A 111957-nucleotide genomic window follows, 5' to 3' on the forward strand; every position below is an offset into this window, starting at 1 on the left:
TAAGCAGAGTTACCTTAAAATCAAAACAAACCACTTTGCTATGAATTTTATCCTGTTGCAATGTACAACCATTTTCTTTCGCTTTGTTTCTTAACATATGAGCTATTGTGTCACCAGTAATATTCACTGGTCTAGAAGACATGTGCCTGACATTTCATACTGGTGTTGCCTGGAATAACTCGAATCTATGTACACGATTCCAACTTTCAGAAAATTGGAACAGTAGCATTTTTTTGACTGATTCCAGTTGCACAATCACATTTTGAGTAAGTTTCCCCCATATCTGTAACTTTTTCTTTTCTTTTCTTTTCTTTTCTTTTCTTTTCTTTTCTTTTCTTTTCTTTTCTTTTCTTTTCTTTTCTTTTTTCTTTTCTCTTTTCTTTTCTTTTCTTTTCTTTTCTTTTCTTTTCTTTTCTTTTCTTTTCTTTTCTTTTCTTTTCTTTTCTTTTCTTTTCTTTTCTTTTCTTTTCTTTTCTTTTCTTTTCTTTTCTTTTCTTTTCTTTTGTTATTTTAAAAAGCTATAAATACTAAAAGGTGTCAAGAATAGAACTTGAAACCAATTCCCCGCAAGTGTGGAGCTTGACCAAAATAACTGTTCAGTGTTCCTTTAAAGTAAGCAGAACTGAAGTGATGCGTCTGGTTGTTACTAGGCTGGAGAAAGTACTGGCTTTTTCTGGTGAAGGTAACTACTGTTCCCCTGCTAGAACTGGCACGTTCCCCCACAGTGATGGATGTGTCTCCTGTTCTGGTTGTTCTGGGAGCTCATTCAGCTTGAGAGCGGTGCCGCAGTTTGCCTCCAGTTCCCCCTGTGTGCACTCTGACAAGGTGGGGGCAGGCGGGCCCTCAAAGTTTTTGCTTGGTGGAAGTGCCTTACCTGTAACCTGTGGCTAGAGGTGGAGCCCTCAGCACCAGCTAGAGATGGGTAATTTTGGCATATGATGTGACAAACATTATCCCAAGGAACCCAAGAACATCGTTCTACATCCCTCCAACCCTAAAGAGGAGAATTTAAACAGATGACGAGGTTCCGGATGTGAAGCACTAAGACCAGTAAGTTGACCAAACTATACAGAGAATATCTAATTAGGATTAGTCTTTAAATTAGACTCCTCAGAGGAGTACAAACTAAAAATGGGATCCCGATAAGCTGACTTGTGCTTTGCAACTAATCCAGTTGCAGGATCTGGTCTTAATGCTTCCACTCCCCACCCCCTCTCTCCTCCGGGAGTTAAATACTGCTCGGCGCTTTACTCGCAAGCTGTTTCTGTAACAGCAGTTGCTTAAATATCCATGTACCTAATGGACTTATCCTTAACGCCGCGGCGAGAGAGGGCAGCAGCATTAACCTCATTTTGCAGATAAACAGTGGAAGCCCTGATGGCTCCCTCACACCCCGTGGGGCCACGGCACGTATGCAGCGAGCGTGGCAGCGCCGTGGCACACGGCTGGCAGCGACCCCTGCTCCTCCTCGTAGCTACGCGTGAGGGAGAGGAGGCTGCGAGCAGGGACGCACCGCCACAGCTGCTGAGGGAGCGCGGCTCCTTGGGGGACATTTCGGGAGGCACTTCTCCTCAGGGAGAGCGATCGGGCGTTGGGACGGGGAGGTGGGGGCGTCCCTGTCCCTGGGGTGTTAAGGGAGGGGTTGGACGCGGTGCTTGGGGACACGGCCAGCGGGCGGCAGCGCCACAGGGGCCGCCTGAGCTCGGGGGCGCCTCAGCGCTGCCCGGCGGGCCCGGGCCCGTCACGGAGCCCCCGCCCCCCGTCCTGAGCCCCGCCCCTCCGCGGGCGCGCGCGCGCTGACGTCACGGGCGGCTCCGCGGGGTGGGGGAAGGGCGGCCCCGGCGGCGGCGGCGGCGGCGGCTGGAAACATGGTGCCACACGTGAGGCTTATGTAAAGTGAGCGGCGTGCGGCGCAGCCAATGGGCGAGCAGCGCGCCCCGCCCCAGCCGCGCTCGGCGGCGGGCGTCACGCTGGGGCGGCCAATGGCGGAGCGGCGGGGGCGGGCGCCGGGCGGCCGGTCACGTTTCTGCCTGTATGAAGTCGGGGTCGGGCTGCGCCGCGCGGTGCCGGGCAGGGCACGGCTGAGCCGGGACGGGACGGGACGGGCCGGGCCGGGGGACGCGCGGTGAGTGCGGGCCCGGCGGGCGCTGCCCCGCGGCCGGGGATGCGGTAGGGGGGAGGGGAGGGGGTTTGGGCGGGCTGCCCCCGGCCCCTCGTTACGTAACGGCCGCCGCGGGGGCGGGACCGGCGCCGGCACCGGGCCCCCCACCCCCCTACACAGCCCCTCGGGGGTGGGGGGCGGCCGGGCTGGGGGCGGCGGGGCCCGGGGGGCGGCCGGGCCGCGAGCACCGGGAGCAGGGTGGGTGGAGGGGGGGGGACACCGGGGTCGGGGGGGCTCGTCCCGGTCCCGGCGCCGTGCCCGTAGCCACAGGTGGGCGGCGGCAGGGCCCGGCCGCGGCCGTGGGGAGCGCAGGGCGGCGGCGTGCGGCTCCATGTGCGGTTACAAAACGGTTTATGTAAGGCCGGCTCCGTGCCCGCGGGGCGGCGAAGGGAGGCTGGGCGGCACGGCCCGGGGGGGCTGGGGGCTGGGGGGGGCTTTGGGGGGTCCCCAGGGCACAGCGGGGCCGCCCCGGGGATGGGGGGGTCCCGGGTGGGCTCGGGGCAGCGCGCACGGGGGGTGCTGGGTGTGAGGAGCCCTCGTTCCGCGGTGTTTCCTCGCCCAGGTGCGGGACCCCGAGCTGTGCTGCCTGGTGCATCAGCCACCGAGTGGCTTCTGCTTGTGTGTTCACAAGTAAAGGAGAAAAGTGGGAATTTCGTGGCGTGCCCACTAGTAAGGCTGTCTGCTCAAGCCAAAAGCAGGGTCGGAAGCTGAGTGAGTCCAGTGAGAAGTGGTTTCAGGTTGCCAGGGTTGTTTCGGCCACGGAGTTTCTTTGCAGGCAGCAGCTAACATTAGTTAGCGCTTCTCAGAGCTACAGCAGGTTGTCAGAGCTGGCCTGTGATTGTTGTCCAGGTAAAACCCAAATTCATTGCTGTGGTGGCGGTGAGGAATACTGAACTCAATGCAAATGATTAGTTTTGATAACGTACGTTTTCTCATAAAACCCAGTCGTGCCAAGCTGTCAGTTACACACGTGGTGTGTTCTGTAAGTGTCTCTAAGTGTTACTGGATCGCTTGAGGCCTTTGAACTTGATAAAACTCAAGCTTTTCATGCCTTCTGGAGTGCCTCAGTGTCTGTACTTGTCCTTAGTCTTCTTACCCTTGGGCCCAGTGCTGTGTATATGCTGTATGCAGCGGATCTCAAATACAAACTTCAGGAGCAGGGCCTAGAATTGGGCTCATGTCACTGAGAGTGCCCCCACTGTTGTGCTGTAGCATCAGTTCCCTTCTTGCTTATGCATGTGCGTGTTTGCATGCTCTTCTGGTCTCTGCTGTTTCTTACTGCAGCTTGCTTTGTTTCTGCAAAATGAGCAAGTTTTACTGGAGGCCCGGACAGCGTCCTCACTTGATGCAGGCTTTGCTGTTAGCCTTGTGATTAGGGCACTGTCCTGAGGTGTGGAGTCCTTCTTCTGGCCTGCTGCTGGTCTGAGCAGGTTGCTTATCTTAGACACAAAATTAAAAACTAGGACCTGTGGCCTAGGGTGAAAGAAGAAAGTCGTATCCTTCAGTTTTGGTGTGTGTTGGGCTGTTCCAGGTGTTAAATTGAAGGTAGAAGGGAGGACACCCAAGCTGCCGACTACCCAAGTAAAGCAGTGTCTAGTGCCTTGTGGTGAGAGAACCTGCCCTGACCTGTAACTTGGCTTGCCTTAATCAGGACATAAAGGTGCAAGAAGAAGGATTCTGGCTGCTGTGTACTTCCGTCAGATTCAGCAAGTTTTCTGGATTTGTTTGTAACCCAGACTAAGTGGTTTTGCCAACACTTTTGTTTATTTGTCAGTTTTTTTGACTTGTAAACTTCCTATGTTTGTTTTAACACGAATGCAATCTGTAATCTTCATTTTCACACTTTACTTGTATTCCTTTTATTTTTCCACAGGGAGTCATAAAGAGACAGCGTATTGCGGTAGCTCTTAGCGTAATGCGTTTTCCCCACTTCTTTTCTCAGTCACTAGGATTAAAATACGTAACAGTCTCAGCTTACCAAATAAACTTATTTGAGTCTGTCCCTTGGTAGTACACTTTTATAGTAATAAATTTCCGCTGTGAAAAAACACTTTTTTGTGTGCGCTACAGTATGAGATCAGAGTAAGTGGCATAAGAGTTCTAGACTTTTCTTCTACCTCAGACTTTGTTATGACCAGGAAGTGTTTGCTTTAGATGCAGACTGATAAACCATTTTTTTTCTTCCTGGGTTCTTGCCACACCTGTATTCCTCTAACACCTTTACAATATTGAAATGCACTTTGCTGTAGAAAAGTTTTCTTTAACCTTTTAAAGTATAGGCACATGGGCAAGTTACTGTGGGATGAGGTGTATTTGGTGTGGTGTAGTAGAAAAGCAAGTAAATTGTCACTAACCAGTAGAGCAAGTAAATTATCACTAGTCTAGATCAGCTATAGTGTTTTATATAGGGTTGCTGTCGTTGGCCTGTGTTAAAAGGGAACGTCATGTTCCTACTGGGGTGTTGTGTAATACTTGGCATGAGTGCACTGTAGCCACTGCATTATATTGATACCGTTACCACATCATAATTACTGGATAATCAGGTGTTTCTGAGAAGGAATTCTAGTGTCCAGTGGTGGTTGCATGGCCTAGAATTCCTGGCTGAGGATGGTGGATTACAGAAACTCCTAGCTGCATTATCCTGCTGCACTCAGACTGTCCGCATCCAGTTATATCCCCGTTGCGCAAGTTGGAAACTTCTTGACTAGTTATTATGTTAACCTCTCTCGTCAAGCAATGAACAGCAAATAGGTCAATTATATCACAAAGAATAACATAGATGCTAATTCTGTGATTCTGAAGGGCTTTGACTTGTGGTTTTGGTACAGGTGATGTTGGGTGCAGGAAATAGTAATGCTGCTTGCCGATGGTTTGTGTAGTGTGTAGAAGTGCCCACCCCCTCTCCTGCTTCACAGCTGTTTCCTGAGCTGAAATGCTGCAGTTGTGGGGCCAGAATGTCGCTCCCTCCTGTGCTGTTGGTAGCGAGGCAAACCTGTGGCTTCCTAGTTGTTGCCTAGTCAAGAACGAGTCCACCTTTTGACAAGCAGAGAGAAGCTTTTTTTTTTTTTAGCTACAGGTGAAATATTTTCTTCTGTGAAGCATGTTTAGAGGGTGTTGGAGAAGAGAAGGTGGCTGTCAGAAACACACTTCGTGGGCTGTTTATTTTGTGACCTGTTGCTGGGAGATCTTGTGACCCATAGCCACTCTTGCGAAAGACAGACCGGCAGAAGACTGAAATGAAGGAGGATCAGAGCGTTTGGGTATGCCTGCAGAGGCGGAGGAGAGGCTCAGAAGCTACTCTTTGGAGCACGATCTGTTCCTGCTGGCAGCGAACCAGCAACCCCGTGTGGCAGGGAAGCACCGGAACACATGGGAATCCACATGTCTGAGCACATGGGCGGTGATCTGGTACTCTAGTAAGTGGCTTAGTAGATCACCAGGCAGGCATGCTTGTGCAGCCTGCTTCTGCTCTGCCTGCCAGCAGTGCTAGTGCACAGGCAGATCAGTCTTTTGTGCCTCTGTTTGGTATTTCAAAGGTTATCCTTCAAGTGTAGATATGATCTTTATGTCTAACTGCCTGCGTTAGACCTGTACCAGTCCGGTACAAGGTTCTCTTACGTGACTGTCTGTGCTTCTTGCCCTGTTCCCGAGGGACAGCAGCAGTGTATTGACCTTCTTGTAAGCTGCACGGGCAGTAGGTTGGGAGTGTGTGTTCCTCACCATGCACACCAGTGAGGTTATGAGATTTTTTTGTGTGAGTGAGAGCCACTGTAAGGCCAAGAAAAGTTTTGTACAGATGTTCTCAGCTGCTGCTCAAATGCTGCTGAAATAATATGTGGAAGTCTTAGAGAAGCCTTCTGATTCCTGTGGTTTGTTTTGGTAGTCTGACTTAAATGATTCCACTTCTAGAACATGGTAAGAAATAAGGCTGAATTTACCTCTCTTGAGATAAATAACCATGGAGTATGATCTGCTTTGCTTCATTTTCTCCCAGCAGAAAGCAAAGCTTTACTGGGAGTGCTGAAGGGATAGAGACTTAACATGCTGTATACATGACAAGTAGACTGAGATACACAGAGCAGCCCATTTCTGTGCACAGGAATATGAGGTTACTGAGCGTGACTGCAGAAGTTGTGGGCAGGACGGGCTGACGCTCATCCTGAAAAGATGAGACAGTGGGGAAGAGAGTGTGTTTGTATGCCAAAATGAGGGAGAAAGGTTTGGGGGTTTTGCTTCCAGCTGTTGTTGAGTATATCGTGGTAACTTTTAATGCTTGTTTTTTTTCCCTATAGATAGAATTGTTGGAGAGTTCCTTGTGTAGGTGTTGCAAACTAGCATTTTTAATGTAGAGCCAGTTCTATACCATCTTTCCAACATGCTGTCCTTAAATTGTGGTAAACAACACCTGTATTTGGCATTATTTAAGCTTAGGGATACAAGATGAAGTGTTCAGGATGTCCAGTACTTGTATTTTTTCATTGGTCTTGCTTCCTATTCTCCTTATTTCTTCCCTCTTTTGTATCTTGGTATGACTTTTGTGCTTGACCTTATTTCATGTACTTTTATGTTTCTGCTACTTCGTTTCTTTAATTGTACAAAGATCTTCAGTACATAAAGCACTTCTTTGCTCTCAATTACATCTCTGCCATAGGTTTCTGGGTGATTTGATCTCTTATGTCTCTGTACTAATGTATCCAGTTTGCAGGACAAGTACATCATGTTTGTGAGGTGACTGCGCTTTGTGGGGTGTATTAATGACTTGCCGTAGAGTCTTCCAGAGTGGGACTCCCATTCTGACTGCAGTGAGAGGCATGAGCTGTAGTCATCTCTAAAGAGCAGCACTCACCTGAACCTTCTGTAAAGCTAATACAGCATGGTGCAGTTTTGCTGTTGTCAGCCCTTGGAGAGGAGTTCTTACCAAACAGTAAAATTGAAATATGGATCTGCTTTAGTAGTGAAATATGTAACTGGATGGTGGAGCATGCTAATTTTTCCCTCGGTTCTGTGACAGTGCTTTCTCAGATGAATCACATTTGTTATTTTGCCCCTAGAGGAGAAGAGTTGACTTATGCAAACAGAGTTCTTATCAGTTTTCTTGTTTAATAACTTTTCCAGTTCCCCTCAGAAATAGTTTTCTATTTAGAAAGAAAATCAAACATCCTTAAATTTACATTTAATAGAAAGCATTTTAGTTCACCTTTAAAAAGTACACAAAACCTATTGTAGTATTGGAAGGAAGGATGCCTGGAAACTCCCAGGACAGGTAAAGGAGACTGCATTTAGCCTCTTCACGAAATATCCCAGCACAGGCTGCAGCGGTCTTGTCTGTCACGGGTGTGTTTCTGTGTTGGCACCTCTTCTTCACAAAAAGTGCCTGCCCTGCTGGCAGTTGAACTTAGCTCTGTGCCAGGGTTTGTTGCTCGTGGTGGAGGAGTAGATGTGAGGAAGTCAGTTTCTGTCTGCTGATCGCTCCAGATCCGCAGTGGTGGGGCCGGCAGAGTGTGGTGTGCTTGCCTCAGAGAAGGACGGTCCCTACCGGGTGGCTGAGCTGCTGCCCTGGCTGCTTTTGGGAGTTACTTCTGTGACTGGCTTCTTACAGCTCCAGGAGAGCAAATCATGAATCAGGAGCCAGCCCAGGTTAGTGAGCACAGCATAGGTGAGATTGTTTGACCTTCCATGAGGTAAACTTGCTAAGGTCAACAATGTCCTGCTATTCATAGTAAGATTGAGTTGACTTTGTCCAGTTACCTCAGGCAAACTCTGCTATTAGTTACCCCACGGAGAAAATAGCTTTAAAAATAACAGAACCAATCTTAAACGGACGGAAATAAATTAATAGAGTCGATTTGGATGCTTCAGGAAGCTGACGTTATTGGTGGTATGATCATAGGTAGGTCCATTTAGGAACCATTTGTGGGGTACTCCGAGGGTTTTTTTGTTCTGCTTGGCTCTCTGGGATGCAGCTGAAGACTAGGGGTAATTAAACTAAAAGAAGGTAGATTTAGATTAGGTATTTGGAAGAAGTTCTTTACTATAAGGGCAGTGGAACGCTGGGCCAGGCTGCCCAGAGCAGCTGTGGCTGCCCCATCCCTGGCAGTGCCCAAGGCCAGGCTGGATGGGGCTGGGGGCAGCCTGGGCTGGGGGCAGGGGGCTGGAGCAATGGGTCTTTGAGGTCCCTTCCAACCCAGGCCATTCTGTGATTCATTTTATATGGTTCGGATGTAAGCAAAAGAAGCCTATCTCTTTACTAAGCTGAGAACAGCTTTTGCTTTATGATTGCATACCTGTACTTTGGAAACCAGTCCTGGTCGTGATGTCAGAACTTTCACTCAGTTGAATTGGTGCTCTGCAGCATTATTTTATCTCCTAAGGCTAATTTGAGATGGGCATTTTGGTGGTGAAATGTTTCAAAATAGTAGTATGTAGAAGAAACAAATTGAATTCAAATATATGATCCACATCTTATGCTACTAGGTCATACTCATTTTCAGCATGGATGCTCTGAAATGAGTAAGTGGTTGATTTTGAAGTAAACTGCATTGATATCTGTACTATCTAAGCAACATTCTAACAATAAATGGATATTATGGAGATGGAATTCTTTTTTCCTTGTATTTACAATGGGAATAGAATTCAGTGAATTACTCTATGCCTTGCTTGAGGGAAATTTGGAACATAGGTTACGATAATTTTTATTGATAGGTATCTACTATTTCCAACACTTTCTCTTATTTTGTATTTGTAGTCTTTTTAACTGCTCTTCATCTGTGGAGTACATACCTTATATGGTTGGGCTCGTATTCCATTATTAAATGGACCTGATTTATGTTTCATAAATAATTTTGTATCTTGCATGTAAAACTTCTAACTTTTTGTTTGTTGTATAGGAATATATTGATGACAGTTCCAGAATTGGAAAGACTGAGTACATTCATCAGGGTGAGTGTCTTATGATCTCCTCAAGAAGGTGATTTCTAGTTTATTCTAAACTGATTTTTTGTTGTTGCTTTGGATAGCTCCCTTGAGCTGTAGTCTGTCAGAGTGCTGAGAACTGAAAAGTTAATCAGGATATTATGTTTTTTTTTTTTTTTTTAAGACTTTCACAAATCATTGAACACACAGAAATGATGTGGCTTCTCTAAATTGTTAGGAAACTGAAATTATTTAGTCCACATCTGCATTGTTTGCTGTACAATAGTTATTGATAAATTCCGGTCTCTTGAAGGTGTGTTAAGGAGTCTTAAAACAAAGTTGTTCATGTTGTTCAGATAATTAGGATGATAGTTCAGGAGAAAAAAAAAAAAAGGAAAATATGAATATAAGATTTGATTTGTGAAGTAGATTATAGCTTCTTATAATGGTTCTGGTACTGTTCTAGAAGTTGAGTGCATGGCATCAGAGCTACTGAGTTGTACATGTTTCTGTTGAATGTGTTAGAAACTAATGACAAGCTTATTATAACTCATGGAGTATGTGTGGTAAAATAAGAAAACCCAACAGATCGTCAGCTAATGGAGGAGGCACATCGTCTAATTTTGTTAAATATGATCTGATAATGGGACAGTATTAGCCTAAGGAAGGAGAGGGAAGCACAGCAGTGCTGGGTAATACTGTCATGTTCCAAGACAGATGAAACTGAGTATTTTGAGGATTAATACTATACTACCCATTTTTGTTTTAATCATTAGGAAAAAAGTTTTTCTGCTGCTACAAAACTTGAACTTAGTAGGTTCTTAAAGCTAATGATGTTTGTTCTCTTTTCAATACTACAGGTGTGACTTCATGGCTCTTCAGAAAGTCTACTTGATTGGGGTTCTCTAATACAGGTGTGTTCCCTAAAACAGGTTGTTTCTTCTTTTCTAATGTTGAAGTCTTCTATGCTTTGGATAGATACACGTCAAAGAAAGTGTTTTCACGGACTCTATAATCTTTTTATATTGATCAATTTAGACTTTCTGTGGAAAAGACTTTCCTCAGATGCCATAGATGAACTGGGCTTACTCAGTCAACTGTGTATTTCTTCTGGATGATAATAATAAACCAGAAGATTAGATTCAACTGTCCCTAGTTTTACTCAGACTGATGAAAGACCCTTGCTTGAATGACTTGTATTGAGTTTCAGATGAAACTTCTTTTGATGTAGATTTGTCTTAGCTTTGTTAATTTGTAGAGAGGCTTATGATTAGAATTTTAAGTAGTTATAAGACTTTTTTTTTTCTAATACCTTCCTAAATACATTAAGTAGATGAAACCGATATAAGCGATTAAAATGATGCATGTTGCTACTGTGAATAGCATACATAGCATATGTATTTTCAAATGTATACTTTAAGCCTCTGTGTAAAAATGTCACGATGGAGCTCACTAACCTAGAAAAGTGTTGTGTCCCCTCATAATTAGTTGGGCAAATCCTTGTGATTTTTCTAGATATCTTAGTGATATACCTTAACTTTATAAAGGAAATATGGAATGCAGGGAGATGAGTCAGTTGTGAGTGAAGTGGAAAAGCTGACTTTCAACACTAGTTAGATCTTTGTTTAAAAGACATTCCACATCTTCAACATATGTGCTTAAAATTGCAAAATCTGAAAGTATCTCTCAATAAAGCTATTTCCTAACACTTCTCTTGGCCAGAGATACAGAGCTTATTTAAATTCTGTTTTATCAATTGATGATAAAGGTAAAACACTTAAAGAACTAATGTACACAGATTTGTGCCATAGTCTGAGACTTGCAGAACACATCAGCATTGTGACATTATGCAGAATGGAACGTTGTGAATAAATTCTTCCTTAAGTCTGGCCAACACAAATGTACTTTTAGCAGTTGCTAGATGTGCTGCATTTTAAATTAACGCATATTAGCATGGCTGTCATCCAAAATGGTTAGTTTTGTAAACAATCAAAAGCCATCTGGACGTGGTCCTGAGCAGCCAGCTGTGGGTGGCCCTGCTTTAGCAGGGTGTTGGGCCAGATAAACCCCGCAGGTTTATTCCAACCTCAGCCATTCTGTGAATTGCAGTTTGCTTACTGCCGAAAACTTGAATCATAGAATCATTAAGGTTGGAAGAGACCTCCAAGATCATCTGGTCCAACCATCATGATGCTACCAATGTCACCCACTAAACCATGTTCCTAAGCACCAGGTCCAGCCTTTCCTCGAACACCTCCAGTGGGAGCGACACCACCACTTCCTGGGCAACCTATTCTGATGCCTGACTACTCTTTCTGAGAAGAAATGTTTCCTCATTTCCAACCTAAAACTTCCTGGTGCAACTTCAGGCTATTCCCTCTAGTCCTGTCACTAGCTACCTGTGAGAAGAGGCAGATCCCCAGCTCCCCACATCTCATAGCAAGCCTACAGAGATGTAGATGAGATTAGATTTATTAGATCAAGTTTAAAACCGGATATTCTAAATAAACTGAAGCATGTGGACCTCCTGTTGAATATGTTGGGCGCTTTCCTGTTCTCTACTGGAGGATTTAGCCCTTCATTTGTAGTGGTTGTATCAGCTTGTGCAGACCTTAATGTGCATAGTATGACACCATACTGATAGTGGATCAGAAGTTATTGCTGAGAGAAGCTATTTTATCTAGTGTGGAAGGTTCTGTTATTTTAAAACTTCACAAGACCTTATTGTAGACCATAAGTGTTTAAAACATAAATTTGTATCTGATTCCTCTGCTGGATGACAGTTTCATATTTAACCAACGTTTATCTACATAGGAATGGCATAACTGTGAGCATCTCTCTGGTATCTGTTTGAAGAGGACACTGTTGGGGGGCCCAGGTATTTCTTTTATATTTTATAGTTGTAGAGGTGTCCGGACTCTGTAATGGTCAAAGATTTCCAGTAGAAGAGGATGAGACAAGAATTAAATGCATGTGGGAGACTCTGGACCTAGGCACTTCATGCTTTTGATGCTAGCTGGGAGGGAACTTGATAAACATTTTTACCAGCTTTTCATAGGAAGAAACAGGTAAGGAACATGCATAATTGTTGTGATTGATATTAATGGACAGATTTTGTTTTCCTGTAGACCTCATGAAGAAAATGCATTGTTCTGTTTGTTTTTACCTTAAACTGTGATTTCAGTCGTACACATATTCATTCAGAACTATTTTTGGATATAAACTGGGAATTGCATTATTGAATTGAAGCAAAAACTATTTTTTTAGCTAAAGTATGCTTATTCATAAAATCAGGTTTGAGTTGTTTTGTTTGGTTTTCCACTGAGAAAGCAATGTAGATGCAAGCGTCTTTGCTACAGATGCAAGGACCTGGCCTGATGCCTATGCTGATCTCTTTCTGCATAGATGCTGCTATTACTTCAGGGTCTGGCACTTGGATGGCTCTGGATAAAGGCTTTGTCTTGGCCAGTTCCTCTGTTGTAAAGTGAATGGCAGCTGTAAGTGATGGCTAAGTAGGATCACCTGTTTGAAAATGTTTACTTTTGTTTAACTAATGGTCCTGTACTGAGGGTTTTGTTGAACTTCAAGATGGATCTTTATTAACAAATGAAACAAATGCTATGAAGTCAGATTGTGAAGTATTTGCATTGTTCTAGATGTTAATGATAATTTGATATATTCATAAATTGATATCAAGTTCTAGCTTATGCTTCATTCCTTCTTAAGAAAAATTTTTTATGATGGCTTGCAGTGGGATGAGGAATCTATTAAAAAAGCAGGTTTTTTTAGTATCTTTAAGCAGTCCTGCAGGAAATTTTTACACATCTTTTGTTATTTTTTGTATAGTGAAATCTGAAAATACTGCAATTCCTTTCTTGTTCCATTCTCCAAATATGTCCTAGTGAAGATATTTTGTAAATTGTTCTGCTGCTGCAAAAAGTGAAGCTCTTAGTTTTATTGCTGGTGAAGTTGTACAGTTAGACGTGTTACTTCTCAGATTGTTTGTTTACAGTTTTTTTTCCTGACACTTTGCTACTACCAAGCACTCAATTATAGTCTAATTGCACAGGGAGAGTGCATTCATTGTAGACATTAATTTCCATTTTTTCTAAAACTGCATAATACGATTAAATCACTGCTAGTTGTTTATCATACAAATAAGAAAACTTTGCCATTTTGCCAAGCAGTCCTCCAGAAGATATGTGGAAAACATTCTCATTGCAAAGGCCTCAAGTAAATGCAAGTCCAGCCATGAGGAATGACTCCTACTGATCCTAATGCAGTTACTGTCCCCTATCTCTGACATGACTAAATTAAATTCATGTTATGTGGTGTGCCTGTTGGTTTGATTTTTTTGATTATTGGTTAAGTTCATTTTAATGCCAGACTTAGGCAAACTGTCAGTCTTGGGATGTGCTCAGTTCTTGAATTAGTTCATTCTGGCTTTGGATTTTTACACTTTAAATGCATACTAGCATTTAAAGAATTAAATGGTAGAAGTTATTTTTTTTTGGGGGGGGGGGAAGAGGGGAAGGAAAGATCTTTGAAAGTAAGCAAACCTGTGCTGAAACAAGACTTTGTTTAAAGGTCAGTTTCAGAAGAAATTTGTTTCCTTTGTATCCTACAGTGCTGACCCAAGTTCTTAAGAGGTTTTTCAAAAGCACGAAACCATTATTTCTTCAAGCATTTGCCCATGCATATTTTGACGTGTTCTGGTACCACTGAAGTTCAGGCTCTTTCCATTATCTTATGGTGGGAGTAGAGCTTTTCTGGCGAATTAGTAGCCAGAAGACATTTTCTGCACATCCAGCCTGGCCTATGTTTGTTCTGGGTGCTCAGTGGGATTATATTGCCTTTTCCATACAACGTCAGTGTCTTCAGAGCTCTAGACTTTGACAGAGCGACTTGAAGAGGTTTGCTCTGTCTAGATGAATAGAATGTTTTATTTGAGCCATTTATCTTAAAATCAAGCTTAACTGGTGCCAATTTAAGATTAATGGAAGTTTTTATTCAGAGAGCCAACATAAATAACCTCCCTTTAGAAGCTTAGAAAGATGTAGCAGAAAGTAAAGAAAGAAAAGCAGGGTTAACTTACTTCTCAAGATCAAACCTAAGAGAGCTCTTCCTCTGTCTCCAAGTGACAGTCTGCATTTGTTACAAACCTGGCGTGGTCTGCAGGTAGCTTCCTCAAACTGGGTAATGGGTGAGGTCCTCAGACTGCGAGCAGGCTTGCTCTTACCTTTTCATTCTTATCTGGTTATTGACTGGAAATTTATTCGGACATGTAAGTGGAATGAATATGTGCAATTTACTTCAGAATTTTGACTGAGATAAGTTTCAAAGTTAATTAATCCCTCAGAGCTGACTGACCCTCTGTACTCCTGAAGTGTTTGCATGGTGCTTGCATTTGCATGCAGATGCTCTTCTTAAGGTTCTCCTCTGTCTGCTAGTAAACTCTAGCTAGAGCCAACAGTCTATTCTTAGCCTACACCATGTTCTTTGCCTGGCATTTTAGGTAATTGATTTTCTATTTTTCACAGCTATTCCAACCTCCTAGAGAATCTCTTCTAATTGGTTATATATATTATTGTTGCTACTTCTTGGAATCTTTTATTATTTATTTATTATACAAGCTCTTGGATTAGAAACACTCCTCTTCCTTCTTTCATATGCCCCAACCTCTACACCTTTCCCTATGCACTTGCAAATTTTTTTTCATTGGGGATTTTCTTAAGGGGTCCTTCATGATGTTGCAGTCGAAGATGACTGGATTTAAATACTGCCTCTCTTGCACAGTTCTGTACTAACTGTGGACCTAGCGAATGTCTGTCTCATTAGGGAGATTGCAGTTGCCAGTGAATGCATCAGGGCTTTCCCCAAAAAGCCCTTGGAAGTGTCATACTTTTTGCTTGTTCCTTCCCATTTATTCTTTCTCTGGTCCTTACTCTGTTACATATCTATGGTATGGAGGCTTTTGAGATTTTTTTGAAACAAACTTTCTGCAAGATTGCTTGTTTTAGTGACAGTAATGTTCCAGTCCTGAATTAAAAATACCAGGAGTCGAGACAACTCTTCTCAAAACATGCTTGTAAAAGGAAGGTCAAGCCTGTCTCTTCATCAATGGGATACTTATTTTTATCATCACTGTCCTTGGGCTCCAAATTGTAGTCAGTGTAACGTATCTGTGTTGTTCCTACATAACTACTTACTGTGCACAAACCTGCAAAAGTTCTGGTGGTTAGGTAGACAGATGGAGACAGATGTCACACAACATAAGCAGTTCCTCACATAAATGTTTGTCAGGTGTCAAGAGGAAGCAAATTCATGATATTTCCTGTAAACCAGTACCTAGTTCTTCTGTTAGTGATTCTCTTAATTTGAACACATTGCTTTAAAGTAAAGAAATAAATAAGCTCTTGTTCAAGGAGGCATGTGAAGTATCTCAAAAGTCACTGCAAAACTTCTATATATTCTTGAGAGCAATCCTCTCACACCTGAAGAAGCTCTGTTGAAATTTGCTACAGATACCTGGCAAAGCTTGCTTAGATGTCAGGGAAAGCAGAGAAGAGAATGGATGACATTTGGAGGTAATAAATAAATAAATAAAATTGCTCATCTCAGAATTTCAAACCATAAACCTCGGCATTCGGCCAATGGCACAATTTCATTGACTCTTAAACTTCCAAAGATTAGAGAGAAGACTCTGGGGAAAGGAATCTTGTTCCTAAAATAAATAAATAAATTGCAGGCAACTCTTGAGACTGAGAACATTGTATCATTTATAATACTCTTTGGCTTCAGAATTCCAGAGAAAAGGTTTCGCACACTTACTCATATACTAAATGTTTGCATTTGGAGTAGGAAAGCTGTGCCATAATCATTGCCCTTCTCCTAATTAGTGCAAATTTTCAGACTTATGCATTACTGTAATATTGGACCATTTACCTGTGAAGTATTTAGGGCTGTGCTAATAGTTTGCCTTCTATGAATCTATCAATAGTGATGTATATAGCTTTTTTTTAAGGGGTTTAAGTATAGTAGCCCATGCGCTTTTATTAAGAGCATTTTTTTTCCTACCTCTAAAAAAAATACTGTGTGATGTAGGTTACTAGCCAATAGTGCTGTTTCAGTTACAGCAGTATGGTTTTCTCTTCTATTTTAAGCTCTTTATGAGTAGTTCTTGGTCAGAAAAATATAAGCAAAGCCCCTGCATTAGGCAAGAAATACTGTATGAGGAATGCTATATTTCACCTTAAATTCCTGAGTGACACTGGGCTGGTAATGCCTTGGATGTCTTTTCCCAGTCATGGAAAATCATGATGGGAAATCAAAACTACACAGTTTTGATGTGCGTAAGGCATTTACTGGAAATATAACCCCAAGCAGAGCTACAGGCTGGGAGAGGAATGGTTGGAGAGCTGCCAGGCAGAGAGGGACCTGGGAGTGATGGTGGATAGTCGGCTGAATATGAGCCAGCAGTGTGCTCAGGTGGCCAAGAAGGCCAACGGCATCCTGGCTTGTATCAGGAACAGTGTGACCAGCAGGGCTAGGGAGGTGATTGTCCCCCTGTAGTCGGCTCTGGTGAGGCCGCACCTCGAGTACTGTGTTCAGTTTTGGGCCCCTCGCTACAAGAAGGACATTGAGGTGCTTGAGCAGGTCCAGAGAAGGGCGACGAAGCTGGTGAGGGGCCTGGAGAACAAGTCCTACGAGGAGTGGCTGAGGGAGCTGGGCTTGTTCAGCCTGGAGAAGAGGAGGCTCAGGGGCGACCTTATCGCTCTCTACAGGTACCTCAAGGGAGGCTGTAGCGAGGTGGGGGTTGGTCTGTTCTCCCACGTGCCTGGTGACAGGACGAGGGGGAATGGGCTTAAGTTGAGCCAGGGGAGTTTTAGGTTGGATGTTAGGAAGAACTTCTTTACTGAAAGGGTTGTGAGGCATTGGAACAGGCTGCCCAGGGAAGTGGTGGAGTCACCATCCCTGGAGGTCTTTAAAAGACGTTTAGATGTAGAGCTTAGGGATATGGGTTAGTGGGGACTGTTAGTGTTAGGTCAGAGGTTGGACTCGATGATCTTGAGGTCTCTTCCAACCTAGAAATTCTGTGATTCTGTGAAATGGGCGAAAGGCTGCAGATGGATAGTCAAGCTCACCTTAAACCTTACAGAGAAGGTCAAAGGCCATCCCATTGTTGGCTAAGTAGTTTGGAGTACCTTTACTCACTGAATTCTCCATAGAACTTCACAACCTCAGTGTCCCCTGAGAAATATTAGTACAGATGACGCATAAGTGGCTTCTTAAGGGTGAGAATGGTTTCTTAACAGTGTTTTTTAACCAGGTGGATGCTCATATTTATACAATACTTGCAGTAGCGAGAGCATTTACTAGATGGGAATGGATTAACACTTTATAAAATGCTCCTTATTTGTACAGTAACATGAGTCTTTTTTTCCCTTATGTACTCCATGTTTGGTGTTTCCCCAGTGCCACCTTTTGTATTTACCCTTCCTTTAGTGTTTTCAGTCACTAGCAAAGAAAGCCAGCTGTATAGTTACTTGTGATGCTGCAGATAGTAGCACGAGTACCACTGACGTGCAGCACTTCCAGTCGGGCTCTTTACAAGCATGGATAATAAGAGTGGACTCTAGACAGGGACAGAGCTTAACTGAAATGTGGAGGTAGGTAAGGCAAGTGAAAATGTGAGCTTTTATCTACAGCAGAGGTTAAATTGGAGATGAAATGTCTGATCCAGTTAATCATTGACTACCAGAGTATGTGCCATTGTGAAATAATAGTGGAATTTCATCTAAGTAAATACTGTTACTACATTTTCCAGTTCTGTAATTTCTGAGACAGAAGTGGCTTACTTAATCCAGAAAAAAACTGTTAGAGCACTAAAGCAAAACTTATTGTCTGTGTACTGCTGCTGAGTGCAGCAGCATAACTGGATGTTTACATAGTCTGGGTTAGCAGAACTGAGGTGAATAGATGCAGCAGTGAGGTGTTGGTATTCTCTTTTATCTGAAGTTTTTTTTACTACCCATAATGGAGATCTAATAAGATCTTTCTGGAAAAAAAAATATTTATGTATATAAAGTGTATAGAAAGATACAAAGTGTATCACCATTGCTGATAGCTTAAATAAATGTCCCTAAACTATGCTTTGTCTTTGAAATGAAAGTAGATATCTTGCATATTTCTCTAGTCAAGGAAGGAGGAGAACAGTATTTTCTCCTGAAAAACTTCAAATAAACATAGAATATCTGGAAAAGCAACAGTTGGGAGGGTAAGAAAATAGTTTTGATGCTTACTCAGTGGGAGGGAAGTAGAATCATAGTGTGATTTAAATGAATATTAAGTTAGCCTTTAAAATAAAATAACTTTCAAATAAAATATTGTGTTTAAAAGCAAGTTGTTGCAGTTAATACTAGCAAAACTTAAATGCAGGTTTTCTTATTTCCTGTTATTATAGTCATTGGTCATTAAATATTCCAGTGGTTTATTAGTCAACAACTGCAATCTTGAATATTTTAAAGGAAGAAAGGAGGGAACAAAAACGGTTCTGTTCTTTTAAAACAAGCTTTTTTTTTTTTCTCTCTGATGCTGAATTACATTATTCAGAGGATCTTAGTTGGTGGTTTTGAAGTATTGTTGTCTGTAGGTTGTTGAACTAGATGAGGATATGAGTCAGATTAAGTACCTCTATTTTGTACATGAAGATGAACTATCTAGTACTTCTCCTCTGGTTCTTAATGTTAGTCTGTTTACTCATTAAATTCCTTCTACACTTCAATTTTGAGCCTGGAATTTGCTTTAAAAGCAGGGATTTTTTGTTTTGCTTCAAGTTTGCATTTCTAAACAATGAAGATTTTTTTTCCTGAATTAGTGGTAGTCAGATAAAATTATTCTCTGGCTTATTTGTATCTTAATTTTTGCTCTTGATAAATGTTGATGATTCCTAATGTATGTTCAGTCTGCCTGTGTGAGTGGCTTTTGTACAGACAAAGAATTGAAGACTTGGTCAAAATAGCAGAAGTAATCTTTGCAAAAAAAAAAAAAAAAAAGGCAAATGGGAGAAAAAAATTCCAAACAGTTAGGAATCCCTGATGTCTGAATGGTCTTTTTATTTACCACAGTAAACTAGAAGCCAGCAAAATGGTTTAAATAAAAATAATAAAATGTTCTTTAATAGCTATTGTCCAAATCCAGGCAGTAAAATTATGAAGAATTAGGTAGGAAAATAGCAAATAGAATATTTGAACTTCTAAGGAGTTCTTCACGTTTATTCCACTTTCTCGTTTTCTGTGAGTTTTCACTAAAAGAAATACTTTTTCTACTAATACTAATGTATGGTGTTAGGTTTGCAATTATATTTAACTTAAACTTTTCATTGTTGAAATGCTGAGTGTGTTAACAGTGAATGTTACTAATTTCATCGGTCAGTAAGAACTAGTTTATCAGCAAAATCAAACAAGAAAACAGTTTTCTGTTTTGTTTTTTCTTCCTTCCCTTCTTCCTCAGATTTGTGGGTCTGTACTTCCAGGCAGAATTTGTACAGACAGAAAATTCTGAATGTGGCTTGACTTGATCTTGGCAGTGTTTCTAATGAGTGTCCCATGGACAGTATCAAGTTCAGGGGGTTCTACTCTAGCACTGAGGAGCAGAACCCTGAGCAGTAACCTGGTATCAGTGAACGCATTTCTTCATTGTTCTCTTTAAAAGAGCAACAGAAAATGAGTGAGTATTCTGGACTTGCAAGTAGTCATAACCAGATGATTGCTGAAGATTCAGGAATTCAGACAAAGCCTGAACACTCTCATGAAGTTCTTCAGGAAGATATTGAGATGAGTAGTGGATCCAGTGGAAATGACTTCAGTGGAAATGAAACAAATGAAAACTACTCCAGCGGGCATGATTCTCATGGCCATGAATCTGATGAAAATGGGAAAGATTCAGCAATGCTCATGGAATCTTCAGACTGTCATAAAAGGTAGTGGTTGGTATTAAATAAAGTCCACTTGTGTTTGTGGCATTGAAAGCTTTTTCCATTTGAATCTAATTTCCAAGTAATTATTATATAAAGTGTGTCTTCAGATTGAGGCTTAGTGTTCTTTCTCCCCTAGTTAACCTGCGTTTTGTATCATGTAAGTTGTGTAATTCATAAAGAGCAGGTTTCTAGTGTTTCTCAAAGCCAGCTTAATTTGTATGTTTTATCACTGCTTGTTTGCTTGGTTCTATTTATATGTTCTTATGGTAAACCATCTTCAATTATATAGCAGAAAGTGTCAGCCTCTTTTAACAGTCAGGATGCAACTGTGCTATTTTCATCTTTTAAAAAGCTTAGTGTACAGAGCAAAACTAGATTAAGAAGAACCTTCTTAAATGTCTAACATGTATAGTTTCCATTTGTTGTTCCAAGCAGAATGTTTTTAATTTTCATTTTCTAGACAGCCAGACATGAATAAGAAAATGTAAAGCTGAAATGAAATAAGTGTTACATTAAGTTTACTCATATTAATGTCTGTCTTTGTTCTAGCTCAAGCTCAAATGCATTTAGTCTGATGATCGCAAACTCTGAACACAATCAGTCTAGCAGCGGATGCAGGTAAGTAAATATGCATATATTTTCAGTAATTTGCTTGTATGTGAGGCCAAAGACTGAAAACTAAATAGGTTGGGTATTTTTTTTGGCTAAACCTAGAGGAGTACACATAGGAGATAGTGTGGTCCTGTCTTTGATTCTCTTCCTGTCCATAATCAGCATCATGTCCTCTCAACTACTCAGTTGAATTAGAGCTTTTTGTAGCTGTTCCATGTGAGCTGTGTGATGACTTGAGAGGTTATCTTACTTTTTTGGATTTGGTAGCCTAACCTCCATTTTTTTTGTGGTTCACTTCAAATATAGTTTGTTTTTTTTTTTGAGACTTTCCTTTAAATTTTCTGGTCTTCAGATTTTAGTCTGAAGCCTTTGCCTGGGAAAAACCTAGTAGTGTTTTAAAATCAGAATTCACCCATTGAGTTGGACGTGTTCTGATGTCCAGCAGCCATATGATCTGCCTCTCCTGTGTTCCATTCGCCAGGATTCAAGCATCAAGTCTGTAAGGACAGACCAACATCAGCTGCAGGAATACCTCTATATGAACTCTGCTTCTGACCCTGATAGCCTTGAGAAACCTGATGGCATTGAAGGCTCAAATTTGGACACCTCTGAGTGCCCTACTGTACTTGTTTATTTTTTTAATGAAGTCAGCCTCTGATCAGGAGACCAGAACCTGATCCTAGGCAGATCAAGCAATTTCTAGCTCTAGCATGCTGATGTTAAGATCCCTATCTACATGTACCTGCCCGAAAGTGTTTCTACCTGATGCAGAGCCTAAAGAAGTGGTAAATTAAAATCACACCTTTGCACCATTTGGTGTGTGATGAACATAGCGTCTGCCTTGCAGACACCCGAAGATCTTGTTCCATGCTGTATCTTCAAGTGGAAATTGTTCTGGAGTTCACTTTTTGCTCAATATCAAGGGCAGAGTGAACCAAAAGCATTTCTTAATCATCCTTTCCCACTGACTCAGTTTTCTTTACTGCAGGATGTTGGAGGGTTACTTATCTCAGTTTGATACTTTTTTTTTTTTAAACCTTCAGTAATAGCTCCCTGCTCAGAAAAAAATGTGAATCCAGATTGTACAGTATTTCCCCAGCTGTCAGGCACAGTGCTGTACAGGGCAGAATTTGATCATCTTCTGGGAATGGAAGACTGACAACCTCAGTTGACTGAGGATACCTAGATAATGGCCTTGAAAGGGATGATTAAAATAATATGAAAAGCTTTGGGGTTAGTCTTTGATTCATTGAGTACTGAGCTTTGAATTCAATGTTGGTACCACTCAACTACCTTTTCCTGTCCACATAAAGCAAAATGGAAAGCTCTTGTTTTTGTGCAATTCACTGATTCTTTACTCTGCAAGCCAAGCCTTCTCTGTGGCTTTCTACTGCACCTAATACAATGTCTCTTCAGGGAAAAAACATGTAACTGATTTTTCCAAGGAGGCCAGTCTTCTGTATTTGCGGCTACTATAGGCTAACTTGGAAAAGTTTCTTTTCTTGCAAAAGATTCTGACCATGTTGATTGAGGCATGCCCAAACGCTACAAAAAACACAGTATGCTCTGTGATTTCGCCTTCTTTCCCTTTCTCTTCCTCCCTGCTCCTAGTGTAGTGTTCTTCTGTTAACAAGACACTGATTGCATCAGTTGAAACTGTCATGCCACACTGTAGATATGATTTTAGTGTACAGGGTGAGCGTGAAGCTTCCCAGGGGAGTACTATGTTATTTTCATTTCCCTTGTCGTTATTTCTCAATGTAAAATGGCCAATGATTCAGTGAATGATAAGTTTATCATAGTATGTTATGATGTAAACAAGAGCTATGACTGCATATTCTAGTACAACCCAGCTTTGTCACTTTCTAATCATTTTGGGTGAAATATAACCAACACCTGTCAGATGAGTTGGTCTACCTGAAGAACTTTTCAAATTTCTCAGAAAAGTATTCAGAAATCCCCTTGAACAAGTTACCTGGAAGCCGAAGCCACTTTATTGGGCACTTCGGATAGGGCAGCACAGTTGCCAAGATCACTGTTTCTGCAGGGGTCCATAGGGTAACCTTGCAGAGAGTTACAGCCAAGATGATTGTGTAGTAATAGAAAATCTTCCTTTTGATAGGAAAGAATTGCTTTTTAGGAAGATTTAAGGAAAAGTCTAGAATCCTCTAGGTTGTCGACTGATTCACTACTTCCTACCCACCTGACCCACCCATCTTTTGTCGTCTTTCCTGTCCTTTCTCCTCCCTCCTTTTCCATTTTGACTTTTGTCAGCATTTTTAAATGATGAGGAGATCAAGAACTGCAAAGGAAGGCAGTTTTCTGACATTTGCACTGATTATCACTGTAGTTTGACCTTCTGCACTGAGACAATACTTCTGAGCATGCACCTAAGAAATCACAGAATGTGAATACAATTTCTGTTTCCAGCTGCCTCCTGATTCTTCACCTTTCATATTTAGTCAAGTTTCTTTATCTTACTTAATGTATTGCCATGCTTAACTGGAATACATTTTTCCAAGCATTTCTCCATTTGTTTTGTTAACTTGATGCTCTCCCACTGCCATTCCCTTTTCAGGGACCTTTCCTATGAGAACCTGCTCGAACAGGAGGTGAAGACTTGAGTGGACCTCCTGCTCTCTACTTTGAAGTCCATGAACATTTCTGAGAGTTTGAATTTGAAAGGAACTCTAAGGGATATACCACTAAAAAGGGGGAGGGAAACTGGTGCAAAAAAAAAAAAGTTCTCTGGTGTTTGGGTGTATAAATGTGTTTCATAAACAGATGGTATATCTTAAAAATTCAGGTAGTGATAAATCTATTTTAAGTGATTCTAGCTAATATAAGAATTACTACAAATTCTGAATGTTTACACTACGTAGTGCAAAAGTTAATGTCTAGCTGTGCAAAATTAGGCATGTGACAAATGTCAGTGTGTTTGGGTTTCTATGAGGATGGTGTGTCACTTCAAGCCCTCCAGTGACTTTTTATTATTTGTCTTTAATATTACAGTAGCGAGCAGTCCACTAAAGCCAAAACACAAAAGGAGTTGTTGAAAACTTTACAAGAGCTGAAAGCTCACCTTCCTTCTGAAAAGCGAGTTAAAGGCAAATCTAGTATCCTAACAACGTTGAAATATGCCCTTAAAAGCATTAAACAAGTTAAAGGTAATCAAGTATGACACTGCTTAAATAATTATGACCTGGATAAAATTAAACATTTAAATAAGAATTTAATTGTGGTTGTCTGCTTACAGCTAAGTTTGTTTGAAAACCTCTTTAAGCAAATATTTGTCTTCTCATTTGTGGACTGTTAACTTGGGTTTCTTTGGGATTTAAAGGTTGCCAGTAGATGAATATATTATGATGCTAACGTGGGTGTTTTAAGGTGGGTAAATGTGTATGGGTTGCTGATAAGGAAACTCCACTGTAGAACAACTAACTTGGAATAGTACCTAGACTTTCCAACTGCTCATTCTGTGCTTATGCCAGAAAACCACTTGTTCAGTTTATTGCTTCCAGGCTATTTATTGATGAGACCTTAAATTCTGACTATAAACTGTTTAATGTTCTCATGTAGCCAATGAGGAGTATTACCAATTGTTGATGATTAATGAATCCCAGCCTTCTGGACTCAATGTGTCATCCTACACAGTGGAAGAAGTTGAAACTATAACCTCAGAATACATCATGAAAAATGCAGTGAGTATGCTGACACAAGCTTGCAGCATGTATGTAAAATGTTTTCTAGAATTGGCATGCCTTCTCCTTACAAGGTTGGAGTTCCTGGCTAGGCCAAAATCTGAAGAAGCTGATTTACCTTCAAGTGTATGTTCAGTAGAAACTTCAAGCCTTCATATAGACTTCGCCAATAGCAGCTCAATTGAAGCTTTTTTGTTCTGATAGTTAAATGGGAAATAAGTGAAAATTCTTGGTCTTCTGACTCATACCTCGTGCTTAGAGACAATGGCATGATACATCTCAATATCCACGTGATGCAGTGCAGTATGAAATGTGTAAATCATTAGTTGTCATTTTAGAGTAGTGGCTAAACTTGGAGGGTATCTCTGTCCAAAGCTTAGTCAAGGCACATGGTGAGTTGTTTCAGCTAATCCTTACAGTAGGGGTTATTTGATGTTTCAACAGTTCTTGTTAACAAGACTTAAAAGTGACCAATGCATTTGGACCATTGTGTGTTGCTGTGTTCTCTTCTGTGGTATTTGGTCTTTGCAACTGTTACAGGCTTATTCTATGATCTAGTGATACTGTCTTCTCTTTTAGATGAGAACAACTATGATGATCAATGTAGTTTTTAGCAGTAATGATAATTACAGTCACAGAATGATTATTTTATTTTCCCTATTCTCAGTGTTCTGTGTTTATTATGGAGTCTTAAACAATAATTACATCTAAGTTTATTAGCCTGTCTTCCTTGTTTTTTTTTTTTTCTGAATCCTCTGTCTGAACATATGTAGTTCTGAAATTAATAAAGTAATGGACAGATAGGGGATGTTCCCTAGCTTCATGTAGGTATTTTTTGTTGTACCTATGAATTGCCTGTAAGGTAAAAAATAAATAAATAAATAATAGGCAATCTAGAGTATAACTGAGGACTCCAAATATCATAAACGTTGCTCAATTGATCTAAAACATGAGTTTGTAAAAACCAGTGTTCTGACGATAGTTCTTAAGTTTGTATATAGTAATACCGGATTAAGCAATAAAGGTTGTGACGCAGGAAACTCTTCTGTGTTGAGGAAAAAATACATGGAAAAAAATACATGAAATGATGCAAGTGGAATTTGTGTATGGTTGTCTGGGGCTCTTTTTTCACCTGTCCATTACTTTATCAAGTGGCATAGAGCACTTATTTTCATTATGCGGTGAATAAATAAGGCAAACAACTCTTCTCAAAACAGCTCAATCTCATGGGTGTAAAATATGTCTGACGCTTTCTTGAAACCAAAATGTGTAATTTTAAAGTTGAAAGCTCCTCATTTCTTACTTTGTAAATTCTGCATTGTAAAATATGCTATTGTTGTCTAATACTGGTTTAAGGCATGTAAACTGATAAGTTCCTAGTGTATTAATCTTACTGCATAGTTCAAAAAGTGGGCTGTATACATCTGCTTCACAAGGGCATCAAAATTATTTTACTGCCCCCTAAACAGATGTGATTTAACTCTCTTTATTCTGTTTCCTTAGTTTTTACTTTTAACTTATTAATGCTTTTATCTTGGTGTCCTGTTTTATCTTACTGTCTAAACAATGTTATGGATTGAAGAATGTGTTGTTTTTTCAACTGTCTAAATTTGAGACTTCTTTTTAGGATATGTTTGCTGTAGCTGTTTCTCTGATTACTGGGAAAATTGTCTACATCTCTGATCAAGCTGCTTCTATTCTTCGCTGTAAGAGAGGTTATTTCAAAAATGCCAAATTTGTGGAATTCCTGGCACCTCAGGATGTCAGTGTTTTCTATACTTCTACTACCCCATACAGATTGCCATCTTGGAATATTTGCAATAGAGCTGGTGAGTGGTCTCCACAGCAGATATTTCTTTGACCTTCCTTCAGTTATGCAGATGCAAATATCAATTTTTGCAATATCCTTTCATCCTTCTCCATCACTTCATCAGAGTACAACACACATTACTAGAACATCTCTGAACAGTATGAGGTGTTTAACATGCTTTTATGAATTGCCAAAGCTTGTCTGTTGGCTAAAAGCTTTTTGATTGCCACTGTTCATTGGTTCACAGGCCACTTTTATCCAACTGATGATTGAAAGCAAAGAAGGTATGCATGCTGAAAGTGGATTTGTTTTCAAGATTTTCTTGCAATCCAGTGACCACAATTTTTCTTTAAAAAAAAACAAAAAACAAAAAACAAAAAACATTCTCTTTAGATATAAGGAGCACAATATTTTTGTCTTCTTACTTTTAAAATATGTATGATTTGAGTACTATACACCTTGGTTACTGTGTAGGAAGATGTACTTCAGCTAATGTCATTGCAGTAACCAAGTGTAGTTGTGTATCTGTTCTTTCATCCTTAGGAAAAAGGATGTCAGGCATGCTGATGGTGAAGGATTAGACCTCTTAGGGCACTTGATATTTGTTTGTGTGAGGGTTGTTTTACTTGTGCAGTGACAGCTGTTGGAAATTGAGAAATAGCTGCCAAATATTTTTAAGCAAACACTTGAAATTCAAAGTCTGCTCTGAATATTTGAAATTCCAATCCCTGTATAATAAGTATATGAAGTTAAGACAGAGTGAACCATAGTCAACATGAAAAACAATTAACAGTAATTGTGAAGCTGCTAGTCCAACATCTGTCAAAAAAGGTTCAATTGTGAACTTTGACCATGTGATCCTCCTTGTGCATGTTACTCAGTTATGCAGTCTATTTTTCCTGAAACATTTTTCTCTAGTTTTATTATGTTTGTAAGAGATTCATATTTCAAAAATGCAGTAGGTAGAACTACATACTTCATTCCATGTTTTGGCAGCCTTAGCTAGTGTTTAGAAGTGTTGCATATTGAGGCCTTTGAAAGATCAGAGCTTGGCTACTGTTGAAAAGGAGGGAAATAAGCTTCATAGGGGAGGGGAGGAAGGTTTTGCTTAAAATAAATAAAATAAAGTTTGGGTTTTGCTGGGGAGTGTGGGCTAGGCAGAGGAGGTTGGCAAAAGTATTTGATCCTTTAGCTGTCCTTTCTAGGAAAGAGGTCTGGTTTTGGGAGGTCCTGGAGAATTAAACTTCTTTGATCCATGGTGTAAGTTAGTGAAAAAGCTGACAAACAGTTCAAACTGGAGAGCTGTTTAGATATGTTTTTGGCAGAAGACTTAAGAAGCAAGCAGCTGTGATTCACACACCAGCCTAAGAAAAGCATAAAGTAAATAAATTAAAAAAAAAAAAAAAAAAGGCTTTGGGGAACTTAAAATTTTTGATGGATTCAAACTATATTACTTTTAATGCTGTTTGGGAAGAATTATTGCTTTAAATGCCATAACTTCTTAGTAATTTATTATAAATATTTAATGTTTCTAGAGTCTTCCACCCAGGATTGCATGGAAGAGAAATCTTTTTTCTGTCGCATCAGGTAAAACAGTACTATAATGAGACTTAGTGTTATGCTATGAAACTGCACTACAGAAGTATTTGACTTTTATAAGAATCATATGTTATGCAAGTTTTGTCTTTTTCCATAGTGTGAACATAAGGTAAAACACACGCTTGTCCTCTAGTCATTTAACTTCCAGAAGCTACTCAGGAAACTGCAAAGTGGTTGTAGGAAGTTGCATCTTAGAAGTTAATCAGTCTGAATATTGACCTTTGCACTGTGAATGAAACCGATACGATATCTCTCACAGCTGCAGAAAGTCTTTACTTCAAGTTAATTAAACTATTCTGCTTAGCATGTGCCACAGATCCTCATTCATTCTAGATGACTAATGGCAGATCATGAATTCATACCATATGTCCAGTATAGGTAGATGTATGAGAGTAACTTGGTTTCTCTTTTTTGCTGTCACTAGATGCTGTATAGTTCTTCTTGTTTTCCTTCGTGCTGCCTGTTGCTTCTCTGGTAGCGTTTCTGGAAAGAGAAATTGTGGGTCCTATAAGTTACTTCTGGAGTAAATAAATGCTTATAATTAAGATATGAGCATAGTTTTAAACAAATTAGAATGCTCTACTGCAGAGAGTTGGATTGGATGTATTGTAAAGGTACTGCTGGTGTGATTATAGACTTCTTTTCTTCTAATTCACATTGATTCCAGAAGCTTTAGCTTTGTAAAGCTGTGCTGTTATAACCTTATTACTTCACGTGTGTGTGTGTATATATATGTCACTGTGTAAATGGTTGTTCTTGCTGTTACGTTTTGTATTCTTGTTAAGTTAGCAACTGTTGTTCTAGGTAAGAGTTTCTGAGACTTATTTAAAATCAAAATACGTATTGAGTAAAAGAAGGTCTATCTTAACTGAGATAATACAGCAGTCTTCATAAAATAAAACTATAGAGCCATTCCTTTGGAGGGTAAAATGGGGATTAATATTAGATTAGGATTAGTGGATCAATAAAACAACTTTATCATTAAGAAATGGGTTTTTCTCTTCATCAAAGTTCCATGTGTAGGCCTTACTTCCATCAGGACTATTCAGGACTAAAGAGGACTATTCCTTATTGTAGTTGGTATGCAAAGGATGCCATCAGAATTAGGTTCTGTTCTACTGAAAACTAAGGAAGCTAAATTTTTGGGTGCTGTTTTAGGAGCTATCATGCAGTCTTTTTGTCATTAAGAAAATTACAGTAAATAGAAATTGTTTAGCGTGAGATGAATCTGTTGAAATAATCAACTCTGTTTAATTATTAGTGCAGGGAAGGAGCGTGAAAATGAGATTTGCTATCACCCGTTTCGGATGACTCCTTACCTTATCAAAGTACAAGATCCGGAAGTAGCAGAAGACCAGCTTTGCTGTGTGTTGCTTGCAGAAAAAGTGCATTCTGGTTATGAAGGTAATCCTTTCAGCAGACAGAGTAATTTGGTTTCATGAAATTAAGAACTGTTCTGTTTTACTACAGGAATTTCTGTGCAGTTCAGCAGTTTAATACAACTGAATTTCAGTTTAAGAAAGCTAACTTGCATGAGTACTGTCGGTGACCTCAAGTTTTATTGAAGTGGAAGGTAGCTGGATTGGTTCTCTGCCCTTGCTGGTAGTCTGTCAGCTAGCAAGCTGCTTTCCTATGTGCTCTTATGCAAACATTTAGACTTCACTCAGTATTTAATAGAAACTTGCAGCTTACACTACTATATGTATGCCAAAAATACTTTTTAATCTGCTTTTTTTTCTTTCAGCACCCAGAATTCCTCCTGACAAAAGAATTTTTACAACTACACACACACCAACCTGTTTGTTCCAGGATGTAGATGAGAGGTAAATTACTAAATACTGTTTTTCACATGTTTACGCAACCTGTCCAGTAACTTTTCAGGTATTTCTAGGGTTTACTGACTAGGTTAGAATTTTGTGTAACTATCAATAAGTTGTTTAACTCAGGAAGGGTCTTTTCATTAAGACCGCACTGTAATGCATTTTCACACTTGAAGTGTAAAACTATCTGCCTGCTAACAAGTTGTTCTTTTTATTTTATGTCCATCTGGGGCAAATCTGGACATAAATTCAGTCAGTGAAACCCACTGCCAGGACTACTCCTGTGCCAGCAAGCATGACCCATCTGAGACTTTTTTTTTTTAAAGTCTGATCGAATTATTAGCAAACAATATTCTGCTGTTACTTTCTGTTGGCAGAGGTACAATTAGAGAAGTGTCTTTTAAATATAACATTAGATCATGTAAAAAGACATTCTGTGTTCAGAGATGAAATTGTTCAGATTCTGCTGGCTGAAGGTTTCATGTTGCATTGACAGTCATGGAAGCTGGTTAGAGTTGGTGCATATGAAACTACCAATGTTTCAGAGCAGAGACAAATAAGATGCCTGTGATGTTGAGGCATACAAAGAGGTTCAGGAACGAAGGTGCAAACCAGGCTTTCCCTGAGTCTTTAGGACTGCTTTTGCCTATGACCTGTCAGAGGATGTTTAGGTGATGGAAATTTGAGCTCTATGAAAAGAACAGAAGATACTCCTTCAAGAAGAGTTGGGGACATAGGCTGAATAGGAGTTATTATCATAAAGCTCTTAAGGACAGGGTTGTCCTTCGAAATATCATAATACTTTGAAGGACACAGGAGAATTAGCTTGTTACTGAGCTGAAAACAAAGGCTTCCTTTTCCTGCTTTTTTTCTTTTCCTTGTTTTATGTCAGATTTTACTCGTGATGGTTTATGTTACATGATGTGTGGGATTTTTTTATCCTTAGTGAAAATTAAGTTGGCTACAATAATACTATCTGAGATAAATCCATCATTCCTAGAAGCTACTGGATCATTCTTTAGCTTCCTCTTCATCTGACAAGCAAGCCCAGCTCAATCTCTAATTATAGGTCTTACAATCTAGATCCTTGACTCTTCTACTGACCTTTTATGTTGGTCTAAAAACATGTAGCTCCTTTGCATTGAAGTTACTGAATTTGCTTCTTCCTTTATAACTAAGGCAATAAATAAGTTTAAAATTGGATACCCTAAGAGAGTAAGTGCTCTGTTCCAGCACAGGTTTTCATAAAACAGGTAGCAAAGAATAGGAACAGAGCAAAGAAGAAAGAACAACAACAAAAACACATGTACTTCTTTTTACAACTTTATTTGAGGAAGTTCTTTCTAACTGAAGTAATTCTGAGTTGATAGGTATTTTCAACTCCTTTAGCCATATAACTTTTTTTTGCTGCTTTGACCTTGGCAGTGTTTTTAATTGTCAGAATGGTATTATTTAGTATGAGTTGTCATGCCAGTTCCAGTTTTTTGAAGTTGTTGCTTTAAATCATTAACAAGCTTTTAAGTCTTACTACTGAAGCAATTAGTTAACTAACAAGGCATAAGTTGCTCTCCTTGTTTTTCTCTGAATATCTCAGCCTCTTTACCAGAAGGGTATGTCATCTCTTCTGTGGAACTGATCTAATTTCAGTGGGCTTGAAAGTGCAGTGTCGAAGGCATTTGTTCCATAATGTTTGATGTTTGTGAGTTCCAATACAACACAGTTTTGTGTCTGTTGTGCGCTAGGGTTAAGTTCCTCATTAAAAGCATTCAGATAGCTGAGCATCGTACTTCTCCCTAGGCCTTCATCAGCAACTGGGGCAGGGGAAGGGTATACATCACTTTGAGTTCACAAAGTGACTTGGTGTGTGGCAGCTTCTTAAACGTTACTTGATGTAATTTATATTTACCAAAGCATATTTTTGGAGGTTAGCTTTCAGGATAAGGTACAAAATGACATTTGTGAACTTCCATTCTTTTTCCTTAACGCTTTAAATGATCACTTAAGGTGATTTCATCACATAATCTAGTTCCTCATGTCATTAGAAGATGTTACTGTGTGGGAATTCAGGAATATTACTTTTAATTTTTTATTCTAATTAATAAGCTTGCTTCTTTGCAGCTCCTTTGAGTTAAACTCTTAACCTGCCTGTGAGAAAGTTTTCTTGATCCCTAGTCAGCTACTGGTTGCTAGTTCAGCTACAGAAATCCTGTGTGAACCTTAGCATTGGCTTGCAGCCCATAGATCAGGGCTATTTGGTTTCGTGAGAGTTTAAGATTAAACTTTATTAATACTTTTTTTAAATTCAGGGTAAGTACTCATTCTGTAGAGCCTGGGCAGCATAAGAAAATACAGGAGAACTGCTGTAGCAGATTTCTAAACACTTTGGTCAGTAACACTACAAAACACCAAAACAAAAATCAATGCCTTGCTCAAAGAGAGTTACTGCTATTAAGCTGGTACTGGTATGGCACCCCAGATTTAAATTTAAAATTGTTCACTCTTTTTCTAGGAAAAAGCAAGTAAAACTTACATTTGTTTTAAGTGTTTCCATTTGAAGTATACTTTTATTCTGCTTGATTTAATTAAAAAAATATTCTTTGTTTTTCTTTCCCCAGAGCGGTACCTCTGTTGGGATACCTACCTCAGGACTTAATAGGAACACCAGTCTTGGTGCATCTTCACCCAAATGACAGGCCCTTAATGCTAGCAATTCACAAGAAAAGTATGTGGTCTCTTTACTGTGGCAAAAATACCTTTCTTTTTATTCCTGAAAGTAAATAGTAACAGCTACAGAGACCTCAGCAAGTAGGAGGTGAAAAAAATTTCTGCAAGTAATTAATATTCCTTTACTCTACAACTTGATTCTTAATGTAAATTGATGAAAGTGAGAAATCATTCAATTTCATGTTTGGTAAAAATGAGGTGAAGCATGTCTGCTGTAAACAAATTGACCATACATGATTATTTTATACATAAAGAAAATTGTGCTGCGAATGCAATGATAGAATTTGTCATTTTAAATTGTAGTCTGTCTTCTCTTGTAATTAGTCAAAGAGAAGAAAGACATTCAGGGCAAGTTAATTTGTTAATGTATGGAAATGTACAGCTGTCTCTTCAATCATTGTGACAACTCTGAATCGTTAAGTAGAACAGTGTAAATATTAAACTGACTTTTTAAATCATTCATTACAGTTCTTCAGTACGGAGGACAGCCTTTTGACTATTCACCAATCAGGTTTTGCACTAGAAATGGAGATTATATAACCATGGACACTAGCTGGTCCAGTTTCATCAATCCTTGGAGTCGAAAAGTTTCGTTTATTATTGGAAGACACAAAGTTAGGACGTAAGTCAATAAACAGTTATTTTTAAATTTTCTTTTTCATTGGAATCATATGGTGATTCCTAAAAAGATATAAGGGACTAACAGGGTGAGTGGGCAGGAATAATACAAATTATTCCCTCCTTACATTTGGGTTTGGTGATATAGTAACTCCTTTAAGTGAAGGAAATTTGACATGCTTCAAACTTTGTCAGTACTGTCAAGAGTTGCTTAAGGAGAGTGAGTGAAGATATGTCTTGTGAGATTGAAACATCATAGATATAATATATAGAGATACTTAAATAGTGGTGGTAAGTGATCCTTACATAGGGATGGTAAATTAAAGATGTGCTCTGAAACTGAAAAGTACTTGAGTTTGTAATTGACTGGCCAATGTTTGGTTTATGCAGGGGTCCCTTAAATGAAGATGTCTTTGCTGCACCCAACTATACAGAGGACAGAATCCTTCACCCTAGTGTTCAGGAAATCACAGAGCAAATATATCGGCTGCTATTGCAGGTACAGCATCTGCTTTAATGACACGCTTTTAATTTCCCACTGAAGAAAGGGCATTTACCCTCATGTGAATTTTGTATAGCTATCTTCTACTATACTGGGATTTCTGTCTGCAATCCTGGAAATTATTTATACTCATGATTACCGGACATGACTTAACTGAAGTGTGTTAAAGCTCCTGTTGGTGTTTTATGGATTTCATGCAGCTACATGTATGGAGTACTCACACAGAAAACAAACAAAATTACCCCCACAAAACTCCCCACCCCCAAAAAATTGTTTTGCATCTCACTTGGAATTATTGGTAACAGTTTTGTGTTGAAAGCTGCTGTGCAGATATGTGTGTGTGTGTGTATATATATATATATATATATATATGCATATACTGTTGTTTTTAACAGCCTGTACACAACAGCGGATCCAGTGGTTATGGAAGTCTAGGTAGCAATGGCTCACATGAACACTTAATGAGTGTGGCATCCTCCAGTGACAGCACAGGAAATAATAATGAAGACACTCAAAAGGATAAAACAGTAGGTTTTTACTTTTTTATTCAAGTATGAGATACAAAACTTCTAAGTGGCTTTTTAACTTGTGTAAGCATAATTCTCTCAAATTAGAGATGAGGGGAGGTATAAGGAGAAAGTCTTCATTTGTTTTTTTCCGACAAAGCTTTTTCCATATTAAACATTTCTGGTATAGATAGTGTCAACTGTACTTCAGTACCCTGTAGGTATGAAAGTAAGTGTGTATAAAAAATTTAAACCTGGGTGGTGTGTTAACATATTCTAATACCTATTTTATGTTATATGCTTGTTTCTGGGAAAAGCAGCTGTGGATATTTGAAAACAATTTCTTTTGGGAGGTGCAAGTCTGTACCTCTTGTTTTCTCAAGAGAAACTATGAAGATAAAATGCAATAGTAACGGTTTTATGCTGCAAAAACATTGAATAATATAGAATGAGAATTTATTTTTTGCTTAACATTTAGCTTTACGGGTCATTGTTTCATCCGGTTGACAGTGAGATATAACTTTTAAAAATTTCATTAGTCTGAACAAAACAGCGTAGTTAAATTCGTGCCTACATTTATCAGAACTATTCCATGGGCAAAGTAAACCCTGAATGTGGATGCAGTCAAAGGAACTGCACTATCCTCTAAAGTCTTTTTGGCATTTATTAGTCTTCCCAAATGCTGTGTTTGATTTCTGAAAGCTAATTGTCTCCTTTACTTAATTACATTGTTCATAGGCTGAATCTCCTGAACTTGATTTATGTTTCTGTGATTAGGCATGGCAGACTGCTGTGCTTTCCAAGGTGGTCGCTTTTGCTGGCTTTCAGTTCTTAAACACTAGCATCTTGAGTAGGTGAAGCTTCTGGAATTCTTGTTTCACAGATGAATTACTACATTTCAGAGCTTTGTAGAAAAAGAGGCCGCCTATTTTGAGGGGAGTAGATACTTACCTCTCCTTCACCATTTCTACAGATAGTTATGATTAGTATAATGTTGTAACATCCTGTCAGTGCCTGATGAAACTTCTAGCGCAAGAAGTTCAGTCTTTGCATCAATATTTTATTTACCAAGTGATACTGTTTTCTTCTGAAGTCTTACTTGTACCATTTCTTTATATTGTCCTATCAAAATCATTCAACCATATTAAACAAAATACGGAGTAATTGTATACGAGGAACTATTTTACATTTCTGCTCTCTCTAGTTCCTAAAATTCTGCTTCTGCACAATAAAGTCCTGTACGTCAGGATTTCTCCCATGATCAGACTAACTGTAAAGTAGAAGTTAACTAAGGTTAGATTTAGCCTTACTGAGGAATTGCTATGCATGAAACAATTTCATACTAACTGTTTTTAATGACCTGCTTTCAGAGTGGTCAAGATGCCAGGAAGGTCAAAAATAAAGGACAACGTATTTTCACTGACAATAAAGCAAAACTGGAGCATAAGAGAGAGCCTCTTGCAGGTAAGACACTAGAACTAAGTGTTAGTTTATTGCAATGGTATGTGATGTAATGTAGGGGCTTTTCTAATCATACTTAACTGATAAAAGTGCTGCGTTTATGTATTGTATTGTCTTTAGTCTCTGCACTGTGTTCTGGAAAACATGCGACCCAGCTGTCTGAATTGACAGTGACATAACATACATTTAAGGCATGTACTAGAGCTGTTATTTTGAAGTACTTTAACTGTAGCTTCTCTTGTCCTACTAGTCAAATGTTTTTTCTGTTAGGTAGAAGAAAAAGTTATGGATGTTGTCTTTACTTTTTGCATGTAACCTGAGGAATTTTGAAGTTGTTAAATGAAAACCTTTCTGATCAGATTTAAATTTTCTAAACATGAACAATAACTTTTGCACTAGCATTGTCCTCATGCTGAGTGTTTCATCTATAATGATCTCTATTCTTCTGTATCAGTTGTGTCTGTTCCCTTTCAATCCATCAGCTGAACTAAACTTCACACCTCTAAGAATCTGTAAGAACAGGGAGGGTATTTACACAATATTTATCTACTAGGTCACAAACTTCATATTGCTTTACAGTGGTTAATTTCTGACATACTAAAAGTTCTCATTTAGATGTATTTCTTACTGTTTGACTGATATTTTAGGGGAAACTCCAAAGATTAATGCTGTGATTGCATAATAACAATCTCTTAACAGAAAAACAAAGTGGTCCTGGTGCTCAGGTGAAAGATGCGACAGGAAAGGATACTGCGGTCACAGCTGCTCCTAAAAATGTGGCTACTGAAGAATTGGCTTGGAAAGAACAACCTGTGTATTCTTATCAACAGATTAGCTGTTTGGACAGTGTCATCAGGTAAGGAACTACTGTGTAAATTACCATTGATCTGTAGACTTAAGACTTGCATATCTAATATTGCTAAATCCTTTTATTTTAGATACTTGGAGAGTTGTAATGTGCCTGGTACAGCAAAAAGAAAATGTGAACCTTCTTCAAGTGTGAATTCTGGTGTTCATGAACAAAAAGCAGCTGTTAATGCTATACAGCCCTTGGGAGGTATCTCTACATTACAACTTCAATTTTTTTCTAGCAGCCAGTTGGATGTTACTTCTTGTCAAAATAATGACAGGTGTAGCTTAGGGATGATTCAGCCATTTTCTTAACATTACATGTTGATAAACTAACTTTTAACATTAACATTTTCACTAGAATTAAAATACTTAATTGAATACTTAATCGTCTGATTGTTGATGTAGTAAGCTTGTTTATACTGTACAGAACACAGCAGGATTTGCAGTTTTAGGGCTTGAATCATTACCACATGTGAAAACTTAATTTCACAGTCAGTACTTCTAGGAACAACCAGCTGAAGACCCTGTCTGCTGATTAATTGCAGCAAAAATTCCATTTTAAGTGTTCATATTTCACTTCTGTTTCTTCTCTGTGGGAATTTTTAAAAAGGGATAAAAGGGGTAGAATGCTATTCTCAGTGCTGTGTGAGGTGTAAGAACTCATTTGAAAGGAATTGTCCAGCCATGGAAGAACAACGGGGATTACTGAGGATAGGTACCTACAAAGTCTGCTAGAAAAAAAAAAAAAAAAAAAAAAAACAGTAAGTTGTTAGGATTTAGTTGTAACATTTGATATGGTCCATGTGTGGATGGGGAGCTAAAGTGGAAAAGGCAACTGGTTGGTTAGTACAAGAGTTGTGAGATTAGTAGAGAGCTACATGTAAACAAGGTACCTGCTGATTTAGCCTCATTAAAGGGGGTGACTAGTAGAGTTTTTTAAAAACTGGTCTTGGGAATTATTTTATCAATATTTTCTTTTGATAAGCTTGAAGAAAAAAATCTAACGTAGTTTTTAGAATACAATTGGAAGATATAATCAGCATACAGAGGAACGAAATATCCTTTAGGAGTTGGAGGACCTTGAAGTAGAGAGGAAGAAGTAGTGGAACTCGCATCATGCAGTTAAGAACACAGTTTCTGCTGTCACCTGGAGTCTTTGCAGTCCTAGCTGGTAGGAAAGGATGTAGGTTTGCTAGCTTCTTGGTGTGCTGATGATTGCAAATGACCAAGTCACTAGCATGCTCTAGTCAGGAAAAAGGCAAACTGTAGGTCTTACAGTGTTACACTCGGTATTTGTACTAAAGAAAGAATGTTTTGATGCTGGTTAGAGGCATTGGTATGGTGTGCTGGATTACTGCTTATAGTTTTCAGGTGAGAAAACTTAAGTAGGCAGATGTTCATAGCAAAGCTTAGCATCTGCCAGCTAATTACCAGGTAATGAGAGATTAGTATATGACAAGATGGGAGCTGGGAGGGAGACTCTTAGGCTGGAGGAGACTTGAAACTTCTAAAGTCATACCATCAGAGATGGATAAAGCCCAGGAAAGATCAAGAAGTCCTTCACTGACAAGATTTGGTTTGTCTGTGTGAAAGTAGAGGATTGGATTTGGTTGCTCAGAAGTCATCCTATTTCTAAAACATTCTTTTTGGATTCTGTGAAATAAGTAAAATGCTCATTTTGTGTTTCAGCAAGCACAGTTCAGTCTCAGCTGTTCTGCAGCTGTAGCAACATATTACTTATTTGCAATGTATAACATACATATTTCTTTTTAAATAGGCCCTACTGTGTTGAAGGCATCTGGCAAATCAAGTAGTCCCCCAGTAGTTGGTGCTCACTTAACTTCTTTGGCTTTACCTGGCAAGCCTGAAAGCGTTGTATCACTCACAAGTCAGTGCAGCTACAGTAGCACCATTGTTCATGTTGGAGACAAGAAAACACAACCTGAATTAGGTATGATTTCTGCTAATATGTCATCTCCAAAAAGGTGATTGCTAGTAAGTTTCAACTTCAAACATTGGAACACGTAGAACCTACTTGTGACTTATATTTTCCTATATCTAAAATGTTCTTAAGGAAATTGAATAAATAGGAACAGAATTTGTATCTTAAACTTACTGAGAAATTAGTACGGGTTATAATAGCTTAAAGTGAATTTCCAGAGCTGTTCTTTATCATGATTGTTTTTCTCCCTTCTGTTTCTGTAGAAATGATAGAAGATGGTCCAAGTGGAGCAGAACTCTTGGATAGCCAACTTATTGCACCTCCATCCAGCTCTGTGCATGTAAATCAGGAAAAGGAGTCATTTAAAAAACTGGGGCTTACAAAGGAAGTCCTTGCAGTGCATACACAAAAAGAAGAGCAGAGCTTTTTGAATAAATTCAAAGAAGTAAAGAGATTTAATATTTTTCAGTCCCACTGCAATTACTACTTACAAGATAAACCCAAAGGACGGCCTGCTGAACGTGGTATGGCAATACTTCTCACGATTAAAAAGTAGCCTTTATGTAGGCGGTGAATCCTGTTGAGATGATGCTTGCATTTTTAGCTCTGTTGTGGAACCACAGGGAACAGCAACAGTTCCGTACTGTGTTTAAGTCCATAGAGAAATTCTGGTGACAGATTATATTAAAAGCTATATTCTGCTCTTAACTTATGCTTCAGTAACTAATGTTTTAGTTATCTATTCATTGTATTATTACTGTTATGTGTTTACTTTCAAGGGACAAGAAAGACACACTTTAAAATGTTTTCCTTCCTGTGTTTGTGTTTGCATTCTCTATTCTCTTGCTGCTCTTTTCCTTCTACCTTTCTGTCTTTTGTTTTTTTTCAGCCTCTTTGGTTTACATCCAGTTTCTCCTGTTGCAATACCATGTCATTGGTGAAATAGTAATTGCTTGGTTGCTATTAAGTTAATAATGTGACCAGTGGCAGATGAAAATGGAACAGACTAGCTGTAATAGTGAGACTGGTTTTGTTAGGGCTAGGGACTCAGGATGGCATTTTTAGAAGAGCTTGGTATTGACCTGACTTTGTTTCCATTTCAGTCCTGACCTGGAACTAAAGTTAGATACTGCTGAGCATCTGTTTGTTTTTGTGTTTGTTTTTTTTCTCCCCTGTGATTCTTATCTTTGTTTTGATATAAATAGTTATGCAAGTCTTTGACATAGGAAGCCTTCTCTGGAAAAACTTAGTCTAGTGTTCTTTATTCTTGCTAAACTTTCAGACGGTCTAAGTAAGCTTTAGACAAACTTAAAGCTTGTGCAGCTTTTAGATATTTAAATATTTAGATATAGAAGATATTTTATGGATTTCCTCATCTCTGTAATGAGAGAACTGACAGCCTTCACCTAGGGAAGAGTTGATTGGTGCAGACTTCTAAAATAAGGTTGGTTCCATGCTTTTCTTCCTAAGGTTTGTAAAGGTAGCATGTTCTTTCCCCTTATAAAATTATTATCTATGTGTACTTTCTCTTCTGTGCTGCTTTTTCATGTTCTTAGTTACAGACCTGCGTGACCTTAACTATCTAGAAGTGCTTTCAGTTCTCTTCTACTGGTTTCATTGTAATTGCTGAAGTGATCGGAGTGGCTCCTTTGTACTGATTGGGTGACACATTTGAGCCTCAACTGATGCACTGCTATTCTTTTTCTTTTTTTTTTTTTTTTTTTGTATTTCCCCCATGGTGTGTCAGCATGATTTACCTTGCCCAGTGTGCTCAGCTCATGTGCTAGAGGCAAAAGAGTGAGCCTGATCTGTTCCCAGATCCTTCCATTTGGGTAAACTAAGTCCAGAACTACAAAGAACAACAATTTTGAGCAACTTCTTGGGATGCCAAACCACAGAGAATCTTTAAAATTTCCAGAGGGACCCGTCCTGATGCAGGCTTTTTTCCTTCAGGTGGCCGTGGACAAAGAAATGGCACTTCTGGAATGGATCAGCCTTGGAAGAAAAGCGGAAAAAACAGGAAGTCAAAACGCATTAAACCACAGGAATCTTCAGACAGTACAACTTCTGGAACTAAATTTCCCCATCGGTTTCCTCTTCAAGGCTTAAATACTACTGCTTGGTCACCATCAGACACTTCACAAGCAAGCTATTCAGCGATGTCTTTTCCCACCGTTATGCCTGCATATCCCCTTCCCGTTTTTCCAGCAACAGGGACTGTGCCACCAGCTCCTGAGACTTCACTCTCTGGTTTTAATCAGTTGCCAGACTCTGGAAATACTTGCCCTATGCAACCATCCCAGTTCTCTGCCCCCCTCATGACACCCGTTGTAGCTCTTGTGCTCCCCAACTACGTCTACCCAGAGATGAACAGTAGCTTACCTCAAACGCTTTACCACAGCCAAGCCAACTTTCCTACCCCATCTCCTTTCTCCTCACAGACAGTATTTCCAGCACAGACACCATTCAGTACTCCCAGTCCTTTCCCGCAGCAGGCGTTTTTTCCAACACAACCATTCCATTACAATGCACCAGCAGAAAGTGAAAAGGTGCCTGCCACAGAGACACGAAATGAGCCATCCCGTTCCTGCACTCCACAGTCAGTGGGTGCTCAAGACCAGGCTTCTCCACCTTTATTCCAGTCAAGGTGTAGTTCTCCTCTGAATCTTCTGCAATTAGAGGAAACCACAAAAACTGTGGAAAGTGGAGCTCCTGCGGGTTTTCATGGAGCTTTAAATGAGGAAGGAGCCATAGGCAGCAAAATCGTGACAACTGATAACTGCAGTGGAAAGGGATCCCTACCAGTAAGTATGCTGATGGGCTTGTGGTGGGTTTTGTTTTTTTCTTTCCAAGTCTTTGTACTCTGAACATATCTGAGGTTGTTAATATATACAGATGCCTGAAAATGATTCTTTTCCCCCCTCTATTTCCTTGTCTCTGGTACATTGTTTTCAAAACTGTCACTTTGTGGTCCTTATTTTTTAATGATAGTAATCACTCTGTAATCCCCAGAGATGGACTCACAATTGTAGTTAGCAAGCTTGAATTTCAGCAGATTGAATTAAAAGTTAGATCTAATCATTAGAATAATGTTAACCTTTAAAAATTAAAACAATGTTGTTCTCCTAAAGTTACACAAGAAACTTGGAAATGAATTCTAAAGTAGTTGTGTTACTTTCTTAATCTGAATTCAAATATGCCTCTTGGAAGTAATTTGAAATATTATTTGAAATATATTTCAAATCATTTGTGCACTTTATTTTTGTAGTGTTTAACAAAGTTGTGGGCTAGTGAATTTATGTGAAGTGGGGAAATAATCTGTAACTGTGGTTTTAAAAGAAGCTAATGTAAATAAAATCACCTCTTTGTTTACAAACTAGCCAAAGTAATGAATGAATGGATTGTTTGCAGATATTAGCAATTCCTTTGTTTTACCTAAGGTTCTAAAGCTGTACTAAGCCATATGGTAACTTCACCTTTTTTCCTGTCTCGTTTAAATTTGATGGATCAGTTTACCATAGTACTCCATCTGAGGTTTCCATATGACTGTCTGTAAAGGTTTCCACAATGGTGATGATGTGGACTAATTAATTAGCGTTGTCTAAAGATTCCATAGGGTATCTTTTTAATGAAGTCACTGGGATGCAACCACAACCTTTTAGAGTGACTGTTTCTTCCCTTATGCTTTTCTGCTTGTGGCTTACAGCTGTTCACTGCATGTGATAATGTAGTTACAGAGTAGAATTTGGTTCGCTGCTGATAAAAGAAAGGAGGCATTGGATGGTTTTATTTATAGGCATGCCTGAGATCTCAACTACAGCAAGTAGTCAGTCAAAAGTATAATTGGTGTTGATGCTAACAGCTGATTAGATGACTTAGACTACACAGCAAAGTCATAAGCACATACCTACACTAGAAGTTGTAAAGGAGGAGGAAGGAAAAACTCATGTGCTTCTTCCCCCCTCTGAAGAACATTCAGGTCTTCTATTTAGATGTTTGTGTTTAACTTCTGTGCTTGGTTTCTAGATGATTTATTTTACCTGATATTCTTGATACTGACTCTTAATGGGGATGAATGGAGGGAGAACAGAGAGAGATGGAGTCTATATGTTTTTGTAGCAGAACTTCCAAACTTGATTGACAGAGCATAAAAACTAGATCATGATCTTGAGAACAAATATTTTTTTTAAATGAAAACAATGTTTTGTATCACACTGGTCATGCAAACGCCGTTTTCTGAGAAATTTCTCAGTGATATATGCATCCAGTGCCTTTTTGTGGACTAAAGTATTCTGTGTGCTACGTGACATCTCTGAAAGCTTAGAGATAAGCACCTTCTGACTTGCGCTTTGGTAAAGAAGTGCATCTGTGATAGTCTGTAACTTACAGCATGCTCTCAGATGCCACTACTAGATTAAAAGAAGCTTGATAACAAAATAATATTAATTCTGGTGGCATGTTCTTTTGACTACTCAAAAGGCTAGTTCCTATTCTTTAGAAACCTGGAAGGTGTTACTTTCTTAATCTCCTTATCACTTGAACATGAGGGCGAGACAGACATTTGTTCAGGAAAGCATTAAGGATATAGCTGAAGCTAGTTCTCACTGCTGGTATGTATTTTTGCTGAATTCTTTGTCAACGTTAACTTTGAATATTCCATATAAGTGGGGTAAGTGGGGCAGTGCTGTAACTGCTTGCTTAAAAAACAAAATAACCAACATCAGTATAGTTGATGCTCTTTCTCTTAAACATACAAATTGTCTTAGTAAGCTTGCATCTGGGAACAACTACCTTTTCATCACGTGTTGAGAGTAACAAGTGAGGGACTGTTCATGCAAATATGAGGTAGACTATAGTAGTGTAGTAACCAACTGTTAGTACGTCTTAGTGAATTTGGCTAAATTTTGAGTAGTCCAGGACAGTAGGGGCTGTCAAAACTGAGTAGCAGATACCTTCCTTATTAAACAGTGAGTTTTCCTTTTTTAAAGAGAAATTGTATTTCAATATCTATCTTCTGGAAGGGACCATATGTCAGCCAAACAGTCCCCTTCATTATTCCTCAGTTGATCTTGGCATATGTTACTGATTGTCTGTCTTTGAATAATTAAACATATGAGATTATAATGTGAAGTATAAATGTATAAACGTAAGCAATTAGCAATGAAATAGCCTTCATTTTCTTTGTTTTCTGTGTTTGTTTCTCTTGCTTTCCTATCACCAGGCTGAGTCTCCAATGGATGCTCAAAATAGTGATGCACTCTCCATGTCCAGTGTCCTGCTTGACATTTTACTTCAAGAAGATGCGTGTTCAGGCACTGGCTCAGCTTCGTCAGGGAGTGGTGTATCTGCAGCTGCTGAATCTCTAGGGTCTGGTTCTAATGGCTGTGACTTGTCAGGGAGCAGAACAGGTAACCCTGGCAGCGAATACTCCTGGCATTTTAGAAGAGTTGGGGCATGATGCACTACAAGCATAATGTGAACGTTGAGTGCTTTATGGGAAAAAATCTTTCTTGTGTTTAATCCTCATGGCACGATTTAGTCTAGATTTCTTTTATCACATCACATGATAGTTTTTCTACTATGCTTGGTTTACTGTGTAAAACTTCTGAACTTTTTGTGTATGTAAAATAGCGAGTAAAATTCTGCATAGGTATGATGGAATAACAAAGGGAAAATGTATTCCTTGGTGTTTCACTTCGGACTTCTTTAGTTTTCTATTGTGATTTAATAGAGATTTAGCTTGAAAATTCATGTTTTAAAAACAAAGCAGTTACCTAAGGGAGAAGGGGAGTTTTGTCTGTTTAAAAACAGTTGTTGTATTTAGACTTTTAGTTCTCTTTAGCCTTCTCTACTTTGGAAAATATTCAAACAATCCATGTATTTGAAAATTTATAACGAAGCTTTAAAATTATTTTTAAAGGTAGTAGTGAAACTAGTCATACCAGCAAATACTTCGGGAGTATTGACTCTTCAGAAAATCATCATAAAACAAAAATGAAGGCAGAAATAGAAGAAAGTGAGCACTTCATTAAGTATGTCCTTCAGGATCCTATATGGCTTTTGATGGCGAACACAGATGACACTGTTATGATGACTTACCAGATACCTTCTCGGTAATTCTCATGCTGTAGTACTTCATGAAATGCTTATGTGTACAAGATATGAATTACTGTCTCAAAAGAAGAGAATTTGTTTAAATGTTTAGCTTGGTGTCAAGAAGAATTCTGGCTTCCTTTGTATCTTCTGCATGCTACACAATATATCCTAAAAAAGAATTATTTGATTAGGCCTATATAGAGGTGCATGTGTAATTATTTTAGATCTGTTACCTAAGTTTAAATTAGCTGTATGCATACTTAAGTTCATGCAAAGTTAGTGATTTGTAATTATTGTCTAGAAATCCTTGAATCAATAGATTTGGGCAAGCATACTGATTATATCTAATGAGAGGCAGTAGCGAGGAAGATCTGTACTCAGTGTTGTCCTTGGAATGCAGCATTCAGCGGCATGCTGTTTTCTTTGCCTTGTGGTGGTGGCTTTTGGTTTGGTGGCATCACCCCACCCCTGAGGTGCTGTCTTTCACATATTCATTCTATTTATTCTTTTCTATATTCCCTCTCAAATAAGATAAGGAAGTCGAAGGTAAAAATTGAAGATTCCTAGCAGAAAACATTTTGTAAAATACTTTTCAGTGTTTCAATAGAAAAGAGCAGATACAGCGGGGACAAGTTTGCAGGTCTTTTTAATCTAGTTCATATATCTTGGAAGCAGTGAATGGTATTTTGAAAGGAATAGAAAGCTTCAGTAAAGACGAGCCTTTTGGAAGGGGGGGAAACAGTTTTCAAAACATAAAAGCATAGGAATGATCAGGAAAGATAGAAAACACATCTTAAGAACTTGAGAATTTTGCTCTGGGTTTAAAAGTACCTTTGCATTACCCAGTTTTTGTACCCTGAGGAGCTGACAACTACAGTTGGGACTTTCAGTGGATTGTAAGAGTAGCAAAAGCTTGCAAAGAATGAATAGTGCCTGTATAAAACAGGATGCTGAGCTGAGAAGAGTTACATTGTCACAGCATGGCAATCAAGAACCAGTTGGCTTCTCTCATCTGTTCTTAGGTGTGCCGTAAGGAAAAGAATTAACACTGGGTTTCTTGGAATCTTCCTGAACTCTTCTCTTACAGATGTGTACAGCTTGTAAATGTTGGGTGTGGGGTGTCTCCTGTTTTTAAGTTTCTTAGTCAAGGTGGGGTGTGGAGGAGCTTTGTCAGCTGACATAGAGCTACGTTTTCTAAATCTCTTCCTCTGTCCTGAACTGTAATCCACTCTTGATGGCCTTCTTAAACATACCTTATTTCTTCGGTTCTGGTGTCTCATACATGTATTTGGTGTCTGTTTTGGGTTGTCATCCTAGTGAAGGGGAACTTGGAACATACTGCAGCAGGGGGAAGCTGTAGTTCTTTGTTTCACTGGTGATGCTGCCTGAATAGTTCTAAGGAAACTGTTTTCACTGGGATTTGGAAAGATGAGCCAGCAGAGATATGTTAAAGCTGTCTGCAAGTGTAGAAGGCTACTGAAATAATCACATTTAATTTTCTTCCAATATAAGATCTATAAGCTTAACATTCCATAACAAAAATAGTCTTTAAAAATGTTAGTATTTGTTTAACCTTATGTAGGCATAAAGCCCAGAAACTGTTCATGCTCAATTTCTAAATATATTTTATTTCAGAGATTTGGAAACAGTCTTAAAAGAAGATAAGCAGAAATTAAAGCAAATGCAGAAACTACAGCCAAAATTTACAGAAGAACAGAAAAGAGAGCTCATTGAAGTTCATCCATGGATCCAACAAGGTGGACTGCCAAAAACTGTTGCTAATTCTGTAAGTTTAAATGAGTTGGTTACTTTTGCGTGTATAACAACACTTAAATTATTAGCTGCCTGTGTTAGTTTTCCATTCTGGCTGCTGCAAAAGCTTGGTCAGTTATGCTGGGAAAAAGTTTATTTCAGGCTTGATTCAATTTATCACAGGTCTTTTTCCAATGGGAAAGCTAAGATAGTGGTGAATGCAGTGTAAGAGATGTCCTTCCTATTTCTAGCTTTCTTGTATCTAATTGCAATTTTGTATGTAATAAAACTTCTGGCTGCACTGATTTTAAAAAAGAAAAATCTCATATGACTTGAAAAACAAACTTCGATCTTGTGTATAGAAACTTAGGCTTTCTTTTTTCTAACTTAAGCTTTCTTTAAAGTATGCAGAGGAACAGGGCATTCCCATTCACTTTTGTATTAAATTTTTCCTGCAGGATCAACTCTTGTCTTGATTGTATAAGTTGATTAATGGCTTGGAAAACAAAATGGCATCCTTTCAGTTGTACTGCCTATCTGTGAATTTCACTGTATGTACAAATGACTGACTGCATTCTGCGTCCCTAAGCTGAGCATCACTTGTAGCTTTTTTTCCCTGATCAGCTATCAAATGGAGAGACTCTCTTTGTTCATAGTCATTTCAAAAGTCAGTAACAGAACTGCAGTGAAGTCCTAGCAGTGCAACTGATGTGAACAAATTATTGCACTGTTGGCAATCAAATGTAGGAGAATGTGATTTGTAGTGCACATAAAATGTCAGCATTGTAAATGATCTGTGCATAACTGCTTACAGTAGAGCTCTCAAGTATCTATATTATTTACTACAAGTTATAAAATGATTGTGTGGGAAAAGTTGGGAATGGAATACACTGGGTGTAGCACAGATTTAAAGGTTCCCTTGGAATAAGGGTTCACGTACAGATGGATTAGTGTTTAGAAAAGCTTTTTTTTCCTTTGACTTATTCATGTTTATATTTTTTCTAGGAATGTATTTTTTGTGAGGACAATATACAGAGCAACTTTTATACATCATATGATGAAGAAATCCACGAAATGGACCTTAATGAAATGATTGAAGACAGTGGGGAAAACAACTTGGTTTCTCTGAGTCAAGTCAGTGAAGAACAAACATAGCCTTTGAGCCTGTTGCTTTTAAAGCTGCTTCAAAATTATGGTGATGATCCGTAAAAGTTTTAATCTTGTTTCTAGCAAGATGAATCTGGTTCGTAAAACAAATGTGTTTTTCTTGCTCTGAGAGTCATTTGTGAAAGAATCTCTTTTTAAATGGTGGCAATCTCTTCCCAGTAAGGACATTGTTGAAGATGGTATAGCTTTTCTTTAAAAAAGACTCATATTTTGCACTTACATGCCTCAAGTATTTCTTTATAAAAGCTTTCATTGATGCCTACTGAGTGGGTCAGTGAGTACTGCAAATCCCGTTGTGAACATAACAGTTCTTCAAATCTCCTTTGGATGATGATTCAGCATTATACATTGTTCTAGGCATTTTGCTTAGTGGCTCTTTAGCATTGCTCTTAATATCTGAAGTGGTCCAGCATAGTAGAAGAAATAACCTTCCAGAAAATCAATTCACACTTGCCCTTTGCATACCAGTCAATTCATCTTATTTGTTTCTTGTAGTTTTGACTATAGTAACACTTCTTGTCTCAGAGGAATGTTAAACTACTTTTGTAAAATGATCTTCGGTTAAAATATTTACATGGATATGTAAGAAAGTATGGGTGAGTGTTGACTACTTTGTAGCCTTTTGTTAAATGGATGCTGTGATCCTATGAACTGATTGTTATCTTGAAGCATCATTTCTGAGAACTTATACATGGGAAATCTTTAAGCATAAAGATTTAAAAACTGAAACCCCAGAGGTTAATTGCCTATGCTCCTGGGACTGTTAGACAAAGCTTGGTATAACTTTTTACCTTCCTTTTGATTTGTTCCTTCAGGAAGTTGGCCATTGCTTTTTTTTTTTTTCCTGTTTGGCTAAACATACATCAAACTTGCACATGGCAAGGAAGGATTAGCCATTTATCATAATTGGAAGATGCTTTTTATAATAGATTGTGAGAATACCATTGACTTTCATTATATTTGAACTGCATAATCTAAAACTTGGTGAGTCTGGAATCCTTTGCTGTAAAGGATTTAATTTTAATGCCTCTGAGACTGTATCAACTTGAATATATGCGCTTTATGTTCTTGCACTGTTTGTACATGTTGGATGTGGGAAGAGAAAAAGTAACTTAATATTGGTTAGTTAAAGGACATTTAGTTGCACCACTGCTAGATGCCAGCTTGTAGGTCTTGGAGGTGAAAAACATGGAGAAATTCAATTAACTTTTGATGTTTGTCTTAAAATATTTTTGATGGAATGTGTTTCATTTTCTTTTGTTTTCGTTAGCATAACATTTCACCAAAACTTAAGGTTATTTTCATTCTACAAAAAGTCCACTTTTTATACAAAGAGGACCTGAAGGTCGATCTGACGCCAACAAAAACATGAAAGAAGCAACTGGTATTTGCTTAGTAGAAGAAATGTGTAAGGGAATTGGTTATTAATTGGACAGTGTCATAAAGAAATTTTCAAAGGAGGCAGGTTCTTCAGTTAGCAAAGAGTGTGAACTTGTGAAACAAGTAGAATTACAACTTAAAGTATGTAAATGTAGTGTGAAACACTACCCAGTATGATCTGATTCCTGTCTTTAATAGTTCAGCAAGGTCAAACTTTACTATTTGTAAATATAAACTAAATGAGAAACTTTGAAAAACGTTGTAGTTCAAGTCCATTGTATTAAATGTTTTAATCATAAATGGAACAGTGCAGCTATACCAGCATATTACGTATTCCTTTTTTTGTTACAAGTAAACACAATTTTAATTGGACCAGGGTTTGGGAAAAATAAAAGCTTTATATAAAGGAGTGCATCATAATTCAATTTTTTTCAGGGACTTCTCAACCACTTTGTGAACTTTGCTTTAGCATGCTTTTTTTTTTTTTTTTTCTGGTTGTGTTTTTTTGTTGTTTTGTTACTTTTTTGTTCTCATTTCTTTTTGTCAATGACCATCTTGTAACCATAACTTAGTGAAAGGAAGAGAGAAGTATATTTAGAGCATTTTGTGGATGTGCTTACTTACGGACTTAATCTTGCATCCTTAAAGTGTTTGCATTTACAGGGTGGTATTAAATATTTTCCTGTAACTTTAAATCTACATGCCTCCATTTATAGATAAGATTCTGAAGCTGTAATTTTTCCAAACTGTTGTAAGATGATTTACTTGTGATGACACTTTGTCAACATGTCAACAATGTTTTCTGTACACTGTGCAATATATTTTGGTTTTGCCACTTGTGACTAATTTTTATGACTTTGCTTTTTAGAAAACTGGTAAATAAAACAGATATATTTTTAGTTGCCTTTCTGTTTCTTGAGCCTTCTACTCCATGTAAGAAGCAAAAATACATACATTGCAGTAAGTACATGAAGTGGCATTTCAAAGAAGAACTTGTAAGCTGTGAAGATAGTTGGTGGCTCTCTATCCTGAAGGAAAATTGTTGCCAGCTTGTCTGACTCACAAGTTTAGTTATGAATTGTAAGTCTTTATGTTGACTAGTCATTCTGAAAATGTGCACGCATTTAATACCTGGAAGTGGATATGCAGCTGGGTTTTCTGTGTGATGTTCAAAACCAGCAGAAGGCATGCTGTCCTTTTTTGCTTTGTTTAATGTCATCTTTAAATACCTTTTCTTCTGCAGCCCTCTATAGCTTTAGAGGTAGAGAATTTCTGTTATGCCCCATAAATTTGATTTGTACAATGATTATTAGTCTTAAGTGGTGGTATAAGACTGAAGATTGTTTGAACTTTTATGCTGGATTTTACCCCTTTTACTTCTTTTTTTTTACTGTTTTATACTCTGTTGGGTTGAGAACGTGGAGAGGTGTGAATACGTGTATTTTCATAGCTATGATGTAGTTCAGCATGTGAGGAATATAAATTTGGACCACCGCCCTCCTCCAGGTTAGGAAGAACCCAGGTTATCAGAACTCCATCGGGTATGTTTTTTCCTGACTCTATTTTGGGATACTTTTTTTTAACAGAAAAGCTAGTACAATTCCTAGTGTAGTCATGAGGGAGACATGTATGTGTGTGCTGCAAAAGTCATAGTGTTTACATGCAAAAAAATTAGTGCACTGTGCAGGTAAATTGCATGCACACCAAGGGTACGATTGTGTGGTGTGCACTGTTGCCTGAATTTACAGTGTTCTAAGGTACACTTGCTGAACACATCACTCAAATCCCTTTGAAGTCTTCTGAATTGACCCTAAATACATGAGCAGTTCTGTGTACATGAAATCTGAAATCCATTTTTGTCACGATAGCACCTTGGTTCCTTGCTTAATGAAACACGCAGATGAGAAAGATATCAATAAAGCATTTTACAGAACTACAGATTTGAGAGTTATGCCCACATATGGGGATCTCTGCAACTCAATAGAGATGGTGTTATGCTGGTTTTTGGATGTAAGTTGTGATAATGGATCTATAACCGTTGAAGAGCGGTGGTGCTGCTGCAATAAATTACCAGGTAATGTTTCACAGTTATTCCTGCTTCTGTTTGTGTGTTCTTGTATTTTTCTTTGTGTTTTTTTTTTTTTCTTCTTAAATTGTAAGTGTAATAACAGTACGAGTTAAATGTGGCTTTAGGCATTTGCATTGTCTGCACTCAGAGATAACAGCTTGCTTTACGGGGCAGGGCTGTTGGGAGCAGTCTTTGTCAGAGTTTCTACCATCTCTGTAGCCCCTAGGCGTCACTGGTGTCCTTTGATTAAATCTGGCTATTTTGCTGCCACTGTACTTCCTCTATTCAGCTTCCTGTATTCTCGGGCTATTGAGTTCACTCTTACATCATTTGATAAGAGATCTGTGGCTAGAATTCCAGATAATGTGGTGGGAAAACTCATAATGAAGAGTTGTTGGCCCAATGATAATCAACACAAATATGAAACAAATATAAACTTTCTGCTTGGGAGAGGGAAAAAGACTGCTGAAAAGCATCGGATTTTAGTCCACTTAAAGCTGGCGTGAATTTGGAGAACAAGTGTTTTTGCTTTACTTGAGCATCAAGATCCTTGATTTTTCTTGTGTTCCCAGGAAGGGTGGAAAGAAACCAATGCATTGATAAATCTGACTCAAACATGATGAAATGAGCTGCATGCTTCTGGCAGAGCGACAAACCGATGACTTAAAAGGAAAACAAAGTTTTTAAGAGTAATTTCCAGAAATTCCAGTGTTTACTTGCTTACAAAGGCTTGTGAGCTTGAGAAACATCAGATGTGTTGAACAGGGCAGCAAGCAGCTCACCATCCCCTTTTTTCACCATCCCCTTTTTGTTACAGGCTGTGGAAGAGGATAGTGTTCAGGGGATGGTACAGGATGTCTTTAGCTTGGTCAGTTTGCTTTACTAGTAAACTTTTTTTTTTTTTTTAAGACATGTCAGGCTTCCCAAGTGTGAAAAGCATAAGTCCAGGAAGAAACTGAAACGCTGGAGTTTTGATCATGGGTATTTGTCTTGGCATCTGCTGAAAAGTTCAAAAGTACATCAGGTTGAAGCGTGCGTGATGGGGTTTCATTCTACAACAGCAAAAAAGCTGCTATGGCAACACATGAACACTGTTTTAACCTTAATGAACAATATGAAAGTATGAGAGCACCTGCCATTTGTTACTAAAGAAAATGCTTTTTAGCCAAAAATAAAAAAATTCCCAATAAAGGACAATGAATGTCCCAAGGTGCTATAAATAGTTCAGGTGGCAGGCCCTTTGCTTCTGATATTACTTAGAGGACACAAGTTTACTCCTGTTTTTGGTTAGTTGTTTTTTTTGTGGTATTTTTAACTGGACTGTTTTTAACATTGGATTAATCAAAATGAGTGGGTGCTGTGGCAAAACGTGTGTTTCCTGTGGTGCACACGATGATATCTGTGTAATACAGAATTAGGAAGTGAGCAAGGAGGATCTCAAGCACCTGCTGCCACTGGGGTAGCTGTCTTCGGTGGGGATGGCATTACACCAGCCCTAGCTGGCCATGCTGCTTTGCACTTCGTGTGTTTTAACTAGACCAAACAAGAATAAATCTGAAGATGCATTAGAGTTTCCTGGTGTTAAGATTTGTCAAGGCATACTGTATTAATACATGCATACAGGATATAGCAAACTTATTACCCTCTTTTAATTGTCAAGTGGTCTAAAAGCCATTTCTTTGTATTACTGTTGCACTGTTTAAAAACAAAAAAACAAACAAAAAAAACAACAACAACGTATTGACGTACTTTTAAATGAATTTGACCATTGCTTGTCCAAGGTAAGGTTTGCTGTTGTTCCCTTCTGTTGTTACTAGCTGACTCACTTTTACATTTCCTATGTGTTGGCTTTTTTTTTTTTAAATTGTTTTGCAGTTTTGTGTTCTTGTTTTTGTTTTTCCCATCCCTAGGGGAAACAAAAGAAAAGCAAACCTAGAAACCAGAGAACCCAGCAACCTAATTATAAAAGCCCTCATAACAAGTTGGCTGGATAAATTTAACAAATGCCTTTCTCCAGGTGGCTTTAATTTTCAGTTTTCTTAGGTGTATTTTGTTTGCTCCCCAAATCTTTGTGTTGTTGCTTTTCCTGACTGGGATAATGGAATGCCAGCTCTTGCTGCTGCTGCCAGGATTGTATCTTGTCTGTTTTGTGTCCCTTGGAAGCACAGGCTTCCAAGGCTTGCCATAGCTGGGAACTAAATAGCACTGTTACGTGACAACAGGAAACTGAATATGGTGGGAGAAAGCTTTGTAGTGCGAGAGTACTTGTAGAAATAAAATTTGAGGCCTGGCAGCTGAAATGGAACCAGAGCTGCTGTGCTCTCAGTACAGTGAAAAGGCGAAGTCACAACATGTAGCACGTTAATGTTTAGCCCTATGAATAAGCTGAAACTGAATCTCATTTTTGTTACTGTTTTTTGCTACGGAAGGAGAAAGCAAATTTGAAGCCAGGCAGTACTGCAAGAACCGGCAGAAAGGCTGGGCAGCGTTTGCCTCTTCTCTCATTTGGACAATCTCAAGAGCTGGAGTGGCTCAGTTCTGTGGAGTCCTGGCAAGACCTGCTCAGTTCCTTTAGCTTCCCAGGTAAGAATCGTGTCTGTAGCACGGCCTGTAGGCAGGCACTTCATACTAAGGCTTTGCTCTGCACCATGTCTTGTCTGTGTGCTCTGACTTGTGCTCCTGCGGATTGCATCTCTTCAACTTTCAAATGTTTGTTTTACTGGGAGCTTATGCAAATCTACTGGAGCACTTAAAGACTAAAGGCGATACATAAATTGGTCTGAGTGTTCCTGTGCTTGTGCTGATGCATTTCTCCTACTCTCCTTAACTTTCAGTTTGAATTTTGAATCCTGACACGTCTTCCCATATTCTGGAAAAAAAAAAAGGTTTTCCGTGGCTCAGTTGCATTTCTAGATTTAGTAAAAGCAGAGGCTTACAATGAAAATATTTAATTAAATTGCAGAGCAAGTTTGTGCTAAGCAATCAGGAGCAGCAAAGTCTTGTGATAGCTGCAGTGCAGAGGTACAGTATATTTAGAGTCCTAAAATGTTGTTTCTGCAGCTATACAGAATTCTGAGAAACAAAATAACATCTTATGTATTGTCATTGCAAGAATAAAATGCAACTTGCTGTGCCAACCAGTATATTTTCATATAATTGCTTTTAAGTCAAATTTCAAATCAATTTTATAATCTTGGGTTGTGCAATGTAATAACTATTTACTAGAATTGTTTCTCTTTGGGATAAATGATGTTTTAATTTACTTCCTGTAGACTTTTTTTTAAAGCAGTGGAGTTAAAGAAAAGTATGTGGCTGCCGCAGGGCATGAAAAAAGAAAGAATGACCTGAAATCACTCTGGCTTCATGATTTTCTCCAGACTGGCATGGAAGTCTTTGGTTAACAACCCTAGCCCTCAAGCTGAGCTCCCAAAGCCCCGGGGCTGCTCCATCCATGCCTTCAGGCCCTTGTACAGAGACTCAGTTGCCAGAGTGGGGCCAAAAGCAGCGGCTTCAAGAATTGCAATTTGGATATGGGAAACCAAAATAAAGTTTGGCACAGTGCAAAAGGAAGTGACAATGTGAAGAATGTGGTGATCAGGAATTAATTCCGGTGTCTGTATGCTGTTGTCTTTACCAGCCCCTCATTTTTTTTAGTTCTGAAGTGCTGCTGTGAGGCTGTGACTACTGAAGACTCTCCCAGCTGCTCTGGGCAGGCTCTTTGGGCCAGGAAGATGGGGAGGACTGGCCAGGAGTGCTTTCTGCTCGGGTCTGCTCACTAGAAGATGTGTACCTCTTCTGAAATGCCACCTCCCTGCTTGCTGCTTCACTGGGAGGCTTTTGTGTGCCGTTGGTTATCTTGAAGTTCCCTTCTGCCTGATCTCCTTTCAGAGAAAAATTCAAGTATATATGTATAAGAAAAATCCTAATATCTATGTATAAAATATTTCTATGTTAGCAGTATGTTAAAATTGGTAGCTGACACTTGATGACAACAACAAAGGAGACCCACAATGTAAAGAACTAAAATCTTTCTTCCATTGTCTTCATTTGTGTACAAATGAAGAGATGATTACCAAAAAGGTGATTACCAAACTGCTTTGAATGGACGTTCTTAAAGCGTTGGATCTAGTTAGGCAGTGTATTTAAAGCTCTTTACTGGTAATCAACCTTGTGTTACATGAGCACTGAAACTAAGTGAAATCAATATAAAGGCCTGACTATTAAAACAACATTGTGTTATCGGTCCTACCAGTCCACTTAAAATCTTTTTATGTACTTTGCCATTGTGAGGTGATGCTTACATCTTTAAATTTAAAGAACAGAGTTTTCAGGACTTCTGGTTTGGGTTCTCATTGAAAATGCTGTCTGAGAAGGGGGATAATCAAGCTAACAGGACAGCAAAATAAGGTTGTCTATATCCTGATCTGTAAAACATTTATCACCTTCCATCAATTTCACAGCTGAATGATATAGATTGGACCACAGTACATACTGTAAATGTTTTTCTGTTTTTATTTTTTATTTTTTTACAAATTTCACTTACTGACAGAATTAGTTTGAAGTGATACAGGACTGCCTCTGTCACCTAATTTAGTGCTCATAGGCTTGTGAAGTTTATGGTGTTAACGTTTACTTGTTACACTGATAAGTGGCTTTACAGATGGAGTCTTTTTGAATGTATTTGACAGGATCAGAGGGTCCCAAATGCTCTGGAAGCTGTTGAGCATTAATGCTACCCATAGCGCCATTCAAGAGGACAAATTAAAGTGATGCAAAGGAAGGTTGGGATATCTTGGCCAGCGTAATGTAGGTGGTTGATGTGTCTGAATGGGTTGGCAGTGAATTAGGTCCAAAAAGCACAGCACTGTGTCCTAATGTGTTGTAAATACCATCTCTATTTATAGACTCAAGTTCTTATCACCCGGTTGACTTGCCCAGTCTAACTTGCTTATTCAAGTATTTCTGAAGAGGGCTTTAAAAACTTTGGGATGTTAAAAAAAACTTTCGGATATAAAACATGTTTTTGGCTTGAGAGGGACACGTAGGGGAAAGACATGTATTATTTGTTCTCCAGGTGTACGGGTGCTTACAGCCTTCCCTGACTTCATGGCATCATCAGTGCATGTAATAGTTACTTGAAGCTGATTGCCAAGACTTCCTGTGAGTAAACTGCTTTATTAAATGTATCCACGACTTTCCAAGCATTGTGTGTGTCATACCTCTAAGGCTCTTAGATAAGATGAGGATTGAACTGTGACACTTGGGCTATATATAGAACCTGACAGTTTGTTGCTCTGGAAACATTTGGGTTGCTGCACTCTGGTTTGTGACTTTCAAGAAAGAATTGAAGGAAGAGGATAATGACAGAGGTCCAAAGGGCACTGCCTCTTCTTTGAAATCACTTAACACCACCTTTTTAAAAATAGTTTTATCAACAGCAAAACACCATTTATCTTCCTTCAGGAGAGACATAACGATTATTTGTCAGAATTTGAGGAAAAAGATGGAGATGAATGTCTCTGACATTGTGGATACTTGGGCCTTAAAAATCAGTTAAATTGAATGGAGACAGGGAGTGTTTAAAATGCAGACACAAAAGGTAGGCAAAGGGGTTAAATCTGAGCACCTCCATGGGCTATGACCATAACAAATGAGCAGGTAGCTGAAACAGGGAAGGTTGAAATTGCACAATTGTCTAGACAAAAGGAAAGGGGGGGGGGGCATGCAGAAAGGGGGAGAAGGGATGGGAAGAAAAGTGAGGATTAGAGCACTTGGCAAAAGAAGCTACAGCACCAAGCCCCAACCCCCAAGAAGGGCTGTGTCCACCTGGGTTCTCTGGTAAACTAAATTCCCAAATGCCAGAACAGTCAGAGTCCGAGTACAGATCGGAACTCGGAAATAACATTTAAAAACTAAGTTAAATCAAAGTTTTGTCTCCAGATACTTCAGATTTTGGTGGTTTTGAGAACCAAAACCTAAACAGATATTTGGGCCACTTGATGAATCCATCTGTAGCTTTTATTTAGATCAATGTATAAAATAACTCTGTCTAGACAGTTTCTTAATACTGATGTTCCTTAACAACAAGAACAGTAAGTACAAAACGTGTGAAGTGTTTGTTTCAAGGGAAGGACAGGGGAAGTAGAAGCACTTCCGTTCTTGGTGTTGCGTGTTTGTTTCTTGCTGCTCAGATGCTATGGTTACAAGTACTACAGAAAACAAACCAGTGGCACCAGGTAGGCTCCCCTGCGTTGCTCCAGCGTTACTGATTCCTCTGCCAGTTTGTGGGATTCCAATAGGAAACCGAGGGAGGCTGAACACTGAACATCATCTTCAACTACAGAAGGGACCAGATGGCCAAATCTTCCGGTTTGGGCCAGAGGGGTGAGTCTTCCCCATTACAGTGTAAGGTTCTGCATTTCTGGAGGAAATGTACTCAGAGGAACACTTCTTTTGGTTTCTCATCGACAAGAAATGAAGGAAAGGTGAAGGCAACGAGTTAGCTGGAGTTTTCCCTGAAATGGTGATATGAAATGGGATCCACACCTAACTCCTTTAGTTCTTGCTTGGCCAAGCATTGCTGGTTTCTTGCAGCAAGGATCCATTTCTTGCTGACGATTCAATGTGGTGACTGTGTATGCTGTATTGTGAAGGTAACTTGCTGGAGGATTGATTACTAGACCAAAGAGCCCACCTGTTTGTGTACAGGAGACTTAGAAGTACTTGGAGTAGCATCTAGTTTATTCAAGGAAAGAGATAATACTTGAGAACCCCCTTATAATTGCCAGCACACTGGGGACCCATTTTTCCAAAGTAGGCAGACCCCAAATTTCCCAATTTGCTTCAAAGTATGCTGTTTGTGAGTAGAAGAGGAAAAAACATAAAACAACCAAAGCGAACCAACAAGACCTTTCATGCTTGACTGCATGTAACTGTTCTTTCTTGATCTACCTATTTTACACTACACTGATTCTCTTTATGTTTGTTTGCATATTTCATTTCCCATACGGTCTATGCCATTTACATCTATTAATTTTACATGCATGTGTGCTGCTGACTCAGTGTGGTCATTGCCAGGCTGGCCAAGGATCACTTCTCTGAAGTGTGCAGAGATGGATAGGACTTAATAAACCTGTTTGGGTGAGCAAATAAAGCAAGAAGATTGAGCATGTACCTTTGTCATTTGACCGAGGTATATCAATGCTTATGCTAACACTTTATGCTAAACTGTAGTAGTTCACCCAGTACCAATGAGTCTCCTATTTCAGTCATAGGAGAACTGGGAATATGAATTTTAAGGGGTATTTCAATTGAGTTGGCCAGTTCAGCTCAAGAAGACACACGAAGGTGTCTTCGTTACAGAAAGCAGGTAGTAAACACCAGCTAGTGCTTGCTGACCCAAAGGAGGCAAATTGGCTAGGACTTGCATCACTGAGGCCTGAAAAAAAACATTTTGGTGCTGTGAACAACCCCTCTGCCTTGGTGGAAAAGTTACAGGGCTGACAATGCCTCAGGAGTTTGTTTTCCCTTTTCTATCTGTGGAATGCCAATTGTGAAGACTTGCAGGATGACAGAAGGGATATTGTAGTGACCCTCTGCAGCCTGTGTTGGTTCTGGCAATGTCAGTGTAGTGAGAATGAAATGCTAAAGTTTTGCTAGTGTGCCTCTCATTCATGGATAGTCCAAATGGACAAATACAATGAATACAAAGAAGGCCACTAGATAAAGTCTTTCTGAAGCACATAACAGAGCAGATACGTGAACTCCAAGCAATGCCCAGTAACTTCCTTTTCTTCTTAATGAGCACATCTTTTAAGGATATTTTTAAGGTTTGTGTCTTTGGTGATTCAGCTGCTTTACTTTGTACCTAAAAGGTCTACACTTTTGCAGAGTTCAGCTGAGGGTAATTCACTCTGGGCAATTCCTGAAGCTGTCTGCAAAAGTGTGCTTCAGGGTGCCCTAGGTCTGCACTTTCCCAGATGGAAGAAGAAAAAAAAAACAAAACAAAGCCAACACTAAAATGTACTCACTGTACTTTCACTCTAATTTTAGTCTGAGATCAATGTAAAAACTAAAAGACTACAAAGTGAAGTAGTTTTATACTTAAGAAATCTAAGGCCAGAAGGGATCATCTAGTCTAATTGCCAGTATGTTGTAGTTTTACTAAGTCCTTTGTGTTTTAAAAAAAAAAAAATAAAAAATGTTTCTGGAAGAATACTGTCTCATCTGACCTGCTGACATAGTGAAAAAGGGAATTTGTGGCTTTTCCAGTGTCTGACTTCAATCTTTTACTTTCTCATTTCAAACAGTTTGAATCCCCTATCTAGCACTTGGCATTTAAGACTCTACTTTGTTGGATTAAAAGGCCTTTTGAACCCATGACTTACTCAGTTGGAAGGAGTGCAGTGTAACACAACGTATGCAGTGTGACCAATCAGATCACCATCAATCATCATCTTGTTTAACTAAAGTAAGCTTAAAGTTTCCTACTGTAATGTGTATTTTCATGCTTGAATGTTTTCTGCACCAGATTTGATGTATTTTAACTTTCTTAAAATGCAGAAATAAGGATTACAATTGCTGAAAACAATAATGAAAAACAACAAAGAAATGCTTATATTCCTTATGCAGCTAAAAATCCCATGGAAGGAAACAGACTGGCTTTTTTCCCCCTTTTTCCTTCTCTTAGCTCATGTAAGCCTTACAGGATTAAGGCATACTATTTAATGACCCTATCCATTTAGGTTACTGTGGGCTCAGGGTATCTGTATGAGAGTGCATAAAAAAAGAGCTTTGAACCAGGGATCTCATGCAACAAAATGAAATAAGTCTTAGGAAGCAGAAGAAGGATAGGCTTTTGGCTCAGCCAGCTGGGTTGGTGGATTGTTTGATCCTGCGTGACCTTGTTCAAACCTTTGCATCCATCTGTGGATGCAAACAAGAGGATGTTCTCCTGGGTCTCATCCATACCATCTCGTGTGTTTCAGTGGTCCCAAGCTGTGGCTGGTGGGGGAAGCTCAGCAGGGGACATGCTGTTTGGCCTGGTCATCCTCTTCAGTGGAGAGAAGGACGAACTGCTCAGGCAAAAGTCTTGGTGTGCTCCAAAAGCTAAAGGTTTGATTTGTAAAACCTAAGTATCTGCACACACATCCTCGTGGGGAGGAGAAGTAGTGCTGGAGACCTGCTTCTGTGTGTGCTCATGTGCAGGTTGCTGATGTTTGGAGGTGGGTCCATAAACTGAATCCTAAGACTGGGCTCCAACAGCTGGAGATGTCAAGATTGGATGGCCCCTTGGGATGTTACCTGTGGAGAGCTTACCATAACATGGCAAAGCTCTGGATGCCAGGGATAACGTTGGTTAATCCCAGCACATATCTCAGAAATAAATCCCCCTTTTCTGTGACTTGTTTCAATAGCACTTTGCTTAATGACAGCACCTTGGATGGTAATAACCATAAGCTGCCAGTGTTGCAGGCAGGAATGAATTGTCTGCCTAGCAGAAATTTCCCTCTGTAGATGTCTGCATGGAAGTTGGCCTCCTCCCCTAGCCCTGCTGCTGAGGTCTGTTGTGATTTTTTTAAATTTTCTTCTGTTTTCTGTATCTGTTTTTTGTCATCTTTTCTGTTTCAGCCTTCTATTGGAATAGAGGCTGAAAGATTTACTTATTTGGAGGTGAAAGACTCTGCAGAGAACTACATGATATTTGCTAGTGGGTGACAAAAGAAGATGTCACTTGGTTTGGAGAACCTGAAAGCCTGATCTTGCCCCTGGCTGGAGGCTCTGACAAAGCTCTGTTCTGTGTTGCCAGCAGCTCAGGAGAAGATTTGAACAGAAGTCCTCCCAGCTGACCTGGTGTAGGACGGAGTGCTTCTCCCCTTCAGCAGGTGTGAGTGACTGACATGCAAAGAGAAGAGAGGATGAGTCCTTTCAATTATTCTTTAACTGCATATCAAACGAAAGCCCCTCTGTTTGTGTGCTGTTCCTCTCTCCTTTTACAATGCAGTGCACTGTCAGATCAGTCAGTCTGTTCATATTACTTTGGAATGGAAAAGAGTAAAGGCAGTCCTTTCTGTAAAGAAGGGCTTTGAAAGGGTTCGCTGTTTTTTCATCAGAGCTGCTGGAAACCTTCCTTTCCCTCCCTCTTCCCCAGTCCAGCCCCTACAAAGCTCACCTCTTCCTGCCTTTGTCAGGGAAGTGTCAGATCTGACACCTTTGCAGTAAGGTACAGAAATGCAAATGGAGAAATCCAGCGGCACCTAATCAGAGGATGTAAACATTCTGTGAACCTAATTTGTGGATTTAAAAAAAAAAAAAAGCCTTATTGCTAACACATTCTGGAAATGCTTTTGATGCTTTCTAAAAAAACTGTAATAGCGGCACTTCTTTTCAACCACCACAGGCCTGAGAAAGTCCTGTTGCCCTCCTGCCCTGGCTCTCCCTGACCATCGTGGCCTTTGGAAAGCAGCTGCTGTGGCTGGCCAGGAGGCTGCAGCCAGCCCGGAGCTCCTCTGTGTTTCCTTCTGCAGTAGCGCAGGTAGCAGGGTCTGCCTGGTTCTCTAGTCCTGTTGTGGTGTAAGTGTGCAGGGAGCGCTTAGGGCCCCACCAGTGGCTTCCCTCTGGGAAGGACAACAGCACTTTGGATTTTGAAAGGGAACAGGTAAATGGGCAAGGCTGGCTTCAACTAGGAAGGGTCCTCACAGGTCTGCAAAGCTGCTGAACAGTGGTAACTCTGCTGCCAGCCCCCCAAATCCACTGCTGAACCAAAGCTAGCACTTTTATGTTGACTCTCAGCTGTGTTTCTGTCACCAAAGTGTCAGGATTTGCACTTGCTCTCACCGCAGCGTTGCAGAAGAGCCCTAACCCGGCCGCCTTTCATCTCATGGAAATGAAGCTGAGCCTCGCTGTCTCTACTGTGCCCACAGCAGCTGCAGCCTGCCCCGGAGCAGCCCTGGATGTCAAACCTTAGGACTTAAACCTTCAGTGAGCTCAGGCGAGTGGCTGCAGCCCTGTGCTTGCTGTTCTGCAGGAACACAGGGTGGGCTGTGCGTGGCTGTTACCTCTGGTCCTGTGCTCCACCACGAGCTGCCCAGCTCCGCAGGCTGCCTGGCCCTCAGGAGCTGCCCCTGCCCGTGTGTTACAGGAAGGGGCTGTGGCTCTGCCTCCCCTGTGAGGGCACCTGACAGGAGGGCTGTTTTCTAGGTACTGAAAGGGACTGTCATGGCATAGCAGGGTCACGTAGCACAATGCGTACCATGTTACTGAGGGGGGTATCATTACCTGGGCTAGTTGAGCAGAAGCAAAAAATGAAGTATCAAACACTAACACCTTGGGGAAGCAGCTTTGCTTAAAAAAAAAAGTGACATTGCACTGGAGCTAGAGAGGTGCAGGGTGAGTCCAAGAGGTCAGCTTGAGTGTAGGGTGTTACTTTTAGTGCAAGTGTCCCAGGTTCCTCCTTCATTTACACTTCAAAATGCTGACCTCCCTTCCTCCCTAAAGCAGAAAGGTCATTACAGCAGCTCTCCTGTTAAGCTGGTTTTTGCCCTCACAGTTCAAAGGGAAATTGGGGAAAAGCAGGGAGGCTTTTGTGCTAAACCAATCTGATGGCAACCTTTGAATAAGAACCCCCACCTCAGGTAACTTTAAATAAATTACAAAGGAGGCCTACTGGTATCTTTGTTTCCATTTTTATTATTCCAGAGGGTTATTAACAAAAGAAAGTTACAGGTCCAGTCCCCTGGTAGTTAGGTTGCTTCCTTTCTTGCTTGTTCTGTGTTTGGGAACTTCCATGTATTAAATAACTTCACAATTGTTTTTGTTTCTTTCTTTACAATGGCAGCTCTCAAAGGTAATTCCACAGCATAAGTAACTTGGTATCTCCCAGAAATAGAAACACGAGGTACGACAAACCTCATGTACAGGAGGGCTGAAGTTCAGCCCCCTTATTTTTTTTTTTTTTTTCTCTTCAGAAATACTTTAAGTCCACTGCATGCTCTGCATTCAAGAACAAAAACACAAGACAAAACTCCACCAGGAGAAGCTTTGTCCAGTGCCTCTGAAGGTGGACTGCAGCTGTATGACCACCACCCCCTGCAGGGAGATGAGGTTTGAGCCTGGTTTCCACATGAACTGCTTGCCCAGGAGCCTGGGGCATGAGATAACCCTACACCAGTACTACACTGCCCACTGCAGTAAGGTAAGTGTCTGCTCCTATTAAACAAAAGAAACATTTGAATTCCAATACTTGAGCTAACAATGCTTAGTACATGAATTAAGTGCTTAATTACCAGCATTGTTCCAAGACATATACATAGTGTTGTTAGTAGTTAACAATAGGGCACTGTGTTCAAGTTTGTGAACTAGTTAAAGTGTATCATACTGCAAAACACATGAAATCAGTTGTGAATTTAGTTTTTTATTAAAGATTAAAATAAAAAACATTTGACACCCTAATATACATAAAGTCACAATAAACTCAGATGTGCTAAAAGCAAAATGTGCATGAAGACACTCACTTCTAAAAGGCACCCTGCCACCAATATTTTAGATGTTCATCTAACTCCAACAGGTTTCTAGTTCTCTCTTCCTTCACTGAAGGTGAGACTCCAGACTGCTACCACGTATAGATGCTAACCACACCAACCCCTTTCAGGGATCTTTGCTATCACTAGAACACTTAAAACTGTGCATGCAGACTGAACTTCTCATGGATTTAACCATTAAGCTTTAAAATGCACAAGGGCTTTTTCTTAAGAGAAAAAGGTAGTGAGATTTGGGCCACTTATAAGGGCCAAAAGCATGAGACAGGGTTATGAGATAACTGGTGTGCATCCACCAAAGAGCTTTGCTACTAAAAAACCAGCCCCCTCCTCCCCCAGCCCATCCCCGACCTCTCGTAAAAAAAAACAACCCCCGAGTTACAAAACACCACACACACACGCAACATACACACAGCTGAAATGTTAACGTGTTTTGCTATTAGCCTGTCAGGGGGGTGACAGTGTCAGAGTGCCATCTACGCAGCCCCAGGACGCAGCAGTGCCAGGCGTGCAGGTCTGACAGCCACAGGGGCGTGTAGTGCCCGGCTCCTCTCCTCGCCAGGCAGCTCCGTGTTGACTCCTGGGCGCACCGCTCCATTACCAGGGTCTCCACATGGATTTGGGTAAGCTGGGCGATGGCACGCTGCGTGTCCGGGAGGCATCCAGTCCGTCGGTGGAGGTCTGGCCCAGCTCAGCCTCTGCTTCATCGGAGTCAGAGCAGGTCTCCTCGCTGGGGGCCGGCGAGGGCACGGAGGCAGCGAGCACCAGGCCAGGGGAGGCCTCATCTGCTGGTCCCCTCACCTCGCTGCCGGGCCAGGGGCCGAGCGAGGGCTCGGCCACAACGTCCGCGATCAAGTCCTGGAAGCCGCCCTCGTTGAGGGGCATGGACTCCAGCAGGTGGTTGAGCAGCTCGGCCGCCGTGGTGGCGTCGATGCCGGGGCAGCTGGAGACGAAGGTGTGCACCTCGTGCATGCACTGGATGTAGCCGGCGGCGAAGCGCTCGCTGGCCTCGCGCTGCAGCCGCCCGCCCTCTGCGGCCCGGGGAGGGGGAGACGGAGACAGAGAGAGAGAGAGAGAGGGGCCGGCGTGAGGCGCTGCCCGGCCCCGGCCCCGCCGCCCCCTCCCTGCCCCCCGGCCCCGCCACTCACCGAGGGAGCGGCGCTCCAGCACGGCCTGCACCCGCCGCACCGTCAGCTCCAGCACCTCCGCGTTCTCCAGCTTCGCCTGCAGCTGCCCCGGGGCGCCCAGGCCGTCAGCACGGCCCCGGCCCCCGCCAACACCCCCACACCCCCCCCGGTCCCTCTCCTCCTTCCCCCCCCGCCTCACCTCGGCGTCCGCCAGCAGCAGCCGCAGCTCCCGCAGGCTCTCGTTGATCCGCGCCCGGCGCTTCTTCTCCACCAGCGGCTTCCTCGTCTGCGGGAACACGGCGCCGTCAGCCGCCCGCCTCCCCCCGGCTCCTCCTCGCCTCCCCGCGGCCCCTCCGCTCACCCTCCGGTCGGGCCGGGCCCCCCCCGCGCCGTCCCCGTTCCCGTCGCCGTCCCCCCGCTGCGGGCGGCCCCTGCCCGCGGGCGCCATGACGGCGGCCGGCCCCCGCCTGCCCGCTGCGCCCCGCTCCGGCCCCCGCCCCGCGCCGCGCCGCCCGCCTTATACCCGCTCATTTGCATCTCAATGAGCCCATTGGCTGCGGCGCGCCGACAGCCGCCCGAGCGTGGGGCGAACGGGCCAATAGGAGCGGGACGCTTTGTCTGCGGCGGGGCGGGGCGGGGCGGGGCGGGGGGAGCGGGCGGGGGCGCCCTTGGGTGCCGCGGGGGGGGTGGGGGGGGGGCGAGGGGCGCGAAGGCAGCGGGGGCGGCTCGCTGGTGTCTGTATTTATTTTTAAATATTTGCGTTTTTATTATTATTATTTAGGATCTTTTTATTATTATTATCGGGAGCTTTATTATTTGGAAGTTTTTCGTTCTTTGTTTTTTTTTTTTTTTTTTTTTTAATTTTTAATATTTTTTTAATTATTATTTTAATTATTCGGGGTATTTTTTAATTATTTGGGATTTTTATTTATTTATTTATTTTTAACTCGTATTTATTTATTTTTAATTGTTTGGGGGCGCTTGCTCGTGCCGGTAGCTCCCTCTGCGGAGCGCTGGGGCACGCCGGTTCCCTCCGGGGAGCACAGCCCGCGGGCAGCGCCGCCTGGGGCCGGCCCCTCGGTGCCGACCGGGCCGGGGGCTGGCAGCGGGGACCCCCCCCCGGCCCTCCCCCGGCCCCCCGAGCCCCGCCGTGCTCGAGGCCTCGGGCGGCTTTGTGCGGTAACTTGACGCTGCTGACAGTTGGCAGCTGCAGTTCCCCCGACAGACGGCCCCGAATAAAAGCGTCAGGGCTCGTCCCCGAGGGGAGCGACAGGTGTTCGCCCCCGCTCCTTTGTTCCCCTCCTTTTATTCCCCTCGCTAATGCGTGCCCCGTCCTCCCCGCCCGAGGGGGGGCGAGAGCATCCCCTGCTCGGCTGGGCAGCGCCGAGCCCCCCGCAGCCCGGCTCCCTGGACGTGCTCGGCATAACTCTGCCCTGCTCCGTGCTGAGCTCCGGGGGCAGCCCCAGCGGGCTGAGCCTGCTCCTGGGGCTGGGGAGCTGCTGCTGCTGCTCCCCGAGTGCCACGAGAGAAGCTGCGTGTGGGTGGGCTGCACGCCCCCAGGGGAGGGGGTAGCCAGAGCATCCCCAGGGTGTACGAACCCCACGCCACGGCCTTGCTCTGTGGTCTGTGTCTGCAATCGTGGTCCTGAGCTTTTCAGTGTTTCTGGTGAGCTGGTGTGTGTTCCCCGCCTGGCACGGGCCTGTGTCACCTGTGGGTGCCTGCCCCGCTGGGTAACGCCGCTCTCAGTCAGCTCCGCCGTGCCTTCGTGCTGCTTTCTGTCTCTGAGGCGCTGCGTGAATGCCCGTGCCTGCAGCAGGCTGATCCCTGCTCGATAAAGGGAACCCGGGATAGAGATGTTTGGTGCCATCCCTCACGGCCGCAGAGAGGAGCGCGTCAGAGATAAAGCTGGCACATGGCACGTCTCGGCTGGAGACCTGAGCTTCAGCCGCTCTGTGCCGCAGCTGACAGATCTTATTGTTGGAAAGGTACTTGTGTTACGTTTCTCTTTCTTGTCACTGTATGCTAAAGCGGTGGTTACTTGGGTTTTGGCAAAGAGCTCGCTCTCCAGGTGACACATCTCATTGCACTAGGCAGGAACAAAACTGGACGGTATCTGGGAAGGCCTGGCTAAATCCATCCTGCCGGATCCAACGAGCTTGGTGCACCACCTAACACAAGGCTGAACTGGGCTGATCCTTTTTGTTGATACAATTAATGCAGACTAAGCACAGGTGTCGCTTAGGCCAGGCCAGGTGCATGGCAGTTTGGTCTTCAAACAAGTAGAGACACCTGTGCCTGCAATTTGTGTCCGGTCTATTCAGAACTGGCCTAGCGTGAGAAAAAAAGGCAGATGTATGGATGCAAACCGCAGTGAAGTGATAGGTGTTGATTTGGACAGAACTGTCTTTATTCTGAGCCAAAACTGGGCACGTAACATCAGCAGACACACATGAAAACATACAAAAACACAGGCACACTTTTATAAAACGTGTAGTAACACACTGAATGTATATAGTTGTGTGGTAATAGATGAACTCCAAAAGAGTCTGTGAGCTTGTTTTCCCTTCAAAGAAAACTCAGTATGTCCTAGTACATGTAATCAGAGACACACACAGTGGGTTTTATGCTGTTGTGAATTCTGCTGACTTACACAAGCAACATTGTGCTGTTGTGGCTGAAGACTCAGTCCCCAGATCTGTCAGGTCCCTTAATCACAGTTGTTTGTATCAGGTATGATTCAGAGCTAGCTTAGAGATGCTGTGCTGTCTAACTAGGGAAATAGGAATTGAAGGAGCTCCTGAATTCACCTGGAGGTTTGTCTCACCTGCTTGTAATTTTATGATCTAGCCTGAAGTGATGGTGGCCTGCTAGCAGAGCTTGGCCAAGAATGGCTGGAGACCATATAACTTCCTATTTGTTTTCTGACTTGGTGGCTACTGATGGCCACGCATTTTACACATGGCCAGCTCTTGCTGTGGAGCACGTCTGTTTATATTTTCTTTGAAAAGCTGCAGGTCAGATGAGTTGACAAGTGCTGGAGCCATTTGTGCTGTACATTAAAAATGTATGTGCCACAAATATCAGGGCACTACAAGACCTGCCATTTTGAGGAAGAAGTCACTGTGGGCTATCTGCTCTAGCCCACAGGGGTAATATGACATTTTTGTGCCACTTGGAATGAGCTCCATCACATCAGGTGAAGTGATTCACGATAACCTCATGCATTTTAATGTAAATGTCAACTGCAATCTAGTAAAAGAAAATGTACCTTAGATACATTGTCTAATACCTCAGTGCTTGCCTGTGCGTTGTGGTTCCTGAAAGAGATTTCGGAAGCCCCTCGACATAGCCATGCAGCTCTTTACGGGTTAAAGCCATACTGCTGCCTGCTGATGGTGAGGTGTGTGTGGTTTCTCCTGCATGGAGGGTGAGAGTTTAACTTTTGCTAAAGTGGGATCTATGTCCTGCCAGAGGCTGCACCTCCCACACTTGAGGTAAATTACAGTTTAGCCAAAGAGAAGCACATTTATGTAGAGATAAATGGGATCAGAGCTTTGCAGAATGTGTTTTCCTGCAAGTCTGTATGTAGAGCACTACAATGCAGCATATAATAACAGTTCTTAATTCCTCACAGATCATATGCGGTCACTAATGTAGCTGTGGCGGCAGTGGCAAAGACAATCCTGCAGCCTTGGCTGTTCGCTGTGTGTTTTAGAGACCCAGGGGTAAGTGGTAAATCCTTGTGGGCTGGGAGAGTCTGCCATGTAATGTCTTGCACACTTGAGCTATCAGTTGCATTTAAAAGCTCTCCAGCTCCCCAAAGAACATCCACAGAGATATAATGCAACTCGAGAAGTTCTGATGACTCTGTCAGCAAATGTGCTGCCATCCATATTCTAGGGCTCGAGACCGACATGATCTGAACTTTGAGTAGGTCATCCAGGCTCTCTGTGCATAGTATAATCAGAGCACAGGATAAAGACATGATGAGCATGGACAGGATCCTTTGGAAATGCTTGAGTAGTTTCTTTCATAAATGGTGTAACATCTGTTGTTGTTGGAGGTAAAAAAAAAAAAAAAAAAAAAAAGTTTAGTCAAAGAGACACGTCATCCTTATAAATATTAATGGTGCATATAAATGGTGGTGGGTGTAAACTGTGGTGGATGTTAGGTTAATGAGTGAGTTGCTCCTTAGGCATCAGTTTGCTGTCATCTGAATTACTTTTACAAATTACTTTTTACAAAACTGTTTAGGTGGCAGAGCAAGCAAAGAGCTATCTCCTCATCCCTCCTCATCTCCCCAGAGTCCCTTCACAAATGAAATGTATACTTTTAATTAGTCTTCTGCCTAGTCTCTGATGAAAACTAGTCCATTTCGCAGAGCCAAGGACCAGGGGAGCATGCTGGATCTGGAAGAGCTACAGGTTATAGGTAATAAATGAAGTTAATGAGGAAAGCTGTACAGAGAGGATTGCAGCATTCCCCATCAAATTGATGGTAGTTCCCTCTACTGCTATTGATTTCTCTGCTATTAAAAAGAGATGTTTAACCCTAAGAGGAAAATCTGCTTAAATATCAGTCTTTGCTGAGCTTCTCTTGGACTCAAATCTGTTTGCCACTGCAAATCACGTTTGCTGCCTTGAGCACTGAGGATCTGTTGCCCCTTTGAAAAACCCTAAGGCTTTTCCTATCCCTTGTCGTTTATCATCAGACTTGGCACAATGCTCACGTTCCTCTCTGGGGCACAGAAGAAAGACTCATGCCAGCAACAACCTTAGTGTGTAACATTCAAAAGGGGCTTATGTCCACTCACAAAAGAGCTCCAAGATTACATTCACTCCCTGTGAAAACTGGGATTCCCCTTTGACTGTGAAGATGTGCCTTGGTTTCTGCCACTGCAAAGGTATTTCTGATGCTCAGATGCAACACGTGGACAGGGGCTGTAGTGAGGACAATAGAGCCTCTTTCTGCTGGCTTGGGTTGGTGCTGGGCAGTGAGGCTCCACTGACAAAAGCCTTGTGTGCCAGTGGGCTCTGGTGGGACCAGGAGAAAGGGTGCCTGCCCATTCTTTGGTGTCTGGCTTGTTTAGGTAATGGCTTCCCATGCCAGTGAATAATTTTTCTGTGGTAGTGTTGTCTTCTTGCCCACAAATAGGCACAACTTTGTTTTCATTAAATGGTAACCATTCCCCAGACCTCAAGTTCATCATTATTTTGCCTCAGCTGTATCTTGGTTGTATCTTTAAGTCCATTGGGACAGGACTCCATTTCTACCAAGAGACTTTCCATCTCAGGTTATCCTTGAGCATTAAGCACTGGTTTGTTGGAGACAGCTCACCTTCACCAGTTCTTTTCAGATATTTGATAGTCCTAAATACAGATCTGGCTTTGAAAGATTTTAGCAGACATTTTTATTATGTGGACATTCTTTCTCCTCAACTTATTGGGCTCCAGTAGAGAGAAGTCTAACATACAACACTGCAAACTGCTTGAACCTTTACTACTGAGACTGTGGTCTGTTGTCAGTGACAATGGCAGGATCCCATGTCATTTGAGATTAGAAAGACCATTGCTTAATCTATCTAATTGTATTTGTGGAAGTTACTTCAGGGAAGTGAGAATAAATTGTCTAAAGTAAGTATGGAGTGCTTTTAGTCAGGTTAAAAAAAAAATAAATCTGCCTGCAGTGTTTGAGGGAGCAGTTCTGTGGTATTTCTGGGGAAGCCTCTTGTATTTGATTTCTCTAGTATTTCTGGTATTTGAAAGTTATCCTAATTAGGGAGCTTACTTCATCATGCAAGTTAGTCTATCATTGTAACAGTGATATTTACATCACCAGTTCTCCTTTGTAAGATATCTTCATCAGTTCCTAAATGACTTTCAGATATTCTGGTTAATTTACTTTTTCTTCAGACAAGGTATTGAAGCCCTTAAACACAATCCTAAGACTGAAAGCTTTTTTAAATATGTGCCCTTCAGAACATTGTTTCTGACATGCAGTGCATGGCCAGGATTACTTCCAGTCTGTACCTCTGGCAATGACACTCCAAGTTTGTTGACAGGACACAGGTTTTATTTTTATCAGATTAACACCTACATAATCAGGCTCTGAACTTTGCCCCTGTGTGTTTTGTGAAATGCTCTAGAAAATGTCTCCTTTCATAGTCTCTTGCAGATGTGCATTCACATTGCATATACCGCATCTGTTTAGCAAGAATAGCATATATTTTATGGTCAATTTTGATAAACACGGTCTTTTCTAAGCCAAAATGAGAAATATTTTAGAAACAGAGACCAATACCCTTTACCTGAGAGTCCTGGTACCCGTTTTGGTAGCTCATGTTTTGTATAAATCCTGTTTTTGACTCTATGGCAAGAGATACCTCAAATTGTGTAGATGTGTTTCCTGGAAGTTCCTGTGGACAGCCTGGAACATGCCCACAGTAATAGAGATTTGTGGCCTATGGCTTGTAGTCAGCCACAGGGATCCCAGCAAGCACTTTCAACAATTGTGCTACCTAAACTGTCTGTGGATAAAAATAATGCAATGAAATGTAGGAGATTAGGCACTTCAAAAGCTGCTTGTACCTGATTAAGTATTTGGTGAGTAACAGTAACTTGAAAGAGAAACATGTTGAGAAGCAAGAATTCTGGGATTTTGGCTGGTGAATCCCTGTGCTCATTTGAGTCACGAGAAGTATATGCTGGAGAAGGTGCAGAAGCTGGTAGTCTGTAAAATACCAGGTAGTCTGTAAAATACTACTGGCTTAGTGGAGGAGATGTATGTGGAAGGTCTGAAAGGTGGAACAGGGAGTCATGGGAGTATCCATGATGGGCTTCCGAACTTTGAAACAAGCAACTTGTGATTATTAGGCTGTATAGTCGGGCAAATACAAGCATTTGTGGGTATATACCACAAAATTTGTCAGGGACGTGGTCTCAGGCCATAGCAGGGAAATCCCTAAAGCTTGGCTTCAGAGACACTTCCAGTTCCTGCTTTGCTAGCCATCTTCTCTGATGCCTCCTTTAGCTTTGCTCTGGGAGGCTTTCTGGCCCAGGTTTGCTAGACTCCAGGGTCTGAGAAGAATTCAACTTGTCAGTCTCACGCCTTCACGCTGAAATCAGACCATTCACCTGCAAGATACAAGCTCGAGCAGTTGGCCAACACCAAATCCACAACTGCCCGGTCTTGGCTTACAGCTGCTGTGGAGCACGCTTCCTGTCACTAACACCTACACGTAGAGACAAGCCCAGAAGGAGAAACAAGCCTGATTCCTTGAAGAGCTCATCTGGAGCATCAGGAAGGACAGAGTGGATGGCTTTGGTGCAAACTCTGAGGTAGGCCAAAGCTGAGTGGAGCCAACCCTCAGGCTTGACCCCAGATGTCAATGTAAACAGATCCTCTAGGGACTTTCATCATGGAAACCATGGGCAAAAGTGCAAGTCCCTACCTGTCGGTGCTTGAAATGCAAACGGCACAGATTGAGCCTGCTTCCTACAGCTGCCTAGAAAGAGCCTGGGCCTCACCTTGACAAGAAAGGAGAGCTCAGCCCAGGGCATGGCAGGGACCTGCAGCGCAGGGGGTGAAGCACAAGACCACTGCAGGGCACTGCCAGCCACGGGTGGCCAACTGGGAAGGTTGGACCAAGGTTTGCAGAGTCAAACGTGGTCAACAGGTCATAGCCTCCTCTGAGGGACAGTGCTCACGGGTGCTGCTCTTTGTGGAGCAAGAAGGAGGGCCACTCGGACCTGGCACCACACTCTGCAAGGTGAGGGCCTTCCTGTAGCAGCAAGACATGTGCTTGTTGCTCCACTGCCAGCCCTGCTGCTGCCAAGACTGGTGAGGAGCAGTATGCCCAGCAGGGCAGGGGATGACTGTGGTAGTTGTAGATGAGTACTGTTTCCACCTGGGGGTGTGATTCCAGCCTTCGTTCTGGGCATGTCACCTCATCTTGAACTCCCTCAGTTTGTCACATTTCTTCCTTCCATCTTTCCTGAACAGCTTTACACCCTCTGGAGCTAGGTCAGATGGACGTATGCTCATGTTTTTCAGAGGCATCTTCTCAATCAACGTGTTACTTACATACTCCTTAGTATTCACTATGCTGCCAAAAGTGTGTGGTGTTTTTAAGTGAAACTCTTCTGGTGGTCAATGTATTTCAAAGGACAGGCAAGAGAAACTGCCACAAGTTCCCTTTGGCTGTCGTGCGGGTTGTGTTCAGTGGGTACCTTGAGTGCATGCTGTTTCTTCAGCACCTCCCTGCACACAGTCATCTTGCCAAAAACCCTTTGTGTTTTCTTGGATTTTCTCTTATAGGAAAAGTTAGTCTGACTATTTTGATTTTACATAGTCGTTTATGTCTTATGGGTTTATAAAGAAGAGAAGAGCTGAGCTCCAAGGAGGAACTTGGAAGGAGGAGGAATATGACCTGTAGGCTAGTGGTTAAGAGAGGGGATCTGGTCTCAACACCAAGGCCTGCTTTTATTCATTTTGTGTTTCCTAGGAAAAAGTTTATGATGTTTGTATTCAGGCCTGAATGGGGAGGGTGCTTGACTGATTTACTCCGGTGACGTCTGCCTCTTTGTTGTATCAATAAAGTTAAGTAATTACACAGATTTCATGTGAAGGAGGAAGTGATCTTGAAAGTTTCTGGTCTAAATAAAAGTTTCCTCTTCCTTTTATAAACTGAGCCACTACCTGAGGGTCCCCAAGGCTAGAGGGGCTTCATCATGGTGTGCTGGAAGTGTCTGGGGCAGGCAGGAGAAGCACCATTTGGTACTTGTAGCAGATTGCTGTCCCGGCACAGCAGTGCAAACAGGGATGGCATCCCGCACTTGCCTACTTTGTTTTTGAGCAGGGTAACTCTCAGCGATAATATTATGCTTTAGTACAGATCATTAGAAGTTTTTTCTCCCTCTAGACTGTCCGGTATTTCACTTCAACACTTCTTCTGTCGTCCTGCTGGATAAAAGTCACCCATGTAAGACTACCCAGTGCCAGACTGCTCCAGAAATGCTGACTGCCAGCCTACAGACAGGGCTCTGGGTTTGTGCCCATGGCAAGGGCAGTAATGTCCAGTTCTGGGGCCCCAGGGTGAAAACAATTGTGAGAATATGGAGGGGACCCAGCAGGGAACTACCAATGTGGTGAGGACCTGGAGGTACGTGGAGAGGTTGAGGGAGGTGGGCTTGTTCTGTTTGGTCAGGAGGCTGAGGGCAATCTAGCAGTGTCCTACAGTGACTGGAAGAGCAGTTACAAAGCTGCTGGAGCCAGGCTTATCTCATTAGTGGCAGATAGAGAAACATGGGGCGGTGACTGCACATCACAGCTGGGAAGGTTCAGATTAGATATTAGGAAATTGCCTCTCACGAGGGAGAGCGGTCCAGCACTGGAAGAGGATTCCCAGGGAGATCAGAGAATCTCCATCCTTTGTCATTTTTGAGGCTTAGTTAGACAAAGTGACACCATTTCTGATCAACTGTTGGCAATGGCCCTATTTCAAGGAGGTTTAGACAAGGGACCTTCACAGGTCCCTTTCAGCCATCACTTCCATGGCTCTATTTATGCTGGTAGGACTACCAGTGTGTTGTCAGGGTTTTCAAGGAGAGCTTCTCGATATAAATATCTGGATTTTTTTTTTTGTTTAATGCAGTAACCCAGGTCTGGATGGAAGCTGTCTGCTCCAGCTTACTAGAGTAAGTATTATTTCAGTATGATTTTTTTTCTCTTTTCCTTTTTCTTTTATTTTTTTTAATGTTTCTTTTAATTTTTATTTTTTATTTATTTTATTTTATTTTTTAATAAAGGGAAAGGTGTAGAAAGCAGTCATTTTTGCCCCCTGGCCAGGAGATGGGTGTGAGTGGAGGGGGCTGTTCGAGCAGCCCCAGGTGGCTGGAATTTTGTTGGAACTCACTTTTAGTTTTGCAATAGAAGCAAGGGAAAGTTTGCTGTGGAAGCAGAAGGATTCTTGTTCTGGGTGTGCAGCACTGTGTGCAGTAACAAGCTGCCTGTTTAGCACTTGTGCAATACAAGTAGCCATCAAAAGAGATGAAGCTATCTTTAACGTCATCTGTAGTGTACTATGTGCCTCCAGGAGAAAGTCTCCTTTCACACTTGCCATCTGGCAAGCTTTTCTGAGAACGATGAAGCTTGGTTCCCCATGGCTTTGTGTCATCTGGTTGGATCCTCTCTCCTTCATATCCATGCATTCTTCCTCTTCAGCCAAGTAAAAGATGAATTCCTCTTGCAGGATTGCTCACCTCAGCCCAGGTGCCCATATTCACTAATTTACAAGAACTTGATTTCCTTTTTTTTTTTTTTTTTAATGATCCTTGATCCTTTGTTAAATTTAGCTGGGGATTATGAACATCCCTGGGAAGGAATGACAGGCTGAGGTTTGTAGTGATTTTTTGTCTTTAGGAGAGAAGGTAAGAAAAGAGAGTCCAGGGAACCAAGAAATTTACCTTTGTCCTCTTATCTGCAGATCTTGAATTTAATCATCATAAATATGTCATCATTGCTGAGATCTTAATTAAGTTCAACGTTTTACTGTCAGCATAATTGCATTAACCATCTTCATTTCTTCGTATGTCTCGAAATGAAGTCTGTTACAGACTCTCTGCCAAGTTAATCAATTTTAATGGAGTAGGAATCAAGCTTTTAAAATGCACCTCGAACACAGTAAATACACTAGGTTCCCATAGCCTGCCTTGTTTTCAGATATGAATAAGATCAACTGAACAAGCCAGGCGTGAACATGTGTGTTTGAGCCCTCCTGAGCAGATAGTTGCACTGAGCAGCAGTGTCCCCTGGCTGCACTGCAAGCAGCGGGGGGTGCTCCAGCTTTTCCTGCAAGGCCTGTAAACGTTCACATTTTGCTCTTAAAATCCAGGCTGCCAGAAGAGGCTTGTCCTCCAGCGATTGCATTCCTTGAGCCTAAATGAGTTTTCACAGTGTAGCCTTGTCTTCTGGGAGTAAAAGTAGCACCTCTCCCTGCAGGGTGCCGGTAAGGATGTCGCAGGGAGCTGCCACAAGGGGTACCCCCAGCAGCCGTCTTGCCCATCAGCTGTTCGTGAGCTAGTCCAGGATGCGATTTGTCTGGACAGACAGACAACTGCCCTTGCCAGGGTAAGCTGTATCTCAGCAGGGGGCTTTTCTGGCAAATGCTGTACAGCTCTAATTAGCCTTTGGTTGGTTCCAGTGTTTGTTTGTTTTACTTACACTGAGACGTCTTACTTGTAAGATATAAGAAACATGTTCAGCCAGAGTCCTGAGCTGCCTCTTTTGGTTATTACCGGTGTTGTTACTGATAGAGCCTTCCTGTAAAGAAATGAGGAATAAGCCTCACCTTCCCCAGTAATGTCCATCCTCTTTCAAAATCCTTCAGGAAGAAAACTGGGTTTGTAACGTGACTCCTGCTCCCCTCCTTTGCCACAGAGTGGAGTACTGACAGCTGAACTAGTGCATCAAACATACCAAGGAGCTGAGGGGCAGGAGGGAAAATTAACTTGTTCGGTTTGCCTCACTGCTTGCTGGGTTTGCAAAGAGCACATGTGTGCTGCTTTTCTGCTGCTGGACCTGAGACAACTGAAAAATGATGGTGGCAAGAGAGCTGAAGGAACTGAGGGTGCCGGAGAATCACACATGCTGCCAGGTCCATGGGGCACAGGTGAGGGGAAGAGGGATCTCTGCTGAGTGGCATCCTCTAGAGTCTGTGGGGCTAAGCCTGGTGCATGGAGTTTAGACTGAAGGTCTAACCCTGCACTCGCTGCAGCATGCAGGGAGGCGAGGTGTAGAGGAGTCAGTGCTCCAGCATCCCGCCTTGCTTTGTGTGCTGCAAAGGGCCCAGGAGCAGGAGGACTTGCACTGCCTGCCCACATGGTCTCAGAACTGAATTTCTTGTTGCAGGAGCTGACACGAAGAAAAGAAGAGCAGAGGTTACCTGCCTCTTCCAGAGATGCACAGTGGATCTTAAGGTTGTGCTGCATCCAGGACGGGAGATCTGCAGGCCTCTTGTGAGCCACGTGGTCCTGTTAGCCACGTCCTGCATCTTTCGGGAGTTCTCTGGAGACCACACCAAGTAGGTGAACTTGAGAAGAGTGCTGTGAATTCATTGCTACTCTTGTTATCTGATTGAGTGATCCTTTTTGCAAGCGTACCAATGATACTTGTGAAACCTGATCCTGTATGGGGGCTCCTGTACTGTTGGATTGTTTTGTTAGAGCACTAAAATTGGATGCCTCATCTTCTGTCTCGCGGCAGCCGTCTCGTTTGTTGAATGATTTGTCAGCTGCTGTCTGACGTCCATCCTGCCATTCCTTTCCATCTTCCAAGAGAGCCATTGCATTACAGCAGCAGTCACACCTCTGTGTGTACTATGTCATTGATAAATTCCAGTCTGGCTCAAGCAGAAGGCATGGTCCTGAGACAGCCCTTCCGAAGGGCTGCTGCGATCTCTCCCTGCCGGCTGGCTCACAGATATGTTCTGTATTAACGCTCCTTGATCTGTCTGCTGGTTTTGACACCATGATGTCCTTGTGGAATGCTCTGAGCAGATGGTGCATCTGTCTGGGGCTGCTTCAGGTTGGTTCAGATCATATCTTACAGAGAGCTGCTAATTTGCCAGTAACACATTCCAGTCCTTCCAGCGGGTTTCTGTCTGCTGCGTGGCTCTGTGAGGGACCCTCCCATTTTAGTGCCTATTGATTTATTTTGCCTAAGCCGATTCAGCACATGCTCACTTCTGTCTGACTTCGGGCATTCCCCATATTCCCTGGTCCTTTCCCCAGCCTGTCACTCCTGCAAAGTGAGGGCGTATTTCCAGCTTTTTTGAGGATATGTCAGTGCAAATAGTGCTGTTCTTGGTGGATCAGTGCCTTAGGGGATCCAAGGAATTTCTAGCCTGTCTTAGGAAGAGGAGTGTCTGAGTGTCCTCCTTGTGTCTATTGCTCCAGATGTGCACAGCTGGCTACTAATATCTCTGCTACTGGTTATTCCAGCTGTTGCCTCACCATGCTGTACGTGGAGATGAGTGACCTGGCAGCCCCCTGAGCCTGGGTACAGCTCTGCGCAGGGGTGGTGTGAGGGTGCTGCCAGGGACAGGTGGGGATGGAAGCAGCTGCGTCACTTCTGCTTGCTGCCTATTCCATGGTAACAGTCCTATAGGAAACCCTGGGTGCTGGCCAGCCACACAGAGCTGTCCCCACATCTCAAAGGGACCAGAGCTAGTTTGGAGCTGGGCCAGGACTCAGGTGTCCCTTGAGCTGGGCTGCTTGTGCTGTGTAATTCTTTTAGCAGGCCTGTTCCCTTGTGCACAGCAGCCTTGTCAGCCTGGCTCCCCAGGTGATGTTTTGTGGTGTTTGCCTGACAGCTCTGAGTGAGCGAGCTGCAGTACAGGCTCGTTTTGGCAGGCATCCCCTTCTTGCTATCAGCACCTTTCTTTCCAAGAGGCTTAGCACCATATGGAGTGGTGCTGTCAGCCTGTGACCGAACCCATTGCTGTGCCAGGCCCTGCCTCTGGGATGTTAGCCCATAGGGTCACTTTTTAAGGCATGCCAGAAGTCCCAAATACTCAGGCTATGTGGTTACCCGCTTATCACCTGCTCGTGAATATGGTGTGGGATAATTTTTGGCTCTTCATAGTATTTCAGTGCTGTTTTCTCCTTTGCTGTGCACTTTAGTGGTGTGATACTACAAGGACTGACGGAGCACTCTACACCTTTGGGCCACTGCTGGGCATTAGATATGTGTAAGAGCTGTTGTCAAAGAAAACAGGTCTTTAATTTCAGCTAGAGGTGATTGGCTGTCTTTTGTTTTTGAAAGACACAGCAAGATATGGGTCCTTTTCTAAACACAGCAAACAGAAGCTCCCGGGGCTTGAATAGGCCTATTATATATACCGTACCTTTGTTCTTTGGTTTGCAAACATTGCTGTCTAAATAAATCCATGGACTGGAAAAGTGAGGTGGAGAAATGCCATGACTTCCCCCAAAGTCACACAGTAGACAACTGGCAGGCATAGTAATGGCCCAGCCCTTCTGTTGCTCTGCTCTCTAAGAGTGCCTTGCTGCTGTACTTTTCCTTTTTCTGTAGATGTGTTGCTTGGGGACATGCTTTAGTGGTAGACTTGACAAAGAGAGGCTAATGGTTGGACTTGATGATCTCAGAGGTCTTTTCCAACCTAAACGATTCTGTGATCCTGTGATTTTCCTTCTTGAGACTTGTTCCATGCTATTTCTTTAAGTATCCCCATCCTTTGTTCTTTCTTCCTTCCATCCTATGGGGAAGAGGTGGAGGAGAGAAAGATTTGGAAGGAGAGTGTTGCTGAGCTCTGCCTGGAAGAGAAGGCTCCACAACTCACTGCACTCACTGATAGCACCCTGCTCAAAGACTCCAGCAGCCTGGCCAGCCTTTACCAAGAATAAACTCGGTTGTTGCATTTTGACCATCTGCACTACTTACTCCGTGCTAAAAATTCACCTTCTCCCCCCAAATGACAAACGCTGCCGGTCATTATGCCTTGAATGCATGCTATGCAAACTCCTGTGACTGAGAGCAGCTATTTCCGAATGAAACTCAAGAGGTTTGTTCTTTATTGGCTACACATTGTACCTGAACTTTATCATTAGCGAGGCAATTCTAGCCCGTCTATCATTACATCCCCTGTCTGGAATTCACCACGCAAGCAATAGCAGCGTAATAAAAGCCAACAGACAATCTGGTCGCCTTGCTGAGCTTTGAAGTAGGAGCATTTGGCTCTTTGCCACCCTCCCATTGGGGCTCAGCCGTTCATCTGCCTAGGAGCTGGGGCGAGCAGATGTATTAGGGTGCTGTGCAGCCCCTACTTTCTCTCCTCCAGCCCAGGGCCTGAAGAAGTGAGACGAGTGCAGATCCACCACACCGTGTGTGTGTGTAGGCCCTCGGTAACTCCCTCCACCCCAAGTGACTGGAACCTGTAGGAGCAGTTTCAACCACGTCTGACTGAAAAGCAGAGGCCTCTAATGCATTAAATTCTTAGAGATTTGTGGAAATAGGTGGCTGGGTGGAAGAAAGAGATTCTGTCTGTGGCCCCATTGCAGGGCACGCTGCGGTGGTGGCTCAGCCTTTCTCAGGCAGCAGGGAGGGAATCCACCCACCCTCGTGGTGTAGATCCATAGGCATCTGCTAATTTGAAGGTCCTAGAACCCCTTTGCTGATTTTGTTTCTGTCTTTCAATTCCTCCTGTTTTTTCTTGGTGAAGTCTGTCTCTGAAACCACACTAAAGGTACACACTGAAATCAGATGGTCACCTTGAAATCCTGGTGTACCAGCCCTGGCTGTACGTTTGCTGTGATCCCAAGGAAATCCACAGAGTGTTTGTCACGTCTCTCAGTGGGATGTATTTTGGCAGCTGCACTTGTGAATATTCTTTTACCTGTTGTTTCATAGAGTTTAGCATTGCTAAATTTAACAGGGCTTCATGTGGACCGAGTGCTGCACACTCTAAATTAGCCCGCCTGGCAGAATTTGGCCTGCTCAGAGCCAACCCAGCCCTTTTTTCTCTGTTGCTCTCTCCCTTGCTCTTCATTTTCTTCAGTGTCACTGTGCTACACACAGCAATTAAAAATGCACAGGGGAAAGTTTGTGAGCTTTTGTTTGGGGTTGCACGAGCTAACCACCTGCTTGCACTTTCGAGGAGAATGGGGCAAAGTACTCGCCCCGAGCATGTCGGCGTAGGAGCAGGCAGAGGGCAGAGCTGGCCCGGCTGTGTGCAGGCACCAGGTGATGCTGGGACCAGCAGCAGCATGGAGCTGGGAAGGGGCTGCCCTCTGCACCCCCACCCTGGGTCACGCCTGCAGCATCATGGAGGAAACTAGCAGCAGAGCTGAGGGTGCAGCCAGCTGCCCTGCATGGTGCTGCAGGACTGTGTGTTGTCCTGCAAGACAGTGAGGAGTTGCTCTCTTCTGTGAATTACTGTTTCTTCTTTCTCCAGATCATAAAACAGTGTCATCTACACACAGTGCCTCCTGCCCAGCCCGCAACATCTGATTCCTGCTCTGTAAAGAGGCAACAGCCAGAGCCACGAATGCCTACACTGCACACAGCAGCTCACCTGGGCTGAAATTTGGCTTTGCTCAGCATTTAGAGGCATCGCTTGCTCTTGCAATCAGTGCTTCCAGCTAAGCTGTTGGTGGAGGTTTGTTTCTCGGAGTTTGTTCAAGTGTGATTTCAAGGTTTCACTTGGCTTTTGCAAATACCATAATGACTTGAAGGAAAGAAGGAAGAGATGTGGCTTTCTGGGAAGAAAACACATATGGGCATCAATATTTTGGGAATTCCCTCCCAGGTAACCTTGTCAGCACTGGTAAGGATCCCTGCGTGAGTGCCCTTCCTTTTCAGAGCACAGCAATTGCACCTGGTGTTTGCCCTAGCTGCCTAGCAGTTTCAGGTTATCCTGTACTTGGTGTATTTACCTTCCAAGCAGTCTCGGATGCATGGGGCATAGAGCAGCTGTTGTACTGTGGTGTTGTATAAACACAAGGCAGGTGTTAGCTGGCATCCCATCTCTCGTATGTCATGTATAATTGCAGGAGACCGCCACGGCTCCGCCAGCTGGGTGAGTCCCCAGTGTATTTTTGTGGATATTGTATTCCTGTAAATACAGAGCGTCACACCACACAGAAACACATTCCCCATCAGGATATTCCCCACCAGTTACCACAGAAGATGAGCCCCTCGCTGGGCTCTGATTTGGGATAGCAGCAGGGAGGTGTGACAAACCCAGCACAGTGCCCCCCTGCCTACACTCCGGCTTTCCAGCAGTCATCAGTGCAGGCACGTGGAGCTGGCGCACGGGAGCTGGGCTCTATGCTTCCACAGACCTCTCAGATCTGTTTGGAAAGGGCTGCCTCTGGTCAGTACCTGGGCTGATGCCCAGGTCTGCTTTGGTGTTTTTGGTGTTGGGATTCGGGGTTGCTCAGAACAGGTTGTTCATGAGCGGAACACAGTCTGTATGGGAATGGCTGTCATTTCCACCGTTGGTTTTTTTTTTCTCGTAGATGTGTTGTACATGTGTTAATCAGCCAGCCAAAAGCAGATTGGGTGGTCAGCCATGCCAAATTTACCTGTGAAGGGAGGTCTTTCAGAGAGACCAGCATGGAGCTTCACTTCCCCACCCCTGCCTGTGCCCTTCACCAGCAGACACTTCAGCTCCCCCCCCCATTATTTTTTTTTAACAAATCTGTCTTCATGTAACACAAATGGAAAAAAAAAAATAATAAATAAAATAAAAACACCTGGAGAGGAAGTAAGGGCTCCTAATGGCCTGAGCTGTGGGTACCTTTAGTATCATGGAGAATGTAAACGGATTTTTTTGTGCAGACATCAGACCAGACAAAAACACGAATTCCCCTGGGCTGGGGAAGGAGCAGCACAGATGCACTGCCAAAACTGAATTCTGAACACATTTCTTTTCCCTACAAAGAGGCACTGCTGGTTTGATCTGAGAAGAGCTTTCAGGCAGAAGAGGTACTCTATCTGGGGGCAGATCTGTGAAGGAGGGTAACTTGGTGGGAGTACAAGGTGTGGTGAAAAAATGGTCCCTGGGAGTCAAAATGGGAGTTTCCACATGCTGCAGGTATCAAAGCTGAACCCCCAAGTGCAAGTGGGAGTACGAGCTGACTCTGGTTTTCTTACTCATTCCTTAATCTTTTTTCCCTTGGGGAAACTCAAAATTAGTTGTAAATGCTTTGGCAAGGCAGCAGGAGGAGAAGGGGAGATATTTGTGCCCTGCTTGGTGTGTCAGTGCCAGCTGCTGCCCTGGGCAGAGCTCCCCCCTTCCCAGGGCACTTGCGTAGGGGCCTCATGGCTATATTCACCCATCTCCTCCCTCTTAGCAGAGCTGTGTTAACTGATCAGAGAACCTACCCTGGAGAGAGGGGAGACAGTGGAAGCAAAATACAGGCCCTGACCACATCGGGGCTCCACAGCGAGACTGCTGGAGGTGGAGGGAGAAGGACTGCTGCAGAGCTCAATGCTGTGGCTGCATCGCTCTGAGGTGGTTCTTCCCCAGAAGCAGTCTGCTGGAGTAAGTCTCCTGTGCTTTGGGACCGCCACTGTTCATACAGCACTGAGAAACTGCCGGGGCCTCTTGGAGGCAGAGACAGCAGGAGCAGAGCCCTTGGACTGTGTCAGCAGGGTAAGTTCAAACACCACTGGGCTTCCTATGTCTTTGGGCTTTTCCTTTGCTGTTTACAAATCCCAGCTGAAACAGCCTCCCAGATCTCCAGCTCTATGTCCAGATTTGGGGTGGGATGAGCCAAAGTTCTGCAGTGCCCAGTGCTGTAGCTACTGAGTCCTTTTTTCTGGGGGCAAAAGTCGTGGTCCAGACTAAGGGGTGCACTGTGCCTTGGCAGAAAGGGAGCAGCTGCCCTCCCCTCAGAATCAGGATGCTCTTGCCAAGAGGAGAAATGTTTTTGAGGTGGTAGAGCCCATGGCCATACTTTTCACTTACAGCTGGCTTTTGGAAGGAGCTCTCAAGCCTGGCAGAAGGCCCCAGTTACCTGGCAGAAGAGGCAATGGGTTGGCTTTTCAAGCTGTGGTTGCAGGATTCATAACTGTACAAGAGAAGCGGTTCTGTTCTGTCACATACCCTCTCCAGGGAGAGCAAAATTTAAGCACCACTTTGAAAATGAAATTAGCACACATACTTTTTTGTATCCCCCACACAAGAGCACTGAGCTCGTGGGTATTTGATACATTGAAGTGATTGGTCTCACAGTTTCCTCCTTGCAGCTCCCAGCCCGCCACAGAACGGGCAGCTAAGCCAGGATGCTTAGCATCAGGAAATCCCTAATAGGACAGCAGTCTTTGAAGGCAAATGTGACCCTTTGACTGACAGCCTTAGATCTGACAGGACTTAAAATAGGAGCCTCAGCGTTAGCCCTCTGAAATTCAAGTCTCTACAGTCTTCAATTTTCGGCCCTGCTTAATTCTGATTTCAATACATAGGGGTTTCGGTTAGGCAATGTGCAAATGGATCCCATAAAAAAAAAACAACAACCAAAAAAGTATGACATGCTCTGACTGTTGAACTCTTGTCTTTGCTTTGTAGCAGAAAGGTCTGGCTGTTTTGTGAGGATACAATTCAAGCGTGGTCCCATTCAGAAGGGAGTTTTGCCCTTGGATGGAGGCCAGGCAGCTCAGAGCAGGCTGTGAGGAGGGAAGGTGCGTGTAGGGGCAGTCTCTGTTCCCCCTCAGCAGCTTTGCTGGGAGCAGGGAGTTGTGCTGTGGAACAGCAGTTCCCTACTCACTCTGATCTGCTCCTTGCCTAGGCCCCTCAGTGACAGGATGCTGTTAGGTAGGCTCTTGGTCCCATCTAAAGTGATTCTTTTGCTCTTACATCTGAACAGGTATTCCAATAAATGGTGTGAACAGGGAAATTCCCATCTCTAGTTTGGCTGCGAGACACCAAACACCCCAGCATGCATATATCCAGTAATTCGGAGCGTCTCCAGTCCAGTGGCCAAATACATCAGTTCCACAGCAACAGTGGCCAAAATCTCATCCTAAGAGCCCTCCTCTGTTTCTCTGCCTTCCTCCATTTCCAGCTGCTTACAGTGTTTTTGATTGCTTACCTCAGCCAAAGCACCTTCTGTGTTAAGCTGGTTCAGTATTTCACCCCAAAGATGGGAGCACTTCATGGACATTTGCAATAGTCCTTTGTGTCTGGTTTGTAGAGGACCACTGGATAAAACAGATTCATGCCTCCAAGTTTGGTCAGTGCAGGATGCTGGCAGCAAAGGTTTGTTTATTTGTTTTATTCTAATTACACCGCTTCACTGCACAATCCCTACCAGTTATACCAGCATAAAAGTGCTGGGTAAATGAAGCTGATTTTGCTTGTCTGATTTGTTGATCCCACTCTTCGATTCTGCTGTAGTGGGGAGTTTTGCCAGTACAGCTGCACCAGCAAAACTGGTAAGTGTGGGTGAGAGTAGCTGGCTGCCTATCGATGGATTGGCAGCCAATCCACCACATCTCCCTGTTCACTTGCTGCTGTCTCAGTGACAGGAAGACTGAGGGCGTTTGCTTCCTAAGCCAGTCCTCAATATGTTGTTGGGTCTAATTCAGGGAGAATTGTACACATTTGGTACAATCTAACTAAAACTTCTACTCCTAAATGATAGTGATGTTTGGAGCCCTATGGCGCTGTAGGCAGATGTAAAGTCTTTGACCAAATGTGTTACTGTGTGAGTCCTCCTCATCCTTCGTGTGTGGTGTCTGGGGAGCTAAGGCATGGCAAATCTCTGCTCATGCCTGGAAGCAGGAATGCGTGGTGGGCTTCCTGTCACTGGGAGTAGAGAATCCTTCAGGAAACTCACTGTAATTGTGTGTGGAAGCATGTGCAAGTGCCCACGCTCCATCAAACTTCAGGGTTCAGGATTTGTCTTGAGGATGCCTCGGAACCAGATTTTTCAGCATCTAAAGCCTGAGTTGAGCTCTTTGAAGAACCCAAGTCCTAAAGCGTGAGGTGAACCCTCAGCCAGTGCAGTGCAGTGGCCTCTCTCCATGTCCTGCAGGTCTGTGCAGTCTGTCTGCAGACAGGCATTTTGGTTGATTGTTTTTGCCACCTTGACTTGCATTCAAACACACGGAGAGTCATCTGCTGGGGAGCTGCCAGTTGCATGCTGATTCTGTTTAGGTTTAGGTCATGCACAGACACGCTGGGGAAAGCATTCCTCCCCTGTGGCTTGTTATCTCTTCCCGGAGGAATGCAGTGTCTCTTTTATATAATGTGTGCACACTGTGCTTTGTACTAGGAATGGCCAGCACTATTCAAAATGCTTTGTTTTGTTTTGTTTTTTAAACTGGGGAGAGGGGTACTAAGTAGGGGTTGATAATTTTGAGGGTGCCAGAGAAGTAGGGGGACATGGAAATACTTTGCATTTTAGCCGCCTTCTTCCTGCAAATGGTGGTCCCCCCCTCTCACACATGTGAAGTGTTGTTTTAGAAAAGGCAAGTCCTCTTCTCCACAGCAAACAGGCTACGCAACCTTTGAAGCTAATTCATCCTGCCTTTGAGGCCAGCAAATCTTTGGAAGCCCAATATGAAACCTTTCCTGTCTTCCTACCTAGGCCAGATCAGCTGTCTCTGTGCCATGCATGAGCATTTTTGAAAGGTGTACATGAGAAACTGATTTTTGAGTCCTTCAGAATACCTGGGAAGTCAGGACACACCAAAACTGCCCTGTTAGGACAGGCTGAGTAGGCAATTCAGTTTGCCTTATGCTCCATTTGTTTTTCTCTCAGTTGTTGTTTCTCTCTGTTGTTCTGCCACAGGTTTCACTGTTCCTTTGGTCTGATTTTTTTTTTTTTTTTGGCCTCATTACTGTTGGTTTTGTTGTGGAAAAAACATGGGGAGGCTCTCAGGGAAGCCATTATTTTGTGTACTGACTTTGGTCTCCTCTTGTTTTGCTGCCTCCTGATCCTTCTAGTTTCTGTGTAGCCTTACTGATATTTCTTACGTGTACGTGTATAGGTATGTACAAAGATGCTTCTATATGTATGTATGTATATAAACAAACCCAGTGGCACACACATAGATACACATGGAGGGCCAAGGAAACTGTGTTAGTTGTTGAGTCCCATGTCCCTTTAAAGGACTGTATTGCCTGAATATATTTAGTGAAAGGGGCTTTTCACATATATTTGAAGGAGTTTTACTAGATGGCAGCAATGTACCAGTGGAGAGCACAGAGCCCTGGCATGATTAACTGCTGCCAGGTCAGCCCTGCACTGCACAGCAATGCACGCTCCTGGGGACTCGATTCAGCCACAGATGTTTTGCAGCTCCAAGCAGCGACGTGCAGCCAGAACCTGCTCCTCCATAGCCCTTTGCCTTTCTGCAAAGTGGGGATGAGGCTGAAATGAGAATTGTGAAAGGTGTGAAGGCACAGCTGGAACACAGGCATTTGAGGAGGGAGATATGGCCCACCTCATAGTTCACATCAGGGCTTTAGAAGGGCTTAGGGCCTCTGGCTGCAGATGGCAGAGACACATCAGCACTGGAGTGAGGCTGCTCCCAGAATTGCAGCAGCTGCAAAAGGTTTTTCAGCCCTCGTTCTAAAACATCTAGCATGTGGATGTGTTCTTCTGGTTGTTCATTTTTGTCTTTGCATTTCTGCTTTGACTGATCATAGCCACTAAAAACTGTGTTTCCTATTTCAGACAGAATCCCACATAAATGGAGAATTCCTCCCTCTCAGGCAGGCAGCTGGCAGCAGTCAGTCCATCAGAGTGGGACCTCGCAGCCCTTGTTTGCGCCTCTGCCGTGGATACTTTCCTAAGGCTTGCCTCGAGCTCTTCTCTCTCAGGACCCACCCAATCCACACGAGTGGTTGGGAAGGTACACAGCATGGAGCAGAAATATACTTTCGCAGGTGGCCCACACAGCACTGCTTCCAATGGGACCCTGTCTGGCCGAGGACAGGCAGGCACTACCCAAATGCAACTCCAGACTGCTGGCCTGCTGGAGGAGCCTGCCGTTGGCAGGCAGATCCCTTCCCGCTCAGACTTGCTCTGAGATACCCATTCGTACCGTGGGCTGACTTTCTAAATTGACTTGTTAGGCAGCTGGAGCAATGCCTGCCCCACATTTAGGGAGGGAGAGCTGTCTCTGTGCTGGGTGAGGCCTCTCTGATCTGTGTGCCAGGAGCTGTATATAGACACAGACAGTTGGATGAAAGGTGAAAGGTGTGTAAATTCTCCCCCAAGGGGCTGGGATTGAAGCTGTAAAACCAAAAGTTTATAGAAACACTTTAGGCTCAGTCTAGAGTAGCCATGTTTCCCTAGAAAACCAATGGGAGCTGAGAGATCATAGGCTCCCACCATAGTGGTGTTTCACTTTGGATCAGTTGTGTGGTTTTGAAGCAAATTTCCAAACCGTCATCACTCTCGGTGCACTGTATCGGTTGGCAGCTCGGTTTCTCTGCATGCAAGACTGGGTTCATTTTAATCAAAACTGAATCAGGAGTTCTGCTCTAAGCTTGCACCAGATGTACTCCAATTGCAGAGGAGACCGTGGCAGTCAGAAGCAGTGGACAGTTCTCTGGACAGCTGTGAAGCACATGCATGGCTGCGGGTTTGGTCCAGGCAACCAAGTCTACCTGGAGGTAAAATCCTTGAGCAGCATATGTGACAGATGTAGGAGCCTCAAAACCAACTGCTTCAGCCAACTCATCTCCTCTATCACACAATTATTTGCTGAGATATCTGTGGGCCTTAAGCTTACGTGACTTTGAGCCTTTGGTGAGTAGCGGCCTCAAGTGGGTGTTGAAGTCTGGCTCTCCAGGGACAGCAGATCATAACGCGTTGTCCCACACCTACAAGCTGCACTGTGGCAGACACTGGGGTGTTTGGAGGCTCTACTGTGCCAGGAGAGGGCTAGGTATTCCCGCTTTGCTGCAGGGTCTGCATGGGCTAGGAGGAAGAACACAGGCTGCTTTTTTATATGTTAGGTGTTTCAGGGAATGGTCAGAATGACTTTCTTTCTCCAATTCTGTCTGCTAAGACCTCCATCAGGACATATGTGGGGTTTCCCTGGGGTTGCTGTGAACTAGAAAGTAGTTGCAGCCATCCCAGGACCCTCTAGGAAGGCTGATGCAGGGGCAGGACAGTGTGGGTGCCTGCTGGGGCAGACTGTGCTCGACACTGCGCTGGGAGGCAGAGCAGTGACAGATTCACTGCAGCTGTCAAAGGAACAGCAAACAGCCCTTTTCAGGCTTACTGCCAAGCTGCAGTGTTCCTGCTTTCCTGCTCCTTCTTGCCCAGCTGCAGTTATCACCCAAATCGCGTGCTTCCCCAGTGAGTCACTGGTGCCCAGGGCACCGTGCACCACTTCCAGCGGGATGGCGCAGGCTTCCTGAAGGGGCAGAGATGCTCAGCAGAGCCTCTGCTCTAGTAGGAACATCTCTTGGCCTGATGACAAGAGGCCAGGGCTGGAAAAAAATTCCTCCTGAAAGAAACAGTTACTCTGCAAAAGCAAAGCATCTCCAGGCTACAAATTAATCTTCTCAAGCAGTGCATATAAAGAGGACGCTCTTTACAAATGTGCTGGGAAATAAAGTTTCCTCTTTCAGAAGTATCAGCATATTCCAGACTCTGGAGCAGATCTTTGAATGCAGAAGCCGTAGGGATGCCCAGCTGCATCTGCAGCACGCTGAGAGCCTGGCTTACACGAGACCACAGTTTGGAGCAGCCTCTGTCCACCACTGCTGGTGGGAGAACCTCCAGCCCACTGTGAGAGGGGTATCTCAGGTTTTCAGATCTCCTCCATTGCCCCTCAGTTAATGTGCTTGATTCCATTTCAGCATTGTTTCAGATCCAGCAATCCTAGTGCTTTTGTGAGGTTTGAGCCCTTGGCCTGTTGTTGCCCTTGCAGCAAAACTCGCCATCACTCCGTGATCCCTAACGTGTCTGCAGTACCACATCACCAGGCAGCGCACTACTGAGCTGCACTAGACCTCAGCACACAGCTCTCTCTTTTAAATTACCCCCAAAATGACACGATGTTCATGCCAGCTTCATGCTTTCATGTTATCTTTATGTTAGCTGCAGGAGGACAAACTGTGCTTGGTGTCTGGCATGGGAGATGCACTTCAGCATGAGCTCAGGCAGGACGGATGCTGTACGTTGTGTGACCCCAGCAGTTTTGATCAGGTAGTAAGGCCTGAACTGACCTGACCCTTGCCAACACAAGGACAGAAAAGAAGGAGGGCAGCTGGGTGGCTGTGGGGCTAAAGATGCAGGGCAGGTGGGGAGCGTGAATCAGATAAGGCTGAGGGCAGGGGGAGGGCTGGGCCGGACCCTGTCGGGGCTTTAGGAGAGGCTCCGGGGGCAACAAGAGGATGTTTGTGTAGAGGGACTTTGAAGAGGTGAGTGCTGGAGTTAGAAAGTCAGTGGAGATGTGATTCACATGATAGTTGCTTGGAGAGGTGCTTTTTAACTCCTGGCTCCTCTCTTTAATCTGTGCAATCCCTGGCGTCTTGCTGGTGCTTTTCATCTGGCGATCTCACCGCGAACACAGCCACAGCTCCCAAGTAGGAGATGTGCAAAACTCAGGTGCGGAGCAATCGGAACTGGGAGCTGGGCTTACACTCTCTCAACTGTCTTGTGGGCCTGAGTTTTAGCTACTGCCACACACCCCTGCTCTGTAACTGTGTCTGGCCTGAAACAAACGTAGGGCAGTTGGCACCCAGTCCAAATCCATGGGTGAGATAAGCTGCGCTGATGAGCTCAGAGCTTCCCTCTATTTTTTGGGGTCTGTGTTGGCAAGCTTGCTTTACACATGGACCTTTCTGCCCCAGATGTGTCTGTGTCCCTCAGGCCTTATGGCCAAGGGAGAAGGGCTTGCTGCAGTGGCCTTCTGGTGAGCGCGTGCTCCTGTGTGTAGTGCTGAGCTGTGGGAAGCACCGGGAGGCATTGGTCTGCTTTTCCCCAGAGAATTTTGACAACAACACGTCTGGTTGGGAGAACCTGTCTGTCTTGTATTGCTTTAGTTGTGTTCGATGGTCTGCATGGCTCTTCTATCACACCTATCAAAATATCAGCACTTTTCAGGAGTGGATGGGGCGATGTGATCGCTATCCCGTGTGGATCGCTTGTTCTCACAGCCTCTCCAGTGGGAACAGCACGTATCTGGAAGTGTTTTGCTTTGTACTTTAATATTCACATGGGCTGAATGTTTGTAGGGTAGGGCAGGGGGCAGAGAACTGTGAGGTTCTGTGGTTGCTCCTGAGTTATTCCCACAGCAACCCAGGGAAGTTCAGGCTGCTGTGGGAGCTCCCTTGTCCTGAGGAGCTCAGCTGTGGCTCTCCTGGCTTACTTCACCGCCCTGCAAAACATCTGCTCCTCTGAACTGCGTGGAAATTCTTTCTTGCTTTCTCCTTGGTTTGTAGGAGGTAGAAGGAAATAGCTTGAGCAGTGGGAGGTGGTGTGACCACGGGCAGAGGTTGTTGAGGGCGAGGTGGGTTATGTTGCAGAGGCTGGTGTGATCCGTGCTCCATCCCCAGCTGTGTCTGACAAAGGTGTGTCCATCCAGTGCCACGCTGAGGTTTTTGTCACCTTACAGTTTTGTGGTTGTGTAAGGCTTGCTTCTGCCTTCACGTTTCTTTTTTAACTGAGAATTATTCTTACTGCAGCACTCTGGTGCAAAGTCCAGAGGCAAGAACGTACTTAGAGCAGGATTTGCTCCGTTCCCTTCTGCAGCCATCAAAAATGGTGCTCGTGGCCCCACATGGTACGAGCTCCACCTCCCAAAGGGAATTCAGCTCTCCTGGTGGGCTCCGGGGCTTCAACAGCCACTGGGAGGAAAACACAGAGGTCTTGGCAAAGCTGGGGGGAGGCAGCAGTGACCGATGTGGCTGCTTGGTGTGGCTGGCCAGGTCCCGTGCCAGGGCTGCGGACGTGTCTGCATGGTTAATGTGAAGCCTTGCCATTCAGCTCACTGAGTAATGTGCTTTACAACACACCTGGTGTGCCAGGAGCACACGGGAACTGATGCAAGCTCTATATCAATGCAGAATGAATGTGGGAAGGCTAGCACGCTGTTGGGTTGCTCTGACAGCTGGTGAACCAGCCCTTTATGGCACAGGACAGCATTTCAGAGTGTGGCAGAGCAGGTGGGACAGTTCTCCAGCTCCAGAGATGAACCCCTTTGAGCTGTTGTTGGAAGTCCAGTGCTTTCTGTGGCAGTGGAATTGGGATCAAGCATACAACATTTCCTTGGTTGTGTTAGCCATGGAAAATGTGACGCAAATGTTCTAACATGCTGTTTTAACTCCAAATGTGCAGAAAGACTTGTGACACCTAACACAAGGACCGAGGGAAAGTCTCAGAAGCAGACTGAGTTCCCAGGCTCTGGTACGTCTGTGATTAGTGCCCCAGGCAGCAAACCGCATTCCTACCAGGGCTACGATTTATAAATGAAACATCTTAGTACAGACCCAGGGCTGGCCTCAGCTTCTGCTGTGTTATTCAGTAGTGTGTGAAAACTCCAAAAAATGTGACAGACCTTGGGTTAGGTTCTCAACACAGCATTACTCCTCCTGAGATGAAATATGAGAATGTCTCTGCTCAGATAGGAATGTCTACACTGTAAGCTGGGAGATAATGGCATATATGTGTGTGTATATACATGTATACACACACACACACACACACATATATTTATAATGGTGTATATGTAAAGGGAAGCTGAAGCTTTTGGTGTTCTGCTGTCAGCGAGCTTCCCCAAAGGAGCACTTTGCCATCTAGCTACAGGCAGTTGCAGTCACTGCTGTGTGGGTGAAAGCAGTTTGAAAATGTTTTGCCCCCACATTGCTTTTATGTGGGGTTTTGCAAGGCTGCTTGCTTTTAACTGTGAAGGGTTAGGAGCCTGCCCCTCCTTGGGTGCTGGAGAGGTCACGCCAGCAGTCTGTGGCCTCGTCTTGCCAAAAGTGAGTGCTCAATAAAAGCACAGACTGAAAATTTGCCTTTTGTTCCCTTTTTAAGCAAAGTGTTCGGCCCCCGTTGTTAGCGATCTGCAGGGGCTCAGCACCGCTCCTACGTCCCACAAGTACTTTGGTCTGGTTGCTGTGGGTGGCTGGAGGACCGTGTGGTCAGAAAGGGGCTGTGCCAGCGTCCTCCCAGTGAGAGGAGAAGGAAGGGAAAGTAAGGGTTGCTCTGGAACCCCTGAGCTGCATGTGCTTGGGGGAAGAAGGCATGCTAGGAGCATGTAAGGTCTGTTATGTATTGTGAGCCTCTGTGCTATCTTAATTGGGAAAGGACTTGGTCCTATTTCCTGAGAAATAAGTGGGAGTTTTCATGTTGGTTTCAGTGAGAGCTGCTCTGGGAACACAGTTTGTATGACCAGAGCTGCTATGCACATGGGTGATTTGCCTACCTGAGCTCAGAGTTTTTTTTTTATAAATCCGTAATTGCCTTGTGTTAAAGCCACATGGGGTCCTGGGCCTCAGATCCAGCCTTCTGCACGTCCCCATGTACTTACTGACTGCCTCTGCTCTTTAATGCTCAGTTCACAGATGCCCATTTGGATCAGCACTTTGGTAGGGGACAAGCAAAGCCCGGGATCTGCAGCAGGCTTCCCAGCCCTGCGTGTGCTCCATGTGCTGCGTGAGATTTGCTGCATCCAGTGGCCGCTTCTAGCGAACAGGTCAGTCTGTCTGTCTGTCTGTACCCACGCTGGGGAGTCTGGTCTGGGTGCTTGTCGTGGCCGTTTCCAGTGTGCGAGTTAAGAGCTGGGTGTGCAGCATCCCCGCTCTCTGCGCCTCCAGACCGCCCCTGCCCTGGGCCTGTAGTCCCAGGTGGGAGCTGTGCTGCGACCTTGGAGGTGCCTAATCCGGGTGTCTGAGCCCTGGGTTGAGCAGTGGCACAGCCAGCAGCTCTGGGACACCGCTACCAGGGCGTAGTTTTTTTCTTTACTGACAGCTGGTGAGGTGCAAAGGATTCTGTCTGGCCAAAGCAGGTTTTGTGTGTAGGTATGTGGCATGGAGATGGCTTAAAACGAGGCCATTGGTGGGAAATGAAGGCAGTGACAAATTAGTGTCTTGCACTCAAACTGTTCCTGGAGATTCTTGGCCAAGCACTGCAGTCTCACTTTTCTATTTTTAAATCTCTCACCAGCTGCTATGTGACCCTTCCCTCCACACCCACAAAAGAAAAAAACCCTTACCGATTAGAAACAGGAAATAATAAAACTCACTAACCACAAAGGATTTTCAAATGCATAAAGTAAACAAGCAGATATGGTGAGAAATACATATTTCCCACTGATCTCTTTTCAGCACAGTAACCATAGCTGACAATTACAGTCACTGGGGATTTACAGCTTTTCGGGGAAAGTATGTCTTTAAGTTGATGCTGTCAAAACATAGCAAAGTATTTTCAGCACACCAGAATGTTTCCTAGCCCCTCTCCCAGCATAACAGGGAGGTTGTCAGAAGTGTGATAAGGTGAATTACTGAGATGATCTAGGAGGAAAACTGTTAAGTAGTTTTGGGCCCTGTATTGGGTAGGGATCTGTTCCTCTTTGCTGCACTGTGTGCAGACCTCAGTGCTGGGCAGTACAGGTTTCTCTAGTGGGTGCAGAAATGGGTGCTGAGATGGCGGTGGGGCTCTCTTGAAGCTCAGCAATATGTAATACTGATTTCTGAAGGTCTTCAATGTCTTTCCTCTCTCAGGACCTCATTCACTTTGCCTGAATGTTTTCACAACCTGTGAGTGTCCAGTGGACTTTGCTGCTGCTGTTTGCGAGGGCTGGCCCCAGTCCCCACTGCAGTAGGCATGTTTAGGGTGGGGGTGATTGGGGCGTGTTTTCTATATTGCTGTTCCTCTGGAGGTTCCCTTCACTGAAAGTTAATTTCATCTTGGGGGAGTCCTTATTTTCAGTCAGAGAGTGGGAACTGAGGTTGCACTAAAGTATGTGCAGTTCTACATTTCATACAGAATTGCTTTCTTACCCTCCAGTTCAAGAAATCTGCGCTGCTACACACCAGTGCTGCCTCTTTTCATGTAAGCCAGTTGTTGTTCCTACCACCCTTATGTTACCACTTCTAATAGCTCTTCAGGAGTGATGGATGAAAGGGACAGCTTCACAGAAAAGGATGCTAAAGCCAGAGGTGATGTTTTTCACTCTTTCAACACATCATCAAATAGATCACACTGCATAATTAGTCTCTCTGAACTGGGGATCCATTATTTAGTATGCACAGTGTTTGTTTAAGAGATCCTTGCTCTTTTCTTTTAACTGTGAAGGGCTTTTAACTGCCTTTGAGTTGAAAAACTGTGACCAAATGTTGTCAACAAGTTAAGCAGATTTGTCCCGATCTTACTCGTAGGTTATTTCACCTTCTGCCCTTCCGAGTCTGTCTGCAACTCCCTTATAAGTAAAACCTCAAGTGCTGGCCCAGGTTGATAAGCCCAACTCTTGTTTGTGGGTTGTTGTTTTTTTTTTTTTTTTGTAACTTTTAAGTATTACCATGATCCAGGTGATTCTTTGTGTGTGTGTGTGTGAGCATGCGTGTGCTGCTTTTTCCACAAAGCATCAGGGTCAAAAAACCTGAACACTTTCAATTGCTTCAAGGAAAACTGTTTGTGAAAGAAGAAAACAAAAGCAGATCGCCAAGTACTGTGTACTCAGAGCAGACAGAACAAGGCTGGGAGAAATATCAATCATTATCTTCCAAAAGTTTATTTAGAATAAACAAAATAAAAATTCCTAAATGTAACAATATGTAACATATATTTACACTTAGCTCACTAATTTAACAGTTTTATCAGCATGGTCAGGCGTTGGAAACAGCACATCTAAGGTGAGCAATACAGATAGTATGTCTGAACAGTCTAAAACGTCTAAACAACATCTTTCCCTTTCTTTTTTTTTTCTAGCCATTGCAGCATTGTTACAGGAATCAGAACTGAAATAGTTGCACAATAATACTATTAAAAAAAAAAAAAAAAAAAGGAAGAAGAAATTGACTGTTTACTTCTTTATCCAGTGAAGTGATCTCAGCTGCGACGTGAGACCCGAGAGGTAAGCTTGGTGTAAGAGGGGTTGTTGCTCATTGTCTTGTTTCTTTATTAATAGAAAGATAATTATTTTAGGAATGTAAGACAAGAAAGTTATATAATTAATATACACTAAAGAACATGAGAGGATTCTATACAATAATTTAGACGTATTAAATAAATACAAAATAATAGCAGCCTTCTACAATGCAGGCTACACATAGGTTTACTTCGGCTTGAAGTACCCTGGTCTTTAGTACACCTACAGGAACAGACTTGCTCCACAAGTGTTTTAAAGAAACATATCTATAAGATACATACATAAGTGTCTAAGGTTAGGATAAACATTTGAAAACACATTTTACCATGGTCTCCACATATCTAATGACCCCATACTAGGGTTATTATGGGAAAAATTCAGCTGCAGGACCTGTCTGGGAGGCACAGCATCGACCTGGCTGAAAACCGACAGCAACGGCAGCTGGAATGAATTTTTGAAAGCCTGTTTGTTCTCCACTGGGTAGAAGTGCTCCTGAGATGGATTTGTGCTGGGAGTGTTCCCCTTAGGGCCCAGTGGGGTTTTTGGCGTCAAGAGAGGCTGCTGAGATGGGCTCGAAGATCTTAATGCTGCTTTGCAGGTGTCTTCACCAGACCTCGGTAAAGATTTCAGCAGGTGGTTTAACAGTCGGGCCCCAAGTGTCTTGTCCATCCACTCGCAGGTGAGGAGAAGGTTGTGGACCTCGTGCATGCACTGAATGTATCCAGTGCTGTACCTCTGCTGAGCTTCAAGGCCCACTTTGGAATCAGCTGCATTGAACAGAAGGCAACTGGAGTTGGTAAGTGTGTAAAACCTGCGCTTCCAACTTAAAAACATTTGATAGGGTCCTGTCTGCATTGGCCCCTGTGGGGGCTTATTGCTGAAACCACACTGAGCTTCCAGCTGAAACTGTTGCAGGGGGGCTGCAGCAGGTCAGGGCCCTGCTGCTCCTAGGGTGAGGCAAAAGCTCTGCAAATGGTGCAAGTCAGAGCAGTGCTGGGGTCCAGGCTGGAGCAGGTACAGGGCTCAGGTGTCCTGCTGGAGTTTCCCACTGGAACATGGATATCTCAGGGAGCTTCCCTGCCAGTCTATAGCTGCCTTTTGGCGCCCTTTTAAGATGCTGGGAAACACTGAAAAATGTATTCTGTAAGGCCAAGATACTGGCTCCTGGAGTAGAGTAGGTAGATTGCTTCCTGCCCTGTTTTCAGCCTGATTTAAATCGCTTGGGCTTTATGATATGTTAGTGCTTTGCAAGGTTCAGGGGAAGGTGGTGCGGGGAGTGAGCTGCCTGGCCAGGCCACCCCAGCATCCTGCTGCCCACCAGAAAGCAGAGCCAAAAAGGAACAAAAGGAGAAACCGGCACTGGAAGAAAAAGCTTCCGTGGGTTACCAAGTGTTCAGCTCCATCTCCCCATCTAGTGGTGAAAACCAAGCCCAGACCTCAACTCGGGCCTCAACAGGTTTGCAGGAGGCTTTTGCCAAGCTGCCAGCTAAAGTCTTGGAGCTGTGCTCTCCTGACACCCCCAGGGCTGCCCTGAGCATCGGGAGCTGTAGGGAAGGTGCACTTACCCATCAACTTGCTGTTTTGGATGTTCTGAAGGTGTTTGACTGTCATTTCGAGGATGTCTGCTTTTTCGAGTTTAGACTGCTAATAAAGAGAGAGTTCAGCAGCTGAGAGGCCATGATGTATTTGTGCAATGCCAAGTATCCCAAAAGACAAAGCCCCCTGCCTGTCCCCCCAAAAGCCAAACAATCCCCATCAGCAGAAGGACAAAATCTGTGTAAAAGTGAGCACTTACATCCAGGTGAAACGCGCCCACAACGGTCTCTTTCAGTTGGTCCAAGCAGTTATTAATCCTTTCCCTTCGCTTCCGCTCAATGAGAGGCTTCCTTAGCTGGCAAGGAAGAGAAGAGGAGGAGGAGGAAGAATTGCAGATGATTTCTTTTTCACCTCTCTGCTGCAGTGGAGCGAGGGCCTAACAGGGCTGTGTGGGCTTCCCTGGAGCCAGGAAGGTCACATCCCTGCGCGAAACCAGCACGCAGCGATGCGGCACTCGGCAGGTTACAGATGGGGAGCTCTGGTCTCTAGCTCTGGTAAGGGCCTGTCCTTTGGGCCGTGCTAGGTCTGAATTCTCTTACTTACACTCCTATTAACCACAGCTTACCCAACTGAAACCATAAGACAGAAACCTTTCTAAGGCAGAGAAAGGAAGCAGAAAAAAAAAAAACACCAACACCCACGTGTGTTAAATTCAGAGAAAGCATCTGTATAATAAGAGGATGCAAATGTTGTGTTTGTCTTTCCTAGAAGTCCGTAGCCCCCATCGTTCACCTGCCGAGTTCCAGCGTCCATCCGCGCGTGGGCTTCCCCTGGGACCTACCTTCCTTTCCTCCTTGGTGCTGGAGAGCTTGTGCACGCCGCCGGCTGTGGCTGCGGCAGTCATTGTAATCCAGCCTGGCCGCCCTGGCACGCTGCGAGGACAGGGACGTGGAGGAGGCACTCGGGCAGTAGGTCGCTCCCTGTCCCTACAGGCTCTCTGCCTCTCCTCTGCTCCTCTGCTGTATTTATAACCCAGAATTAGCATGTGAAAGGGGCCTTGCCTTGGCGGGACTTCTTTTCCCACACGAGGGGTCGAGCCCAGAGGTTTGTGGCCATCAATCAAAGCTGACAGGTCACTGCATCTTTTCAATGACCACGCCGGCCCCCCCAAACGGCGACAGATGTCCAGCCTCCAAAGCTTTGCTTTGTAGGGATCTTTTGTTAAGGAAGGAGGGAAGCAAAATGGGCGCACTCTGAGCAGCTTGCGTGGCTCCTTGCTCAATTTGCACAGATTCCCAGGGAGGAAAACAATAGCTGGGAACCAGTCGAGTTACACCTGGGAAAATGCCTCCCATGTGTCTTTCTTTTCCCTGCATCTCCTTGAGCCAGTGCTGCTTTTTACCTGCTAACCTGAGCCTCAATCACTTTAAATCTTTGAGGCAGCCTCTTAATTTAATAATAGAGTGCTTGATCGACCAGTTCGTGCTCCTGGGAGTTGTTATTGCAAGGCAACGACGATCGATTAAAAACTGTTGACAGCAGACAGCTACAGAAACATTGTATTCATCAAAAAATCCTCTAGGGAAAGCACTTCATTTGCCTCTTGAGAACCCAAATTCTCTGCTGTATGCAGCTAGATGTAGGAAATACGAAGCTCTTCTAATTTTTGACTGCCGTGTAGTATTTAATATTAAACTTACAGACAATTGCACATGCAAGCAAACCTAGAGGTGAGTTTGGTCCTGCTAATTCTGTGGGACTTTTACTTGTTTGCTTTTTTCCCCCTTTCATGCTGCCAGGAGTCTTGGGTGCTTTGGGGGGGGAGGGTGTTTTTGTTTGTTTCTAATCCTCTGAAATGCTAGTGCGGAAGCACATGGGCCTTCAAAGCAGACTTGGCACAGGATGAGAATGTGCCTTTATGCTTCCTCACTTCTGTCTGGTTTTGAGGGGGAGTATGAAGGCATCTTTCATGACTGTGCTTTTGCTTTCTGACAGTTGCTTTGCTAATGAGCAGGATCTGGCAGTGTCCTGTTGAGTCACGGAGGTGAAGCCCTTTAGGGTGGTGTTGAATGTGCCACCTTATTTAAATGGACAGGAAGAAGCTCGAGTGGTTCAGAAGCACCAAAAGCCACCACGAGCTACTCTTGGGATTTCCCATCGCCCAGCACAGCACTGCAGCTGCAGAGCCCTCACTCCACCCCTTCAACCGTAGGTGGTGATGTACCCCAGGAATAAAAGCAAGGACATCACGTCCCTTGCTTAAACACTGTGTGGGTGTATGTTTGTATGTGTGTGAATGCAAACATATTTGCAGTGTGTCTGCACGCACTGCTGCCTGGGCTCCTGATGAAAACATGTCCCCAGACGTGGTATCTCGCAGGCAGGGGTTGTTAGTCAAATGCAGGCACTGGGTGCAGTTGCTTGGTTTTATAAGCGCCCTACTTGGCAAGGGTGCATGAGGGAGAGCCTGAGATGGGATGGAGTTTGTTTCTCAGGGAGAGGAGGACATGGGAGGGGACAGTTTGTCCTTCATGCCAAGTGATGGTGATGCAGCACAGGAGCAGGGATGGGCACCTTATATCAGATCTGTCCTCTGCACAGGAAACTGGAGGATTTTCCACTCTCCAGAGACTGGCAAGGAGGGTTGGGAGTGCGAAGTCGTGGGCTGTGTGTCCCCTCATAGCCATTCTCAAACCTCCCCCCTCTGCCTGGGGCCCCCTTCTGCCCCAGCCCCAATGCTGGCGACCTGCCTTCATGGAATGGCTGGGGCTGGCAGCGACCTTAAAGATGCATCTGGCTCCTCAGGACTCTTTTGCAAGGGGCTGCACTGGTGCATTGAAACAAGCACAGGCTGTGTGTGTTTGAGGGGAGGTGCTGGGGACGGCAGGGAGCAGCTTGGTGGCCCCCAGTGCCCAGCCCCAGAGCCCCAGCTGAGCCCCGAGATTCTGGGGAGCCCCTTGCTTGCAGAGCACTCGCTGCCCTGCTGGCCTCTGCTCTCAGTGAGCTCATTTCAAGGTTCATTTGTAAGACAGCGTTTCACTGAAAAAGAAGAGCAGCTTTTGCTGTAAACGGTTATTTTACACCTCTCATTCAGAGCAAAACCCTTTATTTTCAAAGCAAAGGGGGTGCACAGGCGGGAGAGCTGCCCTGCCTTTCAGGGGGAAGCATGACATCTGTGCTCGGGATTGTATGGACCAAACAGGCAAATGCAAATGAGCACAGAGCATTAAAGGAAGCTTTTTGCAAATTCCTGCTTTACTTTTGCATTGCGCACTGCCAGGTTTCACTGAAAAGGGGATTCTCCTTAGTAAACAAAGCCTCCCTTTTTTCCCGAGCTTTCCAAAAAAAGGGAAGAGAAAGGGGTCGGTGCTGCTTGGAGTTTTCTTTTTTGCTATTTGTCTACATTTCACACCCTGGAGAAAGAAAACAACTTTTAACATCTGTTCCTGCACTTTTTAAGATGGAAATAAAGGCTCTTGAAAATGGGGAAAGTGTGGCAGATGTTGGCAGATTCCCTTCAACGCAGATGTCTTGCTCTGAAAAAAGTTTCTTTAGGAATTTGTGGCCACGGCTCCTCTTTGACTTGGGACACGCGACTGCCTAGCGACTGAAGGGACGTGGGAAAGCTCTATAGGACAAAAGAGCTTATTCAAACAAACCTGAGAGCCGTGAACAATCTAATAACCAGCAGAGAAATGGTCAGCGGCCTCCAGCCCTGCTAGGGAGGGGTGGCAGCCCTTGCCTGGTGCTGGTGGGGCTGGGGGCAGCTGATGGCCACTGGAAGGGGCCTCCTGCCTTCGGTGCCTCTAATTGCAAGGCAAATTTCCCCTCGCAGCCACCGTGTGAAGCTGTGTGCAGCTGCAGGGGTGGTGCCACCAAGGTCTCTTCCCATCAGGTGTCATCTGTGTCCCGCAGATGACCTGCTGTTGCTCCTCGTGCTCTGCGTGCTGAGGCCTGGCTCCGTAGGAAGCCGTTCCTGGGCAGGAGGACATCACACAGGCCTGGAGCAGCCCTTACTGAAGAGGGGCTGGTATGAGAGCCATAGGGGTGTGCTGTGGGGCCACCGTGCTGTGGGTGGGAGGCCAACGCAACAGGAGAGGGTGTCTCTGGCCTGTGGGGTGGCAGCGACATCTCGTAATTTCCAGCCCCTAGGGGTTTCTCAGGGGCAGCGTGGGGCTGCTTGGTGCTCCCCTCCCGCAGCCTCCAGCCTCTCCACGTCCTGGTGGCCAAAGATCTTCTTCCTTGAGGTGCTCGAGGTCAGCCACATCTCAGCTGACCTGCAGATTAGGCTGCAGATGTCCTTGTTTGAAATGATACGAGGAGAATCCTTCTGCCCAACAGCCTCGGTTTGACCAACCTGAAGATTGTCACTGCTCTCTTCCTGGCCCAGTCCTTCCCATTTTCACACCTCTCCCCACAGGCTGTGGGATCGCTCTCGGCAGTTTGCGCAGGACCGTTCCCAGGTGGCTGCCCTGGCATCCCCTGCTGGATTTACCTGTCGGGATGGAGAGATCAAATCCACGCTGCTTTCTGAGGAACTGGTAAGTGCCCGAATAGGCTGGAAACCAGGTGGCCTTGTGCGAAGCGGAGAAGAGTTAAACAGCGCAGGCTGCCAGGCAGGCGCAGGTGGCGAGCTGCATCTGCACTGCACAAGGCTTGCTGGGTTTCGGAGCATGAAGCCTGCTGAGGCAGCAAACACTGCCGTAAATCAGACCCATTAAAGGTGCCTGCACACAGCCTGCCAGCACGGCTCCCTGGCTGCTGGGCACACACGGATGGGAGCGTGTGGCTTTGCGGCTCCGAGCAGATTCAGGAGGGGGCACGAGCCCGACACATCCCCAGCACAGTGTGGGCTGATGAATGTGGGGCCAATTGCTTTTAAATGAGGGCTGCTGCCAAGATAGCTAAAAAAAAATAATCCACAACCCATTGATTAGAACCAGTTGAAAGATCCCCGCCAAACCGACTTTGAGGAAAGATTTTTATTTTTTTTTTAATTGAAAACAAAAATGTTAGGAATATATATTTCTAAATACAGATTCGGAGCTGCCCAGTCAGCTGCTAGGGCAAACAGCTCAACCCCCTGTGGATGTCCCCCGTGTTTCTCCTGCAAACACCCCTGTGACAACAAAGTCCCCCCACACCACAGATGGGGAAAAAGGAGCCCCCTCAGCGGGCAGGAGACCCCCAGGCAGCAGTAAGGATGCCGCACGCCCCTCGTGTGTCACAGAGACCCATGTGCAGGCCCACACCCAAGCTGTACCTTGCAGCCTGGCGTGGAGCTGGGGACATGGCACCAGGAGGCCTGCACATGCACATAACTGCACCATGCCCTGTGCTGGGGCTGCATCCGGACTGGGTTCGTCCCCAGTTAAGTGGATGGGTGCCACGTCTCAGGGACTAAATGCCTTTTAGTCTGCGGGGGGGTCTGAAGTTCGGTTCTGGCTCAAAGTTGAGGTTTAAATATGTGGAGGGTTATCTCTCGTCATTAAAAAGTTTAAATCTGCCAGTTTCTTGACAGCTGTACATCATAAGCACTCTGTACTGAGTTCCCGTGTTGCACAAGGCCGGTTTGCTCCTAGGGCATTACAGCAGGAGATGAATGTGAGGAGGAGTGGGGCATGCCAGTGGGGAGGCTGGGCCGGCAGGGCAGGAGGTGCAGGCAGCGCCTGGGCAGGTAGGGTGACTCCCTGAGCAGAAGCACGCCAGGCAGAACTGCTCAGAGACTGCTCTCTGCTAGGTCATCCAGAGGGGACCGGGGCTGCGCTTCCAGCTTGGCCTTGGTCCAGGGCATTATACCCGTGATCTGCCATCTCTGACAGGCACAGCAGGGTCTGTGTGGGGACCATGTGTCCAGCAGCTCGCCCAGGCCAGGAGAGCACTGCAAGCAAGCTGGGCAGAAAAGCAAAGCCTCTACCTGGGGTGTGGAAAAGGGTATTTGTGGTCATTTATGACTACAATGAGAGTTGCCTGATAGCACAACCCTGATGCAGCAGATGTCATCCAAGATTGGACACAGGAGTGGTGGTGTTCACCACATATGGTCCTTCTTGGTGTCTTTGTTGTCCTTCAAGCCAGTGTCTTGGAACAGACCTTGCTAACACCAGAGACTCCCTTCTTCTCAGCCTCATCACCTCTGGTGAAGACCATGTTTTTGTTACCAACCTTGATGCCCATGGTCAAGTGGGGGCTAGTCTGGACAATGTCCAAAGCAATTCATCATGGTATAGAGGTTCACCTGCTCCAAAAGCATTTCTAGGTGGACAGAGAGAGGACATCATGTAGCACTATCCTATGCCATTTGAGTATTTCACCATTCTGGAGGTCCAGCTCCAGAAGAGGTATTGGGCATCTCTAGAAATGCTGTTGGCATGTCTCAATCCAGCTCCTTTACTGAATGCTCAAACCTCACTAGCCCCAGCTCCGCATGCTCAGTATCAGCTGACTGTACCATCTTCAGAAGTGGACTTCTGGTATAGGAAATAATTACAAGGCAGGTACCAGCTGAGTAATTTTCAGCTCTTCTTTCACACACACCCCTCCAGTCTTTGTGTTAAGGATCAGCTGATGTTCCTGCTGTTGCTCAACACGTCTCCTGTCTGGCAGGTTAGCAGAGCTCCTGCCTCTGGAGGAAGTCTTATCTCATGCTTTTGCAGCCAGAAAGCTGCTGGTTGCAACACGGACTCTTAGGCCAAGAGTGAGTTATAGGAAGAAGAAAATGTGATAAGCTGTGTGGGTGGTGACACTCTGATAAGGCCTAACCTCTTGCCTGTACTGCAGCAGTGGATGAGGGCAAAGAGCCAAGCTTGGTGGAAAGAGTAGGGGGCTTTGAGGGAGAGCTCGAAGCAGTTCTTGAGCTTTCCTCATTGGGCATCCCAGGATTTTTTTTGTTCAGAAGGGCAGCTCTAGCCTTTTTCATACTCTGTGCGTCTAACTTTGCCAGATGTCACCTGATAACAAGCCTCATCTATAATGCAGCAAGTGCTTGGTTTATCCAGCCAGCTTCACTTTCACAGCAATTTCTGCACGTGTGCCTTGCTCCCCAGATATCAGAAACCAGAGCTTGGCACCCCACAGCAGCCTCTGCACATCCCACACAGCCTGTTTCTCCTTGGCTTCTTGATTCCTGAGGCTGCAGAAGGAGCTGGGGCCATTTCACCTTCATGAGACAAGTCTCTCTTCCGTGACTGGGTAAATTCAGCTTTCACCCTGGCTTGGCCACAGGCCAAGAGCAGCTTTCTTTTTATAGCGCACGTGTATACACGTGCTGACACCACATCCTGGCCCCCGGCACAAACCCCCTTGTCAGCACGATGGAGGCAATAAGGATGGTCACCGCTCCTTCTCTGCGGGACGAGCACCTCCAGCCCTCGCGCCAGCGCCTTGTGCTCAGCCTTCCACGCCTCAGCATCTGCCACAGGGCATGAAAGGACAGCCAGGAAGGCAGTGGGCTTATAAACAGCACTTCCTCCGTGCTGCTCGCTTCTGGTTCTGTGGGGCTGCGATTGCAGCACAGGAGGATGTGAGGAAACGCGTGGTTAGGGCTTGTGTGCCTCTCGGCTCAGTTTCACGCAGCCCTGCTGGCTTTGGGGGCAGCAGAAAGCACAAGAGCTTAGGGTGGGAGGGGGTGAGCTGCAGGGCATATTTTCTTCACCAGCCAAGTCCAGCCTGGATTGCACATAAAATCACATTCTGGTGTTTAAGGTCATTTTTTGTGTCTATATGTATTTTTAATTAATTAATTTTATTCTATTTTTAACTATAATAGAGCAAAAGGCTGATAAAAATTCTTGTACTGTCATTTTACTGGTTTTATACTGCTTTTTATTTTATAAATACTGTCTTATTTTTTTCCCTCTCCAAGTATAACTAGGAGGCTGTCTTTTTTTTTTATAGGTATGAGGATTTCTTATTCGTCTGGAGGAACCAAGGGGTCTGGGACACAGTGGCTCAGTGGAAAGGAGAGCATATCTCCCATGGGTGAGAGGGCAGTGAGGACCCATACAAAGGTGTGTAATGCTCCATGAGCTGCTCTGTGCAGGCAAAATGCAGAGCTTGCTCTTGTTCTAGCTTTTCCATTAAAAGAAAAAAAAAAAAAGTCAAAACACTATTTTTAATTTCTCAACTCAGATATGTTTCAATGAAACTGCAGTGGCTCTTCTGTTAACTCAGCCCCTCAGCAGACCAAATCCAGCTGAACCACATGCAACAGCACTAATCTAGTGCCATTCATTGTAGCAGTTTTCTGCCGTGAGAGCTAATTAGTTAGTTTCTGTAAAGACCTTTGAAGGTGTAAAATGCTAAGTAAGTGTGTAGCAGTATTATCCAAAGGGTGTGGACTTCAAAGTGTAATGGGCACTATTTAAATATGAACATTAGCAAACGCAGCTCATAATTTCTTTAAAACAAAAAAGAACAGTGTGCCAAGAGGAGGACCCGGCCCTGGACTGCAGAAATCAGTCCCCAGCTCCAGGGGAGACAGAAAGGGAATTGGGATGCACACAGTGGGGCTGCCAGCAGGGATGCTCTCACCCTTCCTGTCTCATGGGCATCTCTGCCATCTCCTTGTGCTGGTTCATCTTCCTTCCTTTTTTGCCAAGGCAACAGGACACGGGATGACAGCGCACACGTGTCTGCCTTTCTGTGGAGTTTGGCTTTCCAAAGGAGCGTTTCTGTATCAGCACATCTGAGAAGCAGCAGTCACTTTGGTAACGCTGACCCTGAAGAAGAGTCACAAAAACCAGTCATCCCCCTGGATGGTGAGCCTTCAGTTCATAACCTTTGGTGTTCAGCCTTGGCATAACGGCATAGCTGAACTGTGTGGCAGCTCTCAGGGATGATGGTCATGCAGGCATCTGTGATGGTGACAGCAAGCTGGATATGAGCCAGCGGTGTGCCACGGCAGCCAGGAGGGCCAACCGTACCCTGGGGTGCACCGAGCACAGCATCGCTAGTTGGTCAAGGGAAGGGATTGTCCTGCTCTGCTCTGTGCTGGTCCTAGCTCACCTCAAGCACTGTCTGCAGTTCTGGGCACCACAGTACAAAAACTGTTGGAGAGTGTCCAGAGGAGGGCAATGAATATGGTGAAGGGCCTAGAGGGGAAGATGTATGAGGAACGGCTGAGGGCAGTTGGCCTGTTCAGCCTGGAGAAGAGGAGGCTGAGGGGAGACCTCATCACAGCCTACAGCTTCCTCACAAGGGGGAGCGGAGGGGGAGGCACCAGTCTCTTTGGTCTCCAGTGATAGGACCCGAGGGAATGGTGTCAAGCTGAGGCAGGGGAGGTTCAGGCTGGACATCAGGAAGAGGTTCTTCACCGAGAGGATGGTCACGCACTGAAACAGGCTCCCCAGGGATGCACCAAGCCTGAGAGAGTTTAAGAAGCGTTTGGACTGTGCACTTAGTCACATGGTCTAAAATTTTGGGTAGACCTGTGTGGTACGAGAAGCTGGACTCAATAATCCTTATGGGTCCCTTCCAACTCAGGATATTCTATGGTTCTATGGGTTCTATGGTCAGAAGGCATCTGTGGGGGCATAGGCAGCTGTGGGAGCCTGCAGGGGGCAGTGGGTCTGGGGCTGCCACCCACCAAAGGGACCCGTGCACAGATTTATGGAGCTACGCTGTGTTCTGCCACTGCTTCCAGTGCAAGTGTCAAAAGGAGAAAAAACAAAAGTAGAAGCCAATAGATGGAACACCCTTTTCATCCTTTCACCAGCATTCACAGCCTTATTTCTTTCACATGTGATTGGGGATTTGTAGATGTATTTGCTTCCAGTTTGATCGAATTAATGGATGTATTTCACTGTGTGGTTTTATTTATTTATTTATTTTCCTTCTTTTATTCAGGAAATATATTCTGTTATGGCATTGTTTTTCAGAGAGACTGCTGTTATTTCCTTTCATGTTTACCAACTGATGGAAATCTGTTTTTGGCTTTAGTAGTAGATTCTGACTGGAATGGATGCTGCACTTTATAGATAGCTTTCAATTGTTCTACAGCAATAAAAAGTTTATTAAAATGACATGGTTTTGCGACATGACATACAGCTATTGTTGCTGTCCAGGAAATGAATTTGCAACAGGCTTTTTTCCTATGATTCTTCTGGCAATTGTGTTTTCTGTTTCTGACAGCCTTTACAGGCTACCCTCAATTCCTGTGATTTGCAATAATGTTTTAAAAATAGGTTTTAATTCTGAAGTGGCAGCTTGAATTGAGGATAAATCATACCATTCTCTTGAGAAAAAAAAAAAATAATCCTGATATGGATGAGAATTACATTTACTTGAGCTTTCTCCTGTAAATACGTTTTTTTGGGGGTGTTGGTCTGTTCTTTACATGTGCATTGAATGAACTAAAAGATGACAACATGCTCACCAGTACATGTTTCTTTGAGAAAAGCTTCTGGATTCGGCAGTGAACATCCACAGCCAGTAGCAGAGCTGAAATGCAGCCTCAGGAAAAGTCACAGGCACTTTGGAAACCTGGGTGATTAAATTCAGCCTCTTCAGCTTGGCCTGTTCCACAGTCTGTGGAAAGACTCAATTCTTTTTCTTCCAGACTTTAAGTAGAAGATATTCAGCATAACTGCAGTAGTTTCTGGTGCTAATAGTTTCTTCCCAAAGCCTTTTCCATTAAACTCTTTGTCAGGGAACATGAACCTGGGTTTTGCTCTCTGAATTCTATCAGAGCGTCCCCATGCCCAAGCAGTCTTGAACTAAATCATAAACCGGATGTTGGTTTATGGTTTATGCTATTTCTTCATTGTATATGTGTCAAGGCAGCTGGAGAGAAGACCCTGATTATTTTTTCAAATGCTCTGTGTCATGCCTGTTGTGCGACTGTGGAACTGGCCATGTAGTTAGCAGGAACATCTCCGTATCATGTGGAGCAGTGGCGAGATGCACAAGGTAAAGGCATTTGTTTCCACCTTCCTGGGCTACCTGCCTGCTGCTTGCCTTCACTCCTGTTCCCAGTGCCTCTGCCCTAACGAAATGAGGGAGATGTCAGCGCAAGGTAAAAAAAGGTGAGTTGCTTCCCCTGCATGAAGTACTAAGGAAGAGGAGGGTGCAGCAAAGGTATTAAGAAATAAACCCTGATCCCTGTTTTTGTGGCAGCACCTGTGTCTCTAACTAAGCAAGAAAGTAACCACAAAGTGTCAGCAGCAGAACCAGAGCTAAAGTGCAACTAAAAACCACATACAAAGCATGCGCTGCCCTTCACTTCCTTGCTCTCAACTTCTCTTTCTCTGCTTTTACTTAACCAGCCGGTGTGGCTCTTCCCCCATTTCCTCCTTTCTCTCTGGGCTCCAGGGCTCAGAGACGGTGGGACTGGGACCCCAGGGCTGTGGGAACTGGAGGGAGAGGGTACGGGAGGCTGCCGCCGCCTCCTCTGAGCAGCTCGAGGTTCTTGCTTTTTTGTCAGAGACAGCAGAAGGAGGTTGGGTGCCGTTACATCACTGCTGTGAAATGCATGTTAATGGCTCGTCAGCTCGGCTCCACGTTTGGTGGGAGGGAAAGCCGGTGTGTCTGGCGCTGCCAGGCCCTGCAGCAAATCGCAGGGCGCTGGTGCTGGTGGTGGTACTGGCCCCATCTGCTGTTTTTTTTTTTTTTTTTTTTTTTTCTTCTTTCTTTTTTCTTCTTTTTTTAGTGGAGAAAAGTAAATCAAACTTTGGCTTCTGCTTTATGGTTTGCCATAGGCTCCTTTTGCTGACCGTGTTACTTTGAAATCGTATTTTAGAGGCAGTTTTATCACTGAGCTCTTCAAGAAACCAACCCCATGTGAATAACACCCTACAAGTACGATGTCCTGGCAGGGACTTGTCAGCCCAGTCTGGTTTTTGGCTGACAAGCCCATGGAGCAACCTGCAGCCTCTGTGCCTTCATTTGCTGTTGGGATCGAGGGGAACAGAGGAAGGCTGGCATGGCGAGTGAGCTGGTGCTGTGTGGACCTGGCATCCTGTACCAAACACGGGGCTCTGCTCCAGATACAAAGGAAGAAATGAGGTGAGCAAAACAGAGAGGCTCAAGGAAGGATGAATTTGCTCCATTTCATAGGACAGCATGTTATTTTTCCCTACTTTGGCCATTTGTTAGGGCAGGATACTGATTAGAGGAGCTGAACCTCAGTTGCAGGGCTCCCTGGACCTCAAACCAGCAGCAAAAACCCTTACGATCCCATTCAGCTGTCTGCTCCTACTGAGCACAGTATCTGAGCATTTGCTTTTCTGAATACTTTTTTTTTTTTTTTTTTAAACTTCGGCGAAGTAACTTGAATTTTTTTAGTCATGTTTATTCACTTCCTAATTTGCAAGAATTAAGCAATTCACAACGAATGTCTCGGTCAGTGTTGTGAATTGGTGAATGGCTATTGTACTAAAAGATCTCTCACATGTTGAATTCAATTTCTGAGAGCTTGGCAAACTCATGGTCTCTCTGCTCACGGATTTCCCCGAAGTACACCACATGGTGATGGTAATTATTCTGAACACATCACTTGAGTGGACTTTTTTCCAGTGGTCACTTGTAAAGCAGTAGTGTCTACATGTATTTTCCAAGTGCTGGCATTGAATCACTGTGCCGGTCCTTGTCTTTAATTCTTTCTTCTCTCTCTTCGCTACCCTGAATATTATCTGTTTAAACTTGAATGTTTTTAACATAATTACAGGTTAACAATTCGAGCTCAGACATACACACCCTTTCGATGTTGGCTGTGAGAACAATAATTTCCAGCTCACAAGCAGGATACACAAACTGCCAACATTTTGCAGACCGCATGCTGTGGGCCCAGACAAGCCTGGCAAACCGTACCCGGAGGCCTTGTCACCTTGTCACCCGCACCAGAGGCATGTCCCACTGCGCACTTCAGGCCCAGAACTGCCCTGTCTGTCTGTGAGACGAGCTGTCATCACAAGGAGATTTTTTTTTCCCTGCCCCACCTTCCAGTGGTTCAGGAAACCATCCCCACGGTCGCAGCGCTGCTGCAGCTGCCCGGCTGCGTAGCTGAATGCAAATTCATGTGCACTTTGACACTGCCATGCACAGGGCTGGTTACAGGTGTGGTCAGAAATGTTCTTTTGAGCCTGAGCCCTAGGACACAGCCCACCAAGCAGGCCTCTTCATGTGGGCAGCACAGGAGGCCAAGCCTTTCACTTGTTCCATGAGACCTCTCTGTAGCAGAGCCAGTGACAGGAATCTCCTTGTGTCTTAATCAGCTTTTACTATTATTTTTTTTAAATGCCCTCATTACCAGGAAATGCCACTGCTACTGCTCCTCAGAGAAGGGGAATACCTGTATCATTAAGTGTCTCCCCAACCACCACCCTGACCATCTCAGTACACAAAAGATTTCTCCCTGTTTTTTGTTTTGTTTTGTTTTGTTTTGTTTTGTTTTTGACAGACTTCTGTCTGTAATGTATTGTTTCTTCCAGCACTTTGCAGTGAAGCCCAGGGAACTATCAGGGCTGAAACTGGAGGTGAACAAGGGGACTTTCAACAGGGAAGAGAGCGGGATGTTACAGGCAGATGGCATGCAAAAGATCCAGGAATGAAAAATCAGTCTCACAGGGGTGAGAAGTTGGGCTGTGAAATACTGGAGGTTGATGTTAGGCTGCTAAAAGATGCAGTTAGGGCAGAATACACAGAATACACATAGATCCAGAAATGCAGCACGTGGGGTGATGCAGTGGCCAAGCATGTTACTGGGGCACACCAGCTGAGCTCTGCTGAGCTGCTGTTTTCTTGGCCCTCTGGTTGCTGCCCAGTGAAGCAGCCGGTGGTCATATTTGTTGTCTATTTGGTGATTGTATGTGTTGTCTATGAAAACTGTTTTTGCTTATGCTTGAGTGTTATTATTATTATTATTATTATTATTATTTATTTTTTTTAATTTAGTAAACTTCCAGCTCAGAGGAAGGGAACATCTGCCAGGTGTCGGGGCAGAGAAGTGCGCAGGGGCAAAGGTTCCTGAGGGCAGTGTATAAGTGCAGCTCCACACAGAAACCCCACTGTGCCAGTTCAGGTGCCCTTACGGAAATTGCTTTCACTTTTCACCTGCCCAGTCACCTCCTGGTGGTTTGAATACATCCTCACTCCATTCAAGATGAGAGTTATGTTTTACTTCCCATTTCTACTCTTTTCACAAACAAATCTCTGGTTGCCTTTCCCTAGAGGGAGAAGGAAGAAAATCAGCCTTCACACCTCCCTGCAGACCTTCACCTGGCTCTGGTGCTGCAGGTTGCCAGAAGCAGGGCAGGAGAACCATATGAACCAGGCAGGCAAGAAAACCAAATGTCTCATTTCCTCATATCCACTTCTTCCTTTCCTGCTCCTGCAGCTTGTCTCTAGTGGAGGGCACCAGACCAGCAGGGATTTGGGGGACTGGCTGCTCTGCATGACCTCTCTGCACAGGGACAACAGCAGAAGTGCTGGGCTGCCTTTTCAATCCAAAATGCAATAAACCCCACAGTAAGAGTTGTTGTGTCCAGTGCTGTGTCCAGGTAAGGAACGTGTGGGAGAGCAAGGGACAGCTTGGCCCACCTGACACATTTTTTTTTTCTTTTAAAGGCAGAAAAGGCAAGGCATAACACACAGAATTCAAAGCAGTAACATTCTTCTGCACTGAGAACCCCAACAAAAACTTTCCCAGTGATGTGACAGGCAAGCTACAGGAGAGTAATGTGAAGAAATCTAACATGGCAGAGGTAATTAAAAAGAAACTGAAGATAGAAACTGTCAGCTGGAGATGTACAGCGCAGCAGAGCGTGAGGAGCTTAAGGACTTTTCAGAAAACCAGGCCAGCGAGTCCCAAATTGCCATACAGCAGTAATACATCAGGCCCGCAGGTGCAAGTGTTCAAATCATAGCTTGTAAGAAATTAATGACTTGTTCCATAAAAACATATTTTTCTGTTTTAGAATCACGTTGTGCATTATACTGTTCTAATGGACAACATCAGCTGGATGACTGTTGGGATGTATGTGGCTTTCTTCCACCCAAGCTAGCCTGTGTTTGTCACAGGGGGGTAATGCGGTGGTGTTAGCTGCCAGGGACACAGAAACAGCTGGAGCCTGCCCTCGCACACACGGAGCCTCACAAAAACCTCAGTGCCTTAACCTCGTGGGGCAGGGCGGGAGGCATCCCTCGCGCCTCAGCCAGGTGAGGATGGAGGCCCCGGCATGTCTGTCGTGGCTCTGGTGGCCTCAGCAGTGCGTGTGCGGCTGCTTCTCCTGGAAGTCTCGGTATCTCTAGGGCTGAGGGAGTGTTTTTCAGCACCTGAACGGAGCTTACAGACAAAATGGGGAGTGTTTTTTGTTTGTTTGTTTGTTTTGTTTTGTTTTGTTTTGTTTTGTTTTTACATGAGCAGATAGTGATAGACGATGGAACAAGCACAAGGGTTTGTTTGGTTCGCTTTACATGCTGTGAGGAACTTCTCCACGCAGGGCGGTGAGGCGCTGCCCAGGGGAGCTGTGGCTGCCCCATCCCTGGCAGTGCCCACGGCCAGGCTGGATGGGGCTGGG

At 43.7% G+C, this 111957-nt stretch overlaps 3 protein-coding genes and 2 long non-coding RNA genes across 15 annotated transcripts; 3 read left to right on the top strand and 2 right to left on the bottom strand.

Moving 5' to 3' along the window:
• Positions 1–2031: 2031 nt before the first annotated feature.
• PER2 (period circadian regulator 2) lies at positions 2032–49492 on the top strand. 6 transcript variants are annotated; one of them, XM_084529649.1, is made up of 27 exons: positions 2032–2125; positions 9049–9100; positions 9934–9987; positions 11888–11951; positions 12479–12570; positions 19787–20054; positions 20601–20669; positions 23676–23830; positions 24243–24364; positions 25992–26193; positions 27710–27761; positions 29035–29177; positions 29518–29596; positions 32209–32315; positions 32786–32939; positions 33326–33434; positions 33833–33964; positions 35314–35407; positions 36104–36260; positions 36343–36461; positions 38034–38207; positions 38462–38722; positions 40152–41002; positions 43420–43606; positions 44119–44311; positions 45930–46080; positions 47052–49492. In XM_084529649.1, exons 6-27 carry the CDS (start codon positions 19798–19800, stop codon positions 47199–47201), a joined length of 3918 nt encoding a protein of 1305 aa, XP_084385775.1. In that variant the 5' UTR covers positions 2032–2125; positions 9049–9100; positions 9934–9987; positions 11888–11951; positions 12479–12570; positions 19787–19797; the 3' UTR covers positions 47202–49492. The 6 variants fall into 6 exon arrangements, with proteins under 6 accessions (XP_084385775.1, XP_084385773.1, XP_084385774.1 ...); XM_084529647.1 differs by lacking the exon at positions 12479–12570 and having other exon boundaries at positions 11888–12141; positions 19586–20054; XM_084529648.1 differs by lacking the exon at positions 12479–12570 and having other exon boundaries at positions 11888–12141.
• Positions 49493–56620: 7128 nt separating this feature from the next.
• LOC311441540 lies at positions 56621–63518 on the top strand. 3 transcript variants are annotated; one of them, XR_014696022.1, is made up of 4 exons: positions 56621–57045; positions 58971–59131; positions 59649–61195; positions 61503–63518. It is a non-coding gene; the product is annotated as an uncharacterized lncRNA (long non-coding RNA). The 3 variants fall into 3 exon arrangements; XR_014696023.1 differs by having other exon boundaries at positions 59649–60545; positions 61061–63518; XR_014696024.1 differs by having other exon boundaries at positions 56626–57045; positions 59649–63518.
• LOC311441539 (transcription cofactor HES-6-like) lies at positions 63054–64778 on the bottom strand. Of its 3 annotated transcripts, none has more exons than XM_084529792.1 (4): positions 64686–64778; positions 64524–64610; positions 64346–64421; positions 63054–64228 (listed from the first exon to the last, which is right to left on the bottom strand). In XM_084529792.1, exons 1-4 carry the CDS (start codon positions 64770–64772, stop codon positions 63795–63797), a joined length of 684 nt encoding a protein of 227 aa, XP_084385918.1. In that variant the 5' UTR covers positions 64773–64778; the 3' UTR covers positions 63054–63794. The 3 variants fall into 3 exon arrangements, with proteins under 3 accessions (XP_084385918.1, XP_084385917.1, XP_084385916.1); XM_084529791.1 differs by having other exon boundaries at positions 64346–64427; XM_084529790.1 differs by having other exon boundaries at positions 63054–64427.
• Positions 64779–73976: 9198 nt separating this feature from the next.
• Positions 73977–106464, top strand: LOC311441543. Its single transcript, XR_014696025.1, has 8 exons — positions 73977–74019; positions 76232–76403; positions 92375–92512; positions 94747–94891; positions 95586–95702; positions 100863–100983; positions 104339–104451; positions 105043–106464. It is a non-coding gene; the product is annotated as an uncharacterized lncRNA (long non-coding RNA).
• Positions 94913–98171, bottom strand: LOC311441542 (transcription factor HES-4-like). Of its 2 annotated transcripts, none has more exons than XM_084529799.1 (4): positions 97284–98171; positions 96702–96797; positions 96472–96547; positions 94913–95673 (listed from the first exon to the last, which is right to left on the bottom strand). In XM_084529799.1, the coding sequence occupies exons 1-4, from the start codon at positions 97485–97487 to the stop codon at positions 95228–95230; spliced, it is 822 nt and encodes a 273-aa protein (XP_084385925.1). In that variant the 5' UTR covers positions 97488–98171; the 3' UTR covers positions 94913–95227. The 2 variants fall into 2 exon arrangements, with proteins under 2 accessions (XP_084385925.1, XP_084385924.1); XM_084529798.1 differs by having other exon boundaries at positions 96472–96550.
• Positions 106465–111957: the final 5493 nt, after the last annotated feature.

The sequence above is a fragment of the Aythya ferina genome, assembly GCF_964211825.1.
Source record: "Aythya ferina genome assembly, chromosome: 9".
NCBI lineage: Eukaryota > Metazoa > Chordata > Aves > Anseriformes > Anatidae > Aythya > Aythya ferina.

Coding starts and splice junctions, on each gene's coding strand:
- PER2 (XM_084529647.1), top strand. CDS start 19,798: ATGAGTGAGTATTCTGGACTTGCAAGTAGTCATAACCAGATGATTGCT. Junction 20,055..20,600: donor TCTTCAGACTGTCATAAAAG/GTAGTGGTTGGT, acceptor TCTTTGTTCTAG/CTCAAGCTCAAATGCATTTA. Junction 33,435..33,832: donor TATATCGGCTGCTATTGCAG/GTACAGCATCTG, acceptor TGTTTTTAACAG/CCTGTACACAACAGCGGATC.
- LOC311441539 (XM_084529790.1), bottom strand. CDS start 64,772: ATGGCGCCCGCGGGCAGGGGCCGCCCGCAGCGGGGGGACGGCGACGGG. Junction 64,611..64,685: donor GGGCCCGGCCCGACCGGAGG/GTGAGCGGAGGG, acceptor GTGTTCCCGCAG/ACGAGGAAGCCGCTGGTGGA. Junction 64,428..64,523: donor TGCTGCTGGCGGACGCCGAG/GTGAGGCGGGGG, acceptor GCCCCGGGGCAG/CTGCAGGCGAAGCTGGAGAA.
- LOC311441542 (XM_084529798.1), bottom strand. CDS start 97,487: ATGCTAATTCTGGGTTATAAATACAGCAGAGGAGCAGAGGAGAGGCAG. Junction 96,798..97,283: donor GCACCAAGGAGGAAAGGAAG/GTAGGTCCCAGG, acceptor CTTCCTTGCCAG/CTAAGGAAGCCTCTCATTGA. Junction 95,674..96,471: donor CCAAAACAGCAAGTTGATGG/GTAAGTGCACCT, acceptor TGTTCAATGCAG/CTGATTCCAAAGTGGGCCTT.